General features: G+C 30.0%; 4 protein-coding genes and 1 pseudogene across 8 annotated transcripts; 3 read left to right on the forward strand and 2 right to left on the reverse strand.

Moving 5' to 3' along the window:
- The first annotated feature begins 5,015 nt into the window (after positions 1–5,015).
- Positions 5,016–96,255, forward strand: LOC132935358 (probable nuclear hormone receptor HR38). Of its 5 annotated transcripts, XM_061001888.1 has the most exons (9): positions 5,058–5,148; positions 36,307–36,436; positions 41,739–41,824; positions 77,429–78,438; positions 85,427–85,647; positions 89,121–89,422; positions 90,890–91,092; positions 91,462–91,640; positions 94,195–96,254. In XM_061001888.1, exons 3-9 carry the CDS (start codon positions 41,804–41,806, stop codon positions 94,452–94,454), a joined length of 2,196 nt encoding a protein of 731 aa, XP_060857871.1. In that variant the 5' UTR covers positions 5,058–5,148; positions 36,307–36,436; positions 41,739–41,803; the 3' UTR covers positions 94,455–96,254. The 5 variants fall into 5 exon arrangements, with proteins under 5 accessions (XP_060857869.1, XP_060857871.1, XP_060857868.1 ...); XM_061001886.1 differs by lacking the exon at positions 36,307–36,436 and having other exon boundaries at positions 5,016–5,148; positions 94,195–96,255; XM_061001885.1 differs by lacking the exons at positions 5,058–5,148; positions 36,307–36,436 and adding an exon at positions 5,551–6,109.
- Positions 96,256–96,362: 107 nt separating this feature from the next.
- Positions 96,363–104,077, reverse strand: LOC132940509 (piwi-like protein Siwi; annotated as a pseudogene).
- Positions 104,078–112,750: 8,673 nt separating this feature from the next.
- LOC132934710 (complex I intermediate-associated protein 30, mitochondrial) lies at positions 112,751–115,617 on the reverse strand. The gene is made up of 4 exons (XM_061001038.1): positions 115,043–115,617; positions 114,243–114,460; positions 113,976–114,161; positions 112,751–113,369 (listed from the first exon to the last, which is right to left on the reverse strand). The coding sequence occupies exons 1-4, from the start codon at positions 115,338–115,340 to the stop codon at positions 113,142–113,144; spliced, it is 930 nt and encodes a 309-aa protein (XP_060857021.1). The 5' UTR covers positions 115,341–115,617; the 3' UTR covers positions 112,751–113,141.
- Positions 115,618–115,883: 266 nt separating this feature from the next.
- LOC132940519 (cx9C motif-containing protein 4) lies at positions 115,884–119,793 on the forward strand. Its single transcript, XM_061008176.1, has 3 exons — positions 115,884–116,100; positions 118,764–118,900; positions 119,782–119,793. Exons 1-3 carry the CDS (start codon positions 116,043–116,045, stop codon positions 119,791–119,793), a joined length of 207 nt encoding a protein of 68 aa, XP_060864159.1. The 5' UTR covers positions 115,884–116,042.
- Positions 119,794–120,223: 430 nt separating this feature from the next.
- LOC132934709 (GPI mannosyltransferase 1) lies at positions 120,224–121,621 on the forward strand. The gene has a single exon (XM_061001037.1). It carries the CDS (start codon positions 120,375–120,377, stop codon positions 121,572–121,574), a length of 1,200 nt encoding a protein of 399 aa, XP_060857020.1. The 5' UTR covers positions 120,224–120,374; the 3' UTR covers positions 121,575–121,621.
- Positions 121,622–121,896: the final 275 nt, after the last annotated feature.

Genomic DNA, 121,896 nt, shown 5'->3' on the forward strand with positions numbered 1-121,896 from the left:
TTACCTTTTACTACGTATTGCTGACATTGCGGTTTTTTTTAATAAAAATAATGAATATTCAGCGTTTTAATGCATCTCACATATTATTCTCATATAATTTCCAATAATTTATCAATCCTTGAATGTGTGACAGGTTTAAAAATGCAATATAAACGACGCTAAAAAATGTGTCTAGGTACTCTATATAAGTTATATAAAGTTAAATGTATTTTAATACCTAAACATGTATGGGCAATTTATGCGTTTTAATAATTTCTCAAACTCTAATATAGTCTAATCAATGTTTTTTTTTTCTAAATTTAATTTCAATTTAAATATATATTTCCCATTGACGTGTTGTTATCCTATTGTTTTAACGTTAAATATCGATAAATAGGTACCCAACAAATACATTATTTTACCACCAATCGTATCTAATTGTATATACTCTATGTCTCATTTTAAATTGAATTTTCAAACTGAAATAATCTACAGCAGTAGGTACCTATATTATCTAATAAAACCCTCATAAAATATATAATCGAAAATAAAACTAAATGATAATGTTCCCGTAAACAGTATAGACGAACAATAATGAAATCAGCTTATAAAAATGTCGTAGGTATAGTGTACACAATACATAATAATATAATACAAATATTTTTACGATCAATATAAAACGAACAGATATTTTTTTCTGGTAGTTTTTTTCGGAATAAATATCTAAGGGTTTTTTTTCCGGCAAATCATTATTTATTAAATTATGCATATTATATACATTAAATACATATATATATATATATATATATTACAATATTGATTCGTAACTGAATAATATTGTTCTCAGTTATATACCATTATAAGTTAAGAATAATATTATGATGCATTAATGCATTTGGGAGCGGAATATGTTGTTTACGATAGTGATTTTAGGTTTAATCTTTTATACAGTTGTTATAACAACATAATGTGCAAATACTATGAATTTTTTTTAGTCTAAGTGCACGGCGGTCAGAATATTATTGAGTGAATATAATATTATAATATTGTATTAGATTTTTACTAATTTAATAATATATGGTAGGTACCTATAGGGAGGGTACTTATAATGATATGCGCAAATAACTATAGGTACCCGACCTATGCCCTAAATACCTAATCGAAATTCGTATAGTATTTGGATATACTTAAAAACCTATATAAAAAAAAAAAAAAAACAGGAAAAAAACAAACATTTGACAATTATTGCTGATTTATAGTTTGTGGTGCCATATAGCGATGCATTGGGAACCGGTTGACCATAATATTGTCCTACAAATTGAACAGCTGTAAAGTATACTCGGTGTATGAGATTGGCATAAAAATTGTGATATCCGGAAAAGGAAAAAAAAAACTTCGAAAAAATAAACACAATCGTAAAATAAAAAACACGGATGGGTGGCTTAACGGGTTTACGTATTATATGTATTACATCCCAGACATAATGCCCGGCCCGTTAATGCAGTTCGTACGTATACGGTTTTGTTTATGAAAAACCATGAGATTGCTATCAGCACAAGGTAAAAGTCGGCAGATATAATTATATTCAAACGACGCAGTATAATATAATAATAATAATATGCGCTTGGCTGTGTACCGTACACCGCACTTGCATCAATAGATGACAATTTATTTATAACACCGTATAAATTGTGTCTTTGCCGGCGAAATTGAATTACAAATTTTTATTTGCCGCGTATTATTACAGGCGATATTGTATTATGATATAGGTACCTTTACACGGCGGTACTATATAGTTACACGGACAAGACGCAATTGGTTTTTCGGGAAAGATATTACAATATTACGCGCCGATGCAAATAAATTCAACATCCTAACAATAATGATATGCATGATGCATCTAAAGTTGACGCGTGCACTGTATAACAGTGCGATATCAATTCAATTCTTGTTGCTTTTCACACTCGCCGTAGCTTTATACTTACACGTATTTTCATAATTTTTGCACTCGTTCTACAGGAGATTTTTTGTTTATTGTATATATAATATTATGATATATATAGTTTTTTATTTGATTATAATACTCCATTGGCATTGTTTGTCAATACTCTACACGGTAAATGTATACAGCGGTAAGTACATTTTATTGGTATTTAAGTACCGATAATTCACGAGGTGAACTTTGAGCGCATTGAACCACGTCTGTGCGAAAGTCTAACGCGCAACGTCATTTTATGTGCTGATGAGCGTTATAGGTAATCATGATCGATCCCAGCAGACGCGTTTACATAGATTTATGTTTTATAAATATATATTCGATACGATCCATTGGAGAAATCTCTTAAGGATAAATGAACACCGTATAGTAATAATATAATAATATTCTATTGCAATTTGCAACTATAAAAAGCATAATTCAATATATTGCTTTACCGGAATACTTCAATACGCTATCCGTTTTATCATATTATGTACCTATTTTCACGAGAAACTCTGATAGTTATTCGATATCTACGATATGTATAGATATTATTATAATTTTAATAATAATGAAAACACTGCGCAGCTACCCATATTCAACACGTCTTGTCTTAACGGATAGGTTCAGCGTTCAGCCAACTGTCATTATTCAAGTTTTACGTATAAGTAGTCATGAATAGTAATCTATGACTTTGTGACAACGGCACTATAACATATTGTTATGAATCTACACATGCAGTAAATGCAAGTTGTAGCAACATCATGATTCATGACCGCCATGAGCCCGACTGATATATTATTATGTTTTACACGATGGTATTGAATATAATATTACTGTACGCTAAATAGTGTTGTTGTGTACTTTGTCAATCATTATACCATCATCGTCTACGTTTTGAGTTCAGAAACACATTTGCAAATAAAAGACGTTATAAAGTATAATATGAAACGACTGCTAATGTTCTTGATATTAAACGCGCGCACGCCCATACCTGGCTGATCACTATTATAGCCGATGTGTAATTATCGAAGAATTTTAATGAACGCGTTTTATTCATTATATGATCATAACCGTTGCAGGACATATTTAAGTTTAATTAAAACCTATAGTTTCTAACGAGTTTTTTTTTATCCTAAACGGATGGTAATAACTAATATATTATATTCAACGTGTCACAATTCACAATAATAATAATATCATAATATGCGTCATATAATTAATACAGTACAAAATACTATAGTAGGAACTCTGGCACTAACTATGATAGGCACCGGTACGTCACAAGTTTTCAATAATCTTTTTGCACGTCAAAATATAAATTCTATAAATCAAACGAGAATATAAATGAATCACAAAACGCGTATAGTATAATAATTCGTTGGGTATTTTTATACATGTATATTTTCCAAACTTTCAGATCAGTACCTAGTAAAAGCACATATTTTAATACAATAATTTGTCACAATTCACAATATCATATTATGCGTCATATAATTAATAATACAGCATAAAATATTAGTAGGCACTCTGGTACTAACTATGCAGATAGGCACCGGTACGTCACAAGTTTTCAATAATCTTTTTGCACGTCAAAATATAAATTCTATAAATCAAACGAGAATATAAATGAATCACAAAACGCGTATAGTATAATAAGTCGTTGGGTATTTGTATATATGTATATTTTCCAAACTTTCAAATCAGTAGTAAAAGCACATAGTTTAATACAATATCGGGTATTATATAGGTGCACGATAATGATTTATATTTTTTCGTTACTATTGGTTCGCTTCGGTGTAAATAATATTAAAATAATCTAAGTGTTAGGGGGGTTTTATTCGTTTTGTTTGGGACGGTCGCGTTCGAACAGGCCATTCGGAATTTCAGTGCGGACGCTATATAAGCAATAGCGTAATCGTGATGTATACCTACGAAAGGCTATATACAGGTAAGACCGTTTTACTGCAGTCGGCGGATATAATATACCATATAATAATAATATTATTTATATATATACTATTAGTGTGTGTGAGTGCGTATAAATAATATTCCCATCTATCTATCGCGGTTTGCCGATGATTTCTCGCCGTTGAATTACGACCTGATGTGTAATAAATTAGATGGGCACCTAACTATACCTACCTATATAATATACAGACCGCTGCCTGGCAATATATACAAATAACGCGTACCTATATATATATACGGACAAACTCGAAAGTGAACTTAGACATTATTATGCCACTGCGATTACAATATATACGCGCAGACACGTAGGTGTAAATCATTATTAAACAGTAAGTGCGGCGGCGGCGACGGCGGAATTATATCGATAACAAAATAATAATTGTCGGTATATAGGTATTCAACGCGTCGCGGTTTTTCGAACCATCGTCGGCGCGTCTCCCGCAGCCCCCGCCGGCCGGTCGCGACCCCGCCGCCGATAACGGCGCGTCCGGCGATATTGTGCACGCGAAAAAACCTACCCCACTCAACGTGATTAAACCCTCCACAACCCCCCCTGAAAGAGTACCCCACCGACGGTCGGGGGGGCGGTGGCGGCGGAATCGGTGGCGTCGTCGATGACGTGTCGTCGGACCGTTACTACAGCTATAATAATAATAATAATAATAATAATAACAATATGTATTATAATATTATTATAATACAACGACCGCGCCGCCCGCTCCGCAGTCGTCGGGCAGCAGTGACGTAAAGCCGGGTCCGATCGATATACGGCGCCCCCCCGGCCGACAACTGTGACGTCACGCTTCCTCGTCGTCTAGTTATGACGTGATAGCTCCGCCGCCAGGAGCCGTACGGACGGACACCACGCGCGCCCGTATGGTTCACCTCTTTACGCGGTACGGTATTATTATTATTTTAATAGTAATAATAATAATAATAATAATAATAGTGTCCCGTCAACGTTCCGCATGGCAACACGTCTCGCGCTCCGGTCGTCTCAGTCGCCGTCGCCGCGGTACAGTGTGTGAACCGGCACGGCCGAAGAACGACTCCGCCGCCACCGACGCCGCCGCCTCCGAGTCTCCGTCCGCCGAGAGCACAGACGACGGGCCGCGCGCCGTCCTGCAGCGGACGACGACAGTCGTTCGGCGTCTACCGGTCGGCGCCGACGCCGCCGCCGCCACCGCCACAGCATCGACGACGTCCAGACGCTTGCAGAGGTGAGTAACGGCCGCGGACTCGATGCCTCATTTAATATATTATCATAGAACGCGAACGCGCGCCAAGTGCCGTCACCACTCTAAGACACCACCCACCCCCCCACCAACACCGCCACCACCCAACCCAAAAAACAAAACAATTCGCGCGAGCGGGGGTTATAGCAGGCATTGTGGTGATGACAATAATGGTTACAATCGCATGTTATTATAATTTATTTATGTTTATCGCGCTACAATAATATTATACCTATTATACTATATACCTGCCGCCGCCGCCGCCGCCGCCGTCGTCCGTCCCCTACCCCGCGCGCCGCGTACGATTCGCTCGCGGTTGGTGGGGAGTGGGGAGGGGCGGATTTTTTCGCACCGCGCGAATCCGAATCGCATCGCATCGCATCGCCGCCGCCGCCACCGCGCGCAACAATTTTCACTTCAGTCAGCCGTGTGTTGGTCCATGTCACGTGTCCCCGATCCCGGATTTCGTCGTCGTCGTGCCGACCGTCGTTTTTTATAATATATCGTACACGAGGATATTTATCGCGCTCTCGGGGATTCCAGAGTTCGCGTCCGACGACTCCTGCGCCGGAAAATAAACATTTTCGATTTCCCGCGCTTTGCCGCCGAAAGTTTTTTAAATTTAAGATTTTTTTTTTTTTAATTTCTATATCCGGCGTCCGGTTGTCGAACACCAAACGTTTCCGACGCGCGTACAACAACAATAAAAATTAATAACTACACATGTTTAACAATAATAATTTAATATATATTCTCACATTGTCGTATAAATAGACGCAACACACCGCAGTACGTACCTATTTGTATTTTGTTTTTGATTTTGTTTGTGTGTATGTGTGAGTGTGAGTCTGTGCGCGCGAGCGCGTGCTTAGTGTTTGTTATTTTTTTTTACATTTATTAATTTTTTTTTTGCACGAAACCATTTACCTCGAACATTATAATGAAGGTATTTATCATAAATTAATTTTTTTTTCTCTCTTATTAATCACTGTGGGCTGAAATTTTTTTCTTATCATTTTTTTTTTTTTTTTTTGAATCGAAACATCTCATTGTTGTATGAGCTTTCTTTATAGTATTATACTTACGCATGTTGTATACCGTCTAGCTACCTAGACCGGTAAAAATGAGCACGTTGAAAGATTTTTTATGAACTAAAACTTTTTTCGTTAATAACAAATTGTACTTTACGGAAATATTTTTACTATTCGTTAATATTATTATTAAAGTATATATTTGTGGAAATAGCATACTATTGGACTACCTATTCTCTTAAATTACTAATATTTACTTCGAAATTATTAATTTTTAGGTACGTTTAGTATAGTTCGTTTCTTTATATTTAAAAAATATGTCAGTGATTTTAATTTTTTGACAATTATTTTTCTTATTGACTTACCTGTAATTATGTAAGTTGTGTGTACCATGTAGGTAGTTACCTAGTTGTAAAAGTACAGAGAGAAAACTTTCTTAATTTTTGGCAAAAATTGAAAAAACATAAAATAATGAAATTATTTTGACCAGATGTTTATTTTGAATTGTTAAAAAAGCGGATAATCCTGTTTTCAGTTAGTTTTATATAAACCGGTTAAGATGAGCTTGACTATGGTGAATATTTCAAAATCTTTATCTCCCTACAATTCAAATTTTATAGAAATCTATCTTGAACAACTGTACCAAATACTTTCATGATCGAATAAACTACAGTACTACACTAATTAGTAAAATAAACATATTTAAATAATTAAATATTCAAGAGCTGATATAGTAAAACTTCTCAACTTATTGTGTTCACGCAATAAATTATGATTTACAATATGTATTATGCAATTGATACTGTAGTACAGTCATATTGAAGAAAATATATAAACACCTATATCTAATAAAATATGCACACATTGGAGTTTTTATTTCGCCCCCGATATTTAGCAAAAATCTTATGTCAAATAACAATATTTTGAAAATAATTTATAACCTTTAAGTACCAAGTAAGTACTTATTAATATATACTACAACAATATTAAAACTTTAATAGTAGAGTAGTAGGTGGTACAATGAAAACGTAAAAACATGACTATGTTTCAATCGATTTTAGTTTAGGTACTTACCTACTTAATATTATTTTTATACGAAGTGTTATTGTTTTACCAGTACCTACTTTGTATAGTTTTTCAGTCAAAGACTATTATCTAGCTAATTTAAATAATATGCGGGAATGATCAATAACGTTCCTATTTGATAAATAAAAATATATCTAAGAAAACATTATCTTGATTATGAAATGAAATGATGATTTCCTACCTTATTAAAGACTTTACTATTCATACATTATACATATAATAATATTTTAAAAGAAATAGATTCGAATAAATAATTTTTAATCCATGTATACGTTATCTATTTTTCAAATTAAATTATTATAGTTTTTATTTTATTTATATCTAAAAGGTATATTGAAACAGTGAATAATTCATTTGTGTGATACATTTTGTTTTTAAAATATATTATCTTCAAAATATTTTTAATTTCTATACTACTATTTTAACTAATAAGCTTAAATTTTATAAATTTTTTCCATGTTACAATCGTATTGGTACATATTAGGTATATAATATTATGTCCAACAACTGTGTAGTGTTGAATTAGTTATAGACAATATTTTTAGTCATCGCTACAGAATAATATATCGTTTCATGTTTCAAATTACATAAATATATATTTGGTTCAACCACCATAAATATAAATCATTTAAATTAAAATGTTGGTATTAAATGCAGTAATAATAATAATAATAATAATAATACATTTATGTAAGTACTTAGGTTAGAAAATATGATACTAATAAGTCATAAATAATTAATTTTCATTTGTTATTTGCGTATTACTGTATTAGCTATTAGTATATTACATATATTAATAATTAATCAAACCATAGAAAAGTATTTTTTTTAGTTAACTTATTAGGAAAATTATATTGTAGTAGGTATTTACACACTTTTTCCTGGAAGTAATTGATTAAATACATTTTTTAAAACACTTTTTAACTATAATTTATATTATTATGCAGAATTTTTTATTTCAACGAAAGGTATCTACCTTAAATTAGGGTAACCTAATATATACAATTAAAGCATGGATAAATGCATTATCGCTATTTAAAACTATACAACTATAGGAAGTAAAAACGTAAATGATTTAAAACAAAAATTAAAATACGAAAGTTATTTTCGTAGTTATTGCCGTATTTGCCATTCATATTGGGTTAGGTCAGTTTTTAAACAAATTGTTTTTTTTTTCTGTGTGTGCAATAAACTATAACAACGAAGGCCTTCGTGTGGCACATCGTAATTTATGTTCGTAAACTGTTCTGTTATAAATGTTTTTCAATTCATAACGATGCACAAAACGTAATAACGCAACGTGTTTGAATTCATCATTTTTAATAGTCGGATCGACGGTCGGTTCTAAAATGCACAGAGAATATTGTTTTAAAAAATGCATAATAGTTACGACTTATATAGTTGGTATAGCGATATAGTATGCGCTGTATATACAGAAATGGTATTTTTATTTATGCAACATAAGAGCTTGGTTTAAGATTAAAATGGTTTTATCAGGATGAAACACCGTATTAATAACTAATTAATTATATGTGTGAGACATATCATATTAAATCCGAAATACGAATAAAAAATATTATTTTAATTTTAAATCTATAATATAATACTATAATTTATTAAATTACTAGACATTATTATCACCTCATTTTCTAATAATAATCGTATAAAAATTATTTTATTATCCATATTGAATACAGATAATAGGTACACACTACACACGAAACAATATATTATTGTGTACGATATTAGAATGTAATTCATAACGATATATTATTATTATTAATTTGTAGATTTGTACTGTACTTCACATCTGCGCCTATAAAAAGTAAGAACATTATGATTTACAATAGTATATAGTTTGTAAAATGTTATTACAAGACGCGTATAAAGTTATAAAAGAGGTTTCTTTTTTTGTTTTCAACATGATTAACTGCCAATTGCCATAAATTTGACTATATAAAACTCCGGGAATTAAAATAATATTCCAGTTTGCCCACGTGAAATTGCACGAAAAATTATTTATGCCCAATTTCTCGTATAATCTTGTGTGTATAATAATAATTCTGCGACCACAGATGTAACTCAGGATTTAGACACACATTTATATATTAATTCATCCATTGTTGCTTCCTACTCATTGCACTGATTTAAAAAAGATACAGGTGTACACGTGTACACCTTTATATGTATAGCTAATTCAGTAGGGAAATAAACATTTGTTCGTATTATTTCGAATATTAACAATACGTTTAAAAAAAATTCAGGTATCTACGTCTACTGCGTTGTCTCTTCTTCGGCCATTGGGCCCGTATTTGAATCACCTATTTACATAAAACATTAAATTACACAAATAAACGAGTATGAGTCCTAATGTTGACATTACAATATATACCTATAATAATTATTACAAAGCTATGTTATTGTTGAAAAAGGCTCAGGTATTATATTATTTTGAAAGCAACTTGTAATAATATAATATGTAAATACCAATTCAACCGATGTTTAGATTTTTGGGGGGAATTCGCGGTGCGAGAAATTCTAGTATAGTATACTTATATAACATTATCTCGACGACGAGACGTGCAGATATCGATGGAAATTTGCATAGTGTATAGATAGTCAATATAATACACATTCTACTCGGCGGTAATATGCGCTCGATTAACGATACGTCAATACCTGTTTACGAACAACAACAATAATAATAATAATAATAATAAATATCAACAGAGTAGGTGCCAATACAAGAGATATTTTTTATAACAATGGACGAAACTAAAATATAATAAAGTCGTAATATCTTTCGTTTCTCCGAAAGAAATAATACAAGTTTCATTGTATTTTTTCCGCAAAAGTGTACAACGTATATATCAGTGCAATATATAATATTATGTTATACTGAACGTATATAGTGCGTTCGATCTATATACCTACAACTGGCCAAAACGAGTTCGTGATTTATTTATTTTCGTTTATTCTACATAATATATGCGTATAATATGTATATAAAATGAAAAAAAAAAAAATGATATCTACAATAAAAAGAGTATGTTCTTACACATCAGCGGACTTAACTGAAATATGTATTATATGCAAATTCAAGAAAAAAAAATGAAGTCAATAACAATAATAATCTATATATATGTATAAAATATAATATTATTGATATGTATACACTACCGTATGAGAAAAAATATAATATACTGTTTCACGTCAAATATATTTTCTGTACCAACGACGTATCATAACAAATCGATGTACCTGCGTGTATAATACCTTTATTTTTTACTGACCTCGCAGTACAAATATTAATTATTAAGCACCGATGAGTTTCAAAATAACGGTATTTATTCTCAACGGTACCTAAACGTTTTGCAGTACGGTTCGGATAAAAAATTAATTATGCATGCATGCAAATTATTCAATTAAAACTGAATGTATAAAAAGGAGAATTCTTTCGAAAATTAAAGTGACATTTATTAGTAAAACAAAACATTGAACATATGGACTGATATCAGTGATATTATTATACTGCCAATACTGTTGGATCGTGTATACCATAATATAACACTGTAAACACACATTACGTTTTCATCTATTTTTGTGCACTTCGATAATTTAGTGAAGTGTTATAACTTATAATAATTAAGTAATATCATAGTATTATAAAAACACATACCTATCTGAATTCATTGATAAGTCTATAGACGCTACTTATACATCTACTGGATTATATTTTATTAAAATATCGAATGAAGGATACATTACGATTACATTTTTTTTCTTAAATTGACTATACCTATTTTTATAGGTACCTATATATTTTATACAGATGTAACCTATGGCTATTCAAGTATATAAAACAGCATATACCTAGAACCAAATAATTGTGCATATCATCAAGCTTAAATCTTGCCATCTCATTTCGTCTAGAAGCCCTTAAACAAAAAAACTACACGGGTAGCTAAACTATACATGGGATATGCGAAGTATACTGGCGTATGTTTTATAGGTACTTACACCAATTTCAAAAAATTTTCTTCCTGAGTGAGGTTTTATGAAGATTACGGGGAGTAACAATATTGTGGCAAGGAATATAGTAGAAAAATATTAGTTCATAAACGTGACGTCTATAAACTAGGGGCAGGTAGGTACTTATTGCGCCGCCGTACACAATTTTAAAAACTAATGACAAAATTAAACACAAACACGCTGGTGCTTGCCCCCGTAAAAACTTTGGTGGTTTTTGTTTTTCTTACGTCGAAAAATATCTAGTGCTCGAACCCTGTAGCCTTTATGTATTATATTATACAGTATACATAATATGTATGGCTTCATATATTATACGTCGTCTGCTGAGACAAATGCGACACATCTCTTTTCCATATCGGTTGACGCAAGCGATTGTGTTTTTGATATATTTCACAGTCAACTTCCCAACGAAAAAAATGTTATTAGCTAATAAAATTATTGTTTTGACAACTTGTTATTTGCACACACTGACACACGTCACACATGTCATAGGTACATTCGTCAATATACATACCATACACTTTAGTACTGTACGAAAATATTTTTCCTACGCTATAATGTCGTAATCAGGCGGAATCAGCAAGGGATCACTTGAGAAATGTATTATTTTTGTTACGGTTTATCCAATTTTTGATAAATTTATTCTTCAACGCCCATGCTCAATTATTTGAAATTAAAAATGTTCGGTTTCCTATATTTTTGTATCTATGATGAAAAATACCAATAGGTAGGTAATATTATATGACTATAAAGACGAGTAATCATTTAGTCCCAATAACGAAAATGTTCGAACCAATTTCGGATTCAGCTTGCTCGTCGCGAGCCTATATAATGAGGGGGGGGGCTCATTAAAAATTTCGTTCCCTGGCCAAAATGTTCAAGTTACGCTACCCCACCACTGTACAATATATCAAACAGTTGTCGCCAGCCTGAGTCGCGAGGGTCGACTCGAGCATCGTCTATATATATAGGTATTATGTGTGCGTGTGTGCATGCGTTTTTTTAACGGTTGATGATTTGGATTACGACGGATAAAGTGCAACGCCGTATACTTATTTTTAAATCCTGGTTACAGTATATAGTTCGTGGTGACAGTATAGCTTGATCGTAGATCACTTGCATATGTATTATAATCTATATAATGATCGATGTGTTATATTTTTGTACCTGTACCTAAGTCGTATTGTTGACTACGACCTACCTATGTGTTATTATGACAGCCGAGGCTATATTATTATATTATATATTATTCGCGTAATATCATCACCGTTGTATAATAACCTAATTATGATTTATACAACAGCATATTGTTATATCCGCGAGCACCCGTAAACGAAAATCTATTGCGTTTTTTTACCAAGCCTTTTTGGATTTCTAGTTTGAAAAATTTTTATCATCGACCGTGTATAAAAGCTTTTTTCTATATATAGGTACATAATATAATATTATATGTATTAACGTAGGTATATACGTATATACATATTATTACATACGATTTTTGATGTTCATAATATTATCACAACTATAATATACGTCAGTGATTTTATTATTATTACATTCCAATTGCACTCCGGTCTTGATTAGATGATTTCACGAATGTTCCGACGGTTTTGAGTCACGCGATTTTACTTTTTGAAACGCATTGAAGTTCCAAATATATTTTACGTGTATAAACTATAAATGCAAAATACATGTATAATATTATATTATGCATTGAGTAGTATAAATTCTCCAAAGTAAATTAACTTCTATAAGCAGAATATTATATTAACTTAAGTTTCAAAATCATGGCGGTAATAGATACTAGAACTTTTTTTATTAATACAACTATTATACTTTTGTGCAAATGTAGAATTTTAAATGACTCTACAGTGTTTAGTTGTTCTTGATTTTAAATTATATCGACTATTATGTGATATTTGGTATAAAGTTGAACTGGTATACAGTTGTCCATTAAATATGTTTGATTTTTAGCTCAAGCTATATTTATTCATCCTCAGAAGCAGAAAAATAGATTTAAATCTTTTTTAAGCATTTGAGACATTTTTTAAGTAAATAATATTATTATCATTGACAATTATTAACCGATATTAGATACTTTCAATGCATATTATATAAGTTTATCTTACCGAATACTAAAGAAACTATTAAGAACTGAAAATATAACGTCTTAATCAATAAATTACAATATGTATACTTATTATATAATCGTGTATAGAGGAGGTAAAGAAAATTTACTCGTATGTGGTGTGTATAAGACTATATTACATTTTGCAATATAAAATATATTATGTAGAATATGTTTAAACTATCTTTAAACTATGATCACGAATCTGGTACGTACAACTTTAGTCGTTGATCGTTACAATTAAATATTAACTTAATTTCTTAAGTTTTCAGCCCACAGTAAAATTTAGATGTATATTTATGTTGTAACCTGCCGAGATATTTTTAACTTGCATGCCATTATAAATATCGTAGGTACTTATAGTAGTTAGTATTGTAAACGGTATAAATCTAGTTCCGTAATAGTAATTTATAAAATAAAAATCAAATTTTTATTTTAAAAAAACAATACCTATCTCAAAATAAACCATTTTCATTATAGCTTGTTATTTCTTTGTTGATTTAAGTATAAGCTATGGTGAATTAAAATTTCAATTTTTCTAAACAATTGTTTTGTTGTATTTTATGTATCTAAAATACAAAATTGAAACATGGTCATTAATTTTGATCAATTATCACAATTCTATATACATGTGACCAATACCATAGGTATAAACGTGTCCTGTTATAAAGTACAATAACAATGAATGCTCACTTATTTTTAAAAAAATATGATAAATATTCATTAAATCATTGTTATATTAATAAAAACGTGTACCTAAAGCAATATAGTATAGTATTACTTATTACAGATATTGTACCTATAGACAAAATTCAATTGTTGAATGTTTAAAAAATGATCGTTTATTTTTGAAACATTTTTTTTTTTTTTATTGTATAGGTACAGTTAGTTTTGAAAAATATCAAAATAATTTCAATAAAATAGAAATACGTAAATGAAACAAAAATAAATGGAAGTGTCAGTAAAACAAATTTAAAAGATTATTTTTTATTGTTTAACAGCATGTAATTATATAAAATGTTCTTTACGGTATAATATCTGCGGTAGCTAACTAGGTACGTATTTATTTATGATTGTATACCAATCTACAGTGTACCTACATGCCGTACTATTATTATTATTATTATTATTATTATTATTATTGATTTATTCAGTTTATTCGTTCATTTGCGTTTCTTCATAAGCTTAAAAATAAAACGTTTAGAAAGGTTAATATTTTTGATACTCATAGAACTCGTGTTCAATAACACTTTTTGTTCACAATCCGGCTTAACTTTTCAACAACGAGACTACTATTACAAACGTTATTTTTTTCTTAACTGAACTAGAATTATTAAATATTTCTAAATGAAACTAAAAGCAAAACAATATTTTGTCTTGATATTACTGCATACACATTCTTTTTGTATTTATATAATAATAATATGCTCCCATATTATATCATAATGGTGAAACATAATTCATTGATGACACGAGTTGCTTATCTAGTAAAGTAAATAGAAGTAGACTGGGATACCTACACGATCAAGATCGTGCCCACGCACAGACATTTTATTTGTAGCTCTATGTGTTTTAAAAACGAAACGCATACAATCCGTGAGTAAAACTAGCGTTATAAGCTCAATTACTCTAATGGATATTAAAAAAAATCAGAATCGATTGCTGCAGTCACCAGGATGAGCAGTATTTAAGTACTATATAGGTACGTTTGTTGAATGCATCTTGTATTAAGTATTTGCCTAGTGAGTAGTGAGTTATAGTATATTTTTAATGACAAAACAATCCAAGTAAACACTTAGTACTTTTAATTGTAGATTCTAAGCGAAACGATAAATGTTTTTATTTTACAATGCGTTACATTTTTAAAAAAATTTTTTTGAGTCTTTCATGCACCTTTCGGAGCAGATAAAACGCTTTAACCATCAACTACGAAGGTGGTTTCTCGTAAAAAAAAAAGTTGACCTAGTTGTTACTTGAGAGTGAGTGAATTAAAGTAAAAATGTCACCGTAAAATACTAAATATAATGAAAAATGTATAAACAAATTACAGAAAAACGGGAATATTTACGCAATGCAAATTTTAGACAAATTTGATTTCGATATTATATTGTTACTCAAAGACATATTATAACTATATAGATACTTGAATATTGACTTTAAATATTATAATATTTAAATAATAGCATTTTCTATATAGGTATATACTATATGGTATACTATATGGTATAATTTTTAAAATACTTTAGCACTATTTCAGGTATACTTATTTTAAATGTTCTCTACAAATGTTGATAAAAATATGTTTATACACGTCAAAAAAATTGAAAATTTAAGGAAAATTTTCTGTTCAAAATAAAAAAAAACATTGAGCGTATATCTATATTAATTTTTATAAGTGTTTGAAGTTCAAATTTTAACAAAAATCGTAAAAAACCACGAAAATTGACAAATTATTTTGTAGATAAATATGTATGACCTATCACATATTCAACGTTGATAGTTACCTATACGTATTTAAAATTGAGTGCAAGTTTTCGTTTTATATACCACCATTAAAAATATCGAAAATTATATTCATAATACATTTTTCAAAATACATTAGTGTAACCAGGTAACCTGTTGGCTATTACCTATACAGTATTTATACTAATAGATAATTAATATAAGATATAAAATATAAAATATCTAAAATTTGTTGACAGATGGTCTGCTCCGAATCGTCTTTAATATTAAATGATACATCACATTTAAAACATCCATGACCTACTCAATAGTCAATGCTGAGGTTAGATGTCCTATCTCACTACACATCAGATTGAATTATCTGATTTTCCTCACAACTTAACCACAAATAATGATTTTTCTTATTCCATTTTAATACAAGTTTGTGTTCCTCAACCCCGATTAAACGAATATATTCAATAACTAACTTCATTAAAGCTTTGATTATGTAAATGCTCAACATTTTCAAAAGATAATTTCAAAATATTATCCTTTTTGAAGGCAACCGTCAATCCATTCAAATAACTTAAAGTTATAATTTTATAATTTTTTTTCATTCAAATACAACTATATTTTTATATTATAATTAATTAATTACATTCATATAGTGGTTATAGCCGTATTAGGTATTAAATTTGTAATAATTGTGTATGTATTTTTTATCTCAAATTTATTTAATCCAAATACTATATGTATTATGTACCAATATAAATTATAAATACAATTTTTAAAGTATTTTGCCTCAGGTGTCACTATATTAAATTGCAATTCACAATGGATTTATTCAATGTGTGCATATAGACTGAGCATTATACGTAAAATATAATGTCAGTTACATTTTTAAAACGTGGAATTACATGTAGATAGTATAATATATTAGGTATATTATAGTATTATGAATATAAGATATTATTTAGTTTTTGGGCTGATGTCATGTAATATTATAATATTATAAAATATTGTAATGTTATTTGTTTGGTCTATATATACTTTATATTATATAGTGTGAAGTGATATTAAAGTTTCGTCAATACTGTACGCGTATTGTTGGTACCTACAATCTACATTTTAATATTACTTACTAATAATATACACTATCTTATTCAAGATATTATATCAATGATATTACCGTTTGCAGTGAATTACATAATTGTTAGCTAATAGTTGTGCATAGGATTATATATTATATATAGCCTTACAAGTATACCTATCTATCACATTGTCAAAATCCGATGGCTAATCAGTATATTATCTCAAATCGTGTCTGCAGCTAGCAAAAATGTATTTTATTCCATATTTGACGTATATAGTAGATATAAGTAAACAAAAATTTTAAAAAAATCCAAGGAGAAGAATGATTGCTCAAATAAGATCTCACGGTGCACGATTAATATGCGACGTGGTCAAACGCGCGGCGGGCGACACTCTGTAGGTAGGTACCTAGGCTACGTCCTAACTATACTTAATGTACGCGGGCTACACACGCATTACCACGGGCAACGATTTTGCGTTCATTGACTTTTGATGGAAAGCGGACAAGAGTGGAGAAGAGGAGAGAAGGAAAAGCATATAAATAAAAATAAATAAATAAATAAATCGCTGCGTCGTCGTTTGGCATACGTCGATGGCGACGGTGCAGATGCGCTGACAAACACCTCGTGTGCAAATCGTCGTCATGTGCTGTATAGTGGAAAAAAAAGGCAAAAGAAAGAAAAGAAAAGAAAAGGAAAGACAGGGGAAAAAAATCCACCGATAAAAAAAGCGACGGAAAGAGGGGAGGATCGGCGGATGGAGACGAAAATAAAAGAATGATTGCGTGCGATCGAGAATCGACGTTAAATCGGTACCGATCTATTTCGGTCTGACGCGCGCGCGCCCCGATGCACCGCGCCCTGCTGCACCACGCTGCAGATAAATGCATTTGCACTGTGACCGTAGGCTGCGCGCCGGCGGCGGCGTTCGGTCGGTCACCGCAAAACCAGTGTGGTTATATTATTTAGAGTTACGAGTGGCGACCTGTAACCATTACGACTAAGGGTTGCAGTTGTGCATGGGTTATTATTTTTGCAATATTATAAAAATGCATATATTATTACCTATGTTTAGTGTATACGTCATTATATTTTAATATCAGTTATTTTATACGGTTATTTATCAGTTATCAATTATAGTACAACACGCGTGTTTATGGACTTAAAATAAACCTACATATTTTGTTATTACCAAATTTTCTATTTAAATTATAATTCTAATATTATATTATTATCTTCTACTATTTTACTATATTATTTCTTGTTGATAGTAACCGATGGCCCGCACAAAAACCGTCTTAAGTATTATGTCGCAAGTGAGTATAGTGACAAGTATATACTCCTGTATCATTATACTAAACAGAAACGATAGACTTTTGTGCTTAGCACCGTTTTAGTTAAAACGACCTAACTATATAATATATGAGTATGAGTATATATATATATAGTCACAGACACAATACTATATGATTGGTATGCGTATTGCTTAAATTGATTGTTTATTTCCCTTTGCATTCTTTCGTCTAAGATTTTTCGAGCAATGTTTCCAAAATCAGTTTTACTTCTCGCAAGTTTTTACTCCTGAAAATAATTCTCGTTAAAAAAATATTCTAATATCGGTATCTGATTAAATATCTTATATTTTGTTTTAAACGTAAAACATTTAGTTTTGATTTTACATGCATAAATATTTTTTTGTTTTTGTTCAGTTTAGTTACTAGGTAGTTGATGTTTATAGTATTATAAAAAAATATATTTACATATTATACCAACGTATTATGAACATTACCTTTTTAATTTCTTTAATAATCTTTTGGGAGCCACCAAAATATTGTGAACAGGTGAAGGATGAAATAGTTATACCAGTGTAATAGATCCATTTCACATTTACATATATTAATATTATAATGTTTAGTATAACATAAACCATGATAATGTTAGCCATAAGTAGTAGAATAAAACTTACTACAGCTACAACAATGAAACATATTTTTATGTAAAGTATATATTTATTTCAGTATGATTCAATAACATAAATACATAATATTAGGTATAGGTACCAACAATGTTCAGATATGACGAGATTGTGACCGAGCGATCTGTACCCAAACTTAATTTCAATTCTTTTATCCGGGGTATAATTTTATGTTTGCTCGAGTCGTAACTCGTACACCGTTCCTGTAAAATGAATAGATTTTTCCATTCTAAAACCATTGTGTTTTTATTTTTATAGAATTACATTTGAAAAGACTGACGAGTGTCACCGAATATAAAAACATATTTTCACAATAGATACATTGTAAATCATCAATATCGATTGTAAGTTTAGTACCTTTATAATTTAAAATAAATCTACATACCTAACTCAACAATATTTAAACAATTTACAAACGTGTGCATAATATAACATGCCGGGTGATATACCAAGCGGTGCAAGTATGCTCATCTCCTACGCTATTTTTTTTTCATTTTATAATGAATTTATTCGAATTTCGAGTTATAGAATTTTTAAATTTATTTAAAGAGCATAGTTTAAAATTCTTGAGATTTTTATACTTAAGTTAAGTAGCGATCCAAACGTCTGATTTTCAAATGAGAACCCTCCTCTTTTATTATACATTTTTTAATGACATTTTTTTTAAATGTTGATGTAGGTTAAACTTAATTTAAAAGTCAAACGAGTATTTTTTCAGTTATTAAAATGTTTAAATTAGGTGCCTAAGGATGATAATCCTTAAATTTGGTTTTACAAAAATATGGAATATAATATGTAATATAGGATTTAGTATTTATTATACTTGGACCATTTTTACAAATTATAAATATTAATAGATTGATATAAATTATTATAATTTTAAAATTACCAAAGTCCACATAACTTCCAAATCCATTATCATAGACCTATTATCCTTAGTACCTACACAAAGTTCAATAACTCAAAAACTACTCATTCAAATTTTGGTTTTGGTAAGTCACCATTTTCAAAAAACTTGTCCACTATATAATTTACAGTAGAAAAGTGTGGCTGTCATATGAAAATTATAAGTTTGTATCTCTACAGGACACTCCTCATAAAAAGTACAAAAAATCTCTAGAATTTGAACAAACGCGGTCTTAAAGAATATTTAATGATTCCGAAAATTAGATTTTGAATAACTTCATTATTGGAGACGAAAAAAACATGATTGGTGAATCACTCTGTATAAAATATACTATATAGATTTAGTAGATAGTTGAAGGCCCGGCTCGAAGACTTAAAATATTATAAGTATACACAATAGATGCAATCAAACCTCCATTTTGCCGCTCTTCGTCTTTGCAGTATACTCGTCCATATTTTCTTTTCCTATTATGCAAATCAAAATAATCATAATTACTATAATATTGTCTTAATTTGATATACCTAGGTGCTAGACATAATATCATATCGGCACGGGAAAATGCTATAGTATCATACAGTATATTATTATACTTACGTGACGGTATTAATTATTTTCAACCCGGCAGGCGTGTGTCGGGCGAGATACTTATATGATTTAGAAATCAATTTTTCCACTCGATGCAAATCACGCGGGTACAATTATTATTTACCTCGGAATAATTTTTCCGGTAAAATTCGCGTCCCTGGTATAAATTGTATTGTGCACTTATCCATATGATGAGCAAACGGAAGGTTGATTACGCGATCTCCGAACAGCCGCAATACTTATTATTATATGGGCGTATCTATGTATGAAAGTATAAAACGTGTCCGTAGGTACAGGTAAGGTATATAAATTAATATTAAAGTATCGCTGTATTATATTATAGGTGTTGCACGTGGTAAATAAATATGATGATTTATTTCCGTGCACGCTGGATCGATAAATATTATTACTTTGACAAAGCGACGAATCAACGAGTGCAATCTCGATGATACATAATAATATCTCCTATACAATTTATACAGGTACCTACGGATATAATAGTGTTTGAAGTTAGAAATATTCAATGTGAGCAATTTTAAACATTGTTAGACCATTGTTAGAATTCATATTGTTGTAACATGATATTAATACAGAAGTGTTTACTTATTTAATAATATTTATAATATTTTGTTTAAATATAATAGTTTATTTTACAAAATATATCGATACCATACGTAGGTATAAATATTAAATTTTTCAATTATGTGAACCTTTATTTAAGACTATTCAATTTCTGCATACTAATTAAGTAATTATAATTTTCCAACTAACTTAACTTTTTTTCAGCTAATAAAATAATTAGTTACGTTAAAGTCACGTGTATACATATTTATAAGACATAATAATAGTTACAACTATTAACTGATTAATTATTTTTAAGTTTAATCATTCGATACCGAATAATATAATATGATTTTAAATACAGATAAAAAATCAATGAGTATAATTCCTATTGATTTGATAAATTATTTGACACAAACGAGTGATTACCAAAACCATTATTACAGACTTATCTTCTATAAGAATAAAATATTATATAAAAATCATTTTCAACAAAATATTTGGGTAATTATTGTTTTAAAGACATTTTTAAAAAACAATTTAAAATTTCGGATACCTAGGTACCTATTATAATATATAGTTTGGTGTTTTACCATTTCTACTTGATCAGTAATTAAACTGCATCATAAACTTGTATGCACTTTTGGAAATATTACATTGTAATATATGTACCAGTTTATTGTGTAATTTACTAATTATTTTCTATTTTACATTTCATCAAGCTTAAAAAAATAGGTTAATAAAATCGTTATACACATGCAAAAAGATTTTTCTTATACTGCAAAGTTTAACATTTCATGAAATGTTTGATAATATTGTATACTACGCGAAACTTTCAAACACAATCATCTTTGTACAGTTAATTATAATTTACAAGTTTAGCAGTCATCAAGAGACTCGAGTGTTTTTTTTTTTTTTTATTGTTATTCTCATTATTTACAATTATTGTGTAAACAGTAAGTTTATACTTTTTAATCGATTTTCTCGCGTGATTGTGCGAATATCTTAAGTACACAAGTACGAGTATTAAATTGAAAACTGTTAAACAACATTTGATCAATCGGACAAAAAATAATGAACCTAATCCTCGTCAAAATGAATGGTTATAGTGTCTGCCTTGATGGCGATAATTTATCAGTCTCGCGTAAGTCGTACTGAAATCGTACTATAGATATATCCTCATACACACAGTAATAATATTATTAGTCTGTAAAGTGTATTATTAATAACACACTGTGCGTAGGTACCTATATATATATGTTTGTGTGTGTGTGTGTGTGTGTGTGTGTGTGTGTGTGTATTATATACAGTCAGTAGTATTTAGTTTTCCCTCGGAGATATTATATTATGGTTTTAGATTTATAAAATATAATTTCAAGTATATATAACATTATTATGATTCATCTCACGAACTGCAGTTGTAGTGCAGTGAGTCGGTAAACGGGTTTCTCCTTTTCCATTTCTTGTAAACTTAGGTACATCCCACCTCGGCCCTTCGCCACAGTCATACACTTGCTACAGCTATATAATACCCGTTTATCGGGCCATTGGATGATTTAGATTGGTCTGGGAATCCCTGATAAAAAAAACAATTCATAGACTAATCGGCTTTTAAGTTTCGAGGCTATTCAAAAAAAAATATAGGTATAAATTGTTTTTTACAGAGAAGAGTAGATATACGAAATCCAGACACAACCGATGTTTTTTATATGCAATTATATAGACCCACCACTGAACGGAGATCCCCTTAACAAATTATTTCATTTTGTTTCAAACTATGAAATTTAAAATATATAGATTGTCATTGGAAAAAAAATGTAAGACATATTAAACAAATGTAATTAATTGGACGTATTTTCAAAAATTGAATTCTTACAATAATTACTAATTATTAATTTCTTATCAACCGGAAAATGTACAGAGCTAATGACCGTGATGGATCGAGATAAATAAAAATTACTCATGCTGGGTTGCCTGAAAATGAACAAATGAACAAATGAAAAATCACTACATATTTAATATTAATCAATAGCTACAGTCTCTCTTAAACACGATTTGGTGGCCCATGATTGGTCACCATTACGTTTTAGAGTAATTAGACGTTTTAGTGAACCGTTAAATTAACCAGTTTTGCAATTCGGCATCAGTGGGTATTTTATATTATGTTATGCTAAAAGAAAATAAATTACGTTTGTTTTTTGTGCTAAATTTTACGTTATTTTAGATTTTTTATAGCAATTTATTAAAATAATAAATTTTCATTTTATTTTATTTTCCTCTTACGGTGGGGTCCGAAAACATAATGTAATCAAATCATGTTAGGTATATTGTTATATAATAATAGGTAGCTGAAATGTATATAATACTTGCCTAAAGAATTGTTATACCTAGGACTTACCTATTGACTCCAAACGCGTTTGAATATTATATTATGTAAATCGCATGTACAATATAAATCACAAAAGTTTTTTTTCTTTCTTAACCAGCTACTTTATACTTTCATATTTACACCACTAACAGCTATGCATACTTGTGTATATATTCATGGGTATATCGCTGGTAAGTAAATAATAAGAAATGGCGTTTTTCGTTGTACAATATTTCGTTGTATAATTTTAATTATTAAAATTGGACGCGTCTGTTGTACAAGCCATTTAAGGCGGCGCCGACTGCAGTATCAAAATTGAACGCACATCCAATATCTTGATCACTGTCGTAGAAATTAATTTTTCACCAAAATAAATTCGACAGAAAGTCGACATGGATTTTTTCAATATCTTTTCTCAGCAATTTATAACATAAGTATTCTGCATATTATTTTAAATATACGACGTAGGTAATACATTTTTTAAAATCACACTATAATATAATAAGTGTAAGTGCAGTGAATATCCAAACCAATATATTATTAACAAAAAATATCTCATGTTAACATTTAATTTTAGTACGAGTTCTAAAAGAACGAATGGTGAAAAGATTGCTTTTCAGCGTCCGCGTCAACCACTGCAGCTCTGTCGGGAGTGCGCATAGCAATTTTTTATTAACGATGGCCGATATATATTCAATTATTATTCATTATGCATAATATAAACAAAATTAAAACAACACTTTTTTAGTCGAAACTAGATGCTTACAGTATGATTTTCAAAATTTCATGTCATGATATTATTCTTAAGCATTTAAAATTTTAGATAAACTTGAACTGCACAACGATGCTTACAAATAGACCATCATTAACATTTTTTATTTTTACATTATTTCAATGACTAATAATGACCCCCATGTACTGTGTGGATATAGTTTTATTGTATGACTTAACTCATTTTGATCAAAACGTAATTTCTTTTTTCTTCTTATATACATTTATAATATTATAACTTGAATGAATTATGAATTGAATACAAAATTACCTTAGCTTAACTACTGATCAAGTTGACACATTTTGTGTACTTAAATTGTATATTAAAGGAGTCGCAAGCAGGATGCAAATTGATAGTACTTATAACAGAGAAAAATTATTTGACAAATAAATTTATTTTACAAAAAAAAAAAATAGTGTCATTTTTTTATTAGAATAATGCACATTAAAACCTCAAAATCAGATTCGATTCATTGTGCCGAAGACAATAAAATGTACACCCCGATTGAGTTGTGTGCTTTAATAATAGGTACACTATCCCTGCTGAATCCTCTGCTATTATACATTTATACGCGAAGACAATGCTTAAAATATTTTAATGTCACACATGTAATTGAGTTGTTCTATGCTTTATTCTACAAGCCACGAGTGGCTGGCTAAAATATGTAAAAGTATAATATACAACATAAATGAGATAATACATAATATTATTATGTTTGTTTGTACAAGTTATTATCTCGCGGCACAGAAAAATAAAGAACATAATATTATATTATATTTTTTTTTTGTGCAACCACAGCGGTTCGTCGTCTCGGACGATTATGGTTTATGAAAACGTTTTGATAGACCCACACTACACATTTCGAACGTTTAATCGTTAGAAGACATCTCCCATACTGTTTACATTTCACATATTGTTATTATTCATTATTATAGGCGTTTCGTCTCGTATCAAGTCAGTTGTGATCGATTTCGGATGAACACAGTGTCACAACTCACAGTTTATTACAACACAGGGTCACGGAAATCCTAAGACATCTAGACATTTTCTGATTAAGACATGCACATATTATAATAATATTATTATTATTATTATTATTATTATTATTATTATTATACGCACAATATTATGTTCAACTATTGGTCGGAAAAAACATAATTAAATAATTAATTTCCCGCAAGTGTGTTCGCAAAAATGTTCCCACGATTGGGTGGTGGGAAGAGAGTGGGGAAATGTATTTGTCATAATATTATAACCGTAGTAATATGTTATGCTGTAGTTTTAAATGTTCGTATTGAGTGTAAAAATAAATTATGAACTTAGTAAAAAATCGGCGATATTTACTGTATTTTAAATTTCAATCAGACGGAGACGTGTAAGAGCACAATGAACATTTTGTTTAGTGTTTATAGTATAAACATAGTACATATAAACTTTATACTTATTCACATAAAACTGTTATTTAGTAAACAATGATTTTATTTACTGAAAAAAAATAGCTTTCAAAAATATTTATAAAAATATTTAAATATACCATTATGTGAACCTACCAAAATATATTGTTGGTACAACAAAGTGGTTGAAGGGGGGAGGGCATGGCCCATTCCACAACTCCCCCGCCCATCTTGCGGGTGCCCCGATTTCGATTAACGGGAGAATAATTTATTTGCGTTAGTTGTTCATCGAGTTGAATAAGTTCGACGAGAAAAAAAATGAAAAATTGGAGCACAAATATCACCAGAAACTTATTCGTTCGAACAAACAATTAAATAAACATAATATAATATCTAGGTATATTATACACCTAATACGATAATAAGTATTTATTTCCAAAATTCCTATATAATAACTGCCACTGATCTCCGCGCAAATAATAAGCCCAAGATCAGCCGACCGGTGAAAAAACAATTAGTTTCCTCGTGCCGAGTTTACAACCGCCCGTAATAATATATTAATCGATAAATTAACAATTTTTTCGAGTAGGCTTATAGGTGCCTAGCAAATATACAGTTGTACCTATTCGAGTTACTTATTGAACACTTCAGTTTTTAATAAAAAAAGAACATGAAAGCAAAGATGTATAGTTTTATTACTTTGTATCCGGTTTTTTTATCATGGAAAAATATAATAATACCTTTGTCTAAATCTGTGAACTGTTACTCATTGAGACACTGTATAAGTATCGCGTAACAATACTTTTTAAACATACCCCATACTCCGGGGTTTTAGTTGGCTTTTTTGCTGCTGTTTATATGTTGTATTCGTCCTGTTTTCATAAGTAGATACTACTAGAACAAAATATAATTGTTAGGTACCTATTGGTAATTTAATTTATTTAAAGTACGGCACTATACCTACAAGTACCTTGGGACATTTTTAATTTACGATATTAGAGTTATATTATTTTCAATATTTTCGTAGTCACATAATATTATTATTATTATGTAATTTTTTACGATATTTATGGTTACATTTTATTGTGTTTTTTTTTTCAAGGCCCTGTCCACGCACACAACAAAGTACAATAATAAAAATATTAATAATAATATTAGTCTCGAATTTTCAAAAAGAGTAGTTCTCAAATTATTGACTCATATTTGATATCATATTATTATTATGATGACTTTAAACGTGGTTTCCTTATTGTGTATAATATTACCATCGTAATGTCTACCATTATTATCTGCCACGTAGATCATCGTAGTGTTACTTAGGTACGTATAATTATTTATAATTTAATTATATATTTGAATTTATTAATTTATTTTTCATCGATTACATCGATTTGAACTTTTGTAGTATTTCTACAGATCGATGTTTTCCTGCAGTCGTCTATATAGACACCGCTCACTTACGCTGTTTGACCAGCGTGTAAGACCCTCGTACGTACATTTCAACGTCTTTTCTTTTTATTTGTCGGAACATATTGTTTTTCCAAAACCCGTTGGTCGGAATTCCCTCCCTCATCCTTCCCCCTTCAAACACTCAAACATTCACCGTACACAGTACGCACCGTCATTGTTATTTTGTTATCGTTCAAATATTATTGTTTACTCTAATTGTGTTGTATACGTTATTAAAATACGATACTTTCTCCACGAGGATGTTACAAATTCCTCTTGAATTTCGAGTAGGTATGAAAAAAAATATAAATATATACACTTATTAAATTATACACATAGAATACCTATATTATTATTATTATTATGAACCTACAAATATGTTATGTATAGGTAAGAAATTCCACTAAACGCTCGCTCGCGATTTCATGCTATAAACTCTGTATGCCTAAGTATATTATATACACTTGACGATTTAAAGACGCGCCGACGAATTTTAAACTGCATAACTACAAATTTCAATCACAGTTTTTTTCCACAATCACCTAAGTGATTGTTAATTCTAAAATTCAAAACTATCGTATACATGAAGGTTGGTATATAATATACCGGCGCATAATTACCACCCGGGCCGGATTGGGCATAGAGTCCGGCCAACTATCCCAGATATACAACAGTGGCTCTATACTGACCATAGGCACAATTAGTTGGGATCTAGAGGTGGCTTAGCAGTGCCGCAACTAGGTTTTGTGGGGCACTGATGCGAAACATGTTATGGGTACAAGTATGTTATGTGCTTGTACTCCAATATAATGAGCAGTTTTACTGCCCCAAACGGTGCTGACAGACACAAAAATAAAAATAAAATAAAAACACACATCATTGTAAAATCAATACAATATTGTTATACATTCAGAATCTAACAATGTCAATTCTTGAACTGTTTGAATTATTTCTTTTGCGAATAATATCAAAATAATATCAATCTATTATTATACTATTATGTAGGTATTTACATTTTCCAATTTTTCTTCTCGAATAATAGCTTATTTAATTTTTCCCTTTGATGATGGGCTAACACCCCCTCCCCCCATTTAAACATAAAACCTGAGTTGAGAATGCAATGCATACCTTGCGTCCCCTATTGTTGCGGCACTGGAGCTTAGCCGCCAAAATATTTTTTGCCACCCAAATAATGTAATGGCAAATTAAAGAGAGTCGTTTATGATTTATTCGTTATAGAAACTGGAACCATTTAACTATTACAATTTGATGACACCTCCGTCTCATATAAATAAATAATCCTATTATGTTTTGTCACATCACTGTGTTTATGTACCGATGTCCTGTACGATATAATCGTACAACTTACGAGCACCGGTCCAAAACCCAACCAAAGGCAGCTGCCCACTGTCCTCTAGAACAGTAGACCACTGGGCCAGTCCACCTCTGATTACCACCATTTTTATAATCACCTTTTCAAAATGAATTCTGGGTAAGTGACTCCGATGACGTATGAATTTACATAAACACTGCTTTAAACCACGGTGGTTAGTTAAAGGCTTTATCACCATATATAATATATTAATTGTAATGTTCTATATTATAATATTATATATTATGCTCCTCTTTAAATTTCCGTGAGTAAACGGATTTCGAAATATTTAGTCAGATTTGAGTATATATATATATATATAATTAATATTATGTAATATATTATATTATACCGCATTTTTCGTAGGAATCTATGGGGTTTACGTAATATTCTACGTATGTAGTACGTATCACTAGGCTGTTTACAAAATTATATTATTTAATTTTGATTGAAACGTTATTATGTTACATGACAATTTCAATATAAGAATGATAACAGAGATATATTTAAACAGAAATAATAAAAGATAATAAATAATAAAAAACTTGAAAACAAACTTGTTAACGTGTTAACATTTTGTTATTTTGTAAAATTGTTCGTATTTTATTTTTATTTTTTATGATGCCGGGCTCAATCGGAAGTTTGCAGTTTTGAGTCGAAGTTTTTGATCCGATTGTGTGGTGATTGGGCTTAGGTTTAGTTTCCGTTTTTTTCAACCAGGTGGTGATTTCGTTTAAAGATAGTTGAAGTTTTGGATTAATTAAAAATTAAGGATTGTTGTGTCGTTAACAGACAATGCCAGATTAGAGTTTGAAGGATTGGAGATATCATGACAGTAAATGTTAAAGAAGGTTTGTCCTAAAACTGAGGTAGGGAGCAATTGGTACCAACACTAACTTGAAAGTCCAATTTTCTTTAAAGTATTTTATGATTTTGAAGACATATTTGAAAATAATTCGAAATATTAAGTAACTTAAATTTAAGTCTGTGTTGTCAGAACATACCAAACGCGAGTGTTGGGTCGAGAAACACAGCTATTGTGTATTTTTTTTTTCAAAGGCACGTAGAATTGGTTATATTTTTGGATATAAATTAAATATTTTGAAATTAATTGTTGCGTCCCTAACTATATCGATAATTTATAACAATCTATAAGGTAATAGTAATATCTATTAAATACTAAATAGTTACATATTATTATATTTTAGCCAAATAGGTTTTAAAAAATACTTGTGATCAATAGTATAATAGTCTACCTATAGACTTTATATTTCTACTGTCCATACATAGATTAGAGTATTACAATAATTAGGTCAATAATTATTATTGACTTTGGATCGAAGGCGATAATTTTTTATGAAGCCAATTTCCGGACGCAAGTAGTCTAGATAAACAGCGAAAACGAAAATGTATTTATGATTAGATTTGAAATAATAATTCTCATACTATATAGTCTCATTCTCACAATATTGATTTTAGAGCCGTATACATGTATAATATCAAAACTAATATAACTCAAAAATATTGTAAAGGACGATTGTGTCAAAAATCTTCTGAAGAACATAAACATTTAAGGAGAGCGATAAAACCCGTTTTATTGGGAGGCAAATGCAGTCCAGTGTTATTCGATTTGAACGTTAGACGTTTTCATATTATTATTATCGCCATCATCCCAATCGCAACTGCACGCTACAGATGATTGTGCCAACGAATGATATTTACGCATTTATACATATTAAATTGTTGTAAAAGTACCGTGTACATAATTATTATAAAAAAAAATGAAATAGGCAGGACGAGTGTTGAAAATATATAATATATTATATGGGCACCGCATCGCGTGCAGTGTGGTGCATGTATAAAATGCAGTGTTTAAATTATTATATTATACATACAGAGTGATTCGCACCTGCAAGTATAATAAGTACCTACTAAATAATAAGCTAAATATTACATAAACATTTTTTTAAAACAATTATTAAGGACTGTTATCCTTACTAAAATTGATTTCACATTTATTAATAATTAACACTCGTTCGAATTTCAACATTAAACACATCAACATTTTCACAAAAACAAAAAATCATCTGCTTAATAACTTACGGTAAAAAATATCGATAGGTACTCATTTTTTTGTTGTCATATTTATTTTAATTTGTACAATCTGTATAAAATATTTTACAATAAGCACAATATATGGAGGAATATATAAGAGAGCTTGGTTGACTTGATTGAAGAAACTATTCAATATAATAGTACTTCATGCGGTACTCGTTTGAAAAAAAAAATGAAGAAGCTTATTTCGTCTTATAGATATTATGGTTTCCAAAAATTCTAATGGTTTGAAAGTGCAGTCCTCAACTGTGTTTGAACATTTCAAAAATCAGAAAACAAATAAAATGCACATTATTATTAATAGGTAAAAACAGGAGGGTGAGCACCGTGCTTGGCGAATCGTCCTGTATATAATATAATGTATAATAATATATTTAAAAAAAAAAATCTAACGTGTCGCTCGCCAATATCTATATTATGCCTGCGAATAATCGTCGTGTCGGACTAATGACTATTATTAAACGCGTGTCTACATTATACAAATAATATACGTAATGCACAAAACCGGTAGGTAGGTTTAGGTACAGGCTACAGGTGTTAAAATAATAATAATAATAATATGGGCACAGCCTCGTTCGGAGCGGACGCTGAACGTGTACTATAATATGATTAACAATAAATAATGATAATAATATTATTATATAGGTACCCTATACGATAATATACGCAATATACCTAATAATATAATATTATTATTCCTAATCATTATCCACGGTACACATTATCATGATATTAATATTACCTAGGTATATTGGTATAGGTATGCATTAAATTATAAACACTTTTCGGCGAGTATCGTAAAACACGATGGCCACCGCTTACGCACCGCACAATCGGATATTATTATACGTATATTATAGCCATTATAAGTGGTGTGGTGTACACGATCGCATTTTACAGTGCCGATGACGTTATAAACGGCTATATTTATACTGTTGTACTCGCTCGACAGCGTACGTATAACTGCCATCACCGGTATATAAGCGCGATTGTTGTATACAATTTTATTGTACTTAGATAATAATATGTTTTATTAATTCGTTATTTTTTTTTTATTCGCCACTCATATTCGACGAGTGTGTGTTTGCATTCTTGCCATTTAGGTAGGTACCTAAACACTATCGAGTTTCGGCGATTATCATTAAAATGATCATAATATATTTTTGAATTACGAATCGAGATTGACACAACGGGCACTGCTTAGTCGAGCAGTATTTCAACTAACCGCCAATACGAGCATCCTGCTCGTGTACCATAAAAGCCAGTCCTATTAGGTATATACTTATAATAATATACGTACCTAGAAAGCCAATACCTACTAATGCTTGTCACACAACACAATATTTATAGGTGTAATTATGAAGGTATGTCTAGGTATCAGTTGTGATATTGCCTTATACACTTTTTAATTCTTATTTTAAATCCTCGGTGCAGCGAGGGCCAATGGTGAACAAATTATTATTACAATTTTAAAATACATAATATGTATACGTAGATACAAACAAAATGAAAAAAATTGTAATTTATTTTAATTAAATACAATCGAAATTGTTTTGAGTGCTTATATTATGAATTTGATATAGTGGTAAAATTTGATTAAGGTTATTAGAACATAATATATGTTCATTAGAACAGTGTGAACTCGCTTTGTGTGATTATTGATTCTATAGAAACGGATGAGGATGATTTAAAATTGTCTATTTCAAGGAGAACGTCCAATTGGTGATACAGTAATACTTTATTAAATTTTGTCGAGTTAAGCATTTTTAGCAGTTAGCTATATACTTTGTCAGCTCGTTCATTTTATTGTAAGTTCAGAGTGCCTGATTCCAGGAAAAGAGGTCGATTTTGTAGTCGTAATTTTGTAAATCGAAAATTGTATTTTGCTGGCTAACATCTGATAGATTGTACTTATATATTTTTAAACTGTTTATAGAACTGAGAGATAGTCAGTAAAAATCACCGAGTCTTTGTTATAATATTCAGCAGTTATTAGAGAGCTTTTAGAATGACGGTGGATTTAACTGTAAATAACGAATATAAGTTAGGTAGTTTGAACACAAGTTCCAAATTTATCCATACAACAGTAGCTCCAACCCCACCCATATGCTTTTTGATGCACTAGTGAATATTATTTTCACTTGCAATATTCTGATTAGGTGATAGGATAATGTTGTTTATAAATAGAGGTAGATGGATATATGTAGAATTTTTTTTTTTATATTGAACGGATGGGGTTTATTTTGATGGCATCTTTCCATGGGGGAATTAGTACTGGTATAATTGACAATAGTGAGTGTATTCGATATTTCTAGATTGTTCTCTTGTAATATAGTTGCAAAAAGTGGAATTTTGGTTTAAGATATCAAGTGCTTGTACATTTTAGTTCTTGATCTAAAGTTAATTTAAGTCTTCTTATAAATCAAGTGAAGAGACACTGGATGCATTGTAAATGCAGAGAATTTTACTAAAATGCGCCGATTGATTGTGACCGAATAATTGGTTTATATAGGTTACGAATACACTTCCGAGTGGAAACTATATTGTGAGTTTTATGAGAAGTTGAAACCTCATGTCTGGGTCCAATATTCAAGGTTATTAATGGCTTGAATGTTTGTGTAGATGAGTTTGATCAGCTTTTACTTTTTAGGCTTTTACTTCTGCAGCAATGAATATTGAAGTTGTCTCCATAAAGTGTAAGTTGGACAAATAAATCGAAATTTTTTGTGATGCTGTTGACATAGGTTTCAGAAATTTAGTCACCAATTTTTCAAGTGAAACTCCATTATTTATTTAAGGAAAATGTTTTGACAGAGATTGGTTGGCAGTCCATATACTATTGTACAGTGGCACCGAATCCTATATTCAGGTAGGGCATCTGCCCTACCTCATACTATTTTGGTAGTGGATGCGTGGTGCAGTGGTTGGGTCAGCGAGTTTATTATAAGTTATAGTAAATTATAAATACAAATAGTTTATAATTAAGTCTTTAGTATTTAGGTAGACTTATTTATGTAGCCTAAAGCCTAAAACCACAATAATATTATAGTTAATAGATATATACATAGGTATACGATGATAATATTATTATATCATTAATTTTGTTGTCAATGTTTGGTATATAATATACTTATCTATGGTTTGGTTATTATGGTCCATGTGTTTAACATGTAGCGAAAAAATTCGTTACTAGTGGATATTTTTGTACGAAAATAGAATTATCAATATAATATTATGATTCGTGAAACGTCGAATTGTGCCGAGTGGTGAGGGCGCTGCATTGATGCGACGGCCGACGGTCGATCTTATTAGGTATTTATATTGTCGACACACGAAAATTATTGTGATATTGACAATATTGTGATTTGTGATTCAGTGGTTGAATTTAGTGTAATATCAAATATTTTTTGTAAACGTTAAATATTATTGATCATGGGATGGGATGGTGGTGTTTCATAGTTTTAAAAGTTTGCCCTACCAGATTTTTTTGGTTTCGGCGCCACTGCTATTGTAACATTCTTGTTTTATGGAAATTATTGATACAATTCAACATTTAATAATGGCGAGATTGGTGGGATTAGCTCCCTTATTGTTTTCTCTTTTAATTTACTTAGTAAATATAAGATTATATTAATTGTATTTATGTTGCGTTCGTTATAAATAATATTTTGAGCTTGCAAACGTGTTTATAGTTTTATCTGCTTTTATAACGCTTTATCAAGAACTTATAGTGCAATTTTATTGAAACCACTAACGAAATACACATTTTTTTTTTTTAAACAGCTATTCGGAATATCTACGGAATATTGAGTAGTTTGGTTGTACCTACACCAAGTCTAATATTATATAACCATATAACCTTTCTTATAATATAATATATATAATATTGCCAATATTATAAAAAATGCATATCAATTTGTAAGATTAAAATTGTCCATTTCCCATTTGTATGATTTCAATTAATTGGTTTCAGAAAATTATATTGTCTATAGATCATTATAATTGGTATGTACATGACACACACGACACGCTCTTATATGAATTTTATTTTACAGTATTGCGTACTTTTTTCCAACACATATAAGTAACCAAGTACGTACATATATTATATAAATGCACTGCATGCGTCACATTTATTAAATGCAAATATAGGCAGTCACATGATTTACAAATCGATATAACGTTAGAAAAACGGCTTATATGCTTTTCACTTTTCTTAAAAGGTAAATTTTGATTGGAAGTGTTATCGTTTGATAAAGTTTTGAACAAGTTTGGGCATGGAGTTTGAAGTGGTTTGTTTTGAAGCTCTTTTTATACAAACGCAAAGGCAAAAATAATGTTTCTGACATAATTTTAGAAAATCACATAAATAACCAATAACCATGGACTAAGGAGAGTTGGTAGTTTATAATAGATGTATAAAGTAATATACTTGCACATAAGACAACAAAGTGTGTACGTAAACAATAGTTATAATGTTATAAAATAATTCGTTACATTTTACAGATGGGTACCTCCGTATCGACTATCGATCGTATTTTTTTTTACTGAGATCGATTAAATAAATATGAATAAAGTAATATTTACATATCTATAACCTTTTATTATTGACGAATGAAAAAGTCATCTCTTTCTACACGGTATTACGAAATACGAATCTTTGAAAAAATATTTATGTTCCATAAACTAATAATAATTTAAAACATCAATGTATGCTTATTTTGTCTGTCAAATAAATACACAACAATATTCTATATTATATTATTATGTAAAATATAAATCATACCTTTGCAATGCACATGCTCCCTTTCTACCTTTCAATCCAGAAATATAATACGTAATATTATACAAATGTAATGACGTTTAAAACAATTTATTTTATATGATTAATATTAAATGATTATTGCACTCATATATATTGACTGCAGGTACACTGTGGAGTGTGGGTATAAATATTTACATTTTCTTATAATTTTTTGAAAAAGTTAATTATAAAAAAAAAGTGTTCGATTGGGAATAATAATTAAATAATGATCTTGATTATAATGCCATATTATTTAAGCTAGATTACCTATATCAAAATCACCACTGAATTGACATATTATACTTATAAGTTATAACTTATAGCGCACTCGTCGTTCAATTCTCCGGATGCGGTGTTTACGGGAAGTCACTGCTCTGTTTGTCATCGATTTTGATCGCAGACATTTTGTCAATTACACGAATTGCGCAAACGCCTTAATAAGTGCAACGATCGGAGTAGGTGTTCACTGTTCATTCAATCGATTTAGATTTATTATAGAAACCCATTATAAGCTCAAGTTCACTTAAAATGTTCCAATATTATAGGTAATCGCGAACGCGTTTAAATTCTTTGAGTTCTTTACTATTTGCTTACATGTCGAAAATATCGATTTCATAATGTTAAGTTACTATACGGTATACCTATATATATAAATTGTGAAAATGTGTGATTTTCACCTGTGAATAACAAATTATAGTATATTCTCGTAATTTCACGAGGGTCATAAACCGTTACATCTACTGCAAAATATATTTACATACCACGCCCTAACCGTGAACAGAACTATAACTAACGTGACGATTGCGAATACCAGACTATCGGCTATAATAATTTTAATAATATATTATTATGTCTGTCGAAAGTGGTTATTTACTCGCGGCAAACGATGAAACTATAATATAATATTATCACAAAATAATATGATTCTAGCCAGTTGTTAGGCGACTATTAAATCTATTGAGGCACAGTATAAACCTAATTGTTGACACCCACCCCATGACCAGACTAAAAATTCTGCTGTACGGTTGCAGGTGTCGAGTGTGTGGTATACCTCGTCATTGAGTAAGTCACTGTAAGTGTATGTGTTAAATTTGAATTCAGTGACAAATCATTGGATACGAAAAACAATTCTAACCGAAGACGGCCTGTCAGTCTATATAGGTAAATATTACTAAGAAGTATATTTTATGATAGATTGAATCAATTTTTTTAATAATAATTGATGATTGATATTAAATTATTACCGCAATGGTATATTTATAGTATATTATTATTAACTTTTTGAGACAATTCTGAATTACCACTTTTCGTAGAACGATGTGATTTTAGATACGTGGAAGATAATAGACAATAGCACACAACTTATCTAAATGTATTAAAAAATTCATTGCGTATTATCGGTATTAATTATGTATACTAAGGTAAACCTAACCTAACCTTATTATTATTGGAAACTTTTTGCTTTTGACCATCAGTACCACTTTTGTATCAGAAAATGTGAAAAGTGGAATATTGAAACATTTTTTCTACTATAAAATAAGAGTGTCCAGATCCCCGAAAAAATAAACACACATCAATGTAAAATCAATACACACTGTTCGTCCGGAAATTAAAAAAAGGTAAAATACTTAAATGTAGGTATACAAATCATCCATAATGGAAATCTCACTACCTACCGACTTTTGCCTATCTATATAGACATCTACAAACCTTACACCCACCCGACGAAGTCTCGAGTCCCGTGCCTGGAAATATTACCTTCACGCCGCCACTGAACGTCGACATAGGACGAGGACGGAACAAACAATGCGTACTATTATACTCTAAGATACAAACAAAAAACAATAAAATGTTAAAGCTATTTCTTGGGCGCTGGGCCGTCGTCGACTGCAGCTCCGTTTCCGTCGCCGTCAAATAATAAGCGCCGTTCGGTTCGGGGCCGGTCGCACAATGACGACGATGTACAATATTATAATATTTCACTATTATATTATTGCTATTATTATTATTATTATTATCAACATAAGCCTTACAATATAAAACACTCGCCTTAAATAATATTGTACGCTTATACAATACGCTCGCGGTCTGAAACCCGAGAAGCGCGCATGTCAAAACAATATATAACGCACAACAGTTTAATAACATTATAATAACAACAATAACAACAACAACGACGACAATACAAGAGCACCTTATACGCGGGTGTTTGTGTGTGGGTGTGCGTGTGTGGGTTTGCGTATCGTTTTTATGTATCCTCGGGGAGACGCCCGCCGGTCCCGCCCCCGTCGCGATTTCGGGCCGTAATAAGGGTCGCCCGCCCGCCCCGCCCTGTCAAAGGGTCTCGGGTCCGACACGACGCGTGCACACGAAAAACGGGCGCACGCCGAACGCCATCGCCGTCGTCGGTACGCGATATTTAAAATAATAATAATAGTATCATTTTGTCGCACTCGAACCGTCGCAGTGGACGCGTCGACGCGTTCATACGATTTAATAATAATATTATATTAATATATTCCGCGCCTCTTCGTGCCCCAGACGCGCCGCCCGAATTCGCGTTGAGCTCCTTGCCGAAAATCTCTCTCGAATATTATTATAAGATAAGTCCCGTTTACGTTTTTTCTCTTCTCGGTCACTGATTTAACGTAGTCTCGTCCGATGACCGCAGGTGACCAATAATTATATATTGGCAGTCAGTCCGCTACCCCCGACGACATTATCATCATTATTATTGTTATTATCATAAAACACCGAAAACCACCGTCTCGGACGGAACTAATACCGTCCGACATGCTGTCGTCTTACAGAAAAGGTTCGTGAGTATATTATTATACCTGTATAATTATCATTACATGTGGCACGCGGATATCTGACGCGTTTAAATGCGATTTCGGCGTAACAAAAATATACTATTACTGTCACATTACGCCGTGTCACACGCGTTACTATATATCGGACTTAAAATAATATTATACGATAGTATATAATAATTTATATTATAACGGTTAAGGTCCAAAAACGGGTAGTGTGCCTAAACGTCATATTAACCGGGTAATGGGTATATACCTTATCCGCACATAAACAGTTTAATATGTACATTATCCATTTATCCACCTTAAATATATTGTATAATGTATTCAATCAATTTATACACTATAGCTACCAGGTGTTTTGTGGATAATGTATTCGTATTATACTATAACAATCGTAAGCTGATAAAACCGGAGTTTGGGCGATGTGTATAGAGTTCAGAGTGTTCCACTAGCTTTGCGATTATATTTTTCATTTTATAATAGCATTAATTATTATTCTAATCGTAGACATTTTTTTAGAAATTTTAAAAACCGGTAAAAATATTGTACTTACTATTTCACGCAAAGATGTTTTTTTTCGTGGTTAAAACTTCTAAAATACCTATTATTGTTGCGTCGAAAACAATTATCAACTGAAGATATTAATTGATCAAAGTATGTAACTTTACCTACTCAGCCGTACATATAATGTGCAAGTTATACCCTAGAAAATAACGAATATAGTTAGTAAATGTTTTATAAATAATATATTTACTTTATACTAGAGGCTGGAACTGAACCTAAAAGAACCAGTTTTGGAACCGGAACCTTTAAATTTAAAATATTAAGAACCGGAACCGGAATCAAAACCTTTATTTTAATAAATAATGTACCGGAACCGAACCGGAATTTTTAAATTAAATAGGTTCTTTTAGGTTCAAAAATAAAATAATTGTATTTATTATAATTTAATGGTATTACTGTTTTGTGTATAAATTATAATGTGCAAGTTATACCCTAGAAAATAACGAATATAGTTAGTAAATGTTTTATAAATAATATATTTCCTTTATACTAAAGGCTGGAACTGAACCTACAAGAACCAGTTCTGGAACCGGAACCTTTAAATTTAAAATATTAAGAACCGGAACCGGAATCAAAACCTTTATTTGAATAAATAATGTACCGGAACCGAACCGGAATTTTTAAATTTAAATAGGTTCTTTTAGGTTAAAAAATAAAATAATTGTATTTATTATAATTTAATGGTATTACTGTTTTGTGTATAAATTATGTATGATCATATGAGTTTTCTAATATTTTTCGTGCTATTTATTAAACCCGCATTCCGGATAAGTATTTTAAATTATTATTTTTTTCGGTACCGAAATTATGTGGAATCTATATCTTTATTTTTTTTTATCGAAAAACCAGAACCGAACCGGAACAGTTATTTTTGGAGAACCAGTACCGGAATCGATACCGATAAATTCAAAAGATTCCAGTCCCTGCTTTATACAATAGGTATGGGTTGTGTTCACCATACCCGAATAATGTGTAGGTACATATTGTCATCAGTCTTTCGTACTTTACCCGTAACATATTATAGGTACATATTTTATACGCTCTCCGCGTAAACGTTTCTAATTCGCTTCTTCTCGTGTATCTGTGGTGATATTATTTTTTTTTCGGTACGAACGCGCAAAAATCCGATGGCTATTTCAGCGTAATTTTTTCTGCAGACGTTGTCTCGTGAGAACATTCTTCACGAGATGTCTTACAAATGTACTCAGTTTATTATATACGCCACACAGATATTAAACAGGCGCACACACACGACTATAAAAATACGAGCTATGTGCAAAACGCTCATATAAGTGTTGGGTACCTCCCTCCCCCTACAACCACGTGCTTATGTATCTAGTTTGCTCGAACCGACGTAATGAGTTGTAATAATAGTCGAGAAAACTCGAGAGACATCGCGAGAACATAATATAATATTGTTATTACAATATTCTGATGACAATAATAAGCACTATATTTGAGGAAGACCAAATTTCTGGTTGGAGACTGCGAAAAAAATCTTTTTCGTTTCCGCCGAAATACGAACGGCTTTGATTTTCATATCTGCCAAAAATAATATTTTATGTGGTTAATGAAACACACCAATGCAAGGGGTTTCACTTTGTTCAGTCAGTTATAATCAATCGCCTCTTTAGTAATCTATACGTAGAAATTATTTTTGGTTTTATACCTACGATTATGTATGATAAAAATAAATAATTAACAAACTATTGCTGTTTGTCGCATCGACGAAGGACGAGTGCATAATAAATCATAATATGCCTACCATTATACTTACCTGTCAATGATATTGGTACGTGTTATTGACTATTATAATATATATTATTAAATCTATTATTATGAGTGTTTACTGTGAAGTTAAAATAACAAAATCGTATTTATACCTTATTTTTTTTTTTTTTACCAAATAAAATTATAGAAATTGTGACTGTAAATAAAAGATAATTTCATGTATTTCTTTAGCTGCGGACACGAATTTTTTATGCCATTTTTTATCCATTTAATACCTTTATACATTCATGTACGATTGAATGCTTAATGTCATATATTTCGAACATAATTAATTATTTATTTTGATAAAATGTAAAATAATTTTGTTTGAAGTATTTTGGCTTCCCTAAACAAAAAATATTGTTTGTTGGGATTCGAGTATGCAACGACATCATTGCGGAATAATGGTTTTGAACATTTCAGTTCAGCCGAACCATGGGAAACAGAACCATTCTAAAACGTGTTTAAAACGTTAATGTTTAAACAAAGCGAACATGGCTGATGGTTAGGTATATTACCGACAATTTATTGTAATTGTAATGAACCAGTCGTGGAAAGTTTCAACAATTTTAAAAATATTTTTAAACTGCACAACATACCTGAAGGTACTTCAAATAATATCAATTGAAACAAGAATAAAATCTTAACTGAATTGCTTTGAACTCCAAAATAGCTTGCTGAGTTTTGTAATTAGTTTTTCTTTTTAAATGTTTGATAAGCCCGAAGTCGACTAACACCATCAAAATTGTTCGCCCGCGGGATGATTGCCTGTTTTAGCCTCGCCCCACAAGCACGACACTGTACAGACCATCCGTGGTCCTTTTCGTTGTCATATTATTTCAATAATTAGGATATGGTAGGTAAAATAGTACCTACATAATATTATTATAGAACTTAGGTTATACATTTTATTTTAATGAGTTAAAATTAGTCATTATTAATTAGATATTCTTATATAAAATTGAGGAGAATGAGAAAATGATACGCCTCATCCTTTATGGACACGTGTATGTGTAATATAAAAGTAAAACATTATACGAATTGGTGATTAAAAAAAAAAATTGAAAAATGTTCTAACACAACTTATAGTCGATGAAAATGCGCTGACCGATCTCACATTCTTAGACTACTTATACCTAAACGAAATACGAACGATTGACCCTATAGTAGTATAATAGTATTTATTAATAATAATTAGGACAATATTTTATGATAGTATGAACGTGTGGGTTACAATATGCAGTATACTTATTTACACACCTGTAAGTTGTAACTCCATTATGATTTGACCGTTTGTATTCAATTTGTTTCAGGAAAAGAAGATACTTCAAACGAAGTATACCATTCTACTGGTCCGTCGTACCCAAGTCCATCGAGTATGCTTCTATTCCAGACACAGGTTAGACACAATGATATAATAACAATTAATAAATGATTAGCCTCTCGCTGCATTTTTCCGGCCTAATAAAACTTCCGACGACGGCATTTTGTTCCCACGTGATGATGATTATTGTATTGTTTGTTCGGGAGCGATTCGCGTCTATTCGATCGATTGTACGTGGTATTTTTCCCGAACACGGATTTTATGTTTTAAAAAAAAGCGTCTATACTACATCAATTAATGTTTAGTCTACAACATATTATTATAATACTTTGAAAAAAATAAAAAACATAACATAACTCGAAGGGTAAAAATGATTTACTATTACATATATAATATTATATACGTAGGTATACGGTAATATTATATATATTATACTTGTTTCAAGCGTCAACTTACGCGTAGGTACTTTTAATTATTCTCCAGTCATGAGTTTGTGTCTAAATTTAAATTTGGATAAACTACTGGTTGGCTTGACGTATAGGGAAAAAAACGTTATAATGTACGCTGCCAATCACGTTCAAAAGTTTGTGATGAATTCATTTATGTCGAGGGCAGCTTCGAGCGGTTGCTCTGGTGGTATACATTATAACATAATAATTAAAATCTGTTAAAATGAAACTCAAATGTTTATTTCATATTTACTTTTCAATTTAACCTTGTAATTACTTATACACGAGTTGGATAAACATTTAACTTTAATTAAATTGTCATTTGTTATAAAAGTCGCATTATAATATATTTTAAAACGAAAATACAATATTTATCGGATAACTATCGTTAGGTCCTGTTAATAACTGCGTCATATAATGGACATTTTTATAAAGACAACGGCAAAAAATCATTTTTTTTAAGTGTAATAAGATGTTACGATTACCGACACCACGCAGCACGTCCAGTCACATCGAATGGACATTTTTCTCTCCTACAATTTAATGAAGTTTAAGCGACATTTTCTGCCCGAATTGACGCATTTTCTCATAATATGTGTGATACTTACCTAGAACATCCTACGTATAATATATATACTATACCTATGTATTATATAATATATATTATATTATATAGCGAAATCGATGTGTACAAAATAGCTTTTTCTATCTTGTTATTTGCTCGGCGTGGGTTTCAATATAACAAGTTGACGGGTATATTCGTTCCTAACAGTCCGATCAGACGAGAGACCTTAGCGGTAATAGGTGCTTCCATAAAACATAAAACCATCTTTGAACCGTAAATACGAGGTGAAAATATCCAAGATATTTATAATTTGTCGACTTTGTAATAATTATTACATTATTTTATAAGATCGTAGAAGATTCCGATTTTTATTTGATATAAATTGTGATCAATTTTCGGAAAACAGAATTACAAAAATAATCGTATCTGCTACAGCATATTATATTATTACGTATACGTATTCTATAAAAGTCACACATTTTTTCTCCATCGTTACACACGTGAAATTATAGTCTTAAGTCATCTCCTCTGCAGTCTCCGTTAATTATCCATCGTTATTTTATTGTTGAAATCGAGATACTATGATGACCAGCTATTAATACAATATTATAAAGTAAAACATTGTCTGCGTTTTGTCAAAAGCTTTTATGTAATATTTTTATTTTTTAAAAATCATTAATAATTATAGGTAAGTTAGTTAAAAAATTAACTTTTTTAAATATAAACCATTTAAATTTAATTTATTTAAAATTTCTAAAATGTACAGATAATATTCTTTATACCTAATTGTTGTAATAGGTAATGAACTGTAATTATTACAATATAGTAATCCCAGCGAGTGAACTACGGAGAGAGGTTTATTGTTTTATTATTCTATATAGGTGTTATATAAATAGAGAATATTTTTATTGGCATACATCCTTAAAGATTAACACTCATTTTCTCGAAAAGTATTGATGTTTTTAAAGATTTAGTATTTTAGATAATTTAAAATCACTCCTAAACAACATTTTTTAAAAAATTCTAAATTTTACGGTTTTTTATAATTATCATTTTTACGATTGTCTGGTTATAGTGTTTAACTTTTATGAATGCCAGCATAGATATTTAATTTCATAACCGTCGACGAATATTTTACTGGGAAATTTAATAATTTAATAACAGGTGCCTACATAAAAATTGAAATTCGAAATCCCTACCTATTTAATGTAGAAGTTAATCAGTTGTGACTTTTTAATAATTTATAAAGCATTGTGTTAGCATTGATATAAGTACTTATATAATAGCCATTCAATTGGAAATTGTCTGTTTATCGTACGCAATGTAGCATTGAGCCAATGAAGCCTGTCAGTTATAAGTATATAATACACCCATTTACTTTCGATTAAGACTTATCTGAACAGAAGTCTAAGCATTTATTTACTTATTTATTTAATAAACAAAAATATTCATAACAGGTGGTATAATACTGTAGTAGTTAATATAACCAGTGCTGAAAATATATAATGAACATTTCATCTAGATAAAATGATACAGATAAAAATAAATATATTTTACATTTATCTAGATTAGATAAAGATAATCTAACTGTTTCCCGATACTAGATCAACGACTATCCAACCTCTGCATTGAAATACATTATTATCATACATTGTCGGTAGTCGGAGCCTTTGTAGGTTTGGAGATTACATTTGATTTTCTTTTCTGTCTTAGAAATTGTGCAACGGAAAATATTCGCTCTCAATCGTTTTTTAAACTATTTATATAATATCCCAAAGACACAAATAGATTTATTATAATTTTACTTTAAATCCAATATATACGACCACACGTATTATGGTAAACAGTCGGTCTATGTTTAGATGAATAACCGTATTAAAATTCAATTTTTTTTTTTTAAAGCCTCTTTGATCTATTCTGGAAAATCTGAAATTTAAATTTCCAATCCTTTGATACATAAACTACCTATATCAAGAGTCAAAATCAACGAAATATTAAACAAACAGTAAACAACATTTTTACCTGCCTAATGAATATTACATAAAAAAAAACCACACACACAATTACATGTCTCATACTAAAACTAGCTACTATATTATTATATCATTGACTTTTTATAATATACAATAAAGTACCTGCTATATTAACTATAATAAAGTGTTTTATCAATTCGATAATACTACATACACGTCAACAACCTGCCATGGTACTTTACCATATTATGTAGTTATATAGTATCGAGACATATCAATCAGATTTATACCCGAGCTCATTGGCGCAAATATGGGGGGGGGGGCTTGGGGGGACTTGGTCCCCCAGTTCAAAATCTAGTAATTAGGACTAATTTTTATATTCTGTGGTACTAAGCAATATGGCCTATGGGGCTTGAGCCCCCCCCCCCAAAAAAAAAATTTAGTCAATTTGCGCCTATGCCCGAGCTTATGTAAAGAGGAATACTTTATAATAATATATGTGACGACCGGGAATCATTAACAATTTTAAACGGTTGAATTGTTTGTTATCGACGCGACCAATCATCCAATAATGGTAATATTTATTGATGATTGTATACATGATGCATATTACTCGTACTTCCCCATAATACTATAATACGCCTCATTCAAGTACAATAATTATCAATCATCGATATTGTAATCATAATTCGTCGCGATATACTGATACGTACTATACATTGCTATAGTACTATATTTCGATCATATTATTATAACCATATATGCAGGTATACGATAGCTAATTTAACATTTACCAACCATAACGACTCGAACTCTAGAGGAAACATTTTATTAATATATTAACCGATTTACCAATAATGGTACAGACAATATTATAGTACAGTCAGAACAGTTGTAGTTTTATAATATCAAACACGTAATATAAAAATAAAAATATAGTATAAAATGAAATATGCATTTTATCTACATTTGAATATTTTGAGAAACTTTATAAGACTTTCTTGTAATTTATTGTCAGGGTGTAACAGATTTACTCCAAAAGAATATTGATATTTAAAAAAATTGAAAAAAAAAATAAACTACTTGACTTATATAAACGTTTTTGCCATCAAAACTACTTTACTTTAAAATATAAGTTTCTATTCGATTTCAGTCCCAGGTTCAGGTGAATAATAATATATATTATTATAAAGGAATAGCCTCGGCCACGATATATTGATACCGTACACCATAGTAAATAACAATAATAATCATACGCATTTTTGGGTCATAGACTATAATATAGATGATATACGTCATCATAATATTTTAATTCATAACAGTCATCACTACCGTCTACCAACTGAGGACACTACTGTACTACAACATTATAATAGGTATATTATATTATTATACTATAAATATAAATAAACATACAAATAAATACCACCTGATTACTGTATCTACACTATATTATTATAATAATAATTGCATAGAGCCTCACTTTATATTATTATGTACGTTCCGAGTTTAATAATAATAATAATAATAATGATAACAATATATATAACAATAGCGAACAATACGATATTAGTATAAAATTAATAGTCCTTTGTCGGTATGGCGGTGTACTGACACACACACTCATAAAAACACACACGTACACATATATATATATATATAAATATATCTATATATAACACGAGTGAGACGCGGGTGTTTTCGGACGTGCGGGGGTGTAGGATTTGATACGGACGAGCTGTTTTCCGAGTCGCTGACATTTATGAACAAAACGCTTCATCGCAAAACAACTACCCCCCCCCCCCCCCCAATACCTCCGTTACCGAAAACCCTTGTACACCGCGCTCGTATATAATATTATAGCTTCACGCACCGAATCACACAACTCGCTTAATAATAATATGTTCGTTTTGCGAAATTCGCCGCCAGCCCGGCAGCCGACCGCCGCACTCGATATTTAAAAAACGCAATCCGTTTGGGGCCTCGGCATTAATATATACATAGGCACGGTATTATTACGTAGATACTCGAACCCCGCGAGTACATTATAGTTGAGGCATACCTATACATACTATGTAATAGGTACCTACGAGTGAAACCTGCACGAGTGCCGGCCATTCCCCTTATACGCGCGTTTACCTATTACAATATAATACATCGGCCAAAAGCCAAAGTCGAGTATAAGCCCATCATAAATGTCCGAGCGAAACGCGATCTACCGCCATGGTAGACATTTGTGGGCAAAACGTCACACATTTTAAATTTTGCACGGCAAACCTATTATTATAGTTGTGATTATGACCTGCGAAATAGTTTTGGAAAGACCGTGGCTGTGTTTTATAGGAACGAATTATGAACAAAATAATTAAAATTGTAGGATTTCGCGTACCGTATAATGGTTAAGATGTTCACATTTTCCAAAACTGTGAATTTCATTACTATATTATAATATTGTATATGTAGTTATCAAAAGAGACCACACTTCAATGTTGTACACGGATAAGACATTTAGTGACTTAAACGTCTTCTAAGAACAAACAACCCAAAGCAAGTTTACTATTTCCGTGCGACAATTTTCGCAAAACGTAGAGTCGAGTCTTAAATTTATTTCCATTCAATAGGCAATCACTTAACTATGCATGCATATTATATGATGATTATAATATGATAATAATATGTGATATTGACCTTGCGGTGGTGCTCTAATATAATACTATATATGAAATGATATAATTAACTGCAGATATTTCCGATTTATTGAAAAAAAAAAAACAACAAAAAAATTTTCCAGACTCAGGTCCCCCGACAATTATTTATAATGTATAATTTATTATTATACTATAACATATAGTGTCGAGTGTCATACGCCTCCCCCGCAGTCCACTCACCACCTCTCGGTAGTTGGTTTATAAGTGCAATTTTTCAACTGGAATAAAATGGAACAAATCGTATCGTATACATGTGTTGTATAGGTATACACAAATATATAATATAATATATTATATTTTGTACGATACCACGACTGGCCTAATTAAGGGAGAAGGGAGTTAGGCGTTGGTATATACCCCTTTGAGCAGCAGCAAAATGTAGGTAATATAATATTTCAATGTGCTCGTATATAATATTACATATATATGATGCTCACAATATGATGTAACTTAAAAGTCGAAACGTATAATTTTATACGGATTATTGGTTTATATTGTTACAATATATTATACAACATCATCATATGTGTGCTAGTGCACTTTGTCCGGGTCATTGAAGTATTTTATAACTGCCAGACTGCCAGAGACCAGGCGGCAGACACCCCAATTGAAAAAAAAAATCCTAGTTGTGCGCCACTTATATTACATGTACCTATGTGATTTAATATGTATACATTTATTACAAATTCGCGTTCACTCGAAGCCCATAGGCATAGTATATGCTACAATGTAGGTATACCTATACAAATATAATACAATGATACGTATGAACAATTTCAGACGATGTTATGCCGAACTCGTTAAATATATTATATAGTAAGCAATAATATTATTGTATTTGAACTCTGAAAACGTAAAATCGATACTTATATAAAAAAAATAAAATAATGTGTACGACCTAACTACAATATGATACCGATTTTGGAGTGTTCCTCTACAATTATAGAATATTTAATCAAAAAACATAAATAAATCCTGTAAACAAAGAGTAACGGAAGACCTCACAAAAAAAAAATCATGCAACTTAAACGTATGATAAAAATTGTGAAAATTATATGGTAAGTAAATAAATTAAGAATCATGTCAGGAAATTTCTAAAAATAATATTTTGAAAAAAAGTTATTACGTTCTAAATTAATTTATGAAAAAAATATTGATATTTATATTTGATATCTAAAAAATTAACTATTTGACTTACATAAATCAAAATTACCATCAAGTTTTTACCATCGAAATTGTTTTTATAATCAGATTTACAAGTTGGCTATTTTGAATTTTACCTTAACAATTTAAATCAAATTTAAAATTTAAAATGTTCAGTATTAAAAATTAAGTATAATTTTTTTATATTATACGTATAACGCAAGTGACTATAAATTTTATATTGAAAAAATTTTTTTAAATATTTATAGCAAAAATTATTTCATCTGTCAGGTCTTCCTATGGCACCCTGTACTTTTTTTAAATGTTCCTATTACTGTCAAATGATCTCTATATACCTACTGTAATGATATTGGTACCTATTTGGATATATCGTCTTTAACTTGTTAAATTAAATTTATTCAGTAAAAAATGTAATTTTTATTAATCATTGTCACAAATAAATATTTCAATTTTAATCAATAATGTCGTATCTGATTCTTATAACCTGTTGTGTATTAAAGTGGTTTATAGATGGAAAAAAAGTCTATTTATATAAATAGACTAGTATTTTTATAGGTATAACCGTATAGCCGTATGGTATTTACCATATAATATATGCTCGTAATTGCTATTAATTTCATTAAGGGGCCCGGCGCCAGTTTTTCAAATTTTCCGCAATTCTATACAATTTTAAAATTAAATTTTCTATTTAATTTGCCACTTTAATTATAATACTTTTCCACTAATCTACTATCCAATAACTATTTAAAGAGGGAGGCGGGTTGATAAGATGTATTATATCGAAAATATATAATTCTTAGGCTTTGAAAATTGTCGAAAAATGTTCGAAAATTAATAACTTTTTTTTTATCCGAAAGAAGAAGACTTTCTACATGCCGCATCGAACTCCGAATAATTAACAAAGATAAAAAAATTATCATATTTGATTGATTCCTCAGAACAGGATCATTATTCCCGTAAAGCGTATTTTTGTGAACAAAATTACATCGGGACACCTTAAGCATAATATTATTTCTAAACTGATTAAATAAATTTGTTTTTTCTCGCGAGCTCGTGAAATCGACCGCTAACCGGGTATGTCCAAGAATTCCGGTCCTCCGCCGAGTGGGGTATACAATATAATCGATAAAATATGCAAACATCGTACGTTTATATAATATAGTTGACATGTTATTGTATTATAATAATATAGGTGACAAAAGACGGTTTATGTATACGTTTTTTGTAGGTATCTATGCCTGTCTATATAATATGTATAATATATTACTACACTTGCACCGCGGCGTGTACCTGCCTATAACATGTTCATTTATTATATTTTTAGAATAATAGAATAATATTATTTGTCCAAGTCTGAATAAACTAAGACAATCAGATCGATGACACGCTTCCAGGGTACACGTCTACAACGGTACAACTACTATAACGGACGTAGGAATAAAATATTTTCGTAGGGGGTTTAGATTATAGGAATGTATTATATTTTAGAACAAAAATATCTAGGATACGAGTCCGACAACATAATATGGGTACAATACTAATTTATATAGTAAAAACAAGATCTTGAAATCGAAATCAAAATCATTGAAAATATATTCTAAAACTCAAAGACTATGTTCCAACCATTTTTTTTTTTATAATAGGTATACAAAATGTACATTTCGTATTATATTTAAAATCTAATTCAAAATAAAAAAAAACAATTAAATCGATATTGAGCAAATATATAAAAATCATAACATCATAAAATCAACATAAATTATATTATAGTAAAATGAATTTAAATGAATTATTTTTTTTATTTCAATCCCTGGAGTCTGGACTAGCTAAGAACACGACCGGAAATTTCGAGTGAATGGGGTCCTTTACGCCCATGATATTATACCTGTTTCGCATTCTCATTTTGTTCAACCGTGCAGACCTATATAGGTTATAACCAGTGTTGTGACCTATCTAGATAAAAATTGCAGTATCTATTATCTTATATAGATACATTTTTATGTATTGACATTTATTTAATATTATAGTATGATATACATTTTTACATTTTGTGTAAACCTCTGTGAAATATCACAAATTTAAAATGCTCATATCCCCCTTGAAAATTAAAATATCAAAAAAAATAATTGCCAACACTGGACTCATAACCTATAGATAGGTAATACCTGAGCGTTATACGATTTATATATGGTATTTATAATGATTGTGAGTCTGTAACAAATAGGTATTTTATACGATATCATCACAGGCATAAATATTTTTTCCTGGTTGCTTGTCTCATATGCTAATATTGTGATTAAGTATTATAGACACATACAATACGTTTCATAACGCAGTCCATAAAAAACAAGGATTTTCTGTGAATTTTTTTGCATATTTTGATATTTTTTAGTATTTAGGGCAAGTCTTTATTTGATGAACATCGCACCGTTTCAACCATATATTTTGTGGCGTCTCCACTAGGTGTATCTTACGATAAACATTTCTAGTCTTATTGCGCCAAGTTGGAACAAAAATCCATGTCTAATGTCTATATTTTTTTAATTTACATTTTTAACCACTTTGGTTTTATTATATATATATATGTATATTTATTATTGATTTCAATCTGGTATGTTATTACTTATTAGTAATACATATTATGTAGCTGGTAGTCTACTAAAAAAAAAAGTGAAACGATCACAGTTTATGCCTAAAATATTCTCTATTTATATTGAAAATTAGGTTTTACTACCACAATGACCGCACGCTAACCAAAACCCCAAAACCCATTGAAATCTTCTACGTGGTCGCATAGTACTATCATTCAACATTTGATTTCAGCATTATTATATTATACTCATACAGTTTTATTTTATTCGATAGTTTAACGTTATGTACGACCCGTTACCTCGTAAATGCTCGATAATTTAATAATAATATGTTAACAGTTAACTACCGGAAATGTAATAGGTAATAAATAGGGTATAGTGGTGCACCAAATGGGTCGGGTGATTATAAATTCTACCGATTTTAACGACCTGTAAACTCTCCCGATGCAGTGACGTATTTATGGGGGGGGATATGGGGGATAGATCCCCTCCCTTGACCTTTTTTTTTAGTTTAGGTATAAAGTTTAAGCTGCAGTACTGTTGCTATTTATATTTTATAATTTTGTTATCCTGTGGGCTGCGAGTGATATTACCCAACAATAACAACAAAATTAAAATAGGACTATATTCGAGAGAAGTCGGGTAAAACCCGCTAGTACCTAACCTATTATACTGTTATATACGTAGAACACGAAACTAATTGCGACAGCGGACAGAAAACGATAAGGAATTCGTAAATTTTAAAATAAATATTAAAAAAGGTGGATAAGTGGATGTCGCTCTGCTGTACAGTAGGTTACAAGTGGGTCACTGTAATGGATGGTGTTAAATTTGAATTCAATGATATAATATCATTGTATAAGAAAAACGATTCTGAGGGAAAACGAGTCAGCCTATGATTTTACCAAGTATATTTGATGATATTATTGTGAATAAAGTAATTTATATATAACCTATTTACGTGGAGCCTTGTTTTAAATTTTCAATCCTTAGCCATAAAAGTTAAAAATTTATACATTTTTAACCACAAAATAATTAATAAATTATAAATTTGATAAATGTTGTCAAAATTTGAACTTTAAATGCTTATAAAAAAAAATTGTGCCTATGTATTTTTAATATTTTTCAACTGCTATTAGAACGATATATCAGGAGCCTTATATTAAATTTTCACGCTTTTTTACCCAACAAATAAAAATTTATTGATATTTATAGAAAAAAAAACTAAAAAAATTGAAAACTGACAATGTCCGTAAACAGCTCAAAAAGAGTCAAAATATTTTCAACATTTTATGGTGTATAGAAAATGCTAATATAAATATTCATGCTTTCTTGTCACAGAGAGGTCGAAATTACAACAGATGAAGTAATTGATGAGTTGTGCTTAAAAAACAGAAAACTAGAGTTTATTTTATAAATTAATAAAACAGAGTAAAATTAAAATCAATATTATTGTTTTTATTGTTAGCCTTACATGGAGTAACTAACAAAAGGTTGCATCAACACTAAAAAATTTTGATATCCCCCTCCTCAAGAAAATCCTATATACGCCCCTGTCCCGATGGTAAACTCTCCCAGCCCTGCTCCAGTACTACCCGACAGGAACGTGTAATCTCTCCCATTTCTACTCCAGTACTACGTGATGGGGGCATGTAAATTCTTTCCCAGATCCACTTCAGTACTACTAAATTTCATTCAAAAAAAGTAAATTGTGTGATAGTAAAAATCAACGCCTTTAGCTGCTGTGAGATATAATATAATAGTATGATACCAAACATTTAAATTTAAATTTTATGATAGTATACGAACATACGGATTTCAAATCGAATCACCCCATGTAGCATGTAATACTTCGCTATTAAAAAAGGTTTTTACCAAACACTTTTTGTTTATTTTATCAGTCACATTTAAAATAGCTCAATAAATTAATATTTATTTCATTGGACTTCACTTCATCTGGAGACCGATTTATGTATAATCAAGTAATGAAAATTAGTTATAGACTTTGAGCTATCCACCGTGTTTACGCGACTTTCTGCGCATTGTCACGATACTGTAGTCTTGTAGATATACCTATTTAGTATGCATGAAGGGTAAGGTCGAATTGTAGTTGATTAAAAAATAGATAATATTCGAACTGCAGCGCTTGGGTAAAAAAATAGGTAATGGTAGAACTGCATTTAGGTAAAAAAACAGGTACCTAATGGTCAAACTGTACTCGAGTTCTGCAAAAAAAATGTTTTAACAACAATTTTATAAATTTTGTACAAATAGTAAACTTAATTCATGCACTTTTTACAAATTATGTAAAACATGTTTTTATTCGTGTCTACAGTAAGTTGTATTTTTTTTTTGTCATAATTAACTATTTCTTATATTTTTTACAAAAAATATTTTCTTAAAATATACATAATATACGTCGTCATAACTACATATGGTATAAAAAAGTATAAAAAAATATTTATTAATACCTATGGCAATGATTACATTTACCAAATTATTTTCAGCAGGAAGAGAAGTTATTGTTTTCAAGACGCTTAAATTAAAATTATTTGTTGAACATTTTTATCGAAACTCCTTTTTTAACTCGGGGTGCAATTCGACTATCCCAGCGCGCATTGATCGATTAAAATATTCTATAATATCACGTACCTGGGCACTGTCGGGTAGGTATGATGGGTAATACACATTCAAATATTATTATTATCACGCTGTAGATTCTCGACCGGGTTAAAATATTTTCTTAATTTTTCTCTCTCCAACGATTATATCATTATACACAGTATATACACTGCAGCACAATAATAATGATCATCGTTCGTACGACTGCGTAAATAGGTACACTCGCATTGTTGATGTAAATACAAAAATTCTAAAAAGAAATGAAAAACAGGTTTATGTAATATTATTATACCTAGGTACTACGCGCGTTTCGTCGTCGCGTGTAGGCCTTAGTTTAATATTATTATTTTAAGTTTATACCGAAAAATATCGCGCTATATAGGTACGCGTGCATATTATAATATATTATAATATATACGTTAAAAATTATCATATACTATTATCAGTGGCATAACTGGATACAAATCTAGGGGGGGGGGAGGGCAAAAATTAACCTCCCGTTCGGCCGTTCCTGTAGTCATAATCTCGATTTCAAGATAATAACGTGTTCACAAATCACGGATAATAATAGTCACGAATAATGCGGTTATTGCAATAACAGTAACACTGACAATGCCTACTGCAACATAATATTATTCAACAAGAGAAACGTAAAATAAATATAAACTTTTATAAAGTAATTTGAGGAAAAAAAATATTTTAATATTATAATATCATGTTAACAGTCTTGTTAATAATACTTTGTAAATGTGGATTATTTGGAGGGGCAAAATTATACTTTTGCCCCCGCAAACATTTCTGGGGGGGAAGTGCCCCCCTCGCCCCGCAATTACACCACTGATTATTATTGCCTATATAGATTCACAGGCTGGTTTTTTAATGTCGATCATACATGACTGCATGGGCATAATATGGCGAGTGAGTCGGGTGGAAGGTGATCGATGGACGTAATACATAATATTATATTCGTTATCGTCTCTATACAAGCTCATCTTGGCTCAAGATTGTTATATACCTACATTGTGCAGCTATGCAATATACGTCATGTCCGTATTGTTAGTATTGTCTATATACCGTCTCTCGCACGTTTGACGACAGCACAATAATTAAATATTATATACATTTACATACACATACTATAGTATATAAAACTCGGAGCTTGAAGAAATATGGCATTGGCCTTATTTACACGTTTTAGGAAGTTACCTATACGTCGTCGTTGTCTTAAACTGGCGCGACGTGCGTTATTCGCTGAAAATGCTTATTACCGGTAATGTGATTCGGGAAATTTCACACTCCGTCAAATTCCTACGATCGGAACCGATGTCAAATGAACGTACCGGATTGCAATTTGTTAGAAGATAATAAAATATTTTCCTAGAATCCACACTGTAGCAGTACGTAGTTTTTCTCAGTTTATAAAAAGAAACTTTATTCTCGTGTGCCAAACAAACCCCTTTGAAGTTAAATTTACCTTCTGTGTCCATTTTCAATTTAATAGAAACTTTTTGTTACACTTTGACCGTCTCGGAAAGTGTCTTATAAAATAAAAATAAAACACACACATACACACTTACACACATTGCTAAACAAATGTTTTTTTAACGTTCACTCTGCAGAACTTAAAATATCAGACCAAACTTGGTGCTCTTTGTTCAAAAGAGTGTTCAAAAAATGTTTCACTCGTATTAAATTTATGTATTTCATTGGAGGATTGAAAACCAAAATAAACATTTGTTTCTCCGATACATTTCCGACGTATAATTTACTAATGTAGTGTTTTTCAAACAGTTGATAAGCTACGGAATATAGCCATCAATCATCATAAAGGCCCTCGGGGGCCCGGGCAACAGACCTCCACATAATGGGATTTTTGCAATAGTGTAGTACACAACATGGATGCCTTCAAGCTTGTTCCCAAATTCCTAATTGGCACCGATGAGCTTTTTTCTTAATAATCCTACATCCGTGCGTTAAAAATAACTTTTTCAGCCATATTGGAAAATGTATTCAACCGATGTAAAATGTATCGATATGTAAATTCAACCGACAAGTAATAGTTATTCTTAGCCATTTTACACTAACTTAAGGGTGTCTAGAATACCTAACCACCTAGGAGTGGTTAACACTTTTGTGTTTCTAGTCAACCTTTACATACAAGCGTAAGCAATAACTTAAGTCAATACTTAAAATATTTAGCATAATTTCTGGTAGAAAAGTGAATCTAGTTGGTTCAAACTGTTGTGCTAAAGTAAAAATTTTCTTATAGTTTTCAGAAGCGTCACGAAAAACTATGGTTTTTATAAAAAACCAATTTTCCAAAAAAATCTATTTTGTTTTTTGGTGTAATTCTAAAAAAAATAGGTAACCGTAAATACGAGTATATGAAATTTACATCGAACGTTCATAATGGCATTTTCTACACACCACACAATTTTCAAAATATTTTGAAATTTTATGAGCTACTAAACACAGTTTTTTTTTATCGATAGGGGAACTGAGTTCCCTATTTTAAGTTTAAATTTTCACGAAATTAAATATTTAAGAAAACCCATTTTAGTAATTTTGTGGTAATTTAAAAATATTATTCGTTTAACTTTTAAAGTATATTATTATAATTTGTACACACAATGACATTTTTAAGTGCAATTTTTTCGGCAAAATTGTATTTAACCTACCCACTAACTGTAGTACACTAGTACTAATTCCTATAATAGTAAAATAAGTTAAAATAATATCATAAAATATATTTAGTAATATTATAGTCTCAGAATCGTTTTTCGTATACAATGGTTCTGTAATATTATCATTGAATTCAAATTTAACACATCCATTACATTGACTCACTAGACATCTTATGCACAGACGTACAGCAGAACGTTACCCACTTTTTATTTATTATTTTAATAAAATTTTACTTTTACTTTTTAGTAAAATATTATTTTGCAGTAAATTTGTGAATTATAATATATTGTTTAATTACATTTTACCATTATTAGGTAGGTTCATAATATTATGTAATTGAAAAATAATGGCCACCACTAAAGATGGGCCAAGAGCTTTCAGATTCCTAAATCCGGCAATTTTCGGACCTATATCCTATACGTGTATGACAATATTATTATAATGTATACACAATAATATGCGCATAATATAGATACATACAGCGTTGTATTCCCGTGTTGATTTTTACAGAAAACAAGCGGTGTCTCACCATGTATATATCATTTTTTTTAAATTGTGATGGGTATTCATACTTTATATTATATATAATATGTATATAATATAAAAATAAATAATATATTATGCATACAATATATATATATATCATACATATAATGTAGTTACTTAAATCCTGGTTAACTCTGTAAGCCACATGTCTTGATTGATTGAATTTTATTTAATTTAATTTTTGTGCATTTATACATGCGCGTACACTAATTATTTATTGTAAATACGTACATAGGTACTTGTATAATATCACGACTCAATTGTTTAGCACAAGTATCTATATAATATTATGACGTATCGCCCCTGCTATTATAATATTATATCAGGTTGACAATAAATTATAGGAAGTGGCTATTTCCGCGTCCGACGCGTATTTACCTATTTTCGCGTCCTATGCTGTGATTGGTCCAAATATTGATGATATCTTATCATTTTTATTATCTGATTTTTACCGCCTCAATTTAAATTTCAGATCGATTATTATTTATTTAATTATTTAATTATTTATATTTATTATGTTATTGTATATAATATACATGCTCTGTTGACCTAAAAGAGTAGAGATGTACAGATAAGAAAATATTCTCCTATTGCAAGACAGTATAGACATATAGTCTGTTCTGTTATATTTGAGAGAAGTGTTGTGTCAATCGTATTTAACCGAGTATATTCCTCAGTAGATAAATTTTTGACCACTATCCACGCCAGCGAAGACTTGACTCTGATGCTAAATCAATAGCATCAAAATTAGTGGCAATGAAAGTGAATACAAAAATTCTACTGAATGAGTTGATGGCACAACATAATAAAGTAATAACTTTAAAAGACATGCACAACTTGGCTTTAACAAATTCTCCTAACTAATAATCGTTTAGAAAGTACTAATCAAAAAATTACTCAAGTTGAGATAAAGCGGATAAATCCAACATGGATATGTAAATATTGCAACGAGGATTCATCAAATAATTCAATTTGTTGCAATAGATTCTTAGAGTTGTTTCATTTTAAGTGTATCAATGTTAAAACAACATTAAAAAAAAAATATGGTTTTGCAGTATCTGTAAAGTAACTTTTGATTAATAACTTAACAAACACATATGACTCTGGTATTTAATAATACCTACATTATACTTTGTGATTTATAGAATTTTATACTTTTTGCTTTTAAATATTAATAATAATATAAGAATGACTGATTTACATTATTTGTAATATAGTATAATATTATATACTAATATAATACATTAATACCATAGATTATAAATACTAGTATTTAATATTTATACTAGATAATACTGAAACATTTCTGTGTTAATTATTTATTATCACCAAATCATGTTTTAATTAAAAATAAGTTTAAATTTGAATTTTCGGTATTCGGTAATGATAAGATATTATCAATATTTGGACCAATCACAGCATAGGACGCAAAAATAGGTAAATACGCGTCGGACGCGGAAATAGCCACTTCCTAAATTATAATATTATAGTGATGTCCGCGGTTAATTTCCCCAATAGCCGCGACCGTGTCGTAATTATATGCCTTTTTATTGTCTTTTATCCCTAATAGAATATGTATTATTTATATACGAAAACTGTGAAACACTTAGACTAATTTATACTAATCCCCCCCTCCCACACATCTCATACACCCGCTACGCCATTGTACGTGGGTATGTATTATTATTTTAATAATCAACGGTTTTTTTTTTTCCGGAACGTCGTCGTTTTTTTAAATTAAAATATTATATGACACACGTCATCGTTGTGAAACCAATACTTCGCTATACGCCTGCATTATACACCATATTGCATGGTTTATGCTTTATGGGTACTTAACTACTGTTAATTTTGTCCAACAATACTGTTATCGTATTATATTCATAGTTATTGTTTCTTTATTCTTATTGATCGGTCGATTGTTAATCTAAATCGTATAATAATTGGACCACGTCTGTTTGAAATTAAAACGATTAGAAACGGCGGCGGCGGCGGCGGCGGCGGCGGCATATAGACAAGACGTATACTACTGGGCGGCGGGCTTATATTATAATTTTAGTCATATCTGAATAGTTGAAAAATAAACTGAATAATCGTTACGGTTAGTTGGTCGGTTGGTAAAATCATATTGATCGGGTTGGCAAAATCGCGTGGGTACACGATGGTGGGTTATTCGATCGGAGTATGGGGTCGGAGTACCAGGGTCGCATGGACTACTCGCTACTTTTCTACAGTTCGGCGGCGGCGGCGGCTTCGTCGGCGGCGGCGTGGGTGCCGCCAGCGTTGCTCGGTATTATATTTTTTTTTTTTGTTTGCTAATCGAACGGTTATTATTGCAATGATATTATTATTATGTATTATTATTATCCGGAACTTCGCCGACGCGGCAGAATAAAAATATTTAAATATTACAAAGTTATAGGTAACGGAAATCTCGGTTTTTATCAATAATAAGACATTCTTCCGCGTGAACACAATAATATATAAAATACGATAACAGTTTACAATAGTACGTAATACCATTGAGTATATAGGTTTAGAATAGTATCTACACTCAATGGTAATACGTATATTAAATACGATCGTCCACACGCGCATTTAAATAATTGTTTTTTTATTCCTGCCCGTGACGATTTCGATAACAGCTTTCGTGTGCATAAAATATAATAATCGAAATAATATTGTGTTTGTCTTCTTTTTTTTATTTTACATTATTATTGTTGTAAGCGCGGTCAGTGTTTATGTACCAATTAATAAATCATGCACTTATTCATCCCCCATAACGACCAATTAAAACCGTTATTTTAAAAATATTTTATTATTACGATGTGCGGCTGAAGCTGAAATTATATAGGTTGGCACTTAATAATGCGATGTATGGACGTGTCGAAACTACAAAACGGTATTATACCATCTAACCGAAACTAAATAAATATTATGATGTATACGGTTTGCACAGAGCCGAGCAATAACGTGTTTATCCGTTTTTTTTTTGCCGTTTGTTTTACGAGCGCTCTGTATAGTCAATGCGCGGACTACCGGTGTGTTATATTATGACCTGATCCTAATGTGTCCTGCAGGATGCGATCATAAATAATATAATTATTGTCCACCAAATATTGTGCAAACACACATATTATTTTGTAGTCGTGTATAATGGCTCTCTAGGAGATATTGAAAAATTTAAGTTTCGGATAACGGATAATATTGTTTGAGAAATGTTTAATATCAAGTAGGTGCTTATTACAAACAGAGCTTGCAAACGTTAAATTTGAAAAAAAAGCGATTGACATTTTTAAACGTAATTATAAACGAAAAGCGATAATCAAAAATAATTGAATACCGCAAAACAAATCATAACGATTAACAAAATACCCGTATTGTATTATATCATTGAAAAGAAAATAACGCAAAAAGTAATTTATAGAATTTCGCGGAACGAAATAATTGAAAATCCATTTGTTTAAAAGTTATATTGGTTTCGTAGAAATATTTATTTCGTGCATACGGACATTATAATTGATTATACTTGATATATTATTATATTCCGTATCTGGGCCATTACCTGCCCGCGCATTAGTTATTATTAATACATTTAATAGGTATTAACTCTATTCAAAATAACCATTAACGCAAGACTTGAATAACGTTTCAATTCTAAATAACGATAAACGCAAAACTTGAATAACTTTTCAATTCTAAATAACGATAAACGCAAAACTTGAATAACGTTTTAATTCTAAATAACGATAAACGCAAAACTTGAATAACGTTTCAATTCTAAATAACGATAAACGCAAAACTTGAATAACGTTTTAATTCTAAATAACGATAAACGCAAAACTTGAATAACGTTTCAATTCTAAATAATGATAAACGCAAAACTTGAATAACATTTTAGTTCTGAATAACGATAAACGCAAAAATTGTGTACCTAACGTTTTAATTGTAAATAACATAAAACGAAATTGGTTTTTCAAACGCAAGCCCCGATACAAACCCGATAATATGGACGATTATTTCTAATTATAAATTATAATTATAATTTATTAAACACTGTAGGTAATAGTGAAATGCATTTTATTTTTAAAATATAATTTTATTTGTAAACATAATATACAGGATGCTACCTACAGCCTATTATCAAACACGATCATTGATCACTTTCATGTTTTCCATAAACAATGTAAATTTATTCGAATTCTGATTTTTTTGACAATCTTAAATAACTATACTTCAGCACCATAATTTCAATTATTTTATATTTTTCATATAATTCAAAGAGTGTCATGCGACGATACAAACTTATTTTATTAAAATGAGAATCAACCTTTTTTTACTGTAGGTACAATTTTAAGCGGATGATTTTTGTTTGCGTCATTTGGTAATATACTATGCTAATAATTTCTTTAAAAATATATAAAACGTATGTATTATTGGATCTTGTATTTACTACTATATTTGTCACCTAAACTTACAAATTGTAAAATGTTGATGGATTAATAATAATCAACAGATATAATTTTTAAACGACCGTAGTTCTCATATATTGAAACCAATACAATCATGAATCCATTATCCTTAGTGCATAAAATTAAATAAGTCAACAACTACCCGTTCGAATTTCGATTTATATTTTATGGATAAGTAATCCAATTTTCAATTAGACCATCTGATTAATATTTTATAAGCAAAATAGATGACTCTCGTTTGAAAAAAGAAAGTGGTAACCAACGTCACATTCCTTAAATAGTAGGTATAACAAATCTAAGTAAATGAAAATGTGGTTTTTAAGTAAGTAGGTATAGGTATACTTAAAATTCCAAAAATAATAATTTTAATAAATACATAATTAAAGGACACACAGGTTTTGCAGTTTATTATATATTGGTTCTATAATATATACGTTTTATCACGTTGTGCGATTATATTAGACAGTGCAACTTCGATACCTCAAATTTGCCGAAGACTAAAAAAGATTAGGTATTTAAGTTGTCAAAGTTTTAGGTTATTAAGACTGAAAAAAATTTAAATGCATTATTTGTACTAAAAATATATTATAATATATTATAGATAAGCACGTATAATAACACGTATGATAAGATATTTATCACGTAATATCTTTACAAAATAAAAAAATATAGGTACCTACATACAAACTAAAATAATGAGTATAACATTTTACAAAATAAATTTAATTTGAGTGTTAAAAAAATATATTTCAATTTCAATTTTTTTTTTCACAACTTTTTCTACAATTATTTTTATGTGACACCTTTAACTTACGTTATGCCATTTATTTAATAAATAGGATCATCGCGTAACGCATTGACAACGTTTTAGATATTATAACATGTATTTCAATACTGCAGTCACAGCTACTGAGCTACTACAAAACTTAAACTTTAGAGCGTAATACAATTAGTGCATATTGTTTAATTTTAAAATGCTATTTAGAATTTACTATAAAAGTCTTATTATGTCGTCGTATATAGAATTAAATTTACCTATATAGATACTAAAAATCGAGTTGTCGCAAAGTTTTGTATTATTTATGTTCGAAATAACAAGATTAAAATAACAATGTTGTAATAAAAAAACTCCTTAAAGACTTGATGTTTCTTTAGTTGTTTGCAAAGTCTTAGAGAGTCCACGCTGTATTATATGATTGCAGTCTGACATATAGAATTTTTACAAAAATATAAATAAATAGTAAAATTGTAAGACGATACAATACGATTGATGGAACAATCCGTCTCAGTATAGGTACCCAAAAATCAAAATACCCTATAGGAGTATTAGCTTACAGTTCCTTAAATATTAAGTCTTGAAGTTTAGTACGGTTAAGTATTTCTTTCGCTTTTTAACACCCTAATTATTACATAACAAGAGATAAAACATCAAACATGATGAAGAAACTCACGCGTCTATATATATACGTACATTAAATTGTAGACGTCCATTTCACGTGCGATAAGTGATATCAATAGCAAATAATAATTATTATCTTTAATTAACATCTTATAGCCGAGAGAAATGCATCGAATGATTGTGACCCGCCAAGTATTTAATATAATTTAATAATAAATGTTTACGCAGTTTTTTAGTTATTACACTTAATATATTATAATATAGGAATAATGGTCCGTTTTATTGGTTTTACATGAAATATAAAATAGAATATGAAATATACATGTATATAGTCTAGCACTTATTTTACTCGGACAATTTTACAAATTATGCAATTATGATTAATTTATATGAATTACTATAGATTTTTAACCATCGCAAAAGTCCTAAATATAAAATGAATCTTCTAAACTATTTAGCGTTGACAATTCTCCTTATAATAATACTTAAAATGTAGTAACTATAACTACTCTTTGACTTTCGATTTATAACATCATCGACATTTTCAAAAAAATTATCTCTATTGGTTATCTCTAATTTTAAATAAAAGTTTGTATAAAAAATAAACAATTCTAAATATTTGTGAATGTGGTCCAAAACTTAGAGTTTGAATTCATTCATTATTACAGAGGAAAATTGAGGTGAGCACACAGCATAATATAGCTATGGCGATTTCTCACAGACCCACTTTTGATCGTCTCTACAGAAATATTCGGTTTATGAAATGGAGAATGTATAATAATGGTAGGTATATCATCGTATACGATTAATATTTCGCACTTTTAGAGTATTTCGGGCTTATGGTCATTTTTGCTATTAAATTATGGTAATTAAATACTGCAGGACACGGGAATACGATTTAATTTCATTATCTTATAGAACATTAATAATATAGTATACTTACGTAAAATATTCAACATAAATCAATACCTACAGAAATCAAAATGTCTAAATAGTTTTATATTTTTTCTTTGAATAACCGTTGCGTTCTTTACTTATTTTCTATAAAACATTGGTGATTAAAACGCAGACACACGCATATACTATTTAACCAGCTATTAAGAAGAATAAGAAAAATTTGTAGAGCAATTTTCAGTGGCTATGTGGTATTATAATAGTATTGATAATACCTATCGAGTGCCGCGAATGGCGAGGAGTTGTTGTGAAAAATGTCTGTTAAGATATTACATTTTTGCTTCAACTTCAAAATACAATAATTTATTTTTGTATACTTTGTATGACAAGAGGGACGTCATTCTAATTAGGTACCTAACTAATTGTTTTTTATGTTTAGGTCATAAAGGTTTTATTTATGCATTTTGAAATATTTTCAGTTCGTCAAGTTCTATGCCCCAATTATCATTATCATTATAATTATTATCGTATACCTATATGGTCACCTACACCTGTTTTGGGATCAAATAAAGTTTGGCACGCGTGGAGATTTTTTTTCTCAAATCCACCGATATAAACTCATAAATATTGTAAATAGCGTTATAATATTTAGCAAAACGTCGTAAATTATATGCGCGAATACTCTGACATTGTACCGAATTACGTAATCGTATGCACATCTCCTGCTACACCTATATATAATAATATATACGCGGTGTAATATCTAATATAAAAATATGCATTTCACATAATTTCGGATTACCGGTGTTCGGCCATCGGCAAGTATACCTAATATTATTATATATAGGTGCCTGTATTACATAATGTTATAGATATACTCATACTATACACTAGTTACCATATACATTATAATATTATCATTATACGCGTGTATATATGCAAATCATTCCATATATTATTATTCAAACGGGTTTTCGGTTTTGGTCACATTTATTACGAGCAGGTATCATGTAGGTTTTTAAAACGTATAATATTATGCTAGATAGTAGCGCGCGAGTCTGCAACAAACGACCATACTTTTTCTATTATAATCGTCGCGTATAATATAGATAAGTATTATACTTAATAACATTATAATAATATTGTAATATACTCTTACACAATCGCCACGGTCCGCCGCCGATCGTTTTTTTACAATATAATATTATTATATTATTCCGTTCGGCGATAAATAATATTAATAAATAAAACGTGTACCTACACCTGGAATAACAGCACGGTATTCTGCAAAACTGATGCATTCGATGATGAGGCGCATTTACAATTTATATACTATAAGACGACGACTTTCTAGAATATTTTATTTTCGCGTTGACACGTCGAGTTTGATTATATTATTGAGTAACGCGACGCGCATTATTATTAAAATCTAAAAACCGTCTGTGCCGATCGTAATAAAGCGTTGATTTCGAAAACAAGTAATATAGTTAGTTACGTGCATCAACCTCTGTAGGAAGGTATTATGTGCAAGTTAATGGAAATCAAATTTTCTTGAGTTGGTTAAGTTAAAACATCAACGTTCATTTGTAATGGTTAATAGTTCACTAGCAATATAGGTATTCGAATCATAAAGTTTGAAGTCAGTGTAGAGAAAAATATCAATTAAACTATTGGTTAAAATGATTTTTTTTTTATTATTTCTATGTTAGGTGCGCGTATTTCCGTGAATATTGAATACTGTGAAACCGTTCAATCATTTAAAACAATAACTGAATATTTAATTCAAAATAAACTCTACTATTATTGTTTCTTAAGAGTGCAAACTGTTGTTTAGGCAATAGAAAATAATTACAGGTTATTTACACATAACATGTCAACTAAATTTTTTAATAAGGTTATAATTATTTGTTTATTCATATTTATAATAATTGTATAGGTGAGACATAATTAAGCAAAAAATAATTAATTAGCTAATTCTAGTTATTGATTTGTATAACATGATTTTAACTTATAATATTATTATTTAAGTTAACTGAAAATATCTATATTTACAAAAAAATAACGTTCAACTTAGTTTTTACTTTTTAACTTGTTAATGCCTACCTTTGCCTCAGACGTTTTCCTAAAAAATCGCAAAACATTTTGATGAAAACAGTAAATTAACAAAGCAAAAGAGAGAAATTATTAACAAATTCTTGATAAAGTTTTTGTGAAACGAACCGCATGGTCCGCATCGATTTTTTTTAATTGCGCCGTAAATAAATAAATATTATTATTATTTTAACCATTGTACGGTTATTTTTCATTTTCTGTAGACGAGTTTATGTGTTTTTAATTCTGTACTACTAATAAGGAAGCATAATAATACAATATGCTATTTGCATATTATTAAGAAAATGTATTATACGGATGAGAATTAACAGAGAAATCTAATAAAAAAATTTACGTGGATAAAAAATAGGAAATTTAAAATGTGTTTGTTTATTACATTTTTCTTTGGATTTCCGTTTTTTTTTTTTATTGTCTTGGCGTATGTATACCTAATATATTATCTATCAGTCATGTTTTATTTTTCTATTATACAAACATTGAATTGAATTTCATCTTTATCGACTATCATTCATACGTTTTTGTGCTACCCCTGTTCTCGGCTGGTATAGATTATGAGTTAATAAAATATATAAGATAAAATCATTGTTTTCTTTTAACAGGCTAAATGTATTGCATATTGGTCTTTAAATGTCCTTAAAAAATTGATAGGAAAGAAAAATTTAGCCTCGTGACTTTTTAAAAAAAAAAAAAAAAAAACAAGAGACAAAATACCAAAAAATAATAAAATATATAAGCTGAAAAATCGATAGAAATAAAATTAAAATGACGTACGAATAAATACAATTATTATATTATATTTATGTAATTATTTGCACATTAGGTATAATTATAATAACATTTTATGCGTTATACGCTTGATCTATACATCATATGTATTTATCCGTGGATTTCGTATAACTTCATTTCTACATAAATTGTACTAAATGCACAATATGATTTGTAATTAATTTTTTTACCAATGTGTCATACGGTACTTTTTATTTATAATATTATGCATTTTAACAGGGCATTATGTAGTATAATTGTATACATACGATTTGTGCAAACGTTAATATTCCATTTATTTTTCAAAGCATAATATTATAATAATTTACTTTTGTATTCGTTTTAATTCGATTTCGACATTCTTTAACATCCCGATGTAGAATAAATGTAAACATTCGCATATATTAGTTAAGATAAGATAAAAACGACTATAATATTTCTATCGGCTTTTTAATATTATAATCACATCTCGAAATCGGCTATCTGTGCAGCATCACGGAAAAAAATAATAGTTGTGTTAACCATTTAAACAGTTCGTATAACCCTAAATTTTAAGTTATTATGGCGACATGTCGCTGCAGCTATTCATTTAGTTGTTATTGCCATTCAGGTTTAGTTGTACTTATTTATTTAGTTGTACTATAACCTATAAATTGCGGTTATTGCAACTAAAAATATAAACAAATTTTACTACGAAAAACAGTTGTCGTAACCATATTATAAAGTAACTTTCCTACATTTTCGATTAGTTATTGTAACTAAATACACTGTTCAATATAACTATACGATATAAAGTAGTTATCCTACATTTTTGCATATCATTATATATATATATATATATATATATATATATATTATGCATAATATTGTCAAATACATATTTCACAGCTATATACACAGCGTACGATGCGCAAACTCGTTGCTGCAATAATTATGTAAATTAAACACAAAACTAACCTAACCTATACCTAAGTCTATTTTTTTTTATGAATGTAGCGTAAATATATTCTCAAAATTGTTTCCGAATCGTACCTACAACTACTATTGATGCGCGTGCGCGTGTTTATTATTATTATATTATATCACTATGGTGGCGTACTGTTTTTCTCTCGAGCATCGTTTTACTTGAAATATTAAAATGTATAATACACCTCCGGCGTGGTGGGCCACCGGCATTCGCGTAGGTATAGCTGAGGTGCGCTACACGCAGGACATACAGCGGTTAAGGTATTTCTATTACCGCGTGGTTCGTTTAATATTCAATAGGTCCGGAACACGGTTCCAGACAAGTCGTTTTTCTATTCGTCCGGTCTTGGTCTGCGGTTTCCCCGTCGAGAAAGTCGAATAAAAAAAGTAAAAAAAAAAAATATGATAATAATAAAGAAAAGAAAAACAGTACATAATATATACGAATCTAATGAATTATTCGAGTAATAGTAACTATTATATTATTACTTACTAGTTACTACGATCAACAATAACAATATTATTATGAAAACGTTGGAAAGCCATTATACTTATACACGATCGTTATTGTTGATATTTCGAATAGTTTTTTTATATAAAATAATAAATATTTTATTCATCATGACTTACCTAAAACTATAGCTATCTCTAATATAAACAATTCTCGTGTCACAGTGTTAGTGGTCGCACTTCTACGTAACGGCTTGACCGATTCTTATGAAATTTTGTGTGTATATCCAGTAGGCCGTAAAGTATTAAAGTATTTTTCACCGTTCTACCCCCAATCCGGGGAGGCGCTCAAGCCTTTTTGATATTTACGGTGGAAACTTGGTTTATAAATGGTTGCTATTCGTTATATAGGAGAAATAATTAGTAAAAATTAGTATTAATTATGTATTATTTGTTGCCATTGGTTATTTTGGCATATCAGGTGCAAGCATATATTGCATCAAATTAAATGTTCGCACATTGCCTACTTGATATGCTGTCGCGCACATTATCCACGATCCGACGTAGTCAGATTGCCTACCCGGGAGGTTGAGTTGCACCCAAAAGGAGTTGAACAAGTAATTTTTTTTACGGGCAGCAACGAAGTGATCAGGATCAGTTAGTGTTATATATTATTTAAATACAAAATAAAATTGTTTTGTTTTTAATAATCATAATAATCAAGTAAGCTCTGTTGATATACAAGGATAAACGTAACAAGATAACATAGTGTTATGTATTTATTTTGGTTTTGAGTAAACCGACAAAAAATTGTATATAATATTGAACGGTAAAACGCTTTATTACAAAACATTTTTTTGGGTTTTGGATAGTTATTTGAACTTCTTTCTGAGAAAATAGTTTTGACCAAAAATAAAATGCAATAATATATGACTTGTTGGATACTTCAATTTTTCGATATATTGAATAACCTACACAAAACTTTTAAAGCACTCTCGATACCTCTAAAATACGTTTTTCAAAAAAATGTCCGCCACTATAGAACTTAAAACAATAGAAACAGATGTCAACCATTTAAGTAAATAATAATTGATTCTTTGCTGAAATTTTGGACTTCGATGTTTGCTTAATATCTACCTATATATATGAATATATATTAAATCTTTATAATTTTAGCTGTGAAACTTATCGATTAATCTTGACTGGGTATCGGAATTTTGAACAAAAGCCAACATTAACCGACAACTCGGCATCGCGTGAAATCAAAAATGTAAGAAGTCGTAAAATTTAAAATAATTTAAAACTTGTACAGTGTGTACGTGCTACTGCATGTAAATTTCCTAGATCTGATCGTCTACCAAAATCTAAATAAAAAATGTATTTACTTGAATTCATTGATTAAAACTAAAAATGTGTCTATAGCATAATATTATAATATATCTATAAATAATATTATTTTATAAAATATGTTAAATCCAAGAAGATTGACAACTATCGACTACAGTAAGAGGATTTATCTGGGTTTTTGCGTTGCTTATAATACAAAATTCGAAGTTTTATATAAAGTGATGATCGTGTGACATAAACGTAGAACTCGATATTCTCCACCTTGATGAAAATGTATGAATCATAAATATGTAATAATAATTAACCATCAATAATATATTATAAACTTAGTGGGAATAAGGTAATTTTTACATTTTATTCATTTCTATGGTGAAACACAAAGTGTTACGCAAATTCAGTTAGAAAATAAAAATGTCTGTACACAGCCAAAAAAAAAAAATTATTCATGAAAAAAATTGTATGTACCTATACAGTTTATTGTATTTTCTGAGAGACGAGAAGTAGATTTTTTTTATAATTAATTAATTTTAATGAAAAATTCGATAGATTAATTACTTGTCAAATAACCCTCCATCACGCCCAGTGACTCAACAATCGGCTAACATTTGATGAAATCATTTATTCAACAGCAGCCAGCGTGTCCGATAATTTTAATATTCTAATAATTGATAATTATTATTTAAACAAAGAAAATAAGTTAAGATTGACATTTCCAACGAATTATTTAAAAATAAAAATTTGAAAATTTGACATTAAACCAAATCTATTTATAATGATATTCAATGTACAAAGAATATTATACATTTGTCCGCTGATGCAACGGTTAGGCATGTATTATAATATTATGGTATCGTTCAACAATTGATTCAAACAAAAGTTTGACATTTAGCGTGTCAATTAAAGTATTTACATACTTCTACGATAGCGCTTAAGACGATCAAATTATATGTTCCAATACAGATGAGATTTAATTTGTTTGATTTTGCTGAATTTAATAACTGGCAAACGAATTTTAAGCAATACTCACATATAATTCAGTTTTCTGTTGGCATTATTTAATTTAGTTTGTTTTGTAGTTTGTACCCATATATTATATAATATATATAGGTACCTATGTGATTTATTTAATTTTTAATATTTGTAAAAGGTCTGATCCAAAAGTTTTTTGATCAACCAGACCATGTTTATAAATCGGAAATTCTAAGTCGTAGCCTACAGCAGGGATCACAAATTAATATTTTTGGAGGCCCCCGTTATAGGAATAATTCAGGACATTTTCACCCATACAAATTTAATGTACTTATTTATCCAAAAAATGTAATTAAAATTATTGAAATCCTTTTATATGCCACCTACAAAAATATAATTTTAAAAATAAAATTCTTGTCTGGGGCCAGATAACGTTCATCCACGGTAATCCGTGGCCTATAGGATAATCCGTTGTAACTTATAGATATTTTAAAAAAGCTATATTAGGATCTTATGAAAATTTCAAGGTAGTTTTCCCTCGGGGCAATAAAAACTACAGAAATATTGCAAACAAATTGTAACGTTATCACGACAACTAAGGGTTTTTTAATAAAAATATTTCTGTTATTTTACTGTAATTTAAAAAAATAATAATCTAAAAGCCTAATATAATAGGATATTTGATTAAGTTTTGGATAGATGAGGAATCGATTATTAGCTGATAAAGATTTTTTTTTAAAATTAAATATTTTAAGTGTTTACGCAGTATCGGTATGGTTAAACCAATTATGTAAGTTTTAACGGTTGAAAACATAAAAATATGAATAATAATAACAAAACAAAAAAAAATTTTAGTTTCGGTTTTACTATCATACAATTTGCAATTTGTATTGCCTATGTAGACCTGAAAATTGAATAGAAATATTTATAGATTTATGCTTATTCTATATTATTATGCAAGTAAATCTGTCATATGCAAAACATATAGAATTCAAATTTGCCCATTCATATAATAATAATATAATATATGATATATCAAATCAGATTTTCTTATAACTATTTACTATGTTCATCAACTATCTATCCTTTTTTTTCTCAGTCGATTTATTTCTGCAAGTGTTGTTAGGTAGGTTCATATAATATACTAAGAGACTTGTGATTTTAGTTGGTATTCAAATATTAAAACATACATTTTTAAAATAAAAAATAAATGCATTATTTATGAATAATACTTGCAACATATTTAGACTGGTGAGAAAAACGTTAATTTTTAAATAAGTGGATATCGCATTTTCATTTTTAAAGTAAATCTTGAGTGATAATTTCACGTTCTAATGTTCTATCCATTAGAAAAATAAATTAATTGGTGGTCAATATTGTTATGTTTTTGTTTATTACCCTACCTGCCTTTTTTTTTTCAACGAAACATTTTTATTTATTATATACATATATTCCATATATTAAATTGTACTTTGTTTATAGGATTGTAGTGGTGCCTCCTTAAGGTCAACTTTTCTGTATAGGTACAATTATTATGAAAAATTAAAGGTCATGTGTACGTTCCGTACTACGATTCGGAAACATTTAATAACATAAAAATATTTCTATTAAATTCACGAAGCCCCTCGAGAAGTTGTTCTCGTAAAAAAAAAACCATTTAAATAAAGTGATAATTTTTTGTATCATACCACCCTGAAAATGAAAAAAAAAATAAAAAGTGTATTTATAGAATACATCATCGTAAAATAAGCAAATGATGTTTGCTTTAAATATTGATATTCTTGTTTGTAAAATATTTATAACAATATTCAATATTAGAATAATAAATTATTGCCTATAGGTAGTAAAAATGACAAATTTGTGTAAAAACCATAATACAATTTAGTATTGTATACAATAAGATTTACCTAAAATACTATTACCTAACTCAAACTTAATTAATTAATATAATATAAATTTATAATTTTTGTTTTTGTGTCTGTTATCGCCGTTTGGGGCAGTTGTAACACTGCTTGGATTTTCTTCAACAGGATCTGGTTCGATGGGAAAGTAAATCTAGTTGGTGTATTCGAGAAGTTAAAATTTAAAATTCTTAATAGTTTTCAAAAACACTGGGAAAAACAAAACAAAAATTAAGGAAAAACGATAATTTTTAAGCAAAATCGGTTTTCAACTAAATCGAATTTGGTTTTTGGAGTAATTCTAAAGCAAATAACCATAGATAAAACATTCACTGAATAGTTATATTAGCATTTCCTATACACGATAAAATTATGAAAAGATTTTGACTTGTTTTGAAATGTTTACGGACATTTTCTATTATCAACTTTTTAGTTGTTTTTTTCTATAAATATCAGTAAAATTGTATTTGTTGGGTAAAAAAGCGTGAAAATGTAATACAAGGCTCCTGCCTAATATATTGTTACAATAGCAGTTGAAAATATTAAAAATATATATGCACTGATTTTCTTTTATAACCATTTTTGAAAAAATTTATCAAATTTTAAATTTTAAAATAATTTTGCAGTTAAAAATGTATAAAATTCTCAACTTTTATAGCTAAGGATTGAAAATTTAAAACAAGGTTCCACGTAAATAGGTAAATTGCTTTATTCACAATAATATCATCAAATATACTTAGTATAATATATCATAGGCAGACTTCGCTCAGAATCGTTTTTCGTATACAATATATCATTGAATTCGGATTTAACACAGTCCACACAGTAACCCACTTGTAACCTACTGTTCAGCAGAGTGACACCCACTTGCCCACCTTTTTAATTTATTTTTACTCTTTGAAAACGTAAAATAATGTGGAATCGCACTCTTTTAATCACATACCTATAATACCATTCAGCCCACTGCAAGCTAACACGTGCATAATCCGACAATCGAAATAAGAACCTACGCCCATATATATATATAATATCGGATCTATCACAATAATAACAATACCGCCTACACCTAATATAAAGTACCAGTGTATTTAATTTAAAAAGTAGTTGTTTTGAATCTTACTGCAGGTAGTTGTCGTGTTTTCAAAACCACCGATAGTTCTGTTTACATTCCGTATATACGGTCGCGGATGTATTGAATTCCTAGAAATAAAATAAATCTACCATCTCATTTTCATCTGCTATACGGAGGAAAAAACAAAACATTCAAAGGTTTCAATTGATTTGAGTCAATATTATACCGAATAAACATAATTTTCAGGAAATGAAAGAGAGTTATCTTCTACAACTACAATACTGAATATACTGGCATAATAATAACATACGACGCACACATTCGAGCAATTCAAATATTTAGTCAACCCCATGCATCCCATACTTTATTAGTACACAGTAGGGTGACCATGAGTCCCGTTTGAAACATTACCATCCCGTTTTTGATCCACATGTGCCCTGGTCCCGACAAACTTCAAACGGGACGGTATGCGTGAATGAAAAATATGTACGCGACACACAATATTTTTACAATTATTTTATATTGAATTATTGAAACCGAAGTCAATAGTTATAAACAACTGTCTTTTGTAGAACGATTTCTGAATTCTGATAACAATTATTGTCTACAATAAGCATATATGCAGTACAACATGGTCGTATTGGCAACATAATATTACATTATACTGAGACTTAATTGTGTACACTTACGCAGTGTGATGAACTCGCAAGATCCAAAAACTACCTTACAAAAAACATTATCTCAATAATATCTTTAAAAAAATATATAAACAATTTTTAGAGATATTTTTTTTAGAATAAAAATTGTTTGTGACATATTTTTTTATAAATATGTTTACCCTATACAGTCATTATACTATACATATTAATACCTGTGGTAAAGTGGATCGGAAAACGTCGACATAGTATTGAAAGATTAAAATGGACGAACTATTCGGGTTAAAATACAAGTACGTTGTTTTGAGTTTCGGATACTTTTCCAAATATAATGGATAACAAAAAGCGTAAACGCGATGACATTCGACTATATTATAATACCTAAGATATTAGGCGTAGATCGATTTCGGTTCTATATTCCACATGACATTATTGATATTGTTATATATTATCATCATCAATATATTGTTACCTATTTTATAATAATAATATTAAAACATGCGTGAAAATGTATGTAATAATATCGTGCGTGACATTTACGTGCGGTGCATATTTTCATAATATCGGTCGTGATTGTTTGCGCAGTTCAGTCTTTATAATAGCGCTTATTGCGTTGTCCGGAGATCGCGGTCCGCACAGATAATATTATTATTACAATTATTATTCAGATAATTGATGAAAAAAACACACACGGCGGTTCCGATTGATCGACGTCTGTGCACAATATACATTTTATCGTATTATTCTATACGATCGCGTATTATCTGCGGTCATAACGACGTTTTAATGACACGAGTGATGGCGATTTGTGTCCGACGACGGCCAACACAATTATAGGTATAATTCGACGGCGATAATCATACTATTATTATCATCATAGGCGACACGCCCGCCGTCGACGCGAACTCAGTGTGTGTGCAGTGTGCTTATACGAATAGCGTTTGAACGTATATGTTTCGCGTAAGATAATAATATTATAATTATTAGGTATTGTGATCTCTCGACAGAGTATAGTCGTTCCGCGGTAAAAAAAAAAGAAGTGTTTGATCGGGCGAGCGCCGAACAGCTCCTCCCGAGTGGAGTTCCGACCACGGTATTATACATTTATTACAATAATAATATTTTGACGTACTGCTAGGAGGTACCTACGAACCTTATCGTATGTTCGCGAATGTCTATCGTACCTAGGTGATATTGTAGGTGTGCGGTCTCCGAAGTGTCATCCGTGGACCAGTGGTTAAGGTAAATCGATAAAATACATATTAAAATGTTTGTATCGCACGGTCGGTATAGATTGGTAGGCAGAACGTCCGTCTCATCTTGGCACTTGCAACCGTCAAACGATTTTTTTTTTTTTTTAAATATCTAGCTCGAGTACTGTAATTTAATATAAAATGGTTTTTTGACCACCAAAAATTATAACTGTTGCCGAGTTCCAAGATTAGCGCCTGGACGGTCCATAATATAGGTGCTAATATATACGTATATTTTTTTGTGTAGCAACTCGGAAACATATTAATATGTATACGTTTTGACTAGTTTTGAGTAAGTAAATAATCTGACTTTAAAGTTTTCCATTATGATATGCGACATAATATACCTATAGCATCGTATAACCTCGAGACCACGAGAAAACTCGAATCACAATAATATTATTCAAAATCAACAATTATTTTTGTGTTCTTCTACAATATGATTTATTGTATAATGTGTTGAGGGTGTGATATCTATTATAATAGTACATGATTACAAATAATTTTCCGTTTAACTCGTCAAAATATATTATAATATCATATATACACGCTTATATACTTACCATGATATTATGATGTACCTGTATAGATTTAAGGTCTATTTGTTTTACTCGAATTCGCATAATGTCCTAAAGTCACGTCCATCTCGATACCCGTGAATGCATATAGTTCCTCGTCACATGATGATTCCCTCGTCCACTGGAGGGCCACCGCGTCCTGTAAGTCCGTCGTCTCTATGACTCTATTCATGCATCCATCAAACCTTCCCAGGCCACCAAGTGCTTTTCTTTTTGTCGTTTATTACACGTGATGTACATTCACGGTGCAGTCTTGGACGTGTGATTATAATATTATTCGGGGTGATCCGTTTAACGGGATACATTCATCATTATTTCTGAAAACAATAACGTTTTTGAAAATATTTCCTTTGTATATAATTTTAAGTCACTATAAAACAACATATTTTCAGGGAAAAAATTATATTTTTTTATTACATTTTATCGTTGTAGTTTTTTACATTTTCCACCGTTTAGAATGACAACATACATTTTTAATTTCACATTCCTATGCAAAATATTTGTTGGAGTATTTCGATCTATAAAAATTAAATTTCGGACGACGAGTATATAGTTCAGTGTAGTTATAAATATTAATAATTAATATTTAGATGAGCGAAGTAGTGGACTAGTGTTGTGCGGGGAAAGTATCACGGAACCACTCCACTCCGCTCATAAAAACTTGAAATATTTATAACTACTAATAAACTATAATCGTCAAAAATTCTGTTTTTATAATATATCGAAGTACCTAAGTTGAAATCAACGTTAAAAGTTTTTTAAATAAGAAGTGTAAAATGTCTAACACTTAAGTGTCTTACGTTTTAAATGGATCACCCATACCTATTATAATATGTAAACGATTGTCAATCGATCGAACCAAGTAGGTACTACAACTACGTATTTAGAAATTTGTCGTGGGGAGGGCCCAGGTCATTTTCAGAACACAGAGCCGTGGGGAGCTTATAAGTCCATGTACAATTTTCGAGTTTCTAATCATCTAATATATAAAAATCTCGTGTCACGGACCGTTAGTCTCACGGTGTTAGTGTACGAACTCCTCCGTACCTAACGGCTTAACCGATTCGGATAGAAATTTTTGTACATTTCGTATAGGTACGAGAATAGGTCGTAAAGTATTTTTCACCCTCCTAGCCCAACCTGGGGAGTTTCTCAAACGGGGATTTTGAGATTTGCTGTGGCCATGTAAATACTGTGCAAATTCACAATCTGATACTGGCAATGTAAATTTATAACAAAATAAAAATCACGATATTAATTGAACATTTTGACAGTTGAAGGACCGAAAAGTTTTTACAAAATCCTTCGTAAGTATTCGTAATCATTCCTAAAATTTGTTTTTTTAATCATAAAAAAACACAAAATTGAACATGTACGAGACATGAGTCAATGGGAGGGGTTCGGACCCCATAGACCCCCCCCCCCCCACCCCCCGTAAATACGCCACTGACAACTACCTATTACTATCTACTTGTTTTAAATCTATCATATTCCATTTTATATCGAACGTCACGGTTTTGTGCGTATTTCGTCACGTTGCAGACCTCATTCACGCCGAGCAGTTTTGCCGAACTGCTGTCCGGTTCGTATTCCGAGCTGCCGCTGAACGAGGAGATCGACTCGCTGACGGACGTACATGCAGTGCTGACGGACGCGGCCGAACAACAGCAACCGAATCACCAGCAACAGCACCAGCACAATGGTGCGTCGGGCCTCCAGTTGCCGAGTTTCCAGGAGACGTACGCCGCCACGGGCGCGGGCGTAGGGTTCAAAATGGAAGAGGATTACGGTGCGCAAACCGCTGCGGCGGCCGCGGTGACCATGACCGCATCAGCCGCTTATCATCAACAACACCACCACCCCCATATACACCTCCACCACCAACAACAACAACAACAACAACAACAACAGCAGCAGCAGCAGCTTCATCATCAGCAGCAGCAGCCACAGCCACAGCCGGTTCATCATCAGCTCCAACACCAACACCATGTCCAACAACACCAGCAGCAGCAACACAACGGACAGCAGCACCAGCACCTCCATCACGGACCGCCGGCCCCGGCCCCGCCGCTCATACATTTCAACTATCACTTTCAACACTTTCCGGGCGCGTTGCCGCCGCCTTCTCAGCAGCCGCCCGATTCGCCGACCGCCGATCAAAGCGGCACAGCGTCCGTGTTCGAACCCATGTTGGATCACGTGCAGGGTGTCATGTCGCCCAAGCGACACCATCCACAGCATCACCACCACCACCAACAACAACACCACCATCAACAGCAGCAGCAGCAGCAGCAACAACAACAGCAGCAGCAGCAACACGTCGTCGTCGCTGTAAATCACCAGCACCACCATCAACAACAACAGTCTCTTCAAGTGCCTCAGCCGCCGCCGACGCCGCGGCCAACGGCCACGTCTCTGATGATTGACGCGGCCACCGAGCAGCTGCAGCACGTCGTCAACAACGCCGCTTTGGTGGACGCCAACAGGAGCTCGAGGACTTCGTCGGTCGCTGCAGTGTTGGCGCTAAGGACTGCCACCGATCCGTCCGCCAGGTGAGTCCAAATTATATATTATTATTAAGCCTTGGAAGTTGTAGGAGCTAAAAAGGGAGAACTATGCATGGAAAAATTTCAAATATGCAAAAAAAACCTCAGTTAAATAATATTGAGTTTTATATTTAATATTATTATTAAAACACACCGCTTTAGAAAATATTAAATACCTATGCATTGATATGCGTATGAAAATCAAGAAATATAATATACATTTTCCCACTAAAATGAACGAAATATGCTAAATATGTATTTTTAAACTCACCATTGGATATAGCTTTGATTTCTGCTATAAATCGAGGGAATATAGAATGATATGCAGCTCCTACAACTTCCAAGACCTAATTATTATTATTATTATTATTATTATTATTCGCATATTACACCGTATGGATCATTGATAATTAAACATATTATAACTAATGCATATATGGATACGGCAATCCAGCTATCTTCATAGGAATCTTTTTGGACTTTTAGCCTATACAATGGAGAGAGAAACGATGGTTCTCATTCGCACAGAAGCGATTCTGAGCGATAATAAGAAACCAATATATTTTAAACTAAAGTGTGAAGAGGTGCAATGATCGCGTTTAACGGTGCACATACCATGGTATCAGCGGTGTTGGTTATCAGATTTTTACACAATGCCTCATTCATAAGTTATAAATATCGATGGTATAGGTACTTATAGGCGTGTCTGTTGACTTGTGGATGAGGGAGGGAAGAAATTATATTTAGCGCGTTTAGTAGTTTGAGGAGGTGACGTAGTTAATGGCCTGTTTTTAATTGATATTTGTTCGATAAATATTGGTAGGTATATAAGAGTATAAAAGCATACGATAAAAACATTTATAATTATAATATTTTTTTGAATTTTTTTCTCACTTGAATATTATAAAAAATATTAAATATTAATATACATTTGTACTGACCTACATGCGTGTTATATCTGTATAATGTAAAACACATCCCTACAAAAATATAATACCTATCATTTATTATTATTATCACTTGGAAATGTTTATTTTTTTTTATTCGACAACTCGACAACAATCGAATTCGATATCCGTTCGCTTTACCCACGTAATATATTTTTATATAATACTGCGGGTACGCGCCGTGCATGGGAAAATGGCTTTCCGAGCTATTATCGCGGAAACAACCCTCATATACATTGCGAATAAATACAACCGTTGTCGTCGTTCGTCAAATCGCGTTCAATATCACGTAGGTAGATGTTATAGCAGTACCATAATATTCTATCATAATACATCACACCGATCCACGTCGGTTGTAAGTGACGAAGTGTGCGTAATACAATATATATTATTTTATATTCATTATGAATATCCCGTGTAAGGTTACCGTGATTATTGGATCTATGCCGAAATTTAAATACTTACCTATTTCAATTTCGCGGAATTCGGCATCTATGTTGGTGTCTATACCTATCTATCATGTGTGGGAAACCCGCGGGCAAAGGAATGAGATTTTGAATAACGGTGAATAAAAACCATCGTGTACCTGTACAATTTAATGACACTGTAACCTGCAGACTTGTTAAGTTTTCGAATGCATGTAACACTAGACACTAGTTACACTAGCTTAAATACTTGTTTGATATTTCAAAAACTTTTAAAATAATGGTTGACAGTAAATTAATGTACGTGTTTTAAATTCTCTAGTAGGTACTAAATTTGTATTCGTATTTTTATTCCAAAACACTTAATACCTATAAAAATACCTAACCTATTTACGTGGAGTCTTGTTATTTTCAATCCTTAGCCATAAAAGTTAAACATTTTATACATTTTTAACTACAAAATAATTAATAAATTATAAATTTGATAAATGTTGTCAAAATTTGAACTTTAAATGCATATAAAAAAAAAATTGTGCCTATGTATTTTTAATATTTTTCAACTGCTATTAGAACGATATATCAGGAGCCTTATATTAAATTTTAACGCTTTTTTACCCAACAAATAAAATTTTATTGATATTTATAGGAAAAAAACTAAAAAAATTTAAAACTGACAATGTCCGTAAACAGCTCAAAAAGAGTCAACATATTTTTAAAATTTTATGGTGTATAGAAAATGTTAATATACCTAAATATTCAGTGAAATTTTCAAGTATCTACAATCAATCGTTTTTTAATTACAATAAAATAAGAAAATTGTTACATGAGAAATCGAGTGAATATCAAAATTATAAATAAATTTCAGACGCTCATAAAAATTTAATTTAAGTTTCTTGTGGACATTTTTTTTTTTTGATAAAGGTAGACAAACTTATGAGTAATCTTATATTACATTTTCAAATCTTAGATTTAAAAAGAAAAATTTTTATGAATTCTCAACTCAAAATAATTTGCTAATTTTCGTGATTTTTCCGTATTTTGTCAAAATTTGAACTTTAAATGCTTATAAATAAAAACTGTGACTAAGGATTTTTAATTTTTTTCATCTGCCTTTGAAACAATAACCTAGGAGCCTTCTATTATATTTTCAAGCTTTTTTACTCAACAGGTAAAATTTTATTGATATTTATAAAAAAAAAACTAAAAAAAATGAAAATTGACAATGTCCGTAAACAGCTCAAAATAGGTCAAAATATTTGGAAAATGTTATGGTGTATAGGAAATGCAATTATAAACATTCAGTCAAAATTTCATGTCTCTACGGTCATTTGTTTTAGAGTTACACCAAAAACCAAAATCGATTTTCTCAAAAACAGATTTTGCGTAAAAATTCCTGTTTTTCCATAATTTTTCTTTTGTTTTTCACGTCGCTTTTGAAAATTACTGGGAAATTCTTACTTTTGACCCCCCAAAGTACCAACAAAATTCACTTTCCTATCAGAAAAGTTACTGTTGAAGAAAATCCAAGCACTTTTACTGTCCTAAAAAAAAATAAAAAAAAATAAAAAAAAAACACACATCATTGTAAAATCAATACATTCATCGCTTCGCTCAGAATCTAAAATATAAAAAATTTTATTCAAGAAAGAATGAACCCGGCAAAAATAACACCATTTTAACAACTCAAAATAACTTTGAAATACACTTTTCCCGGGTCTGCCTTACCACGCACCAACCAATAACCGTACAATTATTGCGTGGGTACCTACTCACTACATTGTATTATGACACAATGTAATTTCCACTAACCGTTTATCAATCAGTTAATAGGTGTTGTTAAGTTATTGTATATATACACGGTTAGCTTGAATTGAAAAAAAAATAGAAAAGAAATGCAAAAATGCAAACAACATTTAAGATTTAAATTTCTTATTGATTCGGATATGATTAGAATGCGTACTCTGTAAAATATTTTTAGGTACGTTTATAACAACAACGACAATAATGATAATAATCAGGTCTGGATTTGAATATTGCAAGACGCGTTTCTTTTTTAAAATTATTGTATTTTAGGATGCTTTCTATTATCACGCATTATTCGTTACATATTATAATACAGGCTTCATTCAAAATGATTCATCAACCGATTTCAAATGCTTGTATATTTTTAATTTTTAGGTTTAGAGTAATAATGATACATCAAATAAAAGAATAATATTTTTAATTTAATTGATAGTACCTATAGGATATAATTAATGTTGCTTGGCTCAGCACGTCTTAGTGGCTGAAATCAATCACTCGTGCGAAATGATTGAGAGTAAGCAATGGCCGCTGCCACAAGTTCTCGGATGGGTGACCACCCGGGTTTGTAGTGCGCAAAAACCTCGCCACACATACAAGTGTTCCTAACCAACCGTACCAACCGCACCAACCTTATAGGCTAATGACTTCAGTAATCGAAGACTTAAAACCTAATGAAAAAAAATGAATGTTGTACATAGCTTCTCTTGGTCACACCAACGACATCTAGTCGGAACTCAAATTAATTCCATGCATCATATCCGTTGTAATTGACTTTGCTGATTGTCTAACTCTTCTGTGGTTGCTAATGATGGTTCAATATACTATATACACACTATTTTTAACATATGTATATTGTATATCACCAAAATAAGTAGTCACATGACGTAAGAATCGTAAGATAAGGTGACGTAGGGTTCCGAAGGCAAAGCATCGGATGATTAATTTTGAATAATTCTGTATTATAATATATGTAAACATTAAGCGATATTGCAAAATAATAATATACACATTTTGTCATTTTTAACTGATTATAAATACATTTTTTTCGTCAGAATAGAAAATTCGCAAAATTTGGCAGCATTAATACCAACGTTTGATAATAACTGTACAACATAATATATTATTATTAAGTTATTATTATATAAAAAAAACCTAATTATAATTCATGTAGAAGAAATAATAGTATAAGAATATACATATATTCAATAATTACAAAAAGAACGTTATAAGCTCAATTACTTAAAAGGTTAAAATCATCAAACGAATATTATCAATAGATATATTTTCTACAAACAAAAGAGTTATTAACTTTGAACAAATATTAAAACATACTTACGAGATATATGGTAATGAATGTACCATGTAATTTAATGTTAATACAAATATAAAGGGTACCTAATCAAATGTTATTTGATTATGACTTATCTAATGGCAGCTCATATTATATTTATATGGTACAATCTTTTAATTTTATATTTATACAATATCGATTATAATATGCATCAGAAACACATTATCGAACAGATAGATCTGCATAAACTATCCATCTCAATAAATTGTTCTATATAAATAGAACAAATTAAATAATATGGTATGATTGGTATGGGTGGTAAATTTTCTAATACGCTTTTGGTCGGTGAGGCTGTTCGCTGAGTTTCCCGGTTGTCCCGGTTGGCTATAAACTAAGACTGCGGTTGAACAATTTTTGTCACGTACTCATAACTGTGATTTTTTTGAGACCCCACACCCCACGACAAACGAAATCAATCGGAATCTCTGGTAAAACTCACATCTCCCTCTTTCTTTTATTGCAACCGATCGAGCTCAAACAGTGTTCCGCGTACCCACTGGTTGCAGAAGCGTTCTTATTCTTTGCAGAAAAATCAACCCGTCCCACCATCTTAACGAAAAATAATCTGACAAACACCTACAACACTCGTCACTCGCTGTTTCTTGTACCAAATTCAGTACTTACTACTTACCTATCATACCTGATATATTTAACCAGGGACCATAATTTAACCTTTAGTTTATATGATGTGTGTTCATCGTTTCTAAGAATGTAATATACATTATAAAATAATATAATATTATAATTAATAATTATTATATAGGTACTATAATATATCACATACATAACTTACGTATTGGCTTATTATAGCTATAATGCAATGGAAAGAAAACATTAATAGATACAAAATACAGTGAAACCTCTCCTCTAAACACCTTTAAAAAGCGGACACACCCTTTAATGGATGCCTCCGAATAGCGTACATAATTTCAGCAACCGAGAGATTTTACTGTATATAATATTATATAGTCCATGACTCACGAGTAGAGTGTAGATTTAAATGTCCTAAAAACCGCGAAAATGCCTTTAAAAAAGATTTCATGCACTTATTGGTATTATTGTCATACCTAATACAAAACTTAAAAAAAAGTATTATTTAAATTTACATAATTTGGCTCTATCGCTATTAATGCAAGTCATAAATAAAATTACCTATCTAGTATCTTTACTCGTATATAATATTATATCTGCCTGCAAGTGACGAACATATTTTTGTTTGTCAGAGCTTCATGCAGCCATCACCACTTTCGTATAGTATTTAGGTAAAGTAAAACCATAATACCTACGTAATAACAATTTTGACAAAGCAAAATGAACAATACCAATTTAATTGTTTTCTTTTTAGTGAGATAGTCTATGATAAAAATGTTATCAAATAATAACCATTTAAATAAAATATACAAAAAATACCATAAAAAAAAGAATTATAAAAATGAAATTCAATTTTTGAGTTCTTTGATGTATGAAACGAATTTTCAGAGTGGATAGCAATTTTTAAAGATATTTAGAAAAAGATGCAATTTAGATAGCTGTATGAGAAATGCGCTGCATATTGGTATTTTCATGCTTAATTTTGATTTAAACTTTTGACGAAAACTATCATTGGTATTATAGATTATGTGTATATAATATATTTCTGATTGAAATTATCATTGAATAATTATCATTTATCAGTTTTAATACTATAATAGGTAAGCCTATTTATTGTGTCATAAATATAAAATAATTTAATATAATTAATAATGTAGCTAAATATTTTAAAAGCTTTTGCATTTTGAAATAAATATATAAGCGTGCACTGTATATCATGATAATCAAATACCATATTCAATCATAATAATTAATAATTAAACTAAAATACAATAATTTGTTATTGCTCATCTTCAATTCTGTACCTATGTCTTATCATAGAACATATTATGGTTTTCTCAAAATAAAATAAAACACGTAAACACAACTACGCAGTTATTTTTATAAAAACAAAAAAAAAATTATATGGTAGGTACTATGCATTAATTACACTTAAGCAGCAAGAAATATAATAATAGCATATTTATTATTGCTTGAAACAATTTATTATCACAATATAAAATATAAATAAAATAAGTAGGTAGTTATTGATTTGCGTTAATTGATGAAAGTCATAGTTATTATAACGTTTTAAAAAAATAATTGGTAAAAATGTTTGGGGAGAGCTAAAATGCTAAAATAAACCTACAATTTGGCAAGACTTTAAACCTCCACCCAAAACTCCCCAACTGAGTTGCGCCACTGAGTTTATGAGCTTGGATCAAAATTCCAGACATGCCCTTGAGCATGTATGTACAGCACGTCTTCTTTCTAATTCTATCTCTGTCTCTCTCTCTCTCTCTCTCTTTCTATCAGCTGTTTTTAAACACCGAGCATGCCGTCAAGTTATCGTTATTGTAGTTACTATTACTGATAATTATTGTTAATTCACTTTACAGCAATTCCCTGTCACCAAAATTACGGCACTGCATCAACACACTGTCGGTGACCGTGCCTGTCGAATGTTCACCGCCTACGCCAGACGCCGCTTGTATTATGCCGCAGAGGAACGCCACTGCCGTGGCCACTGCTCCGTCTTCGCCGTCCCAATTGTGCGCTGTGTGCGGTGACACGGCCGCGTGCCAGCATTACGGGGTGCGCACGTGCGAAGGATGTAAAGGTAAGCGACTTAACGCGAGTAAAGTATTTACAATTTTTTTTTAGTCTGTGATATGACTACTGCAACTATAATTTAGTCATGTATACGACGTGTATTACCATTGATTATAAATTCTAATATTAATTAATACTAATATTCATTATCAATGGTATTATCTACCGTTGTTTTCTTGTGTGGTACGAAATTATAAATTTAGTGTGTGGCTGCTTTATAATAGTGATTCTGTCGTATCTCCCAAAAACATATTTGTAACTTCTGCTCCAGTAATAACGGTTTTATAAAACCGATATAATATCTAATAATAGGCGTAAGTATACATTTTTATCTGGTAATTAAAAATATTTGCCAGATATAATAAATTGTTGTCACTTATTTTTCTTTCTGCGTCCGTGATTTGAGACTGCACACACCTGATATGGTCTGATCACTGATATTATTATTATCACTATCGTCTATCACTTTTATTCATTATTGGCATACGAAGTACCAACGTAGTCATGCAATAACGTCGAAGCCGGTCAATTTATTCTTAAAATATTTTTATGATATCGTTCTCAGTTGGTTTGGCAATTATGATTTTTTTCAACCCGGAAATAGCGTTTTAGTTTTCGACAAATGAAGGCACTCCAAAAGTTTCACGTTTTCTGTAGATTTTAACACGTGTGTTATGATCTACTTCAGAAGGGTGAATCGTGTTAGTTTCTTGGAAAATTAAATAATAAGTTCGACCGTGTGCTAGACTATTTTTGAACAAATCGAATTTCACACAAAATTGGTTTTATCAAAAAAAAAAAAACGTTCCAAATACTACTGATGACCTAACAACTGATCCTTGCGGAAGCCGATTGAAGGCTATACTATTACATAACTATAATTATATTATTATAATTTGTACTAGGTATAGTCAATATTTAAATAGTTTTTATTCATTGTTTTTTAAGAAATTTCAATAGACAGTCATAGAAAATTGTAATAAAATTATGATGTAGGGATATAATAATATAATAATTTAAACATTATATTATGAACTTTTTTCATTACACATATTCATATATGATAGGTCTAACAGTGGACTCAATATTTTTACGTTCCCTCTTACGATCTTTGGTCAGCGGTATTGTATAGGTAATTAAACTAAATGCTGGTTCTGCTGTAGGTATATATACGATATGTGAATAATCGCTTAAATATAAGGCATTGGGACGTCAAATAGAGCATTTTTGTTGTCCATACCATAATTTATTTATTTCGAAATCTGATAACAAATTTTAGGCACCTATATTATCGAATATTGTACTTTATTATTAACAATAAACTACACATAACTTATAGGATCATATAAAATTTAAAATTAAATAACATATTATTTGAATGCTCTCGTTTGAACAACCAATCAAATAATGTCTATAGTGTCTGTACTGTCATTAGATAATATAACTTAACTGCATAATATTATATTATATTTTTCAACCATTTAGTATAGGTATATAAAAAATTATTTCGAAAATGTCAAGTATCATCATTAATGATTGCGATTTTATTATAATAGGTATACATGATTAATAATTACCTATGCGCTATATAGTCACTATATGCATTCAGTCACCCTCAAACCCACGACGCACTTTTCTTAAAAATTTGACCGACCGAATGCCAATCCTAATTTAAATTACCGTTTACAAATCTGGAATAACTCGATTTATATCGATTTATATTAACACAAGGTACCATCAATCTATTGATCATAACTATACTTATAACTCGTAATTTAGTTTAACCATCAATCATTTTTGTAGACTTGTTTCAAATCACAATATTTTTGGCTTTCATTATAAAACAAAAATATTATAAAAACGCACATTGCAATTACTGATTTTTCATTTTCTCTTCCGTATTTGACAAGTTATGTTATCTATATTAATTATGTAACTTCGGTCGTTGTACATATTGTAATCTTTTTACAATATTGGATTTTATCCGTAAACTAAAAATGAAAAAGAAAAAAGTTTATTTAATTTTAGTTTGGAAAACATGACCAAATTAAAACGTTAACATTTATTAGGGTCAGGCTAAGTGATAGGACTAAGCAGTTTCAGGCGGAACCATGGATCAGGCGCCGGCAATGCTACATGATGCCCTAGATAATAGCCTTAAATTTAAATTTGACAGTAGATAAGTTAACTGTATAATAATACTAAATATAAAAGAGTTAAATGGATTATATTCTAATCGTAAAATTTGCTAAGTTGGGGGAAACCCACCATGCGTGTATAACGTTCTCTTAATAGACCCGAGTCGTACACTCGTACCCACATAATATTATGTTGCTCAGTCTTACATACGTACGACATAGCCAATTTTCGTCCACCATGTTCAATAGTGTATTAGTGTACTATTAATTTTGATATTAGAGTGAATTTACTAATTATTAAACTTTTAGTTAAGAACATTACCGGTGTTCTCTTGATCGATTCTTTACGATATTTTAATTTTTAAGTGAGTTATGAGTATGTAAATATTAATAATTTGAAATTGCTTGTAATACACTTGAAAATTCAAATATCGTCAAAACCCAATCGAGAGAACACGGATAGTGTTCGTACCTTAAAGTTGATAATAGGTAAATTCACTCTAATATCAAAACCAATAACAGCACACTAATATACTATTGAAACATGTGAACGAAAATTTGCTATGTCGTACGTGCGTAAGACGGAGACAACACATACGAGTACGGCCATAGATAATAGAAGAATGGATGCAACCTTATCACACGGGAATTATATTTGCGGTTACAAATATAATATTAAAAAAAATAATATTTAATATTACAATTTTAAGAACCAGAACCGGAACCGAAACCTTTATTTTAATAAATAAAGTACCACAACCTAACCGGAATTTTTAAATGAAATAAATTTTATTTACCGTAATTTAATGGTATTACTGTTTTGTGTATAAACTATGTGATATAACTATCATATGAGTTTTCTAATATTTCTCATACTATTAATTAAACCAGCATTCCGGATAGATATTTAAAATTATTATACTTTCCGGTACCTAAATTATCTGGAACCGGTACCGACATTTTTTGGAACCCATTCCTTTTTTTTTTATCAGAAAACCAGAACCGAACCAGAACAGTTCTATTATTTTTGGAGAACCAGTACCGGAACCGATACCGATAAATTCAAAAGGTTCCAGTCCCTGTAATGTAACATACAATACATTAATACATAATACGTATTATATAACATAACATATTATAAAAGTCCACTTACAGCGGGAGTGAGAGATCGCCTTTCTCTCTTCCCCATTAAAGACCGCGACCTCTCTCTTATTGCGTTGTATTTATTAACATGGCCATTCTTCTATTATCTATGGATACGACGTACTCTTTAGGGTAAAGACCGTATAATAATAATATTATTGCATAACGATTTATACCATTGCATTTGGCTGTCGTGTAGGATTTTTCAAACGGACCGTGCAGAAGGGCTCCAAGTACGTCTGCCTGGCCGACAAGAACTGTCCGGTGGACAAGCGCCGACGAAATCGGTGCCAGTTCTGCCGATTTCAGAAGTGCCTGCAGGTGGGCATGGTGAAGGAGGTGGTGCGAACCGACTCGCTGAAGGGCCGCCGCGGCCGGTTGCCGTCCAAGCCCAAGTCGCCACACGGGTCGCCGCCCAGCCCGCCGGTGTCGCTCATCACAGCGCTCGTCCGGGCCCACGTCGACACCAATCCGGACTTCTCGTCGTTGGACTACTCGCAGGTGACAAATGCCGCTCGTTTTGAAAATTGAAACTTTAAAATGCCCGAAACCTATTTAATTTGCTTCGAGTATTCAGTTCGAACGCGTCGCGCCTAAACGCCCTTTGCTCACTATTCGCATTCGTGATTGATTTATTACGATATAAACATATGTCATATAGGTACTTATATTATAGACCGGGGGTCACCTGCAAATGGCGGCCCGCGGACTAATTATATCCGGTCCGCAGACAAGAGAAAAAAAGTAATAACCGTTAATATTATACGTTCTAGTGTAGTAATTTATCATTGTTGTTCATTGGTTTTTACCGACGACGTCTGCAATTTTGATGGCCCGCGAAAAATTTCCAAATGTCTAATGTGGCCCTTCAAAAATATTAATTGATGACCCCTGCTATAGACTATAGAGATACTTTTCGGCTGTTCAATTCGCGATGTTATATAGTAGAACGAAAAGGGGTAGGCTCCTAAGTACCTCCTCGTGAACAGCTTAAATTGAATAGCGATTATATTATTATTATTTAATAGACGATTATAATATACGTTTGTAACCTAAAAAATAATAATAAAAGCCGAATTTAAGTTGTATAATTGTATGTTACGAATTGATAAGAAATATTTAAATTTAGCAAATTTACAGCGATCGTTTGCGTTTTTTTTTTATGAAAAAATTGATTGTGTCCAAAATATTGATCAAAGAAAAATCAGTCACAAAATTCGCGACAATATATCTATTTATCCGTGAGCGTATACAAATTCTGTATTATTTATAACCTCGCGTAAATCACGTAGATTTTTTTTACTTTTCGTCATTGATATCAACAAAAACGTATATTATATTTTTATAATTCAATAATAATTACGATAAATATTTATAAACTCTACAGGCGTCTAACCACCCCGTGTTATGTATTATTCTTACATAATATTACTATCTATTTTCAATCTTGTTAGTTAATAATAATAATAATAATAATAATAAACGATAATGCAATACACTCGCACTGGTCATAAATTCCCACGCAACGGGTATAATAATAATAATAATAATATATCGACTGTTTGTCGAATAAAAAATCACGTGGGGGTGGTGAACATTTCTACTTGAACACATGGTACGGGTGACAACAATTATTGTTGTCGTTCGAGTGTTATGATATTATTGTACAGCGCTGTTGGTGCCTACAATATTATATTATACGTACAGGGTGATTATGTTATCGGAGAACACTGGATATTCTTTAAGCACGACCGCGGACCCAACTCTATGGCTCAGCATGTTAGAGTTGGGTTCTCACAGACTGCCTAGGTTAAAACTTTAAAAGGTGTCAAGCGTATACTGCGATACAAAATAATCGCCTTGTACAATATAATATATCATTATTTACGTATACGAGAAAGTTATACAATAACATGGCGTTAGGTTAAGTCGTATTATGACTGTATTGATGGTTTTCTTTTTCTATAGTATCACGAGCCAAAACCGTTTGAACCGCTGATCACCGAAGCGGAAAAAATTCAACAGTTTTTTGGATTGCTCACGACGTCCGTGGAAGTGATCAGACATTTCGCCGAAAAGATACCGGGATTCAAAACTCTGTGCAAATCGGACCAAGATTTATTATTTCAGTCGGCATCTCTGGAACTATTCGTTCTACGTCTCGCGTACAGGTACGTGTTGATTAATTATTCGATTTTGATCTATTTTAAATGGGAAATTCAAAATGAACAATTTAAATTTTTATGTTCTTAAAAAATATATATATAATATGTAGAGCGCCTAAGTCACCCTCTATATATCCATCGAATAGCGCGGTTTATCATGATAAACGTGCACTTTCTCATAATTTATTCTAATTTATGAATTTATTTATTTTTAACACATTAAAATTTTCTATATACTCTCAATAATTTGCATACTATCACAGTGTATTTTCTCAATGTTTTTAGTGCCTATCTAGGTATATAAAAATTCAAAAAATGAATTTATTATTAATTATTTTGATGTTATTAAACTAACGCCTTGTTTGATTACTCTAGGACAAAATACGCCGATACGAAACTAATATTTTGTAATGGGGTGGTTCTGGACAAACAGCAGTGCCACCGGAGTTTCGGCGATTGGCTACAAGCTATATTGGACTTCAGTCAATCATTGCACTCGCTGGACATCGATATATCATCTTTCTCTTGCCTGTGTGCCTTAACTCTGATCACAGGTATACATTTTTATCTTTGAATACTACAGTATATGTTGTTGATTTATAATATATCAATCATATTATATAATATTGTATACAGTAACGTATTTAAGACGGGATATAAGATTGAGTATTTTTATTCTATTGATGACGTGTGTGATTTTAATATTCAAACAAAAACGGGAAAACGTAAATAATCCGGATATCAGGATAAAAAATCCGAACGTATAGATTTCTTTAACTTCTCACAGCCTCCATATTGTAAGTTGTAACACATTTCATATAGTGTTTCGTTTAACTGAAAAAAATTGATTTCCTTATATGGTTGTAGTTTTCTTCATAGAAGCTTTTAATACGAAACAGTTTTTCTAGGTTAATAATAATAATATAACGAAACAAATAAAAAAAAGGTAACTGACATTAGACCACTATTGTAAGCTACTTTGAATTAGTACCTGTATAAGTAAATATATTTAAAATATAAAATGCCATTAAAATTAACTACATCAAAACCCTTAATATAGATATCACGTATTATACTGCAGTGTCATAATTACTTTATGTTACATAAATATAATATACAGGGTTTAACGGAAAGACCTGACAAATATATATATATATAAAAAAAAATGTTTTTAGTTAAACGGATGACAAAAATTGTGAAAATTATATGGATAGCCGGATAGGTAATAAATAATTTAAGAAATATACTGATGTCAGGAAGTTCCCAAAAAGGATATTTTGAAATAAGTAATTACGTTTTAAATTGAATTAGATACCTATACAAAAATATTGATATTTTAAAAAATTTAAAAAAATAAATTACTTAACCTAATTAAACCTTTTTACCATACAAATTTGATAAATTAGATTTACAAATTGGCTACCCTTTTCCTATTTTCAAAACAAATGTAATAACATTTATTTTATCGGCTCATAAAGATATAACAAATACCTAAATTGACACATTTAGATTTAGACTCACAAAGTATCACTTACTTCACAGAGTCGTTGACAAAGTGACCGCCGTAACCGTAACGCCACGCGCCGTCTACTATGAAGTCAAGACGCCTGGCGTTAGTGTATGACTATGTGTACCTAAATATTAATATAACTTGGAAAATATTGTTAAGATAAACATTTAACACTTGGAGAAACGTCAGACAATATTTTAATATCGTTAAAATCATAATTTTTTTTTAAAAAATGTCAACACTGTGAAATTTATTTCGATAAACCGCGAACTTTCGTACATATTTTTACATAATATATAAAACATTACCTCCGTAGCAACAATACTAACGAAAATATGGCTAACATCAGATAATAATATAGGTAGTTTGATGTAATATAAATATCTAAACATTTAAATAGAATCAACACTGACATTAATGCATAGATAAATAAATAATATAATATAATAAATATACATATAATAAGCATTATAATATAATATTTCCACTCAGTACCTATTCTATTAAAGACACACTTCAAACTACGTACATTTCCCCAAGCCATAATTTAATTTTGTCATACATATTAAAATAAGGGAGAGGTTTTATTTACCTAATTTTAACGTCACACATTTAATAATCGAAATTGTACCAACTGACAATATTATTAATTATTATGATACGCATTTACTAATATTATACTCGAAATCTCCGCAAACCCGATATCATTGACTATTCCTAAATGGAATTGTGTAACTATAAATGTTTTTTATGAATTAATATTATAGTATAACACCGCTGTCCATTGAAAGTCGTCTGTACAAACGTAGCAGGCACTGGAACCGAACCTAAAATAACCAGTTCCGGAACCGGAACCTTTATTTTAATAAATAAAATTCCGGATCCGGAACCTTTATTTGAATAAATAAAATTCCGGAACCGGAACCTTTATTTGAATAAATAAAATTCCAGAACCGGAACCTTTATTTTAATAAATAAAATTCCGGAACCGGAACCTTTATTTTAATAAATAAAATTCCAGAACCGGAACCTTTATTTTATTAAATAAAATTCCGGAACCGGAACCTTTATTTTAATAAATAAAATTCCGGAACCGGAACCTTTATTTTAATAAATAAAATTCCGGAACCGAATAGGAATTTTTAAATTAAGTAGGTTCTTTTAGGTTCAAAAATAAAATTATTTTATTTATCATAATTTAATAGTATTACCTACTGTTTTATGTATAATAATTATGTATGATCATATGAGTTTTCTAATATTTATCATACTATTAATTAAACCAGCATTCCGGATAGATATTTAAAATTATTATACTTTTCGGTACCTAAATTATCTGGATCCGGTACCGAAATTATTTGGAACCGATACCTTTAATTTGTTTATCAAAAAACCAGAACCGAACCGGAACTATTTTCTATTTTTAGAGAACCAGTACCGGAACCGATACCGATAAATTCAAAAGGTCCCGTCCCTGAAATGTACAGCTATATTATTCATGAGAATATTAAAATATTGTACACGTTTCGACTGTGTAACTACTAACTACCCAATCGTTTAGTGTTTAAACGTTTTAATTGTGTGATTTTTGTCCTCAGAACGACACGGTCTCAGAGAAGCGAAAAAAACTGAACAGATCCAGATGAAAATCATCAACTCTTTGCGGGAACACATCACTTACAGCATGTCCGATTCGCAGCGCAAATCTTATTACTTCTCGAGACTGCTCGCAAAACTGACCGAGTTGCGTTCACTCAGCCTGCAGGGTCTCCAGCGGATATTCTACCTGAAACTGGAAGACCTGGTGCCCGCACCGCCGTTAATTGAGAACATGTTCATTGCTAGTTTACCATTTTGAAAAACACGATCATCCATATTATGTAACATAAAATCATCGAAGTGAATACGATTTTCTTGATATCTGGCAACCGTTAATAATTATATCTATTCTATTCTGTTGTACCTATATACTTATACGTATATTATTGTTACCTACATCAATACTTAAATAGCGTATAGTATTATTATACGTAAGAGAGCGTGTTTCATTATTATTATTATTTTTATTATTATTATTATTATTATTATTATTATTATTATTATTTTTATTATTATTATTTGTATTAATACTTTTATTTTATTTTTTCGTTGAGTTTCGATATTGACAATTTATCCAAGACCGGTACAAAGATCCTCTTAAAGTCTAGGCCAAATAACTATTGTAGCAAATTTTGTTGGCCCCCTGTTATGTAATAACACCAAAAAATGAAAACAACACTAACAAATTCAAGGCATAGGATTCATAAGCAAATGTTCCACAGGCACGTCTCCAGTTTTTCACGACCTCCAAAAACCCTCAATCCCGGCTTGCAAATATCACGAACAATTTGATATTTTTACAAACACATTTTATACCATGTTTAAAAATATTTCGAGGTTTAGGTCATATAGTATTGTATATTATGCTTGTACAAACTATTATAGACTTATAACCCACAAGAGCACTTTACTTAATATGATGTCCAACTAATTTTATGGAATTCTGAACACTCTGTACAAATTATATTTTATGCACACACATATTATTATGATGTATTAAATTTACTATTTAGTAACAATACCTATTGTATTTGCCATTTATGCGTTTAGCCTACTTTTATTGATATATGTATATTATTATAAAAATATTCACGTTAGTTAACTATAATATTATGATATATTTACGAGTGCACATCAGTGGTGTGGTGAATTCAAACGTTCTCAGAGGCGTTCCAAAAACATCCTTTTTTAACATCTCTGATCAACCACACAAACAAATCCCCTATAAAAAACCCTTTAAAAATTAATTTACAAAATGGAATAAACTACAACTAAAATACCCGTCGCTTCAATAACACACAAGTGGCTGCCTCTAAGAAACCTCATTCGCCACTCTATCTGTATGTGTGTGTGTGTGTGTGTGTGTGTGTGTGTGTGTGTGTGTGTGTGTGTGTGTGTGTGTGTTGTATGAATGGTATATGCTTAAATAGTTAAATGTAAACCTTATTAGTATATAGAATAAATTGCATTTATTTTACTGATTATTACTTAATAATTTTAGTCGTTAAGAAATATTAAAAACAAAATGCCGTTTGTACGACATAATTATATAATATTATATAGCCTTGTTGTAAAATGTTTTGTTAATTTCTTTACGGAAAAATGTGTTAAATTTAAAAACTGTTTTTTTTTCTAGCTTCACTGCAGTGAAATATTATTGTTAGTGAAACTTATCATCGGTTTCATTCCTTCTGTAGTTATATTATAATGTAATAAAAAAAAAAATGTGTTGACATTTTAAAAAACCTTATTTTTAGTATCGTTTGTATCCTTGTATTTAAAAAAAATGTTCAATATAATATCTATTATAGTATATAATATTATTATATACAAATTACAAATACTATATATTATTTCACGTTTGTGAAAAAAGAAATCGGCAAATAGCCAATAGGTATTTTTCATTTAAAATGTATGGTTTTATTGCTTTATATATTGTAACTATATTATATATATTTCAGAGATATACAAAACTATATAAAATTGTAATACGCCCGTTCTACGTTCATCCGTTGTACTTTTGTGTGCGATTCAGAATAAAATATATATGTTTCATTATTATACAGCGATGTAAAATGGCTTATGCAAAATACCTGTATCATTTATAATTTAAACCTAACTGCTATTTTCTATAGAAATGCACTAGTGCAACACAGACTGCGTCGTCTCACGCGTCTTTGTGGCACCGGATTATGTCCACAACTCTATTTTCAATACCGGTTAAAACCGTTAAAAACTGATATCGAAATCAAAATAGGAAAAATGAAAAACCGGTATTCAAATAAAAAAAAATTAAATCTGTTTATCATTTAACAATATCGAAATCGATATCGAAATTTGTTTTCGGTTTGAAGCCCTGCCTACAACTCGGATTGCCAATCCATAATCCGCGAGGTCTTATAATATACAGGTACCTAACCTATTGTCTTTTATAATTTTAAAAACTACGTAGTTGCTTTAGGGATATTTATTCCGGGGATTGATTTCTATAGATTTTTTTCCGATTACCTACCGAAATAAACTACTGGCAGAGTTGCAAACGTGAGCATTTATAAAAATTTAAAACAGTAAAAAAAAATTATATTTTTAAATGTATGTAATTCATTGTCAATGAATGCAAATCGGGTGTCGGCAAATTGGGTGTCGGCAAAATGGTGTGTCGGCGAATTGATTTGTCGGCCAATCGGTGCGTCACGGTGACGATATACCAATTAGGCGCCCTGACAATAACCGATTTTTTGCTGTTTTACCTATCAACTAAAAAAAGTTATTAAAATTCATAAGATTAATGAAAACAAAACGTTGAAAAGTCAAAATTTTCTCAAAAATAAACTCTATAAAATAGATATCTTCAATTGTTTCAAAAATAAAAAAATAAAAAAACTTTTTAAACGTTTTTACCAAAAAAATTAAATAAAATTAATAAATAAAATATGTGTAGTCCTTGGTTCTACGACTTCTACGAGTCTAATCAAAAAAACTGATTTATAATATATTTATTATCTCAGGAGATATCGCAATGAGTAAATCCTCGAGGGACACACTGTTTATTATAAAATTAGAAGCTGACATAACAATGCTTTGCTATTGCTAGGTATTTGTAATTGATCAACTCCTTTTGGGTGTAGCACGCTGTGGAAGCAATGTTTTTTTAAGTCCGACGTCCTCTCAAGATCATATATATCTTGTATTACGAAAAATAAAAAAAAGAATATCTATGGCTATTTTAATAGACAATACTTACTTGAAAATAGATTTGTTTTTAATTTAATTGAAAACTTTAACTTTTGATATAGAAAAAACTAAATTTTGAAACCCTTTTTAAAGTTTGACAAATTTTTATACTTGGAATATTTTTAAATGAATATGTGGTATCACCCGTATTAGACAATACGCGGTAAACCAACTTTGCGCCTTACCCTCGTATTCTCTAGTTAATGACTGCACTCTCTAAAGTTAATTAGAATGGCACTGTTAACTCGTTGAGGTACGATGGTATGCGCTTGTCAATTCTTAGTTCGTTCCTATCTAGTTGAAATGACTCAAAGATTACATATACCTTGGCACTATTCAGTTTAATAAAACTTCATTGACACATAGTACGTATATCCCGGCGCTGTTCCTATAAAAGGTAAGAACGTAAGAATGACTAAAATAATGTTTAACTCGGGTTTTCAGGTCGGAAACACTTTTATTGTATTAAAACATTTAAAACAAACATAAATAAAACACTTAGCAAATTCAGATCGCCTAGCCCGTACTACGATCGGCGTTTCACACTACGTCCTCACCGAATCACTCAGCGACAACGGGGCCCCCTTGCCTGCGCGTACGGCGGTGTTATATAGAAAATATTATTGTCGCCTCAGCACATATTGCTTCGCTGGCCTGACCTATGTCAATAATTTACAATTTAAAATATTCCCACCTATATTACATATATATTAAATAATATTATTTTGACGACTGTCTGCAATATATGACAAATACTATTTCAAAATTTGTTGATTCATGACCATGTTAATTATAAAAGTTTAAAACAAGCAACGTTTACCAACAATGTTAGTTCAACTTGACTTAGTATCATTTTTATAGCATGACAATATAATAAATGTTATAATTAGTTTTGTTTATCCAAGATCAAAGTATTTTTTTCTATTACTTTTTGTGTAGGTGCCTATATTATAGGTGGTAGTTACAGACACAAAAAACAAACAAAATAATTACATTCATCGCTCAGAATCTAAAATATGACAAATCAATACCTACAATATTTAGAAGTCTGTTTGCTAAGTTTGTTAATCTTTCCATGCGTACTTTGGGATTCACGCGGGTATGTATGGCCATATCTTTCATGAGTGTGAAATTATTTCTATAATTTAAAACAAGATAATGCACATCAAATAAAAAAAATTTTGAATTAAATACCAATTTACCTTCCTCATGGCATCAGTTATACCAGTCATGATGCATAGTTCTGGAACAAGGTATACCAAAGTATTTTCAACTCCAAATCGTCTTACAATTTTTTTATTTTTTGAAATCAACATCGGTTGTCAACCACCACGTATTGTTATGTTCCATTTCTAATACAGTAATCAATATTATGTTAATTTAGGCCTACAATAATTAAAATAAATCATTATAATTATGTACTTCTTTGTAATATTGGATGTAAGTCATTTTAGACCCATCTTTTTTACTAAATTCAGAATTAGGGTCAGAATGTTCATCAATGTCGTCAATTTTGTAAGTTTCATTATTGTATTTTGTCATAACTGTGGTACCGACGACACCGCTTTTAAAGTTTATCTAAATAATAAAATATATTAATCATTTAATTATTAGTTTAAGCTATTTTAAACTGAAATCCTCCAAAATCATAATAAACACACCGTCCAATCCTTGTTTCTATTTCTATCAGCGGCGCACTGATTTAAAAATCCAATACTGTCTCTTGGCGCATGACTTTTGTTGAAATTTCTGCGCACAGTAAAATGTTATCTTCATACCTGCCAATAGTTGTTTCATAACCTGGCCAAAGTTGAAGCTAATGTTGAACCATATCAATCTAAAAGCAATTATAAGGGGTCAAATATATAACAAATAAAATACTTATGGAATCACAAATTTACTTTGGCATCTGGATCATAAAAGTTTCTTCCAATCATTTTTAGTTTAAGATATCTAAGACATTTACGCAAAAGTAAGTTAAAAACTTGAATATTGACGTAATCCCCGGTCTTTATTACATTTGTGAATTTTACTGTAATAATTACAATTTTAGCATCCGGGTAACTTGTAGATGTAAGTTCAAAAGTCTAAACCAAAATATTTAAATTGATTTCTAACATTCTAATCAATTGATATTCACTAAACGTTTAATAAACCAATTGATGATAGAGAGCTATCGGTTCATTAAACTTTATTTAGTGGTTTTCATTTATATACATTTTTTATGCAACCCTTGGCATAATAATTCTTGATTATCCTTAGTTATTTTTGTAATAGTATTATTACAATAATAACCAATAAAATAAAAACATTTGATTAATCATTAACCTTTTTACTGCTTCACTATTTATGCTCTACAACCTGCAGTGTATGCAATGTACAATAATAGTATATTGTGTGGCAAGTGCGGGAAGTGAGCTATTTCAGACGTGTGCGGCACGCGCCGTAGACGCGTGCCGCATTTCGCCCAAGACTGAAATTTCCTTCCTGCACGAGCCACACATACTATCTTTTGTCACGCCTCTGCGTTTATTGATCGCGCCATCACGGCAAAGTTAATTCAGGCTAGGATCTATGCAACAACCAGACTATTCTACGAAAACAATATTTCATGAAAGAAACGATTTGGTTTTATTTATTTTAAGCGCCATGCATGGAGGTTATAATATGAATATAAGATGTAACCAAAAGATTATGTTTTGTAAGGACCGTGGTATAAATTTCAGTATAAATAATAATTATTATATTAAAATAAAATAAGAATAAAAATAAAAATATGTAATCAAGGCAAGGTAATGCATTATGCGGGATCTATGCACCAACCAAATAATGATACGAAAACAAATTCACGAAAGCAAAATGTTTACGCGCCATGCAAGGAGATTATAATATGAATATAAGATGTAACCAAAAGTTTATGTTTTATGAGGACCGTAGTATAGATTTTAGTGTCTGTTTGTTCAGAGAATACGCGTGATATCTGAGCTCAGTACTCTTGGGGATTTCCATTTTACCGCCCGGTACCTTTGGGAAATTCCACTTTACCACCCGGTACTTTTGGGGATTTCCACTTTACCACGCGGTACTTTTGGGGATTCCCACTTTACCGCCCGCTAGACGGAAAAACATCGCTTTCCAACGCTTCAACCGTTATCGAAAACTAAACTTTCGGTGAAGGCGTGACAAAAAATATATTTTTTTAATTTTATTTTGAATTATTTAACAATATTATATTATTTTACATTATTATTATTTAACAACAAATTATAATTTATTTAAATTTAAAATAATGTGGTACAGAGTTTTTTTATTATTTTAGGGTTATTGGAAAATTATAATAATATAAACTACAGGAACTTAATAATACGTCTAGAGCAGTGAAATGGTTAACTTTATACAACAACTTACAGGAGTATCAAATCGGGTGCGAGAAAATAACATGGTTCCGTCAAACAAATATCCTCCTAAAAGTTCTCGATGCTGAGCTAATAATTCTCTTTTAATAGTAATTATATCCTCTTCGGGGCTGAAATCAACTTGATATTGATACAAACGCCAATTTGTATATGAGGTGATGGTAAAATAATTTGCCAACAATTTTACTGGCTGTCCAGAAGTTCCTAAAGTATTATAATTCATAATCACAAGTAAATACTATTAATGTTTAAGCCTAGGCATATTTCTAAATATTAGAGAAACAATTTTTGTATTGTGTAATCAATTTAAATATCTATTTCACAATAAATATTTTCATTTGTTTTTTTTCAGTTATAAAATGTTGACAAAATTACATGTTAAAAACACCTAGGTATACTTTTTTCATATTTTAGATTCTAAGTGAAACGATGAATGTATCTATTGATTTTACAATGATGTGTGTTTTTTTTTTTTTTATTGTCTAATACACGATAAGTAGTTGAAATAATGCTTCGATTTTCAACTTCAGTATCTTGTTAGATGGGAAAGTGAATATTGTTGTTGCATTGAGGAGGTCAAAATTTAAAATTCCCAATAGTTTTTAAAAGCGCCTGGAAAAACAACATAAAAATTAAGGAAAAACGAGAATTTTTACTCAAAATAGGTTTTCCACAAAATCGATTTTGATTTTTGGTGTAACTCTAAAACAAATGTATAATTACATGAAATTTCACTGGTCGTTTATATTTGCCTTTTCTATACATGATAAAATTTTGTAAAAATTTAATGCAAGGCTCCTAATATATTATTACAATAGCAGTTGAAAATATTAAAAATAGATAGGCACAATTTTTTTTTATAAGCATTTAAAGTTCGAATTTTGACAAAATTTATCAAATTTAAAATTTAATAATTATTTTGTAGTTAAAAATGTATAAAATGTTCAACTTTTATAGTTAAGGATTTAAAATTTAAAACAAGGTTCCACGTAAATAGGTAAATATATAAATTACTTTATTCACAATAATATCATCAAATATACTTATTTCATAGGCTTCTATCATAGGCTGCAGACTGACCGTTTTCGCTCAGAATCGTTTTTCTTATTATGATATTATATCATTGAATTCAAATTTAACACCATCCATTACAGTGACCCACTTGTAATCTACTGAACAGCAGAGCGACATCTACTTACCCACTTTTTAATATTTATTTATATCAACATCTAATTTTTTTTCTTTAAAAATAAAAATACTCAACGTCAATTAATTTATTTAAAAATATTTTTGTTAGAGTGTTGAAATTCGAGTCCAGTTCATTAAATATAATTTAAATAATTCAAAATTAATTATTTCAAAGCCCTTGGTGCAAACATTTTTTAGTAGGTATAGTACATTTTTTCTCTAATACACGAACCAGATAGTATTTTAAAATCAATTTTTTCTATAAATTATAATGTGTAGGTGTACTATAAATTGTATATATTACGAATACTGACCAGGAAGTAAGGTTACCACGTCAAGGAGATCAATGTTGTCGTAATGTGGCTTAGGGAGGTGAAGCAAATGGTATATGAGCACATACTAAAAGCTGGTGTCAAGCCTTCAAAAATGTGGTGAACATTTTTTGGAGAAATAATCACATATTATTTTGGAATATTATATCCAACACATTTAATTAAAATATACGCATTTATCGATTTTTAACAGTGGTATAACCTTACATTCTAGAGTCTAGACGATTCTCTTATAAATGTATAATATATTTTCTAGATATTACAAAAAATAAAATAAAAATTGTATTAAAATAATTTAAAAATTAAACATTACCTTGTTTTCCAATATCACCTAATGAAGATTGAGGTCTTGGTGTTCTAAAATGTTCAAAATCAATCTGTCTCCGCCCTCGTACTGCTCCGCGCCATAACAGTATCTACTAGTTGTACATCTCCTTTAAGACATAAGTTGGTTATGTCATTTAGATTTTATTAATTTTACCTTTTACTGCTATGCTTTTTTCCCTAAAATTCCATTCTCTGATCCATTCTCATATTCTTAAATTATCAATTTTATTTTGTTAAACTATAATATGTAAAAATTAAAAAAAAATATATGTATATTGGCTTGCATTTTAAGTTTTAAATTTATACGACAACGGTACCCAACAGGGTCAGCATGACGACACATTCTATAGTTAGAAGTAGTGTCATTTTGGTCATCACTAGAAATAATAATGATTTAAAATGTGTATTAATTATATTAAAATTTATAAAATGTGTATTTATATTATTTCCGTTAATACAAAAATGAACACAGAAACTTTTTTTATTGTTAAATTAGTTATTTTTTTACATATTTTATTTTATGGATAAAGGAATGTAATAGTATGTCTGAAGCTAGTACGTCCATAGCAGTGAAATGGTTAAAACAAACTACCTATATAAGAAATATATTACTTGCACCTAAATTTTGAAGACGTTCTGTAATTTGTTGCGCCTTAAGATAATTGCATATAATTAATGTATGTAAATAATATACAATTTCAAATAGATTCTTACTCCTGCCATTGGGTCTTGTTTAAGGGTTACATTATCACCAGACATTCCATTCCATGGTAAATTATCAGTAGACATCCCAGGTCTTAGCCCTAGTGGCCTAGGGGCTCTTTGCTGGGGTGCACCAGTAGATCGTGATGGCATTGGACGAGGTGGCCGTGGCATTGTACCCATAACTGGTATTTTTAGTGGCTGTGAAGAAGATACTGGCTGTGATATGGTTGGTCTAGGTCCTTCCTTTATTCCTTGAGGAGGAAAATTCGAAAAACCTGATACACCTGGTTGAATGGTTGGAAATTGAGAATATCCACGGGCTTTTCCCCTTGGTTGTCTTAAGGGTTCAATATGGAATAATTCTACTAAAATAAAGTTTTAATTTCGATATTAAGGTAGATACAATAATAATAAGAATCAAAACATATTTGTTGAATATAATTTAATATTGTATAAAAATTAATAAGTAACATCATGTTACGCAATAATAACAACATTAATTGTTGTTATTCGCAAAGTGCAAATCACGTCATAAATTGTATAATAACAAGGTCAATAGGTCACTTGAATATAATATAAGACCGACTTTTAGCATACTATTGGCACTACATTATAATAATACTTATGTGTACGTCATGCGTTAGTAAAATGTTACTTATTACTAAAAGCAGTGTAGTCATTTTTGTCTAGATCGATCTACAAATATAATCCTAAACTCAACAGGTTATGGCTCAGACACATTATTTGGATAAACTTGGACTTCAAACGATATCAAACAGGAAAAGTCAGGATGGACGTTTCAGTGAAAATAACAAAATTATCAAATGTGGAAAATTTGCCCTTGTGTGGCCAATTGAAGGTAAATCTCAACTCATTTGAATTAACGCGAATAATTAATGGTCCATTACAAAATTTGATAAACTGTGAGAGTGCATTTGAAATGTGGGAAAAACTTCTCAGCATTTACAAACAAGACAGAAACAAGTTTACATTTATTTTCAACAAAAGTTTTTTTGTTATTCAATTAACATATGATAATCTGTCGACTCATACTTCCAAAATAGAAAATTTGGCAATGGAATCAGTAACAGACAATATGGTTATGACGAAAATATGTTTAATTATTTTCACAGTGCTGGGGACTCTATCCCAGCAGGTGATAGGAACAGTGTTAATACAAACGATATTGAAGAGAGTTGGGGTACTTGACTCAGGAGCATCCGATCATACGTGCGGTAAGATAAATTGGTTTTATAATTATTACCAGAGGCTGTATTATTTTAATTGATAGACTTTTAGGCACATCGCACATGGACCTAAAAGCCAATACGTTTGGGTACAAATAGACACAACGTTTGAACACACATAGAATAAAAGGTATTTTATAATTTTACCTGATAAATCAGTATAATCAGAGAACGTTTGGGTAAACATAATACATAATATACAAATACAATATTAGACAATATAATATCTTTATTACACCTAAATTTAGAATAAACAAATACGAGCGCAACATTTTGTGTTGTGCCAACTAAACGTAAATGTAACATAACATGAATACATTTAAATAAAAAATAAATTAATTTAAGCTTGACAATAGTATTAGGAAATATTTATGACATCGCGGTCCACGTTATGTCGGAAAAAAATAAAATTGTATAATAAACAAGATAGCAGTAAATAAAATCAAATACGATTTTTGAATTAAGTACTTAGATTTAGGATTTTTGTAATGACCCATTAATTTAATATATTATTATGTTTATGTAATACAAAAATATTTTTATATTAGTTAAAAAAAATTTTAAAAAATAAATTGGGGAAACGATTTAATTGGTTTCACATTGACAATATTAATGTTATAATGTTTGTTCTTATTTTTTTACGTTTATCAGGTATTAGAACGGTTGCCGCTTTTTATTTTTTGCTTTGCTAAAGAATTAAATCGAAACGGTAATTCATAAAATAAAAACTGATACAGATTTTAAGGTAAAAATATTATGAACTATAGGTAGGTTGAAGTACTTTTTCATTATATAAACACACCTATTTTAAGTAACAGACGATACAATTTTCAAAAACACAATGTAAATATTTATATATAATTATAAATTTTAATTCAGAAAAATAATATATTTTAATTTTTAAATACTTTTTTTATACTATTTTATAATTCCTACATTTCTAATGTCCATCATATGTTAATATGTTAGGTTAGGTTAACAATTATATATTTTTATGATTTTATTGTATAACTTTAAAGTATTTTTCATAGGAATTTGTTGCAACATTTGAATCTACTTTTGAAGATCCTACTACAATTACTACACCTGTTCTTAAAATACCACACGAAAACTACGAAAAAAATAACGTTACCAATCTGTGGCATTAGGGTAAATGTACATAAGTTATAAATAGCAACTTTTCAGGAAGACAAATAATACATTCAAATTATTCGTGTAAATACAATTATTTAGTTAGATATCTTCTTATAGCATTTTTAAATAGTTTAAACAACTCACCTTAAATTACATTATTTATAATTCTTGTGAAAAATAAATTTACCCAAAAATATTAAACTTAAATCTTTTTTTTACATAAACAATGAGTAAAAGTACATATGTCTAGCGAGTATCTCAATTGTTTATAACTTGTAAATTTAATGAAAAGCTAAAAACAGTTTGATAAAAATAGTATAAGTATTATAGCAATAAGATACCTAGAACAAATTAAAAAATAAAATAAAAATAAAACTTCAGTCTCAATTTGAAATATGTACCTACCTATAAAAAACAAATTAGTACAATAGAACTAGAATAAAACAATTTAATAATAATTCATAAAATAAAATAATAAAACTTGTCTCAATTTTAAGTTATAGTTATTACAACTTCCTAACAAAAAAATTAATTCATTTTACAACATAACATTAAATAGTAAAATAAAAACAATAGAAACAAAGAAATAAGTTCAATGTTTAACTTAAGTTTCAAATTAAAATAATTGACATACAACAAAATAAAATACATAGCTAAAATATGTTATTTTTTGAAATAATTAAATATATAAATTAAATATTGTATTACGACTTCAATTTAATCATTATTAATTTATAAAATTCATAAATTAAATTCTTCCAGATCTGGATCAATATCACATTGTTTTTGAGCTGTGAATAAATGTTCATGAAATGCATGATAAATAGGGTCTATCAAAGGAAGTAGTGATAGCAGATCTTTTTCTTTTCATTGCTTATAGGTAGAGGACCGGTATAACATTTTTGTAACTGTAATTGTTTTGATGTCTTTCCTCTTCTGGCAAAATGTATGGTATTGAAAGGTTCATTACCATTTAAGGTATTCTTGTATAAAACTAAACCAAAATTTGTACCATATTGTAGCCACTGAATTCCTTGCCAAATGACTTGGTCACCTTATATATATATTTTTTAATTTGTTAGTTTGTTTTTAAAAGGGAAGCAAAATCAATACAATTATCCTGAGACATAACTATAACTTTACATTTTTTTTTTCCTGTGGTTCTTACTAGTTGATACCAATGATTTGGAATAGATATCACCATACCACCCTTCTTCTTCCTTTTTTCTATAGCTGCATGATCAATGTCACACTCCATGTATGTATGGCCTGGTGTGAAAAATGTATGGTTAATTGTTTTTAGTGTTTAGTGGTTTAGAAGAACAACTTGGAACATACAGGCAACATGATTATTTTTATTTTGGCCCCCACAAGTGTCACTGTAAAATGTAATCTCTTCAATATTATCAGAAATTTTTTCATTTAAAAAATTATATAAGAAAGATGCTATTTGATTAGCACCCCTGTCTGCAACCCCTTCATACCACATATAGCAGTAAGGTTATCCAGTTATACAATCATGTATAATGAGGTTGAAAGTCCATAGTTGCCTTTTATAAAAAGCAACAGAAGTATTTAAGTACGGAATAGGCAAACATTGTTGGAGATCAAATGTATAAATTTGTTTAGTGTCATCATTTTTGGCTATATCTTTATCTACTGATTTGCTAGTATAACCTTTATCAGCATCTTCATTGTGCTGTTTCAAATGCTTCAATTCTAATAATATCTTATTTCTTTCAATATCACATGTTTCTACTTGTGCTTTCATTTTGAGGACATCACATTTGTGGCATGTATCAAGTTTGGGTATCTAATTATTTTAATTCTTTTAAATAAATTGAAAAGTTTACTGAATTTTCTACTTGATTTTCATACAACTCAAACATTAAAGTTAAGGTAAATAAAAGATATTTTTTGCGTGTGTGCCTTCTGGAATAATGTGATTTATAAGCTTGGAAGGACTGAATATGATTTATTACCTTTGTGATTTGTTCAATAGAAGTTTTATTAGGAGGTTACTACATAACTTAACTTATATATATATTCTCATCAGTCATCACAGTTTAAAACAGTTCGAATTTGTATGTACATAAGTTAACATAATAATATTTACCCGAATTAACAATGATGAATTCTAAGACTTGTGTACTTTTAACACAGCAATAATAATAGTCTATAATAATAGTCTCACGACTTATGTTCTTATACCAAAATGTAAAGGAAAAAAACTATATACGATAACACGATAAAATCATTATGAGCATATTTTAACTTATGTACATTTACCCTAATGCCACAGCAATATTTGTCAAAATATATTAACAACACTGATAATAGTGATATTTTATTATTAGTAAAAATATATACACGACTTCGCAAAATTTATAGTTGTAGACAATTTTATTATTTAATAGCCACAAATTTTCAAGATTTATGTACAGCTTGTTTTCTTTTTTTGAAAAGAGGCGGTGGCAAATGCAGAAAGAAGTTTTTCAAAACTTAAAATAATTAAAAACTGCCTTCGAAGTACGATGAAAAAAATTCGTTTGGCAAGTTTAGCTATAATATCGATAGAAAAGAAAATTGCCAAAAAAATTAATTTGTCACATATAATGTCTACTTTACCTAATAAGAAGTCCAGAAAAATGTTTTAAGTTTATAGTCATATTTATTTAAATTGTTATTTGTTACAACTACAACTATTTGCTGATTTATTTGTACGTACATAATATTACAAGTATTAAATTAATAATAATAATTTATTATTAATTAAATAACTATAAAATGGTAAGATGTGTATTTAATAAAACATATTTATGTTTATATTCAAAGGTGGGCAATAACTAATTAAAAAGTTAAAAGTTACTATTTTGATAACTTTTAACTAACTAGTTAAAAAAAAATAGAATGTAGAAAATAACTTGGTTAGTAACTAAGTTACTTCTAACTTCTTTTTATAAATAATTGTAACTTAACTTAGTTATTTTGTTAAAATGAAAGTTATTTGTAAAATGTTATTTACAAAAATTTTCCTATTATGATTTATGAACTGTATATTATTTGCATTGATATTTCTGAGAACCGCCAGGACGGAAATATATCTACCGACGATTGTAGGTATGTATATTATTATATTTATTACTATTTACTATAATATACAATAATATAGACATATAGTAATTACTAATTAGTAGTATTATAGTGAATAGTGATTATTATTATTTATTTTTTACTTCTTTGAAATATAACTAGGAAGTTTATATTTTCTATGAAATAACAATGGTTAAGATGTATTTTACATTGTTACTAGTATACTGTGTACATTGATAGGTAATAATACAATTTCCAGAACGGACCTAATTAGTAATTTCTGATACAGTGATACTTATGCTGTGTTTTCTACAAACTCCACTCTACATTCCTATAATATTATATTGGTATATAAGAATTAATTGTTATAAATTTATAAGTCTCTATATTATATAATATCAGCTTATGTAGTAGTGTGTCAACTGGTGTGAGTGTGTGACTATGAGGGTTCCAAGTTCCAACAGTGAATTTAGTTATTCGTCAATGTGAGCGTTTGTTTTACTTTTTACCAAAACTAGTTATTTTCTTACGATGAGATAAAAAAAACGTTTATGAGTAAGTTAAAGTTATTTAAAAAAAAAAAGTAACTTAACTTTTAACTTAACTTAGTTATTATTTTCATGAAAATTTGTAACTTAACTTAGTTACTTAAATTCAGTAACTTTTTAAAACTAACTTTAACTTAGCTTAGTTATTTTTTATTTTAGGATAACTTAACTTTAACTAGTCAAAAAAATTGGTTAACTTGTCCAGCTTTGTTTATATTATTGTTTTTTTACAACAAATTTAGTAAGGTGAATGCGTCTTCATATCTCCACATATCATAAATATTTCACTCCCAGGCTCAAATTTTAAAGTTACGTCACTGACTTTACTCCTATAAGTTAGGTCACTAGGTCGAAATTTCCATCGCAGATCACTAAAACAGTTCACAGCAGTGTTATACGTTGAGGGCGCTGCGTACGTACCACCAGAGTTCGGATTAGATAAGTATTTCTTTATCTATATAAAGAAGTTGCGGCTCGTGGTTTGAACGACCCCTACTAAAATTAATTAAATTAAGAAAATTAATTATATAATATTCTTAATATTGCAAATTTTTAAATAGTAAAATAGTTATAAAATACCTACTACTTACTTTACATTTGTATATTATTACATTAATTGTCGTGTGCGAACTGGTTTTTTCTCTCAGATACCAGGAGCATATGAGTCGCCGTACGCATATACACACGAGCAGTGTTTGGACGACCGGCAGAGTCAATAATACAATATTCAAATATACTTGGTAATATCATAGGCTGACTGACCGTTTTCGTTCAGAATCGTTTTTCTTATACAATGATATTATATCAATGAATTCAAATTTAACACCATCCATTACAGTGACCCACTTGTAACCTACTGTACAGCAGAGCGACATCCACTTATCCACCTTTTTTTTTTAGTTTTTTTTCTATGAAAATCAGTAAAGTTGTATTTGTGGGGTCAAGTTATATTTAAAAATGTACAATACAAAATATTATCTTTATAAGTATACTCAATACTATAACATAATATTAGATGTTGGACATAACACGTTGCAGGCATCAAAAAATTTCAATTTTCATCATGTGTTGTAAATTGAAATAAAAATTCATATTAGTTTAAAATCTAAATTCCTTTATATCTGAAAAGGGCCCCCTAAATATGATAATGGGGCTCTTTTGAGGATGCCGTGCACCTCCGGCACCCTGCCAATTGCGGCACTGAGCAGTGTGATACATATTTGTCCACCATTTTAATTTATGACAGCATAATATGAATCTTGAATACTATGGCCAAGGTCCTATTTTAAATTGATTTTTAAAATAACACTTAGGTTCTCACAGCTTTGAGGTTTTTATGCTAGTGGAAATTACCAACAAGATACTGGTGAGCGTAGAGGTACAGCTCTCGGTCAAGTGTGTGTCCGTACGTGTCTTACGGAAGTAACTGAAGCTTTGAATAACCCTCAAATTATGAACAAGTATATTCATTCTCCAGCAAATTTGTTAGAACTGAATATTGTTTGTCGAAGGTGAGTTATACATTTTAATATATTAATTGTTAATAGTTTTTTTAAATAGTGTCATACAATATACATTAATCATTAAATGGATCACATTTATATACATTTAAAAATTCCATCTTCATTCATCATAATATTATATTTATTTAAATCGGCCAGTTAGTATTGTATTATATTATTTGAGCGACTAATTTGTTTTTATATACCTATATCTATTTATAATTATATTATATGTACTTTACACAATTTATTATATTTATTCTTAGTTCTTAGCAAATATATGATATTGTAAACTAATAATAGTTTGATCCTTATGGTTTTAAACATTAAGTTATTCAATTCAACATTTGAAGTTGTAAATCAATTTTAAATAAATTAAATGTAAAATATGATCTTGCTTATATTAGAGCAAATTTTTAATGTATCGTTGAATGTATCAATAAGCTTGAAACCTCTAATTTGTCCCTTGTACTCGTTAAAAATTTTAGAAGAAGTAGAAAACTCCGTCAATAAACTTCCTACTAGTGAAAATAGTAGAATAATTCAAAAAAATTTAAAAACGTTTTGAATAAAAATAAAGGATTAATGGCTTTAAAAGAAATTTTGAAAATACTTCAAGGTGACAGTGCTAATTTCAACGATTTATCTGTTCCAAATTATTAGCCGGATATACTAGCCAATTTTAAATATGCTCCAATAACCAGTGTTGATGTTGAACGCAGTTTTTCATCCTACAAGTACATTCTGACAGATCGCTGTCATAATTTCACAGAAATAAACATGGAACATACTTTGATAACTCATTGTTTTTCCGATTAACATACTACATTAAAATGTTAGTACTTTTTTCCTATGTATATCACCAATGTATCTACTATTTAATTTTAATAAAATATTTTTTACAATGTATCATAAGAAATTAAAAATTAAATTACGTTTTTGTATTGCTATATTATACATCTTACTTTTTGTTTATGAAAATTTAAATAAAATGTATAAATAATTATCACTGCAAAATAAAAACCAAATATAAAATTTAATAAAAATTGAAATTTTATTTTCATGTTTTGCCATGGTTTTTGCATATTTTGACTTTTTTTATGCATGTTAACGTGTATATTTTACAATTTAAAATGCATATAAATCCGCTCTTCAGAAATAATAAAAGTATTTCTGTTTGCAATGACATTTTTTAAACAAATAATCATTATGATAAGAATAACAAAATATTTTTCAACAAAGATCCTGCATTTTGGGTTTGTAATGAAACACTCATGATCATTTTGTTGTGTACAGTTTTCATCAGAATAAAAATATTGATTTCTCCAAATCCAAAAGAGAATACTCTGATCAAATTAAATACTTAAAGAGTGTGTTTGTAAAAGTACTAAAAAATGGACAAAATGTATAATTTTGTAATTGATACTATTTTTGTTCACTATATTTCTGAGTTTCTTTTTTTCTATTTATATTTCTAATATGGGCATTATGGGACTATGTATTATTATACAAACATTTTACTGGTAAAGTAAAACATTAGGCCAGAATATATTATTTTTAGAAGGTGCCTATTTTAAATATTTAATAATAATTTTAATGGTTCAGACTAAATATTGTTGGTTACTTGGTAATATGATGGTGAGGGGGGGGGAGGAGGAGACAGAAAAATTTAGCATACGGGTGCCAAAAAACTAAATACACCATTGTGTCTGACTAGTACCAATTTTGATAAATAAAGATATTTCAATGATCGTGGCTATGATTATTTGGAAGTGTTTTATTAAAAATTTTATTTTATAAGGAAGATAAGAAACATATTCTGCTTCCACTGAAGTAATAAATTACAATATTTATTATTCTTTTAACTATTTTAAAATTACCACTTAATCATAATAACATAAATAACATTATCACGTCATTAGCAAAATATTAAATGAAAAGTATTGTTTTACAATTGTATTGGAAACACAGTTTTATTAAACAACTAACTGAATACATAGAAAGCTTTTAAAACCAGACAAACTATAATTTTCTTATGTCCCTAGTGCATCACAATAAAATTATATTTAGTACCACTAACACCTCAATTGTAAAAAAAAAAAAAATTAAAATGTTATTATTTAATATATGATTGTAAGTTTAAATTTCAACTATTGTTTAACAAGATAGTTAACATCAACATAAATAAGCTATAAAGTAACACTATAACCAGTTATGGGTTTATGTACCGATTATATAATTTTGTTGAATTTCATACATTTCATAAGCAGTCTCTTCATGATGGGTAGGATCAAATTCGGCACCTATATAATCAATTTCTAATTGAAAAGGACCATCAGCTTTATCCGATACAGTAATACCAAAATTAGTAATTCTATATAATGGCAATGGTGCTTGTTTATCTTGTATCCGTCCTTTGCTGGCAAAAAAGAATTTTGAAAATGGTATCTAAACAAATCAATGAACAATAAATAATTATGCACCTTGTATTAAAGATTGATCTATAAAGGTAGTAGTTAAATACAGAATAGAAAATGTATTTAAAAAAAACTATAATAGACAAATTAAATAGTCAATATTTTACCAACATAACTTTGGTTATATCCCGCCGCGGCAAAGAAGGTCATATCTCTGTTTTCACAAAAATTTTTTTTGTTGTTTCAAGTGATCATATCTGTTTTTGTGTAGTTTCCGCGAAACTGATAGTAACATTAAACAATCAAAGACGTTCTATACAATAAAATGCAGTTACTACCGTCTTCGCAAGAACTACACAAAAAAAGTTATGACAACTTGAAAAAAAAAAAATTTGTAAAAACAGAGGTACGACTTTCTTTGTGCCGGGGGGCAATATTATATAATATTATCTAGTTTTGATAGTTTTTCTCAAATAAAAATTAATTTAGTACAGTTTAATAAATAGTTTTATAGTCATTTTTATTTATAATAAATTTGTATTGTTCTTTCCAAATTAATCAGTTCTAATATATTATATATTTAAATAATGAAGGAAACAGATTAACAATTTGGTAATTAATAAATATTATTACTTACTCTTGTGGTTTGCCAATATGGTCCACCTCGAGTATACAGTACAAATGTAAATACATCATTCCACATAATATCAAACTGTCCAGACACATGTATGTTTATTAGATAACTCCGTCCATCACCTCTTAATCGTAAATTGAGATGTGTGTAAGGACTCCAGTCCAAAAAACTGTCTCGTTGAAAAGATTTCTGAAAATTATGTTTAAATATGAACAGCATGCAATTTTTTTTGAATAATAAAAAAAGATGTTATAATATATAAAATGTTACCGAAACACGTTTTGTCAACATATTGCAATAACCGGAATTTTGAATCCTTCCATCCTTTGGGACTCTCGAACATAGATTTCCATGAAAAAGCCCATAACCCTGATGACCAATTTTTAAATCGCATTTACTAAAACCTTCAGCATGATCACTATCACTTGTGACAATCCAATGATCCAATGAAGATTGTTCGTAAAATCTCCAAAACACATCAACTTCTCCTGGAACGTTATAAATTATTATAAATTCTAAAATAGTAAAGAGGTTGTTGTTGTGACTGGGACTAAAATATTATATTTTGAGTATTTCAATTAAGAGGCGCTATACCCGCATGTGTGCTCTCAGTCTTACAAACACATAACATAGCAAATTGTATGCTCAGCAGATTGCATTTAGTTCTGTTAGTGTAAAAATTAGAGTGAATTAACCTCTTATAAAATTTAACGGTAAGATTATTATCTAGTGAAACTAATATGTTTTTTTTTAATTTTAATTTTAACGCAAGTTATGAGTACATTATATTTTCAATTGTTTGTGCATCTTAAAATACTCAACTTGCTTTAAAATAAAAATATAAAAAAACCCATGAGGTTCACTAGATAATACTCTTACTTTTAATTTTTATGAGAGGTCAATTCACTCTAATTTTTAAACTTTAAGAGCTAAACGTGATCTGCCGAGTGTACAATTTGCTATGTTATGCGTGTGTAAGACAGAGAGAACGTATGCGGGTGTAGCTCCCTCTTAATGTAATAAAAATATTATATCACCGTCAAAAACCATTCAATTAACAGTATGGGTACCTGCTCTGTAATCGAGTATGGGATCGCTTATCAGAACTTCTTGAATTTCTTTTTTCCATAGTTTGATTTCTTTTTTGAGCTGTTTCAGACCCAGACGGATTCTCTCGGTACGCGTGTCAGCGATCTCAAACCCAGTGTCGTAGCCGCTACGCTTGTCATACTCATGGAACTCAAAGGTCGTGGCCGACGTGTGCACTCCTCGTCGACGTGTCCAGTCTGTCAACGCCGGGTAGACGCCAAAGGACCCCTTCCATCGGTTCCGGAATAACACTACGGTAAACATTTTGACGCGCTGCATTGCAGGTCAAACACCGGACATGGAAATCGATTTTCGGAGTCTGCGGCTCAGGAATTCCCGAGTTTCGATTGCCGGACACACGAGTACACAACAGAATCCTAAACACTGAACTAGATGATCGTCTCCATAAGGTTCGAAGAAGTAATTTTAAGTTGTAACAAAACAAACAATCCGGTCATTTGTCGTTCGTAAATCGTAATTGGTATAGCTCAATCGCATTTCCCTCACGGCACTCGGCACTTCGGCAGTTCGGCACGACGTACGATTGATAGTATTATCACTTAGTCTTGTATTTGTTATCGTGGAAACGTTCCTGTTGCAGCTGTAGCTCAGAACCGTGATTCACATAATATAGATATTAAAGAATGGATAGGCCATATTTTGTGGCTTATCATACGGGAACGAACATGAAAATATTTTGAGGTTATAGAGGACTTAACACAAATAAATATATATATAATTATTGTGTATAGTTTATGATAAGACCTCTGCCAGAATGAGAGGAAATGATAAAAAAAAACAGTGGATATCGTAATTTCGTAATAATTTAGCGATAAGCGACCGCCGCGGCCGGTGACACCAGCAGCTTACGACTTACACTGCCTTGTTTTCACTTTTCACACTCATGTCTCGTATGTAAACCGGGCGATTGCAACGGTTAGTTTTTATTTTACTTCCTCCCGTTTTGTAAATCTACGATTTATGCCTAAACCGGATCCCTGTAAGAAGTTGGCTTGCGCTATTCAAAAATGTCTATCTGGTAAGTGTAAAGACTATAATAATATGTCGTACTTACTTACGACTCACTCGGCCGCAGTAGTGCAATTTTTCACATTCAGATTTTATATCTCAATTTATACGCACATGAAATCCGTAAAAAAATGTATTATTTATTCCCTTTGCAACGGTGGCACATAAAGGTACACCGTCAAAAACGTAGATATCTTTTTTTTTGATTATTGAGAAGATTTAAAAGGACTTAGGTGTCTTTTTTATTAAAGCGCTCGAGAACTGTCCGCTCACTGTCTCATTGCTATGTGTGTAAAACACTAAAATGTGTGTCAGTTTAAAATAAATATAATTATGATCATTTTATGGATTTTGAATCAATTAGATGTGCATAGGTAGTTATAGATATAAAAAAATTCATCGACCTAAAACTATTTCACTGTCATCAACAATGATAATATAACCATGTGCATAGTAGTAGGCAGATGTTAAGAACCAATACAGTGCTGTTGGCAAATAAAATATATTTACCATACTTTCCTATTATACAAGACTACCTTGTTTTGTAAAAACATTACAATCATGTTACCTAAGACACCAAAATGTACCTACTTTCTTATTATCATAGACAATCTTATATTAAACTATTTATATTTTTATTAACAAATCACATATACTTCTTTGTGAATATTTTTAATATGTATAAGATGTTAAGAGGACCTCGGACCCGCATATATTGTCTCCGTCTTACATACGTACAACATAACAAATTTTTGTTCACTAGTTTCAATAGTGTGCTGTTAGTATTGATATCATAGAGAATTGACCTATGATCAAACTTTTCAGTAAGAACATTATATCTCTGTTATTTTTTTGTATTTTAACGATATTTTAATTTTTAAGTGAGTTATAAGTATGTAAAATATTAATATTTGAAAATTCTCATAATTCTATTATTACTTGTACCATAACTTCTTTGTCTTTAAAAAATGAACCTATTATTTTGATCATAATTATCGTAAAATAAATTCAAATACCTCAAGTAAATGAAATTAATGACCTTGGTATAACATTTGATTCAAAATTTCATATTAATAATATTATTAAAAAAGCATAAGCTTCCAATGTAAAATGCATAGGGCTCCTTATTCTGATTATAGTATGATAAATAGGTTCTTCTCTATCTTACCACTGAAAAAAACATGAACTACTGAATTAAAAATTTCTTTACAAACTATTAAACAATATTATAGATTGCCCAGAACTAATAGAACGATTGTACTTCAAAATAAACTCTCAAAACTCTAGCCGTAAAAAACTTTTCTATCTACTGAATATAATATCAACTAAATATTTATCATTCTCCCCTTCTAATATTTTATTGTCTCTAGGAAACTATAAATAATGTAGATTTATTTCATTCTTCGCTTAATGATATTTCTTCTTATACTCATTAATCCTTATTTTTTATCTTTTATTTTTCATTATACACATTATGTACATGCAACTTAATTCATATACAGTAGAATCCGCTTATTTGGGACACCGCTTAATGGGGACAAATTGTCATAGTCCCGAACGGATGTATAAGTTTAATGCAATTTAACTTTGTTTATCCGGGACAAACCATCGGTTATAAGGGACAAAAATAAAATCGTTTAACTAGATATTTTGGTCTAAATTATCTACTTTCTTATCGAAACTGTAATTATCTAATCTTTACGGCTCTATTATATTTTATATACGCACGTATATGTACATATAATGTACATACAGGTAATTTACTTATATCTTACGTCAATTATGTCAATCATTTTTTTCTATTACCACGATAAGAGTCAACTAGCCTACGTATAAAATCGAAAATCTTTAGTTCACATTCTTTCGTCGATGTGTATTAATGTATGTGTGTTTTTATTAATCCCAGTTTGTGTTAGTACATAACAATATTATGTCTCGTAAAGATTTAACATTGATTGAAAAAATTTCTATAGTTATAGTTATAGTTATACTAATTTTCGGTTTATTAGTTATTCAGTTAGTCGGGACAGTTGGATAATGGGGACAAATAGGTCACCGCCCGATGTGTCCCAATTAAGCGGATTCTACTGTATATATTTTTCTTAAATATTCATGTAACTGTCTTGTATATTTAAAAAGTAATTTGAATTTATTCCATAATAAACAGTATTATTAGGAGTGGGTAATACTAGAACTATTGATACTCAATATCAGTGATATCAGTTGTTTTTTTTAAACTGATACCAAATAAAAAAAACCAAATCAATCAGCATAATATATTAATATCACAAATAGATTTATTGATGAGGTTGATGGCAGTACTATAGCTGATATCGGTTATTACTTATTTTTTAATATTGGTTCAATGTTTAAGCAAAAAATGTTGTTTTTAAAATATACCTGTTTTTATCAGTAGCATAAATCAGTAAACAGTAGTATCGGGCCATCCCTAAATATTATTATTATTATAGCTTTAATTACTTTTCCATAGGATATAATTTATAACATTTACAGCAATATGATTTATTTTATGCTTGAATTATATCTGTCATAACTCATAAAAATATAAAATACAAAATAATAAGTTATTCTTATGATTTGAAAAAAAAGTTTTAAATATAAAATAATAAAATTGTATTTAAATAATAATTTTTATTCACTTTTTTGTTTTAGAGAATGATTTTCAAGAATCTCGTTGTACCAAACAAATAGACAATCTACTAGAATGTTGTAAAAAATATCATACATTTTCACTTGTGTGTTCTGGTATGAAACCTAAACCAATAACTGAAGAAAACCAAAATATTAAGGTAAAAAAGTACCAAAATAAATTATTTGTACAAAAATGTTTAATTTTAATACATTTCCAGATTCTAATCATTAATTTTATGGTTTTTAATAATATTTTTTAAAAAGTACATATTATATATTAATTTATTAAATATTTTGATGAGCAATGATGTGTTATGTATGTTTTTAAAAAATTTAACATTGGGACATTGATGTCCCAATATGTATACGTATTAACCACTGATGTTTTTTTTTATTCTATAGGACAGTGGTTCTCAAACTGTGGTATGAGAAAGCTACATGGGGGTACGTGGATAGCAATGTAGTGGTAGTACAAACAATTAATTAATTAATATTTATGTTAATGTTTGTAAAAGATCTAAAATTATTTAAGGTTTTGTGTAACTAAATGCTAAATATATAGTCTTAAATGTACCTAAATTATTGTTTTTAAACATTATTGTTAAAAATATATTAACATTTTGAATAGTTTTATTTTTAGTCATTAGTGATTCATGACCGATCCATAACACATAAGTGGTATGAAAAAAAAAAGTGGAAGAATCTCTGCTATAAGGGGTTTTTTTTCTTATAAACCAACTTATTTATTTTATAAACTTATTTAGAACATATCATTGCTTAGAAATATATAGGTATTTTTTTTTAATTGTCCATTTCTAATCTGATCCCACAAGTAGAACCTGTGTATTTTCAATTCACTCCTCAAAGGGTTAGGGTGAAATACGTTTTTCTTGCATCATTTGTAATAAATAATTGTTAAATATTTAAAATATATTTTTTTTATAATTAGGATTAATATGTCAGCAGAACAGCCAAATCAACAACATAATTATCAACGCTTTTCTGATAGAAAAAAATTAAAAGACTTGCCATTTTACAGACGATATCCTAGAACATTTGCAATTACTGGAAGTACAATTGGTTTTTTGATATTGTTCAGTAAAGGCTTTTATGATCTTTTTAAACCAAATACTGCAGAGGATATAAAAAGGAAATTAGTTATCGAAAAAATTAAACAATTAAATCTTCAAAAAGAACTTGAGTAAGTTGTTATAATTTATTTGGTAGTTATTTGTATAGTTACTTGACTTTGCTAAAAATAAATGCTTAATGGCAAATTTAAAATATTAATGTTAAAAATAACTTATTGTAAATTAATAGCTTACTTTCTATTTTAAAAATCTATTAAATTTTTATTTTTACAGATCAAGAGGAGCTGAAAGAAAAGAGTGATGGATGCAGTTAATAAAGCAAAATCACGCTTTAAAAGATATCCTGAGCTTTTACTTACATGTCGCGTTGAAGGCTTAGAATATGCTGCATGTATTATAAAAAATGAAAAAGATTTAAAACCTAACTCTTGTAAAACCCAATTCATGAAGTTTCGGGAGTGTTTGACTTCAAATGCACTGAAGCTTAGTACAAAGATTTAGATGTGAATTTAAATTAGTTGCAGTTATTAGATAAAATAATATGTATTTCATTTGGCATACAGTATTAGCTTTCTTTATTAGAATATTAATGATCCTTTTCTCACAATGGTATGACAATGATGACACAGGTGTTCATTACACCGATATTGACTACAAAATATTCACAGATGCAGCTCAACACATGTGGGAAGGTAACTCTCCATACATGAGACCAACATACAGATACACTCCATTAATATCTATGTTACTTATACCAAATATTTTACTACACATCTGTTGGGGGAAGCTATTATTTTCAGCATTTGATTTGGCTATTGCCATTATTATACGTAAACTAGTTTCAAAATCCCATCCTGGACTTCGTAATGTGTGTGCATACTTATGGTTATACAATCCTTTAAGTATTGTTATTTCAACTCGTGGAAATGCTGATTCTATTTCTTGTTTTCTTGTTCTTATAACATTGCTTGCTCATATCAAAAGTCGTTATATATTATCTGCAATTTGTCTTGCAATATCAGTGCATGTACGGATTTATCCCATTATTTATTGTTTAGTATATTATTTGTCCATTGATAGTGATAATAATTATTCAGCACTATCTCAAATGATTCTAATTCGGCTTTTCCCTACTCGCAAAAAAATATTATTCGTTGTCACATTTATTTTGTCATTAATTGTAGTAACATGGCCTTGGTATTACTTTTATGGCCAACAGTTTTTGGATGAAGCATATTTATACCATAGTCGTCGATTAGATGTGCGTCATAATTTTTCCATTTATTTTTATTTTAATTATTTACTATCTAGCTTCGATAAAACATCAATAATATACAGTATAGCAACAAAACTTCCTTTATTAATTCTATTAGTGTCCACGTCATTCAAATTTTCTAGTACTAAAGACTTGCCTTTCTGCTTGTTTTGTTTATCTTTTATTATGGTTGCATTTAACACTGTCATGACTTCTCAATATTTTGTATGGTTTGTGTCATTTTTACCATTGTGTTATCCATTTATTAACCTAACATGTATTGAAATTATAAATTTGGTCATGATTTGGGTAGTACCTCAAATTGGGTGGCTTTCATTTGCCTATTGCTTAGAGTTCTTAGGTTTAAATACATTTCAATTAATTTGGATTGAATCACTTATGTTCTTTTTAGCCAATGTTAAGGTTTTATCAATAATAATTGATTATTATAAATATAACAAGTTAAAAAAAAAAATTGTAAAATAATTATTTTTATTGAAAATAAACATGTATTATTACTATTGGTTTGATAATTTTTAAAATTAATTTTCTTGGTAATTATTCAAGACCTTAATAATTTTAAACAAATAATAGAAATTTATTTTTCCCAAATTATTATAGTTTACCGTATTGAACTATTTATATATTTCTATATTTCTGATATGATTTCTTACTAGGACTACAAATATCTAAAAAGTAAGAGGGGGGAAGTTGGTCTATAAAAAATCAAAATAAATTATTTTCTTTATTGTCATATATCTATTACAGTTAATAAAATGTCTATCTATTATATTTCTATTTGATCAAA

The sequence above is a fragment of the Metopolophium dirhodum genome, chromosome 1 (assembly GCF_019925205.1).
Source record: "Metopolophium dirhodum isolate CAU chromosome 1, ASM1992520v1, whole genome shotgun sequence".
NCBI classification, from domain to species: Eukaryota; Metazoa; Arthropoda; class Insecta; order Hemiptera; family Aphididae; genus Metopolophium; species Metopolophium dirhodum.

Bases quoted from the DNA above. Each gene is read 5' to 3' on its own strand.
- LOC132934709 (XM_061001037.1), top strand. From the start codon at position 120,375: ATGTATTTCATTTGGCATACAGTATTAGCTTTCTTTATTAGAATATTA.
- LOC132934710 (XM_061001038.1), bottom strand. From the start codon at position 115,340: ATGCAGCGCGTCAAAATGTTTACCGTAGTGTTATTCCGGAACCGATGG. The intron at 114,461-115,042 runs GTACCCATACTG...ATAACGTTCCAG, and splicing joins CATACTCGATTACAGAGCAG to GAGAAGTTGATGTGTTTTGG. The intron at 113,370-113,975 runs GTAAGTAATAAT...TGATTTGTTTAG, and splicing joins CATATTGGCAAACCACAAGA to ATACCATTTTCAAAATTCTT.
- LOC132940519 (XM_061008176.1), top strand. From the start codon at position 116,043: ATGCCTAAACCGGATCCCTGTAAGAAGTTGGCTTGCGCTATTCAAAAA. The intron at 116,101-118,763 runs GTAAGTGTAAAG...TTTTTGTTTTAG, and splicing joins TATTCAAAAATGTCTATCTG to AGAATGATTTTCAAGAATCT.
- LOC132935358 (XM_061001884.1), top strand. From the start codon at position 38,069: ATGCTGTCGTCTTACAGAAAAG. The intron at 89,423-90,889 runs GTGACAAATGCC...CTTTTTCTATAG, and splicing joins CGTCGTTGGACTACTCGCAG to TATCACGAGCCAAAACCGTT. The intron at 91,093-91,461 runs GTACGTGTTGAT...TGATTACTCTAG, and splicing joins GTTCTACGTCTCGCGTACAG to GACAAAATACGCCGATACGA.